Raw genomic sequence first — 144,179 nt, 5'->3', positions numbered from 1 at the left:
ATGAAGTACAAGCTGGAATCAAGATTGCTGGGAGAAATATCAATAACCTCAGATATGCAGATGACACCACCCTTATGGCAGAAAGTGAAGAAAAACTTAAGAGCCTCTTGATGAATGTGAAAGAGGAGAGTAAAAAAGTTGGCTTAAGACTCAACATTCAGAAAAATAAGATCATGGCATCAAGTCCCATTGCTTCATGGCAAATAGATGGGGAAACAATGGAAAGAGAGACAGACTTTATTTTCTTGGGCTCCAAAATCACCGCAGATAGTGACTGCACCCATATAATTAAAAAGACACTTGCTCCTTGGAAGAAAAGCTATGAAAAACCTAGACAGCATATTAAAAAGCAGAGACATTACTTTACCAACAAAGGTCCATCTAGTCAAGGCTATGGTTTTTCCAGTAGTCATGTATGGATATGAGAGTTGGACTATAAAGAAAGCTGAGCAGTGGTGTTGGAGAAGACTCTTGAGAGTCCCTTGGACTGCAAGGAGATCCAACCAGTCCATTCTAAAAGAAATCAGCCCTGAATATTCATTGGAAGGACTGATGCTGAAGCTGAAACTCCAATACTTTGGCCACCTGATGCGAAGACCCGACTCATTGGAAAAGATCCTGATGCTGGAAAAGATTGAGGGCAAGAGGAAAGGGGAGGACAGAGGATGAGATGGTTGGATGGCATCATCGACTCGATGGACATGAATTTGAGTAAACTCCGGGAGTTGGTGATGGGCAGGAAAGCCTGACGTGCTGCAGTTCATGGAGTCACAAAGAGTTGGACATGAGCGACTGAACTGAACTGAGCAAATATCCTGTAGGTAGGATTAACTCAATGTCTGTAAAGCACTACGTCAGTGTTAGTTTATTTTCCCTTGAAACTGACTTCACATTTAAAAATTTCCAAGTACAAATGTTTTAAAGGGATTGTTTATACTAATTGTTGTTGTTTAGTCCCTAAGTCATGTCAAATTCTTTTCTGACCCCGTGGACCGTAGCCGGCCATGCTACTCTGTCCATGGGATTTCTCTGGCAAGAATACTGGAGTGGGTTGCCATTTCCTTCTCTAAGGGATCTTCCCGACCCAAGGATTGAACCCACATCTCCTTCACTGCCAGGCAAGTTCTTTGCCATTGAGCCACCAGGGTGAAGCAATACGTTCAATGAAAAAGTAGCAATTACTTCCCAGAAATAAGAAATCATAAAATAAAATAAATTTAATGTAAAAAAGAATTCTGGTAAATTCTAGTTAGGTAATGTCAGAGCCAACTGGACTAGTCAGTGTTAGAGAGGTGTTCAAGCCCTGTTATTACTTAACTGAGATGGTTTGCCTCAACTTGGAAGAATTGAAAGAAAAATGTAAAAAGAGGAAGTTTAAATGCCCTGTCCACTGTTACCTAACATGTAACCATCATACTCGGGAGAACTCTGTCCTGGGACTTCACAATAGGAAGGCTTTAGATGACTAAACCTCAGACAGGCAGATGACTCCACCCTTAGTGCAGAAAGCAAAGAGGAACTAAAGAGCCTCTTGATGAAGGTGAAAGAGAAGAGTGAAAAAGCTGGCTTAAAACTCAACATTCAGAAAACTAAGATCATGGCATCCAGTCCCATCACTTCATGGCAAATAGATGGGAAACAATGGAAACAGTGACAGACTTTATTTTCTTGGGCTCCAAAATCACTGTGGACAGTGACTGCAGCCATAAAATTAAAAGATGCTTGCTCCTTGGAAGAAAAGCTATGAAAAACCTAGACAGCATATTAAAAAGCAGAGACATTACTTTGCCAACAAAGGTCCATGTAGTCAAAGCTATGGTTTTTCCAGTAGTCATGTATGGATGTGAGAATTGGACCATAAAGAAGGCTGAGCTGAAGTATTGATGCTTTTGAACTGTGGTATTGGAGAAGACTCTTGAGAGTCTCTTGGACTGCAAGGAGATCCAACCAGTCCATCCTAAAGGAGATCAGTCCTGAATATGCATTGGAAGGACTGATGCTGAAGCTGAAACTCCAATACTTTGGCCACCTGATGCAAAGACCCTACTCAATGGAAAAGACTCTGATGCTGGGAAAGATTGAAGGCGGGAGAAGGGGACGACAGACGATGAGATGGTTGGATGGCATCACTGACTTGATGGACATGACTCTGAGCAAGATCCGGAAGATGGTGAAAGACAGGGAAGCCTAGCGTGCTGCAGTCCAAGGGGTGCAGAGTCGGGCACCCCTGAGAGACTGAACAAAACCAACAAGAAGACTATTGACTTACTGACCCTCAAAGCGGGGACAGGTAATACTGACCCCAACAGCTTACCTAGCTTTTCAATTCAAAGTATATCTCTGCGTGTGTATGTGTGTGCCCTGTGTGCTCAGGCTGCCCGGGTCCCTCTGACTCTCGACTCCCAGGAGGTGGGGGCGGGGCCGGGAGCGACGGGGCTGCTGGGCAGAGGGGGCGGGGCAACTCGGGCGCTTGGTCGGGAAGGGGCGTGTTCGGGGTGGGGGCGGGGCGGAGCCGGGATGGGGGCGGGGCCGAACGCCAGCGCAGCCTACTCTCGCTGGTGCGGAGCCGGCGAGTGGAGACCAAGCTGCATCGAGGAACCCGGTTGCCAGGGGTGAGTGCTCCTGAGCCCAGCTCAAGGGACGGTGGGTGCCGAGGGTCCCGCTCCTGGGAGTGGGACACCTGACTGCCGTCCAGGCCGCCAGGCTCGCGATGAAGCTGCCTCGGTGTCCCCTTCGGGAGTCCTGGAGTCTGGAGGTTGGGGAGCCTCCTGGCGGACTGTGAGGAGGCTAGAGGGGGAGCGGCGTGGGCGGAACTTCCGTCCCTGGAGCTTCTGAGCTCCATAGACAGGTGTGATTTGGGGGTCGAGGTTGTGTGTAGGGAGAAAGTCCACGGTGAAGCTGTGAGGCGCCGGCCGGCCAGGCTTCAGACTTCTGAGCGGGAGCTACTTTCTGTCCAACCTCCTCCTCTCTCCCTCAGTTTCCCCAGTTTCACCTTGCTTGTGAGTGGATGGGTATAAATGAGAGAGCCCGGATGCTCTCTAACCCTGCCTGTGGCCTGGTAACTGTCGTGGGAGTCTCCTGCCTCCACCTCCTCACTGCTGGGTGTGGGGACCCCTGCCCATCCCCAGTCCTATCTCTGCCCAGACCCACACACACCAGGGCCTGCCAGCTCCACATATTTGGGCTGTTCATCCTCTCGTTTTCTCCTCCTGTTGAGGAATAGCCATCTGGTCCTCCTTGCTTTGCAACAAACTCAAACGCCTCCTCCATCTCCTCCAGGAGGGCTCCCCCAGCTGAACCCTTGGCTCCCAGTCTGTTCTTGCTTCTCTCCTTCTTTTTCGAGCTCTTGGGCTTCTCCCAGTGGTGGGCTCCATCTCCCCACAGGCTGTTCTCTGGAAACAGGGTCCTTGTTCCATAGAGGGGAGAGGACCCCATTGGTGAAGACATTCCTATTGCTTCACTTTCCTAATCACTCTGTTCCTAAATTGACTGGTCACTCAGATCCCCTTCACCAATCAACATTCTGAGATCTGAGCCTGGAAGGGACCCCATCTAGCCTGCTAACCTCCCACCCAGTGCACGATCCCTCAACTACATATGTTCAGTGTTGGGGAGCTCATTACTTAAGAAACACTGTTCAGCGTCCTGCAGCTCTGACTTCATTTAGTCAAAAATCTGTGGCTTGCAGATTCCACCCCTTGGCTCCACTTCTGGCTCCTAGAACCATGCAGAGGAAATCCATTTTTTTTTATTCGTTCATACAGTCTTGATCAGTTCACTGGATGAGACACTGAGGGTACAGCAAAGAAAACATCAGATGAAATTCTCTGCCCTCGTGGGGTTCGTTTTCTGGAAAGGAGTTGGACAGCCGTCAATAAGTAAATACATGACATCTCAGGTAGTAGTAATAAGTGCTATAGAGAGAAAGAAAGCAGGCAAGAGGGATGATGTATGGGGCCAGGTGGCGCTAGTGGTAAAGAACTCGCCTGCCAACGCCGGAGACCTGGGTCTCCAGGAAGATCCCCTGGAGGAGGGCACGGCAACCCACTCCAGTATTCTTGTCTGGAGAATCCCATAGACAGAGGAGCTGGCAGGCTACAGCTCACAGGGTTGCAAAGAGTTGGACACGACTTAGCACACATGCATTGTGGTTTTATACAGCTTAGTCAGGGAGGGTCTCTCTGAGAGAGTGACAACTGAGCAAAGCCTTACAGGAGGTGAGGGGGAAGCTCTGTGAATAACTGGGGGGAAAGGACAGTGTGCCCACAGAGGGAAGAGCATATGCAAAGGTCCTGGGGCAGAAGTATGACAGGTGGAAGCAGGTCTGGCTTGTTCTGGGAACAAGGTCAGTGTGGCTGGAGCAGGGTAGATGAGGAGCCAGTGAAGTATGAGTAGGAAATGAGTGCAGAGATGTAAGGGGTGGGGAGGTGGGGACCCTTACATGGGGTGGGGTCTTGAAGGCCGCCTCGAGGGCTTTGGTTTTCACTCTGAGTGCACTGAGAACCACTGGAGGTCTTTGTGCAGAGCATCACCTGCTCTGACTTAGGGATTAGCAGGTTCATCTGGCTGTGGGCAGGAGAGAAGCTGTAGGGAGGTGAAGTCAGAAGGGTAGGGAGACCACTGAGGGGACCACTGTTGTCATTCTGGGGAGAGACCATGGGGGGCTTGTACCCATGGCAGAAAAATGATGAAAAATATCAGATTTTCAGATTTGGGATATATTTGAAGGTAGGGGGTGATAGAATTGGGGATTTGAGAGAAAGGGGGAGTCTAAGGTGGCTGGGAGATTTGGGGGCTGAGCATAGACTGAAATAGGATTTCCCTGGAAACACAATGCGGGAGACCCAGGTTCAATCCCTGTGTCGGGGAGATCCCCTGGAGAAGGGAATGGCTACCCACTCCAGTATCCTTGCCTGGAAAATTCCATGGACAGAAGAGTCTGGCAGGCTATAGTCCATGGGATCGCAAAGAGTCAGTCAGACATGACTGAGTGACTGACACTTTCTTTTCTTTTTCATAGACTGAAATGGGACCTGTTTAGGGGGAAGGTGGAGTTTGGTTTTGTGCTTGTGAAGTCTGAGATGCCCATTGGGCATCCCATTCAGTTCAGTTCAGTTCAGTCGTGTCCGACTCTTTGCGACCCCATGAATTGCAGCACGCCAGGCTTCCCTGTCCATCACCAACTCCCGGAGTTCACTCAAACTCATGTCCATTGAGTTGGTGATGCCATCCAGCCATCTCATCCTCTGTCGTCCCCTTCTCCTCCTGCCTCCAATCCCTCCCAGCATCAAAGTCTTTTCCAATGAGTCAACTCTTCGCATGAGGTGGCCAAAGTATTGGAGTTTCAGCTTTAGCATCATTCCTTCCAAAGAACACCTAGGGCTGATCTCCTTTAGAATGGACTGGTTGGATCTCCTTGCAGTCCAAGGGACTCTTAAGAGTCTTCTCCAACACCACAGTTCAAAAGCATCAATTCTTCGGTGCTCAGCTTTCTTCACAGTCCAACTTTCACATGCATACATGACCACTGGAAAAACCATAGCCTTGACTAGACGGACTTTTGTTGTCAAAGTAATGTCTCTGCTTTTGAATATGCTATCTAGGTTGGGCATCCCATTAGGCAGTTGGAAAAGCTTAGTGGGGACATTGGAGCTGGAAATAAAATTTAGAGCATCATCACCAGATAGCTGGTATTTAAAGCCACAAGCTCACGTAGGGAGAGAGTCATTCAGAGAAAAGAGGTCCCACCAGGGAGTTCTGCAGCTCGCAGCATTAGGAATTAGCCAAGGAGACAAAAGAACAGCCAGTGAGATGGGAGGAGAAATCAGAGAGTTGGGGGTGTTCTGGAGGGAACACAGAAGATGCTTCAGGGAGAAGAGAGGGAGTGATGATGACGAATGCCTTTGGCAGAGCCAGCAAGTGAGGGTTGAGAATCCAGCAACCTGGAGGTCACCAGGGGCCATGACAAAAGAAGCTGGATGCCAAAGGGGACAGGAGGGGAGAGCTTGAGGAGAGCAGTACAGACGACAGCTCAGGAGTCCTGCTGTGAAGGGGGCCGAGAAACGGGGTTAGGTGGAGAAATTACATTATGTATATGTGCTGCTGAGAAGCTTGGTGAAGGGGGCAAGAATGGAACATGCTGCAGTAAGTGAGGGGGCGATAAGTCCAGTGCCCCAGGGGAGGCCTGGCCCCTGATGAGAGCTGGACAGCTCAGAAGGCAAACTTCTGGGGCCTCCCTCTCTTTCCTATCTGCAGCTGTCCAGCAGGCTGAGATTTCAGCAAATCAAATGGCAAATCAAATTTAGGCAAATCAAATGGTTCAGGGTTCCAGAAAAACCAGACCAGCTGTGTCTCACGAAGGAAGGAGGGGTCAGGGCTTGCCCTAGGCTTGGGGATAAGTGGGGGCCCCGTGTGGGTTGCCCCTTCCACTTGACCCTCTGTTTCAGCAAGGAAATGCCCCTTTCTTTGCATAGACCGTACCCTCCTCGAGAAAAGACTATAATGACCTCAAAGTTGCAGTAATTGAAGTGAAGAAGAAAAGGTAATGGAGAGAGGCTGATTGATTTAGTCTGAAGAGGGGCAGTCTGGGCAGGGAATAAAGGGGCAAGAGGTAGGATTTTAGGGACAGTTTTTATGAAATAGGTGTTGAGTGGACATCTGTTTTCTATCGTTTGTAATTTAAACTGAAGCAGGAAAAACTTCGGTTAGACATGATGAGGAACTTCCTGTACTGGTTAGTGAGGACAGCAACAGGCCAGGTATTTTGCTCTGGATGTTTAGGATGAGAAAGGACAATGCTTTCTTAGACACAGAGTGCTGGCAAGATTGATTCTTGGAGGTTCTCCCAGCTCTGAGGTATCTGGAAGAAGGCTAGGACAGAGATGGGACTTTCCAGCTCTTGATGGGAGGAGAGACTGCCAAACCTTCTGGCTAGGGCCTGCCTCCTTCTCCGGCTACCCTGACATCACAAGTCTAATAGGCGTGCCTCAAGCATCTGTCGGCTGACCCAGACTTGGCGGGCTTGTGGAGGGCCCCAGCTTAGCTGTAGCTCGTCCGCTTGTGGGTGAGCGTATCTGAAGGTGTGTCAAAGATCATTAGGCTTGGTGGGGTCTCTCTGTGTAGGTCATGGTGGAGGCCGAAAGCTTTGTGCCAGAACTGGTGAGAATTACGTAATTCTTCACATCTGCTTGGCCAACTCTGGCCTCTGCCCATCTTGTAGGGGATTTCCCCAGGAAACACATAGGGTCTGTGGGCAAATCGAGACCTGCCAGTCCTGTGCCACGTAAGGCCCGCCTGCAGATGGCTTGGCCATGCCTACTCTAAGCCATGGACTGAGGAGCCTGGAGGGCTCCAGTCTGTAGGGTCACAAAGAGTGGGACACGACTGAAGCAACTAAGCGTGCACTCTGAACCTAATGATCTTTGGGGGTCGGGGGTTGAGTGATCCAGATTCTCCCAATGTAGAGGAGAGAGCCGCTGTTTGTCCTTAGGCCTCCTCTTGTTGAGAGGGGTAGGCAGTGTCCTATCTCATCTGAACTCTTCAGCTTCTTTAATTCCTGGCTGCACATGTGTCTTCTAGGCATTGGGTTCAAGGTGAAGTGCAGACCCCATTTCTGGGCTGTTTCTGGAGGACCTGGGCAGGCGTGGTGATGGAGCTGGTGTTTTCATAGCCGAGAACCACTCCAGGGTCAAGCCCAGAGCCTGTCCTACCCCGTCTTGTTCTCTCCTTTCTCCTCTCCCCACTTCCATCCTCTGGACTCCTCTGCTTGGCACTGGGCACAGGGAGGAGGCCTGCTTGGCCAGAGAGAACTGTGTTCCTTTCTGGTTTACAGTGGCCTCCGCATTGGGGATTCACAGCCCCCGAAGCTGCCAGACACGTGGGCCACCTGGCTGCCTCAGTTTCCTCATCTAGCCAGCACAGGAATTCCAGCCTACATGTTGGCAGGATTCTGAGCTGCGATCTCTCCTTTCCCTTCCTTTGGCTGGCATATGAGGACGGGTACAGAATGTTCCAGCCCCACCCCTTTTTAGTGGATTTTTGATTCATGAACATTCCCACTGTACTTTCCCGTGGCCCAGCTCCATGCCAGGCTTAGAGATGCCAGGATGAGTAAAACCCAGGCTTCTACTTGGGCCAAGAAGGGAGTTAGGCACATAAAGAACCAATAGGGAAAAGGCAGCCTTTCCAAGCCCCTTGGCGTCTGCTCCCTTGAGTCTCCTGGAATGTCCCTTTTTGTAGACAGATGCTGGAGTTCCTCTTCGGTTCCCATGCCTACGTCCTTTCACTTTCACTTTCTGTGGGCACTGCAGCAGCCCACATCCCTGGACTCCGTGACCATCACAGAAGGGAACCTGCTGCGAGATTTTCTCTGCTGCGTGGGGATCCTGCCAGGGCTTGGAGCTCTGTGAGATCGCTTCCCACGGACTCCCAGGACCCAGAGTCTGAGGGCTGAGCCCAGAGTAAGCCATTGGCAGAGGAGACAGCGCACGGTGTGTGGTGGGGGCGGGGGAGGGCCTGGGCATTTGGGGAGGGGAGCAGTAGATGGGAGTCAGTGCATCCATAGGCCATAGGCGTTGAAATGCTTTCACTTCACCTGGGTTGGCATCTTTACAGCAGTGTTCTGGGTCTGCCCCTGGGGGTCGCCGTGGGTTATGTACACAGGTCTGGGCTTGGGCCTCTTTAGGGAACCCAAATACAAGGGAATGAAAGGCACGCCTTCTGGAGTTGCTCTGCTGGGGTTCAGATCCTAGCTCTACCTCAACCCTTGCGAAAGTCACCAAGCTTCTCTGACTCAGTTTCTTCATATGTAAAGTAGGGCTGATCCTAGTACCAAATTCAGAGTGGTTGGCGGGGTTAATCGAAAGCACTTAGGATGGTGCCTGACACAGTATATGTGGTTAATTAATAAACATTAGCCATTATTGAAGAGAGAGCTATGGTAGCGTGAATCCAACCAGCATAGAAGGGACCTCTCGTTGAGAAATGATTCCCCGATTCCTCGGGAGACATTGCTCCTAATATTAACGGAATCCTTTTTAAATTTTTTTAAAGAATTTTATTTATTTTTGACAGGGCACCAAAAATTCTTCACTACTGCCCATGGGGTTTCTCTGGTTGTAGTGAGTGGGGGCCACAGTAGTGGCGGCATGTTGCCTTCCCGGTGCAGTGGCCTCTTGTTGCAGAGCACAGGCTTTATTTAGGGCATACGGTCTTCAGCAGTTGCGGCGTGCAGGCTTTTTGGTGCGGGCTCAGTAATTGTGTCAGGCTTAGTTGCCCTGCAGTATTTGGAATCTTCCCGCACCAGGGTTCAAACTGTGTCCCTTGCATTGGCAGGCAGATTCTTAACCACTCAACCACCAGGGAAGTCATAAACTTGTTAAACCAGGGATGATGCGTAGATGTCGGAGCCAGGGGCCTTAATTTAACTCCTGGCTGCTTCAGATCCTCTGTGAGACCACAAGCCAGTTTGCCTTCTCGGAGCCTCAGTTTGTACATCTGTACAATGGGGAGCTCGCCTTGGTAGTGTCTGAGGGTACAGCCGTGGCTGCCTTGGCCTCGGGGTGGGGCAGACTTGCCCTCTCCACTACCCTCCGCCTGCTTTCTGAGAAGCCCTGCTCTGACCTCTTTCTCCTCCCAGATTGTGAAATGTGCGCACAAGATGCTTTTCAGACACAGAGAAGCCAGCTGGTGGAGTTGCTGGTCTCGGGGTCCCTGGAGGGCTTTGAGAGTATTGTGGACCGGCTGCTTTCCCGGGAAGTCCTCTCCTGGGAGGACTATGAGGGGCTTAGCCTCGTGGGCCAGCCTATCTCCCACTTGGCCAGGCGCCTCCTGGACACCGTCTGGAATAAGGGCGCTTGGGGCTGTGAGCAACTGACTGCAGCTGTGCGGGAGGCCCAGGCCGACAGCCAGCCCCCCGAACTTCCCAGCTCCTGGGACCCCCACTCACCGCACCCAGCGCGTGACCTGCAGAGTCATCGGCCAGCCATCGTCAGGAGACTCTACGGCCACGTGGAGGGTGTGCTGGGCCTGACACAGCAGCGGGGTTTCATCAGCCAGTACGAAACTGACGAAATCAGGCGGCCCATCTTCACGTCATCCCAGCGGGTGAGCACCTCCCTCTTGGCTCGTCACATTTCGGAGGAAAAGTGTGCTTAGCTATTGAGACTAGTTCGTGAAATCAGGCCTGTGGGGACTTGTGGGTCATAGTCCTCCTCTTTTAAAGGTGCGTGTGTGTCTGCGTGCTCAGTCTTGTCAGACTCTTTGTGACCCCATGGACTATAGCCCACCAGGCTCTTCTGTCCGTGGGATTTTTCAGGTGGGAATACTGGAGCGGGTTGCCATTTCCTTCTCTAGGGGATCTTCCCAACCCAAGAATCGAACCCAAGTCTCCTTTGTCTCTGCACTAACATAGGGATTCTTTACCTCTGTGTCACCTGGGAGCCAGCGGTCTTTCCTGGCCGTCCAGTGGTTAAGACTCCATGTTTCCACTGCAGGGTGCACAAATTTGATCCCTTGGTCAGAGAACCAAGATCCCACATGTTGCATGGTGTGGCAAAAGTTAATCAATAAAAATAAATAAGGTAGCTGGGAAGGTAAAAGTTGCTGTAGCTTTTTGGTATCATGCCACTTCTGATGCGGGATGCTGTTATGTGGTGGTGAGCATCTTGGATTCTGAAGTCAGGATGATGCAGGCTCAAGGCCTGTGACTTCAGATTTCTCTGTGGAAGCTCTCATTCCTTAATCTCTCCTGTCTCAGATTCCTCATCTGGGAAACATCAGTAAGGTCTTGGGAGAATTTGATGAGGTGAGCCATATAACTCTTAGAACAGTACCTAGCACACAGTAAGCACTCATTGTGGAGAAGGAAATGGCAACCCATTCCAGTATTCTTGCCTGGGAAATCCCATGGACAGAGCAGCCTGGTGGGCTACAGGCCATGGGGTCACAGAGTCGGACACGACTGAGCAACTAAGCCACCACCAAGCGCTCATCAGCTCACTGTTTACTACTATCAGTTCTGTAACTGGTGATGCTCTGTACTTGTTCACTTTCAGTGCCGTCTGCTTCAAATTAACAGCTCAACAGATCACAAACATTTATTAAGTTAAATCTGTGTTTAATAATTAATTCAAAACACTATGTACTTATGTAGTTTAAATGCCCACATAGGACTTCTATATGAAATTGCATTAGCTCATAAACATTCAGGGTTATGATAACTGCCTCAGAAGATGCCATTCCACAAGAACAGAAAAATGTCTTTGGGGTATTTCTGAAGCTCTTTGTTTTGTTTTCTCCCAAAGAGTGACCCTCAGGGCTCCTGTAGTGCAGATGGAATAGTCACTACGCCCACTTTATGGATTGGGAAATTAAGTCTCAGAAAAGTGAGAAAAAGCTCACAGTAGTTAATGAGACGGCCAGGGCTAAACCCAGGGCTTTGACTAATTAATTGAATTAATTAATTATAATTTAATTAAGTAATTAAAATCATATGAATCTATTTTGATGCCTACTATGTACCAGTTTCTGTCTTAAAGCTTATTGTGCTGAGAACCTTGTACATAGTAGGCACTCAAGAAATATTTGTTAATGAAATAATGAATTATTAAATGAATGAATGAACTGGAATACATTGCAGTGTTAGGATGGAGTGGGTTTACTTCATTGTTTATTTTGTAATAATGTTATTTTAAAAGATTTATTGGAGTGTAGTTCATTTACAATGTTGTCTGCTTTCTCATTTGAATTTTAAACATTTGCTTGAAAAATTAGTTCACATCAATTTTTGCTTCTATTGGGAAGCTCTCGTATGTAATTTATTGGTAGCATCTTTGAAGAGCAAAATCACTGATGATGTTTGAGCAATGTTTCAGAAGATGGAGGAGCCATAAGACTGCTCTAAGTAAAGGAATGTGTATGGTCTCAAAATGTCAAGGGGACTTTGTAGTTTTGATTTTTGTCTGTTTTTGAAGTATGTGTTTGGTGTTCGAGTGAGTTTAGGCAAAGCTGATTGAGACTCATGGAGTAAGCCTGCTCAAGGCTGCTTTAAAGTGTTCATAGTATTTATGTTCAAGTGTCTTAGAACAGCTGTGTTTTGGACCTCTATCACGAGCGCACCTGAAACATACCTTTGTACCTTGTGCTGTAGTCCCTGTGGTGATTACAGAGACTGGAAGAAATCGCTACTCATTCAAGCGATTTTCATCTTCCAAGAATTATTTTTCCCATTCTTGTAGGTTTATAGATTTATGTCTTTTTCTTTTTTTTAAGTTGTTCACTCTTTCAATGAGTCTTAAGAGGAAACCACATTGGATATGTGTTCAAGTGTTCACTTCACCACCTGATACTGCATTGACTTCTTTAAATGCATCTTACTGTACAGATGTTTTTCTGGCCTTTCATTGTGGTGGAAGAGAGGGGCTCATGGCATTGCCGTAGTTGGTAGAGACCTTCTCACACCTCTCCATTTGCCTTTCTGGATAAATAATGACTTTTGCTTTCCTCACAGGCAAGAAGGCTCCTTGATCTTGCCACAGTGAAGGCGAATGGGTTGGCTGCCTTTCTTCTACAGTGTATTCAGGAATTACCGGTCCCATTGGCCCTGCCTTTTGAAGGTATATATGTGTTCTTTTCAGTTATCAGAAAAGGAAAGGAAGACTTTCAGATTCATGGTGAAGAGCAAAAACATCAGCATAAGACTTGTCAGCTAAAATCTCACTGGCTGTGCAAACCTCCCTAAAACTTAGTGTCTCATTTTAAGGGTAACATCACCACTGTTTGGGGCTTCCTTGGTGGCCCAGTGGTAAAGAATCCACCTGCCAATGTAGGAAATGGAGGTTTGATCCCTGGGATGGGAAGATCTCCTGAAAGAAATGGCTACCCACTCTAGTATTCTTGCCTGGGTGATCCCATGGACAGAGGAGCCTGGTAGGCTACAGTCTATGGGGTTGCAAAAGAGTTAGACATGACTTAGTGACTAAACAACAATAACAACACCAACACTGTCTCAATGGGATGTTGGGAGGATTAATGTATGTACTGTTAGGGTTTGCTTTTATTTCTTTTTACCCTGCAGAGTGATCGCTTGAGCAATCTTGTCTTGAGGGCTAATACTGGCCTTTCTTACTGGCGCTTCTCTCGTTACTTGTATTGGAAAGATACAGAAACACTTTTTGATGGCTGGTATCTCTTGATCTCTGCAGTTTAGCTACTCATCATCAGAAACTTAGAAGCCAAATGGATTTAGATAATGTGATATCTCTCATCTCACATGGTTACCGACCCAACTCAGGAATGGGAGAGGCTCAGACAGCACAGCTCGAACATCCCAGGCATCCTGCCAAGTGCTTTATTTATGATGTCTGTCCTTGGCAACAACCCTGAGAAGCAGGTATTATTTCCTCCACTTTGCAGATATGGAAACTGGGGCAGGGAGGTTGAGTAACAAGGTAGGGGAGGATGGATCTGGTTTTAGACCATCTGCACCTATGCTTCCTCTTTTCTTGGGAGAAGAGCTCATTGGTTTTAAAGAGAGGATGCAGGCCTCGTGTGTCTTATTTTCCTATCACCGTTAGGAAAGCTCGTTACCCTCAAGGCCCCCTGACTTGTGCATGGTGCTGACAGATGGATTTATCACCCTGGGCTCTGCCCCCTGAAGGAAGGATGCCTGGAAGCGTGTGCTTGGCATCTGGGTCTGCGCCCTCTCACCTGAGAACAGAACGCAGACATCACTACACGATAGGAGATGCACAGCTCCGAGCATGGTACCCTGCTTAGCCCTTGGTTAATATTTGCTATTGGTATCATCAACCTCAGCTGGCTGTTCACACATGGTTAACATTGTGCCATGGTGCAAGATTCCTAAAGGTGACAATTGATGTGTTTGTTTCTAAAATGAGAAAATGTTTTCCCCTGGAGAATTTTGATATGATTGTTGGCAGCTGGAAATCCTGGATGCAATATCAGAGTATTAGGAAAAAATATATATTTTGCAGTCTCCATTCAATGCTCCTAGTTTATCCAGGTGGCATTAAGGGCAAAGATAGTCATCAGCTTTGGGAACAGAGAGGAAACAACAATCACAGGGCCTGTCCTTTGAATGGCCGTAAATACAGATTCAGTGTGCTCAGAGCTCTCTGTGAGAATTACCTTTTAGCCTTTGAGTTGAGAACAAATGGGTCAGTACCTGGTTGGGGGCAGTGAGGCTGTGATACTCTGTGGTCCTACCGCCTGGGGCTCTGGGCCATCACTTCTCAATTTCCTATAAAAAGAACTAACCCCTGACCCTGGGAGTGGTTTGCTCATGTTGGTATAATATGAGGATGATGAAGGCAAAAGGTGAAGAGGCCAGCAGAAGATGAAATGCATCACCAACTCAATGGACATGACTACAAACAAACTCTGGGAGATAGTAAAGGACAGGGAAGCCTGGCGTGTTGCAGTGCATGGGGTCCCCAAAAGACAGATATAACTTAGCGGCTGAACAACAACAACAAAAGGAAAAACAGCACCCCTGCGGACACATCCTAGACATGAGAACTTGTATTGTAGACGGTTGTATGAAGAGGATGGGGAAGTAGATCTTGATTAGGGAATACTGTCCAGGTCCTTGATCTGGGCTCCCCAGTGGCCCAGATACCATTCACTGCTGGCTCCACTCACATAAACTAGGATAAGCTTCCCATCTCAAGGTCTTTAGTTTAATCACATCTGTCTAATCCCTTTTTCAAGTAAGTTAACATAGTCACACATGCTGTGAATTAGAATGTGGGTGCCTTAGAGGGGCCACTGATGTGCCTGCTGCTTCCAGTAATCATAATGATAATAAACATCATTCTGTGAGAGTTAACTGCATGTTACCGTTCTTCTAAAATCTTTTTTTTAAATTCCATATATATGTGTTAGTATACTGTATTGGTGTTTTTCTTTCTGGCTTACTTCACTCTGTATAATCGGCTCCAGTTTCATCCATCTCATCAGAACTGATTCAAATGTATTCTTTTTAACGGCTGAGTAATACTCCATTGTGTATATGTACCACAGCTAATTTAGAAAGATGGCAATGATGACCCTGTATGCAGGACAGCAAAAAAGACACAGATGTGTATAGTGGACTTTTGGACTCAGAGGGAGAGGGAGAGGGTGAGATGATTTGGGAGAATAGCATTAAAACATGTATAATATCATGTAAGAATCGAATTGCCAGTCTATGTCCGATGCAGGATACGGCACACTTGGGGCTGGTACCCGGGGATGACCCAGAGAGATGTTGTGGGGAGGGGAGGGGAGGGGGGTTCATGTTTGGGAACGCATGTACACCCGTGGTGGAGTCATGTCAATGTATGGCAAAACCAATACAGAATTGTAAAGTAAAATAAAAAATAAATTAAAAATAAATAAATAAATATCAAAGCAAAAAATAAATAAATAAAATCTTTTTTTTCTCATTTCTTCCTAAAACAATTCTTCAAGGTGTGCTTTGTTCTCAGTTTTAAAGATAAGAATGCTAAAGCCAGAAAGGATGAGACACTTGCCCAAGTTGATGGTAGACCCAGATTTCAAACTCAGGTATATCTGACTTCAGAAACTGAGCTCCTGTGTCCTTAAGCCTTCTGTTTCCCTTTAGAAAGAACAGCTGAGGCTGAGTGGTGAGGGGACTTGTCTAAGTCTACTGAACCAACATGGCGGGACAGACATCAAAATGCAGGTCTTCTGATCCCAGCCCGGTGCTTCTGATCTTCTCTACAGCTCTTTGCAATGTCAGTAACGATAATGGTGCTAGGCGATGTCTTTTGAGCACTTCGTGTTGGACATTGAACAAAGAACATTATCTTCATTGATCCACGAGTTTTTACATGGGTCCCTACCTGCAAAACGTAGGGACCACCACTTTTTCCATCCCACAGAGGAGAAAACTGAGTCTCGGGAAGGTTACATGACCAACCTCAAAGTCCATGGCTTGTGAGTGGAGAGCCAGGACGGGCACTGCCCATGCATCACATCTCATTTCCTTGAGGCAGCCCACCCCTCATCAGGTCCCATTTTCACCATGGTCCCAGCTCCTCTGTTTCTTCTTGTCTTCCAGATGCTGCCTGTAAGAAGTACATGTCCAAGCTGAGGACCGTTATATCAGCTCAGTCTCGTTTCCTGAGCACCTATGATGGAGCAGAGAATCTTTGCCTGGAAGACGTGTATACAGAGAATGTTCTGGAAATCCAGATGGAGGTGGGCATGGCTGGACCTTCACAGCAGAGCCCTACCACCCTAGGCCTGGAGGAGCTCTTCAGCACCCGTGACCATTTCAACAAAGAGGCGGACACTGTGCTGGTGGTTGGTGAGGCGGGCAGCGGCAAGAGCACGCTCTTGCAGCAGCTGCACCTGCTCTGGGCTTCAGGGCAGGCCTTCCAGGAATTTCTCTTCGTCTTCCCGTTCAGCTGCCGGCAGCTGCAGTGCCTGGTGAAACCGCTGTCCGTGCAGACGCTGCTCTTCGAACACTGCTGTTGGCCCGACCTTGGCCCCCAGGATATCTTCCAGGTCCTCCTTGACCACCCTGAGCGCATCCTCTTAACCTTCGACGGCTTTGATGAGTTCAGGTTCAGGTTCACGGATCGGGAGCGTCACTGCTGTCCGACCGCCCCCACATCAGTCCAGAGTCTGCTTTTCAACCTTCTGCAGGGCAACCTGCTAAAGAACGCCCGCAAGGTGTTGACCAGCCGTCCAGGCGCGGTATCAGCGAGCCTCCGAAAGCACATGCGCACGGAACTCAGCCTCAAGGGCTTCTCGGAAGAGGGCATCGAACTGTACCTGAGGAAGCGGCATCGCGAGCCTGGGGTGGCTGACCGCCTCCTCTGCCTGCTCAGAGCCACCTCGGCCCTGCACGGCCTGTGCCACCTGCCCGTCTTCTCCTGGATGGTGTCCAGATGCCACGAGGAGCTGTTGCTGCAGGGCCGGGGGACCCCAAAGACCACCACAGATATGTACCTGCTAATCTTGCGGCACTTTCTGCTGCACGCTTCCCCCCCACCCTTAGCCACCCATGGCCCAGGACCCAGCCTGATTCAGGGCAGGCTCCCCACACTCCTGCACCTTGGCCACCTGGCTCTCAGGGGCCTGGGCACGTGCTGCTACGTGTTCTCAGCCAAACAGCTGCAGGCGGCACACGTCGATAGTGAGGACCTTTCTCTTGGCTTCCTGGTGCATGCCAAGAGGGTTGTACCCGGGAGTACAGCCCCCCTGGAATTTCTGCATATCACTTTCCAGTGCTTTTTTGCTGCATTCTACCTCGCCCTTAGTGCCGACACCCTGCCATCCTCGCTCAGACATCTCTTCCAAGGTCACAGGCCTGGAAGCTCGCCGCTGGCCTGGGTGCTGCCCAAATGGTTCCTGCGGGGCTCCCGATGCAAAGAGGGCAGTGTGGCTGCTTTGTTGCAGGGGGCCGAGCCGCACAACCTCCAGATCACAGGGGCCTTCCTGGCAGGGCTGTTGTCCCAGGAGCACCGGAGCTTGCTGGCCGAGTGCCAGGCCTCTGAGACAGCCCTGCTCCGGCGCTGGGACTGTGTCCGGCGGTGTCTGACCCGCAGCCTCTGCGAGCACTTCCGCTCCATCCCATCTGCCGTGCCGGGTGAGGCCAAGAGCATGCATGCCCTGCCCAGCTTCCTCTGGCTCATCCGGAGCCTGTACGAGATGCAGGAGGAGCGGCTGGCGCAGGAGGCTGTGCGCAGGCTGAACGTTGGGCACCTCAAGCTGACCTTCTGCAATGTGGGCCCGGCCGAGTGTGCCGCCCTGGCCTTCGTGCTGCGCCACCTCCGGCGGCCTGTGGCCCTGCAGCTGGACCACAACTCTGTGGGCGACATCGGCGTGGAGCAGCTGCTGCCTTGCCTGGGCGTCTGCAAAGCTCTTTAGTGAGTGATGTTGGGTGATGCTGGCTGGGCACTGTGGGAATGCTGCCATACTGGTGCAGGTAGGGGAGCCCCCTTTATGCTGGGAGCCAGGAGTCCAGGCCCAGTCTCTTTTGTGCAAAGACCTAGCAGAGATCCCTCCCCAGTCTGCACCTTAGATTCAACTTATGATAAGGATAGTTGAAGTTTATGGAATGGCCCGTGTGCCAGGCACTGTATTACACTTTCCCCAGAATTGCCTGCTTTAATTTATTTTTAAATATTTTTTGCTCTGTGAGGCAGGTGGGATCTTAGTTCCCTGATCAGAGATTGAATCCATATCCCCTGCATAAAAAGCATGGGGTCTTAACCATGGGACCGCCAGGGAAGTTCCAGAATTATCTTTTAATCGAAACAACCACCCTGGGCTGTAGGAAGGGATGTTATTATCCCCGTGCTCTGCGTCCTTAGTTGGTTCAGTTGTGTTTGATTCTGTGACCCCATGAACTGTAGCGGGCCAGACTCCTCTGTCCATGGGATTCTCCAGGCAAGAATACTGGAGTGGGTTGCCATGCCCTCCTCCAGGGGGTGCTCCCGACTCAGGGGTTGAACCCACGTCTTAATGTCTCCTGCATTGGCACTGATGCCACCTGGGAAGCCCTTATTATCCCCAGCATCCTTGATTTGAGGCTCTGAGAAGCAAGGTAGCTTGTCCAGGATCACACAGGAAATGGCAGAACTGAGATTCACAATTGATAGCTTTCTCGTTATCAGTCTCTGCTCCCCACAAGCAACCTGTGTTATGGATGGGCTTCAGAGGCACCATGGCAGCCTTGAAGTCACAGGCAAAGTTTGGTGTAATATGTGTCTGTATTAGGAACTACCCTCAAATGAGAGGTTACTACATCCCATGAGAGATTTCATTTTGATTTTTTTAAATTTATTTATTAATTTATTCTTAATTGAAGTATAGTTGATTTACAATATTGTATTTGTTTTAGGTATACAGCAAAGTAATTAGTTATACACACACATATATATATGTCTATATATTTTCCTATTCTTTTCCGTTCTAGTTTGTTACAAGATATTGAATATAGTTCTCTGTGGTATACAGTAAATCCTTATTGTTTATTTTATATTTGGTAGAGTACTTCCCTGGTGGCTCAGATGGTAAAGAATCTGCCTAGAATGCAGGAAACCCGGGTTCTATCCCTGGGTTGGGAAGATCCCCTGGAGGAGGGCATGGCAACCCACTCTAGTTTTCGTGCCTGGAGAATCCCATGGACAGAAGAGCCTGGTGGGCTATGGTCCATGGAGGTGCAAAGAGTTGGGCACGACTGAGCGGCTAAGCACAGCACACAGCGCGGCACTCCTGTTAATCCCATACTCCCTTGAGAGTCTTCCAAATCCCAGTGAGATGGAAGTTTGGAGACCCAAGAGATAGACAATGGCCACAGAGTTCCACCTGCTTTTTACTTTTTTATGTAGTGCAGAGATTTTAACCTGGCCCTGCTGCTCTCAGCCCCCGTCTAAAGTTGTGAGCTTTCCCACTTTGGAACGTCTGTGCCCCACCCCCGTGGGCCTGTCTCCATCCACGGGCCAGACGAGGGCAGAGAGGTGCCCAGGTCAGGTGGCCAGCATGCTGCAAGCTCCCAAGTTCCCTTCCAGCCTTGAAAGGGGATTTCTGCTCCCTGTTTTAAACCTCTGAGAAAGCAGAAGTTGTAACTTAAAATCGACTCGCAGCCTCTCCAGCGCTTTATGTCTACTCTGGGGGACCTTATATTTACCCTGAGCAAGGAACAAACCTCTCCTTGACTATATTAGGGTGCCATACCTTTCCCTGGACTAAAGCGGGGAGACTTTTTTCTCTGTGGAGCAAGTACCTGGATATCTATTAGAAACTGTGTGGTGGCTTTTGTTATCAGGACATATTTCTAAACATAATATAATAATAATGTAGCATGTAACATATCACAGAGAGTTGATATGTGTATGTGCTGTGCGGTCCTCAATCGGTTCAGCCGTGTCTGACTCTTTTTGGCTCTTTGTAGCCCACCAGGCTCCTCTGTCCATGAGATTCTCCAGGCAAGAATACTGAAATGGGTTGTCATGCCCTCTTCCAGGGGATCTTCCTCTTAAGTCTCCTTCATTGGGCAAGCAGGTTTTTTGTTTTTTTTTTTTTTTAAATCACTAGCGCCACCTGGGAAGCCCCTAATATGTATGTGATACAGTTAACATATGTGATAAATATGAATATATAGGGAGGAAGCTGTTGGGAGATTTGAGGAGAGTTTAATAAAGGGATTTCTTTGGATTTCTCTGGGATTTCTTTGGAAGGAATGATGCTAAAGCTGAAACTCCAGTACTTTGGCCACCTCATGCGAAGAGTTGGCTCATTGGAAAAGACTCTGATGCTGGGAGGGATTGGGGGCAGGAGGAGAAGGGGACGACAGAGGATGAGATGGCTGGATGGCATCCCTGACTCGATGGACACGAGTCTGAGTGAACTCCGGGAGTTGGTGATGGACAGGGAGGCCTGGCCTGCTGCGATTCATGGGGTCGCAAAGAGTCGGACATGACTGAGCGACTGAACTGAACTGAACTAATAAAGGGAAGCTTACAAAAGCTTGGGCAGGAGTTAGGAAGAGCAGAGAGGGATGATGCAGGCTCTTGGGGCTGAGGGTGGAGTAGGGATAGGGCTGTTAGCCTCCTTAGGCCTGAATGCAAAGAGCCGACTCATTGGAGAAGACTCTGATGCTGGGAAAGATTGAGGGCAGGAGGAGAAGGGGACAACAGAGGATGAGATGGTTGGATGGCATAACCGATTCGATGGACATGAGTTTGAGCAAGCTCCGGGAGTTGGTGATGGACAGGGAGGCCTGGTGTGCTGCAGTCCATGGGGTTGCAAAGAGTCGGACAGGACTAAGTGATTGAACACCAGCAACAAGGCCTGAAGGGGTGGGGGTGGGCTAGTGGTTATTGGCTGAGAGTTGGGTGTGGAGAGGGCTGCCTGGAAGGATGGAGGCCACAGCAGCCTGGAAGGGCAAGGGCTGGAGGTAAACCCTGGCCCTTCCTCTCCTCCTCACTCTTGCTTTAACCCACAGGGAACCCCCAAGCAGGGTGTCTATAGGAATCAGCCCCCCAGGACTGACAGCCAGGTGGAGAGGGGGAGAGTGGGTCTGGCTGGGTATATGGATCATGACAGCACAATTCTCTAGTTCCCCAGGAAGGAGGAATCATCATATTTTTTTTCACTGAGGAATTTCGAGACCTGTCTGTGGGAGCTGTTTTCCTGATAGAAATATGAACGAACATTTGGATAGTGGACCCATAGTTCTCGAAGGGGTGCTTGGACTCCAAGAGGTCAAGAACCTCTGGTCTGGATGATCCTCAGTAGATGGATCCCTAGAATGAGTGGACCCCTTCTCCTTGGCTGGGAAACGTGACTCCCACATGGCCTGGAAGGGTTGGGTCGAGACTGGGGGCCTGCCTCTATTTTCAGAGAGATGTGAGGGTGGGCTGGTTCTAGTGTTCAGACCAGAGTGTGCAAAGAGGGCTTGTGGCAATGCAGGTTCTTGGGCCTGTTCCCAGAATTCCTATTCTGTAGGTCTGAGGTGGGGGCCCTGGAATTTAAGTTTTAACAAAGTGATTCTGCTACAGAGGCCACACTGTGAAGACTGCAGGTCTGTGGGAACCAGCTTGAATTTCCATTAGCAGTGAAAGTCCCTGACCAAGTTCCACCACACTTTGCCCTGCACACACTTAAGTACTGAAACTGCCATCGCTATGGGGGAGAGGCGGGTAGCAACCGTGAGCCTGCTGAGTGGGCATTTCCTGTGTGTAGAGGGACAGACAGAGAGAGGGAGTGAGGGAGGCAGGCAGAGGGAAAAGGAGACAGAGACAGGAGGGAAGGAAGTGGGGAAGAGAGAGAAAGGGCAAGAGAGGGAGGTTTCTCTCCCACGGCGCCACACTGTGTCTCTCCCACTCCAAGTTGTTTCCATGCCAACCGAAACCCTCAGGCTCCAAGAAGCCCCTACACAAGGTGCCCCGTGTGTGCAGATTTCTTGAGACCCTGGTTCTGACTCTAGGGCCACGGCTTTCAAAGTTTTCGGACCATGACCCGACGGTGAGGGAGAGTGTAAGCGAGCACCCAGATAGGTCAAACCGAAATTTCACAAAATGACTTTCTCTTACTAACCCTGGCACACTTTGCTCTCTTCTTCCTTCCTGTTCTGTTTCCAGTTTAAGAAGGCTGCTCCAGACATTCAGGGTTGATTTCATGACCCAACCACGCATGAATCTGACCTAAGAGCCCCGAGCAGGCTGTAAGGGAGAGGCCGCATGACGTTGTGGTTTACAGGAGACTATGGTGCCAGAGCGACTGAACACAACACACACGCACACACACACACACACACACACACACACACACACACGGAGCTGGAACACATAGGCTCCAATCTTTTAGCCCCTGTGCCACCTTGATGAAGTCACTTTGCTTGCTGGGCCTCAGCAAGTTGCCTTCTCTCTCATGAGCATCATAATAGTACCTACTTCATCAGATTAAAGAGGATTGAACATACTATTGGGCGGTGCTCCATACGTCTGAGCGATCAGATTACAGGTAGCTTTCACTCTGTGCCAAGTGCTCGCAGGCCTCTATGTGCACTGTCTCTTTAAATCCCCAGCAGAGCCCAGTGAGGTTCGCTTTACCTTCCTTCCTTTTTCACCGGTGAAGGGACCAGCAAATAGCTAGTCAAGTGACTGTCCAGGATCAGAACTTTCTTTGAGGGACTCCAGAAAGCCTGAGGTGTTAACCTTTAGGTCAGGCCCCAAGCTGACCAAAAGATGCAGAATCATGGGCACAGTGAATAAAATACACGGATCCCTGAGCCCCGCCCCTCACTTGCAGACTCACCAGCTCTGGGGAAGGGGCCAGAGAGTCTATTTTAGGAGCACTATATGACTGATCTTGTGATCAGGTGAGCTTTGGGGAACACAGTTCCCGAAGAGAAATGTTGGAAGGGACCTACCAGGCAGAGGCTGGCTTGCAGGAGTATTGACATAGGGTGCGTGCTCATTTCCAAAGTCTTAGCCACTTTTGTCTGATTTTCCCTCTGGTCGCCTGGATGGTGGTAACCACCCTGACCCCCAGCGGTGGCCTGTCTAGTTCCCTGTGCCTTCCCCATGCTCCTTCTCACCTCGGAACTTTCGCAATGCTGCTTTCTCTTTTACAGAGCTGAAAACAGTGCCTGCAATCAGGTAGGGCCTTCTTAAGGATTCCAGTGTTCTTTAGTAGAGGCTCTCGGTCCCCACTTCCAAAGCCCTCCATCCCATCAAGTGCATGACATTAGCACCCTGGCCAGGTACGGGGAGTGTCCACTTTTCTGGGGTGCTCTGTCCTTGGGGCATTTCCCAGAAGCTCAGAGGCTGGCACTTCAGGGTTAAGCAAAAGTCTCTTTGGGGGTTTTGTCCATTTTTTTCCCTCTCTCATTGGCTCTGTGTTCAGATTTCTTTATTTTGTTTTTGTTTAGCTTGCGAGATAACAACATCTCAGACCGAGGCATCTGCAAGCTGGTTGAACATGCTCTTCACTGTGAGCAGCTGCAGAAGTTAGCGTAAGTCAGGCTGTGAACATTGGGCCCTGTGTCCGCAGACTCAGCCCAAGCCATGCCGCCTGGGCAGCAATTGTCAGCGAGTGATGGGCTGGGATGTTTGCATGGCCAGAGGGCACAGGGGACTCCTGAGGGAGCCAGTGACCCGGGTTGGGGTGGTCACCATCCACTATGCTTTATCTCCATGTCTCTTCTCTCTCGGAACTTTCCAGTCTGTTCAACAACAAGCTGACCGATGGCTGTGCACGCTCCATGGCCAGGCTCCTTGCGTGCAAGCAGAACTTCTTGGCTTTGAGGTGAGCCTGGGGCTTCCCTACTCCTGGAGACTTTCGTCCCCACAGCTGAGTCAGTTTGGTCTGGTCTCGCCCCATAATGGGCATATGACCTTACCTCGCTGAAAACAAGGACAGTGTCTTGTTCTGAACAGGGCTTCACTGATGCTGTGACCTCCCCAGCAAACTCTGGACCATCGCTGCTGAGGCTTCCTGCCCTTTGACCTTTAGCCCCCAGGACTGAAGAGGGTTTCCAGGACCTTTTTTCTTCCTTGTGTCTCAGAGTGTCACTGTCTCTCTGGGGTGATCCATTCCCTGATGGTACACTCAGCATGCGTTGGGTCGGGGTAGGAATGCAGCAGTCACTTGCCACCACAGAGGCAGCTAGTTGCCAAAAAAGGTGGGTCCAATGCTGAGCATCCCTGGTGGCTGACACAGTAAAGAACATGCCTGCAATACAGGAGACATGGCTCCAGTCCCTGTGTTGGGAATGTTTCCTGGAGTAGGAAATGGCTGTCTACTCCAGAATTCTTGCCTAGAAAATTCCGTGGACAGAGGAGTCTGCTACAGTCTATGGGATCGCAAAGAGTTGGACAGGACTGAGCAACTACAGGACTGAGCAACTAACACTTTCACTTTCTAGTCTGGAAAGGCTGAGTTTCTGCTGCTCCCCACCCTCTCAGCCTCAAGGGGAATCTCTTTCCCATCTGACACCATTGCATCATCCCCCAAGCTGGTCCATGGGTTGGCCTGGCTTCTTTTTCTCTTTGAGATGTTCTAGCCTCCTGGGTTTATGAGGCAGGGTGGTGGTTGTTCATTCGCTAAGCTGTGTCCAGCTCTTTGTGACCCCATGGCCTGCAGCACGCCAGGCTTCCCTGACCTTCACCATCTCTTGGAGTTTGCTCAAACTCATGTCCATTGAGTCTGTGATGCCATCCAACCATCTCATCCTCTGTCACCCCCTTCTCCTCCCGCCCTCAATTTTTTCCCAGCATCAGGGTCTTTTCCAATGAGTCAGCTCTTCACATCATGTGGCCAAATATTGGAGTTTCAGCTTCAAAGTGAAGAATTGCTTCCATGCATTTGGGGATGAGCTGCCGTTTTAAAATTGTTGACTCCGTCTCGGGTAGGGCTACTGAGGCCAACACCAGAGGCACCATTCTGTACTGAGGACTCTCTTCTGCCTCCACCGCCTGCCACCCTCAGCTCAGGAAGCCAAGAGCGGCTGTGGCCAGAGCTGGGCTGGTGCAACCTCCAGGGAGGGCTGTAGGGTAACAAAAGGTGCTGCTCCCAGAACTTGAGAGGTCTGTGTTTTGGGTTAATATAGCATCTCAGTTGAGAGCAGGGCTCTGGAGCCAGACTGACCAAGGTTTGGATCCAGCATCCCTGAGATTTGAATCCTCATTAGCTGTGTGACCTTGGGTCATACAGTGACTTCTGTTTTCTGTGTCTCTGTTTTCCCTTCTATAAAATGGAGAAAGTAATTATAGCTCATAGCTCATAGGTAGTTGTGATGATTAGAAAGTGAAAGTCGCTCAGTCATGTCCAGCTCTTTCTGACGCCATGGACTGTAGTTCATGGAATTCTCCAGGCCAGAATACTGGAGTGGGCAGCCTTTCCTGTCTCCAGATGATCTTCCCACCCAACCCAGGGATCGAACCAGGGTCTCCTGCATTGCAGGCGAATTCTTTACCAGCTGAGCTACCAGGGAAGCCCAAGAATACTGGAGTGGGTAGCCTATCCCTTCTCCAGGGGATCTTCCTGACCCAGGAATCGAACCAGAGTCTCCTGCATTGTAGGCAGATTCTTTACCAGCTGAGCTGCCACGGAAGCCCTGTGACGATTAAACAAGTTAATATACATAGAAAGCTGGCACAGTATCCCAGGTTCTTTCCATAGTGGACTTAGTGCCCGAGAGATGGTGGATAAATCACATAAGTTCTCAGCATGTTGATCCTGTTTGTCCAGTCCTCCAAGGAAGGATTTGCTGGGGGAAATCCCTATGGGGGGAAATTGGGAAAGGGAGCTGGAGGGGGAGGCTGGGAGAGCTGCAGGTCTGACCCTGAGGGGGAGAGAGAGGGAAGGAAGGGTTGTCAGGAGGAAGCATCTTGGACCCCAGTGCAGTTTGGAGAGAAGACAGAGGCTGCTGGGAGTCCTCCAGCCGGTGTGCCCGACAGAGGAGGCTCAGGTCTCCCAGTCCTTGGCTGGGAGCAGCCCGTGGGAAGCAGGCCTTGGGGCAGAGGGAGCACTGGGCTTGCCAGCACAGCAACTTGTGCCCTTGGTCACCCAGGAAGGTCAGAGGTCTGTCAGCTTAAAGTGAATGAAATTTCTTTGAAAGATGAAACCGGCAGTATTATTCCAGGAAGCCTGGAGCTGTGGGTGAGAGTTCCGGGGACCTCCCTGAAACTCTCTGAGGTGCCTGAATTTTGCTGAAACCACCCCCTCCACCCCTGCCTGAAGGCTTAGCAGGATCCCTTTCTTTCTTTCAGCCACCAGAGCCCCCCTACCCCCAGGCACTTTCAAAACAGGTAGATGCCACCTGCGGCCACCGTGGATGGGGCAGGCTGCGGGAGGAAAGCAGGGTCCAGCGCCCGCCCGCAGTCAGAGGAGAGGGTGGAGGAGTGAGTCACTCTCCCTCCCTGGGGAAGCCATCTCCCTGGACTGTTGTGGTTCCTGGTCCTACCGGTCACAGTGCTTTGCAAAACAGGCCCTTGCATGCCTCTCCCCTTGCTGGTGGAAAATGAAGTCGCAGGAGCATTCAGTGAGCCCCCTGAGCTGCAGCAGCACACACCGCGTCTCCAGCTGGAGCTGGAGGACTGGTCCCTGTTTCTCCGTCTGGGCCACACTCCCTGTGCACCCCCCTCCCCAGGCCCGGGTCTTGGGGGGCAGTAAGGGTCCTCCTGCCCTGCTCTCTGTCTCAGTCTCTCTTCTGTCTTCCCTTCCAGGCTAGGAAACAACCACATCACGGCCGCGGGAGCCGAGGTGCTCGCCCAGGGGCTCAGAACTAACAACTCCTTGCAGTTTTTGGGGTAGGTGGGATTCTGGGGTAGAGGGGCAGCACGCAGGGGTTGAGGGCTTGTGAGGATTTAGGAGCCTGTGAAACCAACTCTTCAGCCCCAAGATCTCCGAGACAACCCCCACCCCCTTCCCCCTCTCCTGCCTCCACCCCCTCCTCCCGCCTCCACCCCCAACTCCCGCCTCCACCCCACCCCCCCACCGCCCAGGCTGCAAAGGGGAGGGAGAGCGTGGGCGGCCCTTGTTGCCTCTGCCTTGCTTTTTGCTCAATAAACAGGAAGCTCAGGATGTCAGGGTTGGGGGAGGGCAGAGCCCAGAGCAGTGGCAGGAAGCCCTCTGGTCCTCCAGAGCCCTGGAGCTGTTTCTTACCTTGGTCTATATGTGGGAACCACTGGGGAGCTCCTGAAGAAGGCCACTATCTGCCCCAGGCTAATTAAATGAATTATCTACATGCAAGGTCCGGAATCAGTAATGTAAAAAAGCTCACCAGATGATGGGCAGCCTAGGGTGAGAGCCAAGGAAAGAGAAGGAAGTGGGGGAGTTTGGACCCTGGACCTTGGATGGGAGGAGGCTGCACCAGGTCCTACAGAGCCCTGGCTTCCTGTGGGGTCATGCCAGGCAGGGGAGAGGGGTCGGACACAGGCAGGAAGGGCAGTCCACAGACCTCAGGGCCCAAGTGGGGCTTTCTCTGTTTGCTGGGCAGATAGGGTTGTACCTGTCCAGTCCCGTGGAGCTTCTTTCCTGTCCTGTCTTGCCCTGGTGTAAACTAGGGTCTATTTGAAAACAAAACAAAACAAACAACAACAAAAAAAAACGGGGATTTTAGAACCCAAGACTGTAGGAAGAATGACTTTAGAGCCTAGGTGTTCCAACTCATTTTACAGGCAGGCAAATTGCCCACCGGCTCTGTTTGAGCCCCGAGTGGGACTGTGTTGCTGGAGAGATAAGACCTTGTCTAAAACGCATTAGTAGCATCACAGAGTCTAGGAGAGGGTGGCCTTGGCCCCCACTGAGCTCCTTCCTTCTTGAGATCACATCTGGGGTGTTTAGCTTTCAACACCTGTTTATGAAGGTACCTGTCTGGGCTTGGTCTTGTGCTAAAACCCTCAAGCACTACCACGTGATACAAACTGTTATGTAACTTGCTTTTTTTTCTTAACTCTGTATTATTACACTGTATTATTTTGTTCGTATCACATGACCTCACTTTTAAAAAGAATAGCTGCTCAGTATTCCAGTGGTTTGATGTCGTGATGTGTTTATTGGTGTCATGCACACTTTAGGTTGTGGGCAGGTTTTTGCTATTACATGTCACACCCTGGAGTGTAGAGTGGTGCTGGCATGGGGCCAGAGCTCAGTAAGTGTTCACCTTATGAGTGAAAGTTCAGTGAGCATCCCAGCCCTCTCTGCCCATGTGGGCACCTCTGGGTCCATCCTCACTTCCCACATGGGAAATGGCCAGATGCCAAAGTATGAGCTGGGCTTCATCTTTGAAGGGGGTGTTTCCCAATTAGGGTGGGTCTGAGGAGCAGAAGCCAGAAGGTGAAGGAGCTGGAGGCTCCGAAGGAACTGGGGACGTGACAAAGGCACAAGAGATGAAGAACCAGTGTATGGAAGAAGAGTTCGCCTTGTTCTGGGTGGTCCTAGAGAGAGCTAGGGACTCCTGGGTGGCAGTGAGCAGAAGCAGGTCTAACCCAATGTCAGGGAAAATGTCACAACTGTGACATGGCATTGAGAATGAGTTCCCCATCTCTGAGAATATGCACTGGGTGGGCCTCTAACTATTTTGAAAGTCTGATTTAAAGAAACTAAAAAGTCCATCCCTCCAAAAAGATGGAGGCAGGCTCACTTTGCTGGGACCTGAGTCCCCCCTGAGACCTTTCTGGGACTGGAGAGTCCTGCCCTCCTGCCTGGGGATGCAGAGAGGAGGGGCACGTGACTTGAACACAAAGCAGGTTCTCACTGACACTGTTTATCCTGTTGAACCTTTCAGGTTCTGGGGCAACCAGGTGGGTGATGAGGGGGCCCAGGCCTTGGCTGCAGCCTTGGGTGATCACCAGAGCTTGAGGTGGCTCAGGTAAGCCTCAGAGTTCATCCTGCAGTTGGTGGGGGAAGCCAGTGTGAGGAGGGAGGAGCTTGGGCCAGTTTTGAAGGTCTGTGAACTTTATTTTCACCCTGCTGTGTTAGACAATGGCATGAGAAGGAAAGAGCACTGGAGTTGAAGTCAGGACACCGGAGTCTTGCTGGGTGATGTTGGATCCCTCTTCCTTTCAGGGGTCTCGATTCCCTGTCTGTACTCAGAAGATCTTGGGCTGGATCAGATAGTTTAGTTGCTCAGTCGTCTCCGACTCTTTGAGATCCCATGGACTCTAGTCTGCCAGGCTCCTCTGACCATGGGGTTCTCCAGGCAAGAATACTGGAATGGGTTGCCATTTCCTCCTCTAGGGGATCTCCCCAACCCAGGGATTGAACCTGGGTCTCCCACATCTCCTGTGTCTCCTGCATTGCAGGCGGATTCTTTATCCACTGAGCCATTGGGGAAGGCCTGGATCAGATACACTTTTTAAAAATCATTTTTTTCTTTAGGCTGTCCTGGACCTTTGTTGCTTTTCTCTAGTTGTGAAGAGTGGGTGCTGCTCTCTAGTTGTAGTGCAGGGGCTTCTCATTGCGGTGGCTTCTTTTGTCGTGGAGCACGAGCTCCAGGGCATGTGGGCTCAGTGGTTGCTGCCCGTGGGCTCTAGAGCACAGCCTCAATAGTGTCATAAGGGCATATGGGATCTTCCTAGAGCAGGCATTGAACCCGTGTCTCCCGCATTCGCTGGTGGAGTCTTTACCACTCAGCCGCCAGGGAAGCCCTGGATCAGCTACACTGTATCTCAAGAGTCAGTTCCAGTCTGTTAGTGGGAGGTGCTCAGTAAACCATGTTGGGAAGGATTCTAAAAAACTGCTTCTGGACTTAATGAAAAAGAGCACTGTAAAGGATTAGTCTGAAATGGAGCAGACCAGGACTTGTGGCAATGTGTGCCATGCATTTTGCCCTTCTTGAGTTATCTTTGAAGTCCCTCACTGCTCTGACATATTTTTGTTTTTTGACTACATCCAGCCTGGTGGGGAACAACATTGGCAGCGTGGGTGCTCAAGCCTTAGGATTGATGTTGGAAAAGAATATGGCCCTGGAAGAACTCTGGTGAGTTTAAGGGATTCATTTCCCTAGGGAGGCAGACACCAGCCTTTTTTGATTCTCTGGCTTCATCTGTGGAAGCTGATGTGTGTATAAGACAAAGATGGATGACTGAGTGATTGGGTGATTGTATTTGTCTTTGTCCTAAGTGGCGTGAAGCTTATAGAGCCTGGCTAATTCTTTTCATTGAATTTTTCGAGCCAATCTGATTGGTTTGTTGGTTTGTGTGCTTCCTCCATGGCATATAATAGTTCAGAGCACAGACTCTGGAATCCAGCAGGCTGAGCTTCAAGTCCTGCTGTGATCTTAAGCAAGCTAAGTAACAGTCTCTGAATCTCAGGTTTCTTACCTGTAAAATGAGAGTATGGATGCTTTCAACTATTAAATACTTTTGTAAGAATTTAATGAGATAACACCTGTAAGTAGCTTTGTATAGTGTCTGGCCATATGTGTAAATGCTCCATAAATGTGAAATTGTAATAGGATAGTGTCTCAATGGACATGAACTTGAGCAAACCCCAGGAGATAGTGAAGGACAGGGAAGCCTGACATGCTGTAGTCCATGGGGTCGGAGAGAGTCAGACCTGACTTAGCAACTGAACAACAGCAAATATTTCTACTACTCTCGCTGCTTCTACTACAGTGATTGCTGTTGCCACTGCTACTAGTGTTTTGTTATTTCAAGGTGAATGTGAGTGCCTAAGAACCGCGGATATGAGAGTCAGGGTCATGGGCAAGGTGGGGTAGTTTGGGGGAGGTTAAAAGAGGAACCATGAATCTTATTTATCCTGATTCCAAGCTTTCCATCCTTTAGATGCCACTAGTCTAGCCTTCTTATGACATATTCTGGGCAGTTCCAAATTGTATCGAGGAGATAAAATGCTAAATGTTTGATTTTTTTTCCAGGAAGCATAAAGGTACTGAAGCCTATTGAGCATTGCCACAAAATGGATATTGCTGATGGTTCTTGACTGTCAGTAGGGCTCACTAGCTCGGCCAATGTACCATTGAGTATATCCTGATTAGGCTCCACAGCTTGGAAATCCTTGTTAGAGAATTGCCCCACTGTGAATGTATTGGTTATGACTACATTAGGCTGTATGAGATGGAAAACCTCCATCTAAAGTAACTTAAATCAGTAAAGAATTGACTTTTTAAAAAAATGTACATGCAGTTTGGAGGTAGGCAGCATACGGCTGCTATGGCAGCTACATATGGCCAGCAGGAATCTGGACTCTCTCTCATTTTGATCTGTTACATCCTCAGCGTGTGGCTTTGTTCTCATGGTTGGTTGCCTCGTGGTTACAAGGTGGCTGCTGCAGCACCTGCAGCACTCCTGTATTTCAGTTTCAGCCTCGGTATCTAGGAAGGGCAAAAGCCTGGCTCTCCATTTTAAAGAGCATTCACAGAGTCCCCATCTGTCAACTTCTCCTTATGTGTTGATGGCCATGTGGATGTCCCTTAGCCAACTCTGGCTGCGGTGGAGAGTGGGAAATGTAGTTCTTTCACCAAGCACATGGCTGCTCCAAATGAAATTAAGCTTCCATTAAGAAGAAAGAAGCAGAAAATGGATCTTGAGTCACCATGACATAAGGGAACTTCTGTGGAGGAACCCTGGGGCAAATTCTCTCCCAGAGATGTCCCAGAAATTGAGGACCCTTACACTTTGCTTGACCTTTTTTACTTTATTGGTTTTCAGATGTTGGATATTCTTAATTGGCAGGGGTGGGGCACATGGGCTTATCTTTATTGGCATCATCTTATATAATAAACATCGCCAGTCAACTGGGTTTTCGCCTTTATTCTTGCCAGCCTGGAGGAGAACCACGTCCAGGATGAAGGTGTATGTTTCCTCGCCAAAGGACTTGCAAGAAACTCAAGTTTGAAAGTCCTGAAGTAAGGAATCTGTAAGCAGGAGCTAGACAGTAATGATCGGCCTTGAGAGGGGGTGTTTCTGAATAAGAAATCTGGGTGGCTTCCCAGCCTGGCTAATTCACACGAGATGGCCCCCTAGAAAGCAATCTTTTGGGGTCCTCCTGAATGCAGGCAGGGGGTAGTGAAGTGAAGCTGGGGAGGGAGAGTAACCAGAAAAGGGTATCATCAAGCTGGTGATCACTGGGGACCACTGGGGTGCAATCCTGTGGGCACGAGGCAGCAAAGGTATTTATCCACCAACTGTCTCTCCTTCATGTATTGAGGTGTACTTGTGGGGATATTTGTTTTCCGGTGCTTCTGGCTTGCCCTGACCATGGTTAATCACACTGCTGGAGTCCGCAGAAAGATCTACAGAGGGTGGTGGTCTCCCCAGCAAGCAGCCCTCAGAGTTAGAGGTGAGAGCTGAGGGAATATGGGTGGGTTGCCCACAGCATCTGCTCTATGTCTTATAGGACATGCCCTTTTGCCTCTCCAGGGGTCTTCCCTTACTCAGACAGGAGATTTCTGATGGTCATCTCCAGTGGTTCCTCTTGGTGTGTGATTAATATATAGATAGGCATTTTTGCTTTTACTCATATGTGCATGCATCCATTTATATATTGATCCAAGAAATGTTTCTGGAACACCCACTCTGTGCCAAGCCTTGAGGCACTGAGGATAGAGGGATAAAAAGGCCCTGCTCACACAGCTCTTAAATTTGAATAGGAGACACAGATAATGAGCAAGTCAACAAATACCTGAGATCATTTCTGTTAGTAATATGTGCTCTCAAGAGAATTCAAGAGAGAGATGACAGGAGAGGGCAAGGTAGCTGCTGCTGGGTAGGGCCTCTAAGAAGGTGACTTAGGACTTGAAACCTGAATAATAAGAAGGTTCCTGCCATGCTGAGATCTTAGGGATATGCATTCCAGGTGGGCAGAACAGCAAGTGCAAAGGACCTGTGGCAGAAACAGGCTTGGTGGTTTTGAGAACAGAAGGAGGACCTGTGAGGTCGGACTATGGTGGGTGGTGGAGTGAGGCAGAGGTGGGAGGAGCTGGCCATAGCTGCCTTAGAGCCCTGGGAAAGAGCTCGGAGTTTATCTGAGGGTGTTGAGGAGCCTTTGGGGGGTTTTAATGACGGCAGTCATGTAATCTGATTCATATTATCCAAAGGTCATGCTTGTTGCTTGTGCAGAACAGGTGGAGGGAAGGTAAGATGGAGGCAGGGAGACCAGCCAGGAGACCCCTGCAGTCTTCCAGGCCAGAGATGGAGCCTGGGCCAGGGTGAGGGAGGGAAGTCGGGCACAGGATCTTGGGAAGCTCCCTTGGGGGACAGGGGAAGTGATGGCAGGACCACTGGTGGCAGACTCAGTGGGCAGGGACGCGTGCCACAGGGAGAGGGATGGCAGATGTGAGCAGGAGCCCGGCCAGTGGCCACCACAGGCTCGTGGAACGCCACAGCAGCCATGCTCCCAAAGGTCTCATTTCCCAGGGACATCAGGGCACCAACAGATGGCTCCTTTCTCTAGAGGAGAGTGGCCCCTGCCCTGGCAGACATGGCCCAGGGGAAACACTTGCCTCCCGAGACAGGCAGACAGCTGCCTCTGGGAGGGTGGCTGCTTCGCTGCCAGCCCGCCATCCACTCTGGCAGCTCTTGTTTGTGTTGTTCCACAGGGGCTAGGAAGTTGCCAAATGTTTGGGGAAAACACTTCCACTCATCACGTGGGTGATGCTGGGGCTTGGGGGGCCCGGGTGAAGCCCGGGTTTATCTGAGCTGGGATGCCAGGCTTTGCACACGGTGAGGGACCCTTGGCGATACCTGGTTGATGACTGACCAGGTGCGGATGAGGCATGCTTGTCCTCGTCACTGTCACAGGCTTACCCCGCTTGACCCCCACAGGTGTTAGGCAATGGCAGCCGCCAGGCCCTATGCTGGCTCAGTGGGAGTCTTATAATTCAGCAACGCTGAACTGTATCCTCCTCCACTGTTTCTCCATAAAAATTGAGTTTCTCACCGATCTTAAAAAAGAAAATCAAAGCCTACATTCTTCTAGGCATAATCTCTGCCAAGCGTTGATTAAGAGCACAGGTTCTGGAACCTAATGGCTGGGGTTTGGCCCCAGCTTCACCATTACCAACTGTTCCTACTTGGACTGGTAACTCACTTGCCTCAAGTGTAGACAGGGTAATAATTGAACCCTCCTAACAGGGTTCCGAGCATGTGCAGAGGTGATGTAGGTTATGAGCGGTGCATAGTAAGAGCTCAACAGATACTGGCTGATGTTATTATTAGCCCTGCCTTAGGTCAGCGTCTCAGAAGTTCCTGACATTGTCGAGGGGGAAGCCAGGTAGTACAGATTATCTGGAAGGACAGCTGTGAGCAAGAAGACGGGGCAGGGACCCTTGAGCTCCCTGTGCGATACAGCAGCATCCCACTAGCTATCTGTTTAGTTCTTATACTCCATAGTTGCCTTAACAATGTTGTGTAAGTTTTTTTTGTACAACAATGTGAATCAGCTGTATGTATACACAGGGCTTCCCTGGTAGCTCAGCAGGTAAAGAATCCACCTGCAATGCAGGAGACCTGGGTTCGATCCCTGGGTTGGGAAGATCCCCTGGAGGAGGGCATGGCAACCCACTCCTGTATTCTTGCCTGGAGAATCCCATGGACGGAGGAGCGTGGTGGGCTGCAGTCCATGGGGTCACAGAGAGTCAGACACGACTGAACGACTAAGCACAGCACAGCATGTGAAGCTGCTCAGTCGTGTCTGACTCTTTGTGACCCCATGGACTGCAGCCCACCAGGCTCCTCTGTCCATGGGATTCTCCAGGCAAGAATATCGAAGTGGGTTGCCATGTCCTACTGCAGGGGAATCTTTCCAACACCGGGATCGAACCAGGTCTTCCGAACTGCAGGCAGGCTTTTTACCATCTGAGCCACCAGGGGCTCCAGAGCACAGCATATGTATACATATAGTCCCCCTCCCCTTGAGCCTCCCTCCACTCCCCCATCCTGCTCCTCTAGGTCATCACAGAGCCCTGAGCTGAGCTCCCTGTGCTATACAGAAGCTTCCCACCTAGCTGTCTGTTTAATTCTTATACTTCATGAGGTGGGTACTCTTTTAGGCCCCTTCTACAGATGAGGAAATTGGGACTCATCTGCTTGAAATGAAAAAAAGAAATAGTGTAAGGTGGATTTGAGCCCTGGCACTAACATGCATGTATTTTTATTACTGTGTTAGCTCCTTCCTAAGGGGGCAGCTACTTAATACCCATCTGGTGAATGGAGGAGAGAGGGGTACATTTGACTTTGTGGATGAGCTCATTGGGAATCTCAGACAGGAAAGGGACGTATGTGCTGAAAGGGCAGATGAGCTTCAGGAGTCCAGCTCCCAAAGCCTCCTTTCATTGAAGAGACTAGCCAAAAAGCAAGCATCCTCAAAGTTCCCCATTCTATCTTCCTCTCTAGGCTGTCTAACAACCACATTACCTCCCTTGGGGCAGAGGCCCTCCTGCGGGCCCTTGAAAAGAATGACACCATTCTGGAAGTCTGGTAAGACCCCCGGCAGGCCTCTTTAACCTCTCTGAGCCTCGGTTTTCCAACATATAAATTGAGGTGAAGAGAGAGAGGAACTTTAGAATTTCTAAGATCCCTTATGACTCAGACCTTCAGTCCTGTTCTGCATGGGATGAATCTGGTTCCCTGAGAAAGATATCTTGTTGTTTCTAAGCGGGGACCAACTGTCTCGTTTTTAAATTGTGTTTGTTCAAAAACGTCTCTGTTCTTGGCAATCGTGTGGGATTTGGGGTGTGGTTGAAAAGGGAAACAGAGAAAGGAACTCTGTTCCTGCCCCACCAGCGGGCATTACATCTGACTTCTTGGGTCTGGGCAACTGTATGAGACCCTCTACAGTTTTAGGTGGATGTTACAGTGTTTCCAAGTCTTTATTTGTAACAAAAAGCCATGTTCCTTCATGTATTTGAAAAAAGTATTGCGTGACAACTTCAAAGATTTCTCCTTCTTCTTCCCAGGGATCTATTTTTCGCTCAGATAATAGAAAGATTTCCCCCGATTTAACATTTTATGAGTGAATGTTGCTACATATGTTTCTGGCACTGAGCTAGAAATCAATATTTAAAAATGAGGACATTTCCCTACAATCTTTCTATCTTTCAGAAGTTTCTCAAAAAAGCTGGCAACTCTGGGCCCCGATTTAGAATGGCAATAATTAAGCAGAGTAGAGACGAATTGACCCCATTCAGCCAGGTAGACCTTCTCAGGCTCACCCCAACCCCACTGAGTTGTCTCAGACCTGTCCTCTTTGGCTGCTGTATATTACATGCCTCTGTCCCTGAAAGCTCCTGAACCCTGCTTTAAATATGCAGATTTGTCCCTCTCTCAAAAAGCAGATCAAGGCAGTAGCAACTGTAGCTATCAAATGATGAAGTTAAAAATAAAGGCTTCTAAAAATCTGTCCTGCGATAGAGAGATTTTCTTTTCTGTGCGATTGTGTAATCCCTCTAGGCTGTGAGGGCCTTGATCTTGGGTAGAGAGTGGTTTTTTGTTTTTTTTTAAAACCATTGCACAATACTGAGAAATGTCACATTCTGTGTCCAGGGGGAGCAAATCGACATCAGGTTGATATTTTAAGGGTTCTGATGTTACTGGCAGAGCTTGGGAGGACATTGGGACTTGCTCATTGCATTCTTGACAGCTTCTGCTGTTGCCTTAAAAAGAATGGCCGGCCTTGAAGAGTCAGGGCTGGCTGGGCCCAGTGTGGACTCTGCAGAGTCACGGAGGCTTGTTAAATCATGCACAGTGATTCATGAGCTGCCCTGGCTAACAGAGGGTAAAACCTGCACAGACAGCTCTCCCAGGAGAGCTGCAGCTGGGCGGTGGCAGGGGTGGGGGGTGGGGAGGGGCGGGCCATCCAGGCACAGGATTACAGGTTTACAAAGCAGCAGCTTCTGAAAGCACAGCTCTGGTCCAGTCCTCACTCAAACCTCTCTATGCTTTATCCCCTTCAGGCTCCGAGGAAACACTTTCTCTCCAGAGGAAATTGAGAGACTCAGCCACCAGGATACCAGACTCTTGTTCTGATGTCTCCAGGCCAGCGTTCAGCTCAGTGTGTTTGGGAAGAGGCCATGGGTTTGGATCCCAGGATGGGACGACATCTGAGAACAGCCCACTCAGATGGAACCCGGATCTGCCCAGGGCCAACCCAGTAGGTCACCTTTGTTCTAGCACAGAAAAGCACATCAGTGCCCGGTGGAGTAGACTTCACTGAGTCCCAACTTTGCCATCAACTTCTTGCCAAGATTCAATCCTGGGATGTTGAAGAGGGGCAGCCTGCCTGTACAGGATGGGGCTGATTTCAAGTCAAGCTGACATGCGTCAGGGAGGCCCATGGATGCCACTGAGTATTTATGGGTGTAGAGAGCTCCCCATGAGGAGGGATACTTGGGAAGTAACTGTTTGCTTTGTCTTACCTCGTGGTCGTCCATCAGGTTGTTCTCTACATCAGGTTTCTCCACTCATCCTGGACCCTTCACATGGCACTTCCTCTGTGGTTGAGATCCGGAATGTAGGCATTCTCACCTTTGATCTTTCCCTTGTACCCTGGCCCTGCTCCCACCTTCCCATCCACCTCAACCCTCCCTCCATCCAGGGTGGGAGGGGCTACAACTCACCCTGCTCTCCTTCTGGTACTTAAGACAGTATTGAAAGGGGACAGGTGACATACATGTGTCCCTCAAGACATTCTAGAGTTTCGAGAAAAATATGACTGCCCAGCAACTGGACTTTTATTTCCAGTGAAATCAATTACTCTTCAGTTAAACCTCTGGGAACAACTCCTTATCCAAATGCAACTTTTAAAATTAACCTAGGCCAGAATTTTGAACACCACCAGGTCTCTGATGCCTGTGAACTGAACTCTGGCAGCAGACTTCCAAAATATATTCATAAGAGATATGGTTTGGTTTTGTTTGTGCCAGGCTGCTTTAGGATATAAAGTTATAGATCAAAAGTTTACAGGACAAAATCAAAGGCCCTTCCTTATAAAACAAATGTTTTTCTCTGAATTTTTCAGAGGCTTCTGTAAACTGTCAGGTGCTGGGCAAGTGTTATTATTTTCAACACTGTTATTTGTGAAAAAATGGTTAATGTTTATAAACCACTTTGTTTTATTCTCCCTAGTTCATGATTTTATAAAAAAAAAAAAAAAACATGACCATAAATGTTATGCTGTAAATAATCACAGAAGATAAAACTATTGAGTCACCAAAGCTATCTTCATTGTGACCAAACACAATGAAGTATTTAAAAATACTCTGAACATTATCACATATTAAAGCACAATATTCTCCTTGAAGGGAGGAGACATGATATTTCAACCAGATAATTGATTGCTTAAGGCACAAGCAGTGTTTAGAAACAGCCTTGCAATCAAAACACATTTGGCTTCAGTTTAGAGAAGTCTAGTCCAGCATGGGGAGAAGGCAATGGCACCCCACTCCAGTACTCTTGCCTGGAAAATCCCATGGATGGAGGAGCCTGGTAGGCTGCAGTCCGTGGGATCACCAAGAGTCGGACACGACTGAGTGACTTCACTTTCACTTTTCACTTTCATGCATTGGAGAAGGAAATGGCAACCCACTCCAGTGTTCTTGCCTAGAGAATCCCAGGGATGGGGGAGCCTGGTGGGCTGCTGTCTATGGGGTTGCACAGAGTCGGACACGACTGAAGTGACTTAGCAGCAGCAGTAGCAGCCCAGCATGGAATTTTTAAGTTATAGAGGAACCTCACAGTGTCCTGGCAGAAACACAAATGAGAGAGATGCAAGCGGGCCCCTGGGCCTCCCTCCATTCTCTCCAAGTGTCTCCAGGGGAGAAGGATGGAGAAGATTAGGGAACAGTTCTCCTCTGCAAGCAGCCTCGTGGGTAGGCCTTGGTGAAATAATTCTTAGCTGAATTTAATTAGCAAGGACTCAGGTGGCTGATCATCAAGGTGGAATCAGCTTCCTTGAATGGTTTCCTGTGTGTCTGGTTGGTTAAATACTGTGACATCTCCCTGGGCCCCTCCCCAGTAAGGGCATGTGTGTGGGTTCTCTTCATTTGTTTGAATTTATTTTATTGAGGTATGGTTGATTTACAGCGCTGTGTTAATTTCTATACAGCCGAATGATTCCGTTATACATATATGTACATATTCTTTTTCCATTATGGTTTGTCATAGGATAAACTATTCATAGTTCCTTGTGCTATACATTAGGACTTTGTTATTTATCCATTCAATATATAATACATTTGCTAACCTCATAATACATTTGCTAACCTCAATCTCTTACTCCGTCCCTGCCCCACCCCCTGCCTCCTTGGCAACCACAAGTCTGGTCTCTGCGTCCTTTGTCTGTTTATGTTTTGTAGATATGTTCATTTGTGTTATATTCTAGATTCCATTAATAAGTGATATCATGTGGTATTTGTCTTTCTCTTTCTGACTTACTATGATAATTTCTAGGTCCATCCACGTTGCTTCAAATGGCATTATTTCATTCTTTTTTATGGCTAATATTCCACTGTGTATATATATCACGTTTTCTTTATCCATTCATCTGTCAGTGGACACTGAGGTTGTTCCCTCGTCTTGGCTTTTGTTAACAGTGCTGCTGTGAACATAGAGGTGGGTTCTCTTTGTTGGTGGCATCAGGTTTTTCCCAGACCATTCTTTTGAATAGAGAAGGTCAGGAGGAAGATAGAGGGGGTCCGCTTTCTCAGAGGATTAGACAGAGCAGCCTGTTTGCATGTCACCATCTTGGATTACAAATTCATCTGAACAAAAAGACACCATGCCTATCCTCTAGGTACTGATGGGGAGGGGAAAGGGAGAAGTAGGCAGAAAACAAATAAGCTGGAAAATATATAAAATAAGGTCTACTGTGGCAAGTGCTAGGAAAGAGGTTCAGGATAGAGGGAACCCTTCAGACCGGGGGTTGGTCAGAGACAGGTCCTGTGAGGTGACAGGTAAGGTGACAGGCCCCCAAATAAGAAGAAACTGACTATGCAAAGAGGGAAGGGGTCGGGGGAGCATTCCAGTCACAGGGACAAGCTGTACAAAGACCCTGTCATGGGAGAGGGCTGAATAATGCCCCTCCCCCCAGTAGCCAGTTCCTAATCCCTGGAACCTGAAAATGTTGCTTTATGTGGCAAAGGGACTTTAAAAATGTCATCAAGTTACAGATCTTGAGATAGGGTGATTGTCCTGGATTATCCGGCTAGACCCTGAATGCACCCGCAAGTGTCTTCATGTGAGACGCAAAGGCAGACTTGACCCAGAAGAAGGGCAAGGTGACCACTGAAGGAAGATGCTATACTGCTGGCTTTGAAGATGGAGGAAAGGGCCTCGGGCCAAGGATTGCAGCTCGAGAAGCTGGAAAAGACAAGAGTGAGTGAGTGAGTGAAAGTGTTAGTCATTCAGTCATGTCCAACTCTTTGGGACCCCATGGACGCTAGCCTGCCAGGCTCCTCTGTCCATGGAATTCCCCAGGCAAGAATACTGGAATGCGTAGCCATTCCCTTCTCCAGGGGATCTTCCTGACCCAGGGATCGAGCCCTGGTTTCCTGCTTTGCAGGCAGATTCTTTACCATCTGAGCCACCAGAGAAGCTCCTAGGAAAAGACAAGGACATACATTTGCCCCCAGAACCTCTGAAGGGAGTGTGGTCCTGCAGCTACCTTGGTTCTAGCCTCATTTTGAACTTCTGACCTCCAGGATTGGTGGTGGTGGTTTAGTCGCTAAATCTTGTCCGCCTCTTGTGATCTTGTGGACTGTAGCCTGTCAGTCTTCTCTGTCCATGGGATCCTCCAGGCAAGAATATTGGAGTGGGTTGCCATTCCCTTCTCCAGGGCATCTTCCAGACCCAGGAATCGAACCCTGGTCTCCTGCATCGCAGGCAGATGATTTACCAACTGAGCTATGTGACCTCCAGGATTAAACAGAGTTAATTTGTATCATCTTTTTAAAGACTGATTTTTTTTTTTTTTTATTTGCCTGTACTGGGTCTTCATTGCTGGACATGGGCTTTCTCTAGTTGTGGCGAGCAGGGGTTACTCTTTGCTGTAGTGCGTGGGCTTGTCATTGTGGTGGTCTCTCTTTTTGCAGAGCATGGGCTCTAGGGAGCACGGGCTCAGTACTTATGGTATGCAGGCTTAGTTGCCCTGTGGCATGTGGGATTCTCCACCAGGGTCTGAACTTGTGTCCCTGCATTGGAAAGCAAATTCTCAACCACTGGACCACGTGTGTGTTAGTCACTCAGTCGTGTCTGACTCTTTGCAGCCCTATGGACTGTAGTTCGCCAGGCTCCTCTGTCCATGGAGTTCTCCAGGCAAGAATGCTGGAGTGGGTTGCCATTGCCTTCTCCAGGGGATCTTCCCAACCCAAGATCGAACTCCAATCTCCTGTACTACAGGCAGATTCTTTACTGTCTGAGCCACCAGGGAAGCCCTCTGGACTGAGGAAAGCCCAGTTTTTGTCATTTTGAAGCCACCAAGTTTGGGATCATTTGTTCCAGCAGCCACGGGACACTAATACAGTGTGTTTGAGGCAAGCTAAGGGGAGAGTCCACCACATGGGTCTGCAGAGATAGGTAGGGCCAATTCATGAAGGGCCCAGTTGACCACGGGCAAGAATTATGGTGGGCTATTGCAGAGTTCTAAGGAGTTCTAAGTGACCCATTTAAAGAATGTCTTTCTTGTTTCTGGGTGGAGAAGGGACTGGAATGCACAGGGGTAGGGGTGAGGGGAAGTAGAGAGACCATTCAGGAGCCATTGCAGGGGAGGGGCCCCTGGGCAGCCACCGGCGGCATCAGTGGAGGTGGAGAGACAATGATGGATTCCAGAGACGTTGTAGAGGTCGCTTCTGAAAGGTTTGCAGCTGGATTGGAGGAGATGGCTGAGGGAAAGGGAGGACTGAAGGATGACGCCTAGATGCCTTTGTTGTTGTTGCGCGTTGTTCAGTTGCTCAGCCAGGTCTGACTTTTTGCGACTCCATGGACTGCAGCACGCCAGGCTTCCCAGTCCTTCACTGTCGCCCGGAGTTTGCTCGAACTCATGTCCGTTGAGTTGATGATACCATCTAACCGTTTCATCCTCTGTTGTCCCCTTCTCCTCCTCCCCTCAATCTTTCCCAGCATCCCAATGATTTTTTTATTGGAGTATAATTGCTTTACAATGCTGTGTTAACTTCTGCTGTACAATAATATGAATCAGCTATATATATACATATATCCCCTCCCTTGTAAGCCTTCCTCCCCTCCCCTACCCCACCCCTTTAGGCCACCACAGAGCTCCAAGCTGAGCTCCCTGTTCTTTACAGTAGGTTCCCACTAGCTACCTGTGTTACACAAGGTAGTGTATATATATCAGTGACACTGTCAAGACTCCTAGATTTCTGACTTGAGTAACTAGGGACCTGGGGAAGACAGGTAGGTTTGGAAGCAAGAGAGACTTATGTTTTGGATTTTCCGATGTGAGGAATCTAAGTGGAGAAGTCAAATGGAGACGCCAAGTTAGAGCATGGCTCTGGAGCCTGTGGGAGTGATCACCACCAGGTATAACAGCATGGGGGGCCTCAACATCAAAAGATGCACACGGCTACTGGGCTCGGATGACATAACCCAGGGAGGGATTATGGGAAGAGACGAGATCAAGAAAGCCAGGTAAGGGTGGTACTGAAATCTTGACGTGTGACTACTATCAAAGCTCAGAGTTGATGTTTCCTAACTTGCAAAAGGCCAGTAGATCCATCCAAAGCATTCTAGCCCAGACAACTTGCAAATTAGGACTTAAAATTCTCCAACAGGGAGGTTACCTGAAAGGTGTGCTTGTGGCCAGTGGCTTATCCTTGAGCAGACGGATTCCAGATTTATAGCTCAGAATATATAATTCTTCCATGCAGAAAAAAAAAGGTACCAGAGCAACAGAATTTTTTAAAGAGTTTGAGACTTTAATTAGATTCACTATCTACTTAGAAGAAAAAAAAATGTCAATCTGAGTATTTTTTTTCCCCCAAAACCTATAGTGCCAAAACCAGATGCTGAAATGAATACACCCCACAGAAATGTGGGAGGCGGAATCCCATTCCAAGAGGGCTGAGTTGAGATTACATACGGCATCATTATTGCACCAACATCTTCACGCCTCCTTCCTGCTTGGGAGATTGGTGCAGCCCAGTGTGTGAGGCACATGGCGGTCGGGCACGTACCTGGGTACAGCCTGCACCGGAGAGGACTCGGGGCCTCGGGCCCTGGGTGGCAGGTTACCAGCGAGCAGCAAGTTCATTAACAAGACCAGGGACTGACCTGAGCAGTTGCCCTCCAAGAATTACATGGCAGGAGGCTGCAGTTGGGCACACTGGCAATCCAAGCTCTTTGGAGTCCCCAACATTTCCCTTTGTTTCTCTCTAAATTTAATCCTACTTATCATCACGTCGAGAACAATCCACAAATCCAACCCCTAAGTGCTGCCTGTCCCCCTGTCAATCATCTGAAAATCCTTCCTCTCTGGATGGTTGCAATCCGCCCCCTGGCAGCAGAAGTGCAGAGTCCTGACCGCTGGACTGAAAGGGAATTCCCTCCATCTCTTCTTTGGAGGCTCAGACGGTAAAAGCATCTGCCTACAATGCAGGAGACCCGGGTTCGATCCCTGGGTGGGGAAGATCCCTGGAGAAGGAAATGGCACCCCACTCCAGTACTCTTGTCTGGAAAATCTCATGGACTGAGGAGCCTGATAGGCTACAGTCCATGGGGTTGTGAAGAGTCGGACACGACTGAGCGACTTCACTTCACTTCTTCTTTACCTGGATCTTCTTTATTGACACCTTTAGTTCCTCATCTTCCTCCTCCCCACCTGCTCTCCCCCACCCCTAGGAAGCAAGGGGCTTCTTCGGGGCCCATCTTTGCCTGATCACTCACTGGTCTCTCTGCTTGACCCTTGTCCCTTGGAGTGAGCCCATTAAAACATAAGTCAGAGGAGCCAGGGCTCTCATCTAAACTCCTCAGGGCTTCCCACTGGGTGCCGGGTGAAAGTCAAGGTCTTCTGATGGCCTGGACCACCCCTGAGCTTTCTCTGGCCTCTCCCTCGTTACTCACACCCCTATTCTCTGCACTCCAGCCACAACGGCCTGTCAACTGATCCCTGACAATGCCAAGCGCACTGCGGGTCCCATACCTTCACGCTTGCCTTTCCCCACCATGGGAACATTCTTCCCTAGACAGCAGCATGGCTGGCTTCCTCATTTACTTCTTGTCTTTGTTCGCATGCCACCTCATCAAGGGAGCTGTTCCCTGAACAATTCACCTAAAATAGCAGTCCCCGACCCCCTCTTCTCCCCTGTTGTGCTTAACTCTGTCTTCTCAGCACGACCAGCTCATCGCCCTGGTTTCTTCCTTCCTCTAGGATGTCAGCTCCGTGAGAACTCAGGCCATGCTCACTGCAGCGTCCTCAGAATCCAGAATGATGGCCAGCACATTGTAGATGCTCACGTTCATTTCTGGCTGTGCTGGGTCTTCGTTGCTGTGTTCGGGCTTTCTCTGGTTGCAGCGAGTGTGGCCTACTCTAGCTGCAGCGCGAGGGCTTCTCACTGCGGTGGCTTCTCTTGTGGAGCACGGGCTCTAGGGCACTCAGGCTTCAGCAGCTGTGGCGTGTGGGCTGTAGTTGCGACTCTCGGGCTCTAGGCATGGGCTCAATAGTTGTAGCACATGGGCTTAGCTGTTCTGTGGCATGTGGGGATCTTCCTGGCCCAGGGATGGAACCCACGTCTCCTGCATTGGCAGGTGATTCTTTACCACTCAGCCACCGGGGAAGTCCTCAAATACTTGTTGAATGAGGGGAGAATTCATTTGCTGAAAAGAAGCAGAAATAGAAGGTAGATCATAACAATGAGTCACTTTTCCCCTTGACACTTCTACTATCTCCTTCCTGAGGGAGGAAGGCTGCCTGGGACCTGGGATTATTCCTGATGTGTCTGCTGCTCAAAATGAGATTCCAGTTACAGCACAAAGATCTCAGTGGGGAGCATGAAACCCTTTAACTCTCTGTGTGCTTTCTAAATCACACAGAACTCATTTGTTATCAATAACAGCAAATAACTCTGATGGGAAGCATGGATTTATAGTTCGGTTGGATTCGTTTAAAGATGATTAAAGCATTTTAATCTCTCTTATTTTATGAGAGAGCTTTTAGGTAACGGGAGTAAAAGCCCCCAGACAGAATGTTCAGTTGCAGCAGTCCCCAGCCTTTTTTGGCACCAGGGACTAGTTTTGGGGAGATGATATTTCCACAGACTGGAGTGGTAGGGGCTGGTTTCAGGATGATTCAAGGGCATTACATTTATTGTGTACTTTATTTCTATTATTATTACTACATTGTGATATATAATGAAATAATGACACACCTCACCATACCGCAGAATCAGTGGGAACCCTGGGCTTGGTTTTCCTGCAACTAGATGGTGATGGGAGACAGTGACACCCTAAGTGTGTTGCTTATGTCCAGATGAAGCTTTGCTTGCTCTCCCACTGCTCATCTCCTGCTGTGCGGCCCAGTTCCTAACAGGCCACAGGCCTGTCCTGGGGGTGGGGACCCCTACTCAGTTATGTCTAGAGTCTGCCCTCACTAAGAGAGAAGCACATCCCTGAGATGGAGGGCTCTCGACTCAGCCATGATTGCAACACCATGCTGGTTTATCATGGAAAAAGCACGGGTAGGGTGCCTTTGCCTATGCGGACACCTCGTCCCACTTAGCCTCACAGTTTGTGGCTGTTGCTGTTCTGTCACTTAGTCATGTCCGACTCTTTGTGACCCCATGGACTGCAGCACGCCAGTCTTTTCTGTCCTTCAGTATCTCCTGAGGTTTGCTCAAACTCATGTCCATTGAGTCGGTGATGCCATCCAGCCATCTCATCCTCTGTTGCTCACTTCTTCTCTTGCCCTCAACCTTTCCCAGCATCAGGATTTATTCCAATGAGTTGGCTCTTTGCATCAGGTGGCCAAAGTATTGTAGTGTCAGCTTCAGCATCAGTTCTTCCAATGAATACTCAGGGTTGATTTCCTTTAGGATTGACTGCTTTGATCTCCTTGCAGTCCAAGGGACTCTCAAGAGTCTTTTCCAACACCACAGTTCAAAAGCATCAATTCTTCAGTGTTCAGCTTTCTTTATGGTCCAACTGTTAGATCCATACATGACTCCTGGAAAAACCATAGCTTTGACTATATGGACCTTTGTTGGCAAAGTGATGTCTCTTGCACATGTTCACAGGAGTAGTGGGGAAATGACTGGACCCATGGGAGGCTGGACAAAAAACTGGCAGTTTCCATTTACTGAGATGGGGGAGATGGAAGGATTACTGTGGCAGTGCAGAATATCAAGAGTTTGCCTTGGGTTGTGCAAATAGGCTGTAAAGTTTACACTGAACCTGGTGAAGCTGGAAGTAGAGGGTAGCCTGTGGGCAGCAATTTGGGGTAGGTCTCATGATCACCATGACTAGTGCCGTGAGAAGGTTTTGTTGAGTCCTGACTGGGTGTTACTTTTAGTCACAGGTCCCTACCTGGTGACCAGGAGGGTCCCAGCTCCTGGGGGAGAGCTCCAGTTCCATTCAATTCAATGGCTTTTTGTTGGGTCCTGCTGTGTGCAATAGAGAAGTGTGCAAGATAGTGTAGAATTACAGTTGTTGTTCAGTTGCTAAGTCATGTCCGACTCTTTGTGACCCCATAAATTGCAGCATGGCAGGCTTTCCTGTCCTTCACTATCTCTCGGAGCTTGCTCAAACTCATGTCCATTGAATTGGTGATGACATCCAATTGTCTTATCCTTTGTCATCCCCTTTTCCTGCCTTCAATCTTTCGCAGCATCAGGGTCTTTTTCCAGTTACAGTTACCACCCTGTTTAACACCCTTCAGAGGGCTCCCAATGCTCTTGAGTTAAAGACTAGCTACCCCTTGGTCATGGCTCACTAGGTCCTGCCTGACGGGCTCTTTCTTGTCCACACTTTCTGTGCTCTGCCTCCCCTTCCCCAGTTCCTCTAATATGTCATGTAACGTGGTCCCTTTGCTTGGGGTGCTCCCCTCACTTTGACTACCAGTCACCATTCCTACTTTATCTTTTTAAAATTGTTTATTTATTTTTGACTGCACTGGTCTTTGGTGCGATGTGGGGCTTCTCATTGTGGGGGCTTCTCTTGTCGCAGAGCACAGGCTATAGGCCCGATGGCTTTAGTAGTTGCAGCTCTCGGGCTCTAGAATGTGGGCTCAGTAGTGTGGCACACGGGTTTAGTTGCTCTGCCGTCTGTGGACTCTTCCTGGACTAGGGATCGAATCTGTGTCCGCTGCATTGGCAGGCGGAGTCTTACCACTGCGCCACCAGGAAAGTCCCCCACCTCGTCTTAAAGATGACTTCCTCAAACAGGTCTTCCCTGAGTGCCCAGTCACCTTTGACGTGTGCTTAGAGCAGTTCTCCTTCTGAGGTTTCCTCTAGTCTCCCTAATTAAGTGATTGTGTAATTATCCCTTTAAGGTCTGTCTTCCTTGCCAAGGGGCGAGCGAGGCTGGCATCTCTCTCTTACACTACTGTGTCTCCTGCTACTGGCTCAGTAACTCAACCACCAGTTGCCTGAAGCCAGGGCCAGGCTGAGTGGAAGAGGCTGTGGGTGGTGGGTGGATGACAGAGGGGATCAGTGGGGCCTGGAGCCATTGGCAAAGACTCTGGGAAGCAGGTGGATTCTGACTAAGCCTTAAATGGAGGAGGGTTTGGAAGGCAGAGAGGATGGGCATGTCAGCTGGAGAATCCATTTACATAGAGATAGAAAGAGCCCTGGCTTGCAATTAGGAGAATCAGGGTCCCAGTTCATCTCATGGGTGACTGTTGACATGTTGTTTTCTCCCATTTGCAAAATGAGAGGCTGGTTTACCAAGGACTGCAAATAATAGCATCATGACACTATTCTCCACTTTATCCCCTGGCAGCCTTTCTCTTCCCTTGAGCCTGAATATAGCTTAAGAATTATTTTCAACACAATATTCTAGGGGTCATTACCAATTGATGGGAAATGGTAACTGGGATAAGCCCTATTTATCTGGTCTGGCTTAGAAGACTGTCTCTTGGATAAATTTGAGCTCTGCCAGTGTCTGATTCAGGGAATCTGTGATAGGAGGGCTGACCACTGCTGGTAGGGAAGAAAGCCTTCCTGAAGCCTCCTAGGGCTCAGCAGCATCAGCTGCCATCATCAGGATGTGAAGGGCTTCCCTGATAGCTCCGTGGTTAAAAAATTCACCTGCCAATTCAGGAGACACGAGTTTGATCCCTGGTAGGGCATATCCCACTTGTCAAAGAACAACTAAACCCTTGTGCCACAAGTATTGAGCCTGTGTTCTAAAGTCCAAGAGCTGCAGCTACTGAGACTGGCATGCCCTAGAGCTCATGCTCCACAACAAAAGAGGCCACCACAGTGAGAAACTTGTGTACTACAACTAGAGAGTAGCCCCTGCTCTCTGCAACTAGAGGAAAGCCCACACAGCAATGTAGAATTTGCACAGCCAGAAATAAATACAATTAAAAAAAAAAAGGACACAAAAATGTTCTAGGCCAGGAGCAACAAATCCAAATGCCTTTAGGAGCTGGCAGACAATGTAAGTGCCAGCAGGATCAAATAGGGAGTGGTGAGGAGTGTGGCAAACTGGACAAAGTGCGAGTGCTTGTCCTGTCTAAAAGGATTCAGTCTTTCTCCCCCACCCCACTGCCTCCTTCTCACTGTATGGATAAAGCAAAAACAGCCCCCAGGCTGTTCTTTTCTTCCAGACAGCCAGACTGTGATTTCTGAGTCCTATTGACTTTTTCTTTTCTTTTCTTTTTTTTTTTTTTTTTATGAGAATCTCGATCTAGGGAACGGTGTTGCCTGAAGCCACACTTAAGAGTTAAACCTCTTGATTTCCATTTGATTGCTTTCTCCTTCAGTGTGATCATGTGGACATATAAGGATGGATCAAGGAGGGACAAGAGTGGATTGAGGTTTTCAAAAGATGTCCATTTCATTCTGGGTGTTTATGGCAAGAGAGATGGGTGGCCTGTTTGCCAGGACTGTTAGTAATCACTCATGTGACTTCTTTTAGGGACTAACTGGTTTAAATTCCCCAGATCTTCAGAAATGTCACTTTCCATTGAGGAAATTTTCCCTCTCCTCATTAAACACACACACACACACACACAAACACCCCCCCCCACATGTCTTCCTTCCTCAGTATTAATTACCTTCTCCTATAATTGGTACTTAAAATGTCAAAGGAGAAGAAATTAATTAACAGGAGTATCCAGTACAGCAAGGCATGCTGCAAAGCTCTGGGACTGATTATAAAAAGCACTTCCTTAAATATTTTGAGCACTTTTGGGATTCAGAAACCTCCCTTCTAATTGAAGGATCTTTAACTACACCCCAAGTCCTGGCTGGTGGCCAGGGGTGCAGAGCCACAGTAGGCCGCGTGTGGAAATTCTTTCTCCATCACCTCAGGGAGACCTCCCTCCATACTAGGATAGGTGGCAACGGAGGTTCAGAAACAGCAGGGGCCGCAGGCAGAATCTGAGAGGAAAAGGTTTAACATTACTGAGTTACTGCTGTGTCAGGAACTTTACATACGACTTTTCACAACCATCCTGTAAGACAGGCAATCCGATTATCTCCATTTTACAGATGGGGAAATTGAGGCTCAGAGTGGTTGTGAGTTCCTCAAATCAAGCGGCTACTAACTGAAAGCGCAAAGGATTCAAACTTAGGTCTCGAAATAAAGCTTTGCTTTTTCATGGAATCTTGAAAGCGACTTCCCACTCCAGCTACAAACTCTCAACCTATAGGAGTTTTGACAGCTAAGCCAAAGCCAAGACCCAGACCTGGGAGGTGGAGCCGGGAGATGCCCAGCGCCCCGCCCGGCTCCAGTGTCAGCCAATGGTGCTGCGGCCCCCGCAGCCTTTCGTCCAATCAGTCAGAGGTCCCCGCCCCCATGCCCCTCTCTTCTCTTCCCCGCCCCTCCACTTTCCCTTTGGCTCGACCGAGCTTGACGGAGCGGAAAGTCCCTTCAGTCTGCTCCGGGCCGGCAGCCATTGGAGGAAGGTCTATCATGGGGCGGCCCAATCAGAGCGTGCGCAGGAATGCAGTTCGGGCTGCGATTGGTTGGAGCGGCTGTTGCCCTTCCGCCCCCGCTCCCTCCCTCCCTCCCTGGGCGGTTTAGAGGCGGGGCAAGTGGGGGCGGGCCCAGGTAGCAGGTTTGGCTGCGCGGGGGCTCTCGCGTCTGAGGTAAATACTAGGGCGGTGGGTGTGGGACGGCAGGGCCAGCCGGGGAAGCGGGCTAGAGAGACTGGGGAAGGGGCGACGCCCCGCCCCGCGAGGTGAGTGAGTGAGCGAGCGGCCGAGCGGGCGAGCGACGGGTGACCCGGTCCCTCGGGCGTCCCTCGCCGGCCTCTGGGCGCCTCGAGCTGCGACCGCGGCCGTCGGGCCCTGGTCGCCGACCCGTTACCTGCCCCGGCCCTTAGCTGGCCAGGCCGGCGGGGTGCTGAGCCAGCTGACGTCAGCCTGGGCTTCCCCACCCCCGGGGCTTCCCCACCTCCCCAGGCCTTCCTGAAAGGGCTCTTGAGTCGAGGGAGCGTGGTCACCGCCGCCGGGACCTCTCGAGAAGCGAGGACTTCGTGTGGGAGCAACGCAGGAATCTGTCTCTCCCTTTGAGCCCCTCATTTACAGATCGGGAAACTGAGGCATCCGACGGCCCGGGTTGGCATCGAGAGCGCGGGGTTGTAATCTTACCATCGGTGCCTTGGGGGTGTATCGGTCGATCGGTTTTGGAGTGTTTGTGGCTCCCGTCCAGGAAGAGCAGTCGGGGTTCTGGCCTCGTTAATGGCGTGTTATGCTTTTTCTTTCAGTTTCCCCCTTTCCAGGGTGAGAATGCTTTTACACAGCAACCTGGAGTTCTTTAGTTGAAAGGTGCGCTCTGTTGAAGCAAGGTATTCATTCTTTTCCTCCTCCTCCCCAGCCGCCCACCGCCCCCCCCCCCCCCCCTTATTGTCATTTTAAAGATCTCTGGGGAAATCGTGAAGTCCTGACGGAAGATGGTGTTCCTAGGTTTGGTTCTCAGCCGGGTCAGCTGCCCACTTATTCATGTACTTGGCATCTTTTCTATTCCGCCCCGTGGCATTTGCATGTTTTCGGATGATTGTCGTCTTCCAGCCACCAAGCCTTTCAATCTCTCAGCCCCCATCCCGCCTGCCCCCATCCTCTCCCCATACTCCCTGGAAAGTTATATGGTTAGCTTAACTAAGGAGCATTGCCTGCCTTGCTTTTGATTTAGAGCTAATAGGGATCTTAATAAGATTGTTCCTTTTGCAGTCATTGGCTCCTGGAGAAAAATCCAGGCCTTGAGAGAGGGTGTTCATTCAAGCGTTGGTTTTCTGCACACCCCCTCACGCCCCGAGGAGACTGAATGGTTTAAGAATTTAGCTTGCTAGTTCCCTACTGGGTAGTGGGTGGATTTGAACTAGCACAATATTGGGTGAAAATGATTTGCTGGAAATTTTTGTGGAAATTCATATACTGTGAATGTTGATAATACCCAGAACATTCTCTAATGTTCGGCTACAAAATTTTACAGTACTCTTTGGAAGAAGCCTTTCTTTGGAGGGTAACTTTTGTGAAGAGTTGGTAAGATCAGGGCGCTTGTTATATAAAACAACAGACATGCTACAGGAATGATTTCTTATGATCTGGACTGCTTGAGCTGCGATTTTGTTTAAGGAAGTCTACATAAGAAGACAAGAGTAATTATTCTATTCATCAAACTTTCAGTGTTTTGTTCCTTGTTTTCACTAGGTGATCTTAAATTTGTCAGGGTATTTGGTTTTACAGAATTGTACAATCACACGTAGACATCCAGATATGGTGTGAGGATCTAGGAACCCAATTTCAAATGAACCTCAAAACAAGTTCTCCTATTTGTGAAATTTTCCTTATTTATTTCCACTTAAGTGTATAACAATGAAGTGGCATAAAGACTGACCATTCATTCGTTGAGTCAGAGAATTAGAATTATTATTTATCTAGGAGATTAGGTAAAAACTGTTAAATACTCAACTCCTGAGTCTTCTTTTAAAAGAAGCTTTTAATCACTTAAATGATTAGGATGAGGAAATAGAAAATTTGACTTTCACTATTATCACCTGAGTTAACCAAATCATTCATTCATTTCTCCTGTACTGAATGTCTAACATACTGTCAGGCCCTTGTTTGGGCAGTGGAAATATAAAGATGAAGGACTTAGGGAATTCACAGTTTGGAAGTGCAGTGGCCAGGTTTAACTCTGGTAAGACCAGAGTGTTCCTGGTTCTTTTGACATGAATATGTAAATATGGGAGCCAGACTTTGTTTTAAACCTCAAAAATCCCACTTGTTTTAGGGCCTGAATATGTGTGTTCTTGGGTCACAAGTTATTATGAGGAAAACTGACTCTTTTCTGGCCTGGTCGCTTTTCTGGAATCTCTGCTGTTTAGGAATGGACAAACTTGTTCTTTCAGTGAGAAATATTCTCTTTTAAAATGATAATTATTCTAGTTAGAAGAATTTGGGGAAAGTCCTGTATATATTCTTTTTTGGAGGGTATTCACACTAGCCTCCATACTTCTTTGCTATTTATAATTATGGGCAGCTTTTGGTATTATAATTTTTATTCTGATTATATAGCCCCTTGTTTTTAAAACAAGACCAGGTATCTCAGGAGATGCAGAATGTTATTGAATTGTATGTTTTTGTTTTCTTTAGTGGAGTTCTTTGAACAGTAACCTGATAACTTGAAACTCAAAATGATATTGTTTCTTCTAGATAAATTAGCTGTTGTCAGTTTTATGTAGTTAATGGTGTTCATCTGTGCTGTATATTATCTTTTAGAACTAATTTGGACCTTTAGTATCTTCATGTAAAACATATTTCTTGATCATCTTCTTTTCATTGCCTTTGATAGGAAACTGATATTTGTGCCTTTCCACCATCATCTTGGTTTAATGACTTTATTGTAATACAATTAAATTCTCCTCTACTCAGGATCCTGGCCTATCAACAAGCTTAGGTAACCACATATATTTTCAAATCTGTGTGACCTGAACCTCTTCTGAAATGTCAAAAGAAAGTCCTATTCAGCATGGCTTCAGGGTTAAAAATATTTCTGTATTACAACTCTTTGAGAATGTTCATGCAGCACTTATAGTATTACTCAGTTTTCCAGCCTGAAATAAGTACAATGGTATTAAGATGAATTGTTTCAAAGTAAAGTACAGTATATTGTTAGAGGTAATTTTTAAACAATTAGGCCTGAAAAGTAATAAGAGAACAAAAATGAGGGCAGCCGACATATCTTATATCTTCTGTATTTTTCAGTTTCGACCGCTGTGCTGAGTGCATAAAAATACTAAGCTAACAAACCTTGATTGATAAAGAACTCACTGACAATGTGATTTAAATCTTATGTGGTCTTGAGTCAGTTTTTACTGCTTGGGGTTCTTAAGACTTAAGTGTTGTGCTTGTCCCAGTGAAAGAAGAATGTTGGCATCATATTCATTTCTTCAGTGGGAGAACAGTCTCTATTAGCATATTCTGCTGTAATGCCAGTATCATGCTCCTGCTCAGTTGTGTCTGACTCTTTGTGATATCCCATAGACTGCAGTCTGCCAGACTCCTCTGTCCATGGAATTTCCCAGGAAAGAATTCTGGAGTGGGTTGCCATTTCCTTCTCTAGTAATGCCAGTTTACTGAGATATTAATGATCATTAAATTTGTCTTATATATCTCTAGTAGAGCCATAAAATTTCCTGTTTAACTTTATCAGTTACAATCAGGAGAATCAGTTTTTAATATGATAGTTCCAAACCTATTCTTTTTTCATGTATTCTTTAAAAGAGGAAAAACCACATTTTTGGGTAATGTGGTTATACAAAATGTGGTTTTTATTTTTGGATAATGCTTTTAAAATATTTTGTAACTTTCACTTTGGCTGGTCTGGTTGTCTAACATGACAACTACTATTAATGAGTTTGTTCACTCTTACTTATGCTAATACAAGTCAGAAAAAAGTTACTGCTCCTTGTGTAGTTCACTTTAAAATATGGTTCATAATAACTGTTGTTAAATTGCCCACAACCTTCTTATAAACCAAAGTAGTTGGTTTAACTGTGTACCGGCTCTGAAATGATTTGCAAAAAACCTTTTGTAATCAAATTGATTTGAAATAGGGTGTCCTAATGCCTTCCACATAGTAGTTTAGTTTTGTCTTGGAAATTCCATTAGCACTGGTAGTTTTTATTTTAAATTGTGACATGGATTATGAAGCTGGAGAATCAATCCAGCAAGAATTGTTGGCATATACTAATTATTAAGATTCAAAGAATTTTTTAATTTTAATATTTGAAGGCATAATTTGTTGAAACTAAAAAAAATTCTTTTCAAAACAGAATTGCCATACTTTAAAAATAATTTTGACTAAAAATATTTAAATACATTTGAAAAAGAACAATGCAACTTCACTTTTTTAGGAGTTGCTTTTTGACCATCTCATCCTACCAGGAGCAACAGAAATAATGCCTGTGAAATAAAGCCTATGCGCTTTACTCCTAAAGACCTGTTCAGAATTTATGTATTCCTCTTTTTGTTATTGTTTTATCTTTTTAAACACACAACCATATTTCATTACCTGGCTTCTCAGAACTGATTAGAAATACTAAGCTGGAAAGCTGTAAAAGAAATCAAGTGCATGTTGCAGGAAACCACAGAAAATGGCTGATGGCAAGGGAAAATGGTAGAGTGTGAATCTAGAGAAGGAAGATGCAAGAACTCAGGAAAACCATAATATAAAACCCTTAAGAGACAAACATCTTTTTATAGTGACAGCCACATACAATGATTTACATTTATGTCAGTAACTCAGTGCTCAAGATAAAATTGAGACTATTTCCTTGTTGAAAAATGCTGACATTTAAGAAGAATTTTAGTCTGCAATAACAAATACTGCATTTGGAAACTTTTAAGGAATAGAGCCAAATTAAGGTTTGGGTCACTGTTTGGGTAGCTCACCGCAGGAGTTTTGCTTATATGTTGCCAAGATAAGGGTTTCCACAGGTGTCTTATATAAGTGGCAAATGTAAATTGATCCTGTTTCTGCTGAAGTAGTGCCCTCAAGTGGAATTAAGGCAAACACATAGAAAAAGAGAAAACCACTTTATGCTACCTGCCCTCACTAAATGTTGTGCATATGCTTCAGTGATGTTGATTTGAAGAACAGCAAAGCCCTTTAACCTGGCTCGGGCAGTTCTCATGCCTCATTCTAGCTTGTAGAGGGCCTTTTTATTAATAAAAACTTTACATTATAGAAAAACCTCATTAACTACCGATGTGTTGTAAAAAAATACTGTTCTGTGTGTAGATTTGCCAGGTTTTGTATTTAATCATTAAGTTAAATGGCTAAACTTAAAATTTGGTTCTTTAGTTTTAGGAATATTTATTTTTTAACTCCAAGAATAAAATAGATGAATATGATATTGCTGTCACCTGCTGCTCTTATCCCGAATAATGGAAATGAATATCACCTCCTCACAGGAGGATGGAATAAATACTGTATTTAGAAACCAAATAGCCACATGCATGTGACAGAGAATACCTAAGAACCATTGTTTTCAGTAAGATAATGAATTAACATAATAAAGTCTTTACTTGAATTGATGAAATTGTATAGTTTTAAACCTATGATTCAACTAGGGTTGGGAAGGCTATTTTAATTGTGGAAGATGAGTATCCTTGTAAAAATTTCAAATGAAAATTTGAAAGTGAAAAAGAAACAATCTTTTCTTCCTTGTCTACATAGTTAGACTTGTGATATAAAAACATTTTATGCTTGATACTATACTGCAGTTGTATTTCTTCCTTATGTAGTAGTCCAATTTTGATGGCTACAAAATTGGTTTTTTACGACATTGTTAATATAAGCAGATTTATAGTATCTGATCTTTATGATTGAGAGTGATTAAATGATAGCTATGATTAATATGATTAACATTTCCTTATTAAGGACAAAATGTGTAAGATAAGAAAATGAAGCTGAGTTAGATAGAATGTTCCATTATCAAAATATGGCACACAGATAAATGAATTGTGGCGAAGTTTTAGAATGTGATTTGATGATATTTTTATTGATAAAAATGTTCAACATAATTGTGATGGGTAACTTTTTACTTAAACTACTTGTATAGAAATAATAGCCTTTTTGATTTGTGTGTTTTGTCCAAATACAGCAGCTTATTCATTTAAGTTAGGCAGAGGCTATTAATTTTACTTTTTAAAGTTTAAAAATGTCAGAATATTTATATAAGATTATATTTTACTAGAATCTGAGTTCATAAATTTCAGTGCCTTGGAAACAAACATTATTGTATTGTCTTTGGAGATAATTTACAATTGAATCTCCTATATTAAATATGCAAGATTACAGTAGATATAAGTAATATAATATGTCTTTTAACCTCTCAAGATATTTTTGAAAGTATATCATTATGTGTATGTGTGTGTGTTTTTACTAGCTGAATGAAGAATTTAAAAAGTCTTTGACCTTAATTTTAGCTCATGTAGAGTGAAGTGTTAAGTTTCTCTTTGCTTGTCCTCCAGGCATTTTGATTTGCTGTCTTTTTACAGCATGGACACCAAATTGCTAAAAACATGCTTTGGGACTGCCAATGAATTTATCTTTTGTGGTTTTACTACACACTTAGTAATTCCCTTTTTTTTGAGTTAATATTTTGGAGTTAATATCACAATGAGTTCGGGCTTATGGAGCCAAGAAAAAGTTACTTCACCCTACTGGGAAGAGCGGATTTTTTATTTGCTTCTTCAAGAATGCAGTGTTACAGACAAACAAACACAAAAACTCCTTAAAGTACCAAAGGGAAGTATAGGACAGTATATCCAAGACCGTTCTGTGGGGCTTTCGAGGATTCCTTCTGCCAAAGGCAAGAAAAATCAGATTGGATTAAAAATTCTAGAGCAACCACATGCAGTTCTGTTTGTTGATGAAAAGGATGTTGTAGAAATAAATGAGAAATTCACAGAGTTACTTTTGGCAATTACCAATTGTGAAGAGAGGTTCAGCTTGTTTAAAAACAGAAACAGACTAAGTAAAGGCCTCCAAATAGATGTGGGCTGCCCTGTGAAAGTCCAGCTGAGATCTGGGGAAGAAAAATTTCCTGGAGTTGTGCGCTTCAGAGGACCTTTATTAGCAGAGAGGACAGTATCGGGAATATTCTTTGGAGTAGAATTACTGGTAAGTTTGATAAGTCATCTTAGTGGGCTGTGCTGTGTATTTATGTGTGTCTGTGTCTGTGTGCACATACATTTTTCTTTTTCCTTTTTTGAATACAAAATAAGTTTTCCCAGAATTCTATATTTTTTAATGTTCATAATCCTGAGGATTTACTTTCTAATGGTATAGAGTAAGATGATACAAAGATGATGCTTTGAAAACTTTGAAAAGCTACGTATAGTAGGAAATATACAAATAGATCATGTAGTTATTGAAGACTTTCATATTTTGAATGCTAAAAATGAACTCTTAGCAATTGTAAACAAATTACTTAAAATTGTTAATTATCCTGTGACATTATCATCTGTAGGTTTCTTAGCTTTTCTTGAAGTATACTATTAAGTAACAAAATTTGGATATATAAGTTGTAGCAATTGCAACTGGCTTATGTTTGTCCCTGATAATATATGTGAAAATCATGTTGACATTTGTTTGCACTGAAAAGAAAACCAAGAACTCTGTGATAATGTTTCCAAAATTAATATTCTCAAGAATTTAAGTGTTAGTTACATTTTGACATTCTTGCAAATACAATTTCATGCCTCGTTTGCTTTTTAAGTTTTTTAAGCAGAAATTGTAAAACAATTGGAGAATTGAATCCCAGCTATGCCATTTACTAGCTGAGTTACCGGGTTATTTAACCAAACTGCTTTCTAAATCTGCATCCTCATCTGTGAAATAGTGATATTAATACACAACTTGCAGTGTTTTTGTGATATATTGATTCAGGATTTAACATGGTGACTGGCACATAGTACGTGCTCAATAAATGGAGATAACGCTACTGTTAAAATAAGTTTTTCTTTTTATGACAAAATTTTTGTTAAAACCACAATGTGAAATCCAGCCCAAGCTCTCTCACAGTAGAGTTATTATTTAAAATTATCATGTAATTTTATTTCAGCATCCGATACAGTTTCTTCCTTATTTTTTGAACACCCTATATTCAATGGCAACTGCTAATAATTATATTTCTTATATGTGTCACTTAGAATTTGTTCAGTGATTTCTCTGAAGTCCACAGAGTGCATCTTTTTTCTTAGGGATCATCTTTCTCTGTCAGTCACTCATTTTTTTTTTTCTCTCTCATTTAAAAACTAGGAAGAAGGTCGTGGCCAAGGTTTCACTGATGGGGTATATCAAGGGAAGCAGCTTTTTCAGTGTGATGAAGATTGTGGAGTATTTGTTGCGTTGGACAAGCTAGAACTCATAGAAGATGATGACACTGGATTGGAAAGTGATTATGCAGGTCCAGTGGATACAATGCAAGTTGAACTACCCCCACTGGAAATAAACTCCAGAGTTTCTTTGAAGCTTGGAGAAACTATAGAATCTGGAACGGTTATATTCTGTGATGTTTTGCCAGGCAAAGAAAGCTTAGGATATTTTGTTGGTGTGGACATGGTAAGAAATTTTGAATTATATTGTCTTTGTTGTATATATCTGTTAGTTTTATAACCAATTTAGATACAGCTTAAACACTTTGAATACTTGAAATAGACTAATTTGTAGTAATTTAAAGAGCATGTTCTAATTTATCTTTAGTAAAGGAATGTTAATATGGGATAGGAGTCTAGTTGTAGAATTATGGTTACTCATTTTTCCAGTCTGAATAAATGGAAATAATATTTTCAGTCTTTAAATTCGCTGTGTAATAAACAGAAAAAACCCCCACCAGAATATATTGCATTATGTCTTAGTTTTCTTTATTTTGAAAAGGGTTTTTTTTTTTTTTTTGTAATCTGTGTTTCTCTTTTTATAATATTTTGCTGAATTTTACTGACTGATCTGATTTTAATGATTTAGTGTAAAAGTCACTTATGGAAAATGCCTGAATAGAGGAACAGCACATTGCTTCAGAGGAAAACACAATTCAGTGCCTTCATAGGGTGTATTTCACTCAAAAAAGTTTTTTTTTAATTGTAAAATTTATGAAACATAAAATTTACCAATTTAGCCATTTTAAAGTGACATTAAGTACATTCACATTGTTGTGCACCCATCACTGCTATTCATCTCCAGAACATTTTCTTCAACCCAAAATGAAACTCTGTACCTATTAAACAATAACACCCTATTACTCACTCCTCTCAGCCAGTGTTCTTCTGACAACCAGAATTCTTTCTTTGTGTATTTGCTTATTCTCTTTGCCTCATATAAGTGGAATCATACAGTATTTGTCTTTTCATTTGTGTCACTCATTGTTAATGTTACCTTACAGTCATAATTGTTAATAATGAATACATCTCAATGTGGCAAATTGGCCAGTGCATGTGGGATTAAGAGAAGGAGAAGAAAAAGGCTTGAGAACATTTTTTATCATAGATTGAAAATATGGACAAGAATTTGTTAGGTATAATGAAGAAAATTCATACGGAATTATTAAACACCAGCATGAATTGGGAGAGGTTGTGAGTAATAGACTTTTGTATTCATGGTGCTTTTAGTGTTTATTTTTATCTATTCAGTTATACTTTGGGTAGGATATGAATGCTCTAGTGTACATTTCTCTTACACTTTGCTTGGAAATCCAAGGAAATTCTATTTGATACCCATTAGTTAAACAAACCTCACTCTGTCGTTTAGATAAACACTTACTGAATATTTACCATGTGAAAAGTTAGAGCCAGAGTTAAATACATAGGTCCCTCGGAATAGCTAGAAATATAACACATTTTAAACCATTAATCTTTAACTATTCAGAACTTGTTTAGAAAAGAGAGTGTGGGCTGAGCAGGGGGAAGGTTGGAGAAAGAGGGCCATAGGTCATTGGAGTTAGTTTTGTTTTGCTTTAGGTCATTTAGGCCTCAAACTTGGCAAAAGCCATTTAGGCCTTCCTCTCCTTAGATGGCAGTGTAGGTAGCATCTTGTTTACTTGGGGCGTCTGCTGAGCCGTTGCACCACCAGCTTCTCCCCCCGCCTCTGTCTGTCTTCCAGTTGGCTTGTGCAAACATTCGTTCCAAACCCCCCTAGTGCAGTCCTTGAAAGGAAAGTTCTGGCTAATGCAATAGTGTTCATCTCCTTCTATTTCCAGTGCTATTTAGAATGCTGTCCACATTGGTGCTCAGGGCAGTTGTCTGACTGGACGGTCTTCCTAATCTAGCTCCACGAACAGCACTGGACAAGTTGGTGCTACACTGGAATATAAAGTAATTAATATAAAGATCTCCATTTGGAAGGGAATTCTTGCAAACCCATAAAATGACAGAGAACAATTGAAAAAATAGACTTTGTGTCTACAGGAAAAAATTCCTATCTATATAGGAAATCAAATTGAACATTTATGTAAGTGCGCAGGGAATGTGAAGGAGTGATTAGAGCAAGCGGGGGTTAATTAGGGGCAGCTTTCTGGGTGAAACGGTGTATGATTACTGCATCTACCAGTGCAGATGTATGTCATATGGACTATTTATTAGTCAGGTATGATGAATGCTTTTGATCCTTTGCTCACCAGGTGGGTTTCTGTGGCTTGATTATTCTTGGATCTCATTTTTTAGAGGATCCTCTTGTGGAAAATATGCTTTCATATTTGTTTTATTGAGGATTTTAAAGTTTATTCTGTTAATTTCTAGGATAATCCTATTGGCAACTGGGATGGAAGATTTGATGGAGTGCAGCTTTGTAGTTTTGCAAGTGTTGAAAGTACAATTCTCTTGCATATCAATGACATCATCCCAGGTATGTTTTCTTTGTGTTTTATATATTGTTAAGGCAGAGCTTCTAAGACATATTCAGTTATGAGGATATAAATATAAGCTTCAAGATGCATTTTTGGAACTTGACTTTTATATTATGGAATTGTTATTACATAGGATATCTTTCCTTACCCCCAGATAAAAATACTTAAAGATTTTCATTTCTGAAAGTATGTGAATATGGGGTACCTTTTATTTGTTATCATTCACTTTTTCATTGCTTGTCTATTTTAAACCTTTCTGATAATTGCAAGAGTCAGAAAATATAATAAACTGCTACCCGTTTGAGTGAGAGCCTGGTTTCAACTAGAAGCCTTTTAGTAGAAGTTGGTCATTTTAATATAATCTGATATATTGTGGAGAGGATTCTTGCTGGATACCTCATGAGATCTCTTCCAGTTTCAAGGTGGTATAATTGATCTGACTTCGTGACTCTGTAATCAGAAACAGATCACTCAACTTTTACATCTTAAAAATAATCTTCAGTTCAGTTCAGTCACTCATTTGTGTCCAACTCTTTGTGGCCCCATGAACCGCAGCATGCCAGGCCTCCCTGTCCATCACCAACTCCTGGAGTTCACTCAAGCTCATCGAGTCGGTGATGCCATCCAGCCATCTCATTCTCTGTCGTCCCCTTCTCCTCCTGCCCCCAATCCCTCCCAGCATCAGAGTCTTTTCCAATGAGTCAACTCTTCACATGAGGTGGCCAAAGTACTGGAGTTTCAGCTTTAGCATCATTCCTTCCAAAGAAATCCCAGGGCTGATCTCCTTCAGAATGGACTGGTTGGATCTCCTTGCAGTCCAAGGGACTCTCAAGAGTCTTCTCCAACACCACAGTTCAAAAGCATCAATTCTTCAGCACTCAGCTTTCTTCATAGTCCAACTCTCACATCCAAACATGACCACAGGAAAAACCATAGCCTTAACTAGACGGACCTTTGTTGGCAAAGTAATGTCTCTGCTTTTGAATATGCTATCTAGGTTGGTCATAACTTTTCTTCCTAGGAGTAAGCGTCTTTTAATTTCATGGCTGCTGTCACCATCTGCGGTGATTTTGGAGCCCCCCAAAATAAAGTTACCTCAAAGAAGTAGCACCTAATGGCTGATGTCAACTAATTAGTAAATTCTTATAGTTAGCAGCATCAGCATCACCTTCTCCCTGCTCTTAGTGGAATTGTAGTTAGAAGCTAGTCTACTAGTAGTATGTTAATCATGAAACATACAGAGGCAATCAAAGTTGGCGATTCTCATTGAACATTATGCAGCTATGAATTGTCAGAAAGCCTGCATTCAATAGCCACGAATTATGAATTTCTGAGATGACTTCTACATTCTTGACAAAGTTATTAAGGTAGGTCTTCAGTTTAGTTCAGTCGCTCAGTCATGTCCAACTCTTGGCGACCCCACGAACCGCAGCACGCCAGGCCTCCCTGTCCGTCACCAACTCCCGGAGTCCACCCAAACCCATGTCTGTTGTGTCGGTGATGCCATCCAACCGTCTCATCCTCTGTCGTCCCCTTCTCCTCCTGCCCTCAATCTTTCCCAGCATCAGGGTCTTTTCCAATGAGTCAGCTCTCTGCATCAGGTGGCCAAAGTATTGGAGTTTCAGCTTCAACATCAGTCCCTCCAATGAACACCCAGGACTGGTCTCCTTTAGCATGGACTGGTTGGATCTCCTGCAGTCCAAGGGGCTCTCAAGAGTCTTCTTCTGTGTCACAGTTCAGAAGCATCAGTTCTTTGGCACTCAGCTTTCTTTATAGTCCAACTCACATCTATACATGACTACTGGAAAAACCAGAGCCTTGACTAGATGGACCTTTGTTTGGCAAAGTAATGTCTCTGCTTTCTAATATGCTGTCTAGGTTGGTTATAACTTTCCTTCCAAGGAGCAAGCATCTTTTAATTTCATGGCTGCAATCACCATCTGCAGTGATTTTGGAGCCCAGAAAAATAAAGTCAGCCACTGTTTCCACTGTTTTCCCATTTATTTGCCATGAAGTGATGGGACCAGATGCCATGATCTTAGTTTTCTGAATGTTGATCTTTAAGCCAACTTTTTCACTCTCCTCTTTTACCTTCATCAAGAGGCTCTTTAGTTCCTCTTCACTTTCTGCCATAAGGGTGGTGTCATCTGCATATCTGAGGTTATTGATATTTTTCCCAGCAACCTTGATTCCAGCTTGTGCTTCCTCCAGCCAGCCCTAAGGTAGCTCTTAATTATCCCAATTTTGCTGATGAAAAAAAACTGGGGCTTAGGGATAAGATTTGCTAGGATCAACTAAGATCCTACTTGATTTTGGTAGAGCCAGAATTCAAATCCAGGCTTGTCTGATTATAAAGCTCTGCCCTTTTCAGTACCTCCTCACCCCAAGTCCTGTGTGTTTACTTGGGATATGAAGACCTGTATAGAAGAACATACTTGTCAGCTTCACATGTATACTTGCAAATATTGTTTCTATGGAGATGTATTTTGTCTCTGAGTCTTTAAAAGCTGACTTTTGCTATATCAAGAATCAGAACTGAACAAAATGGTTTGGGGTTTTTTGCTATCAGTGTTATTGATGATTTTGACATAGGACACTTTTGAGTACCCCACAGGTCATTTCAGGTCCTCAGTTTCTTTTTTTGTAAAAATGAAAGGGTTAATTAATACTAGATGATTCTTGAGATTCCTTCTAGCCTGTATTCTTTGCTGTTCCTAATTCCTTGTTGACTTGGCAAGTAATAAATGCTTGTATTGCTGAGTTAGGAAATGCTTCCTATGTTAGCTTTTAGCCTTGCAGCAAGAATACATTAATTAGTTGGAGAAATGAGATTCAAATGATAAATTTGTTTCAATTTTGCTTTGTAAAAGTCTGACATACTTTATTTTCCTTGATTTCTTTAAAATCACGTTTTAATTTCTTACACATTGGGTTCTTAGCTATTTCTTTTCTTCCCTTTGGAAATGAATGCTTTATATTCAATGGGGAGCATACATGTGCTTGATATTTTATCTAGTAATACTTAATTTACCTTTTCATGCCTGCTTGTAGAAAAACATAGTTTGTGATATTATATATTGAAATACCTTTTGATGTTACAGTAAATGTTTATTGCCTAAAGGCTTGTTATTAAATGTTATCAAATGTTATTAAACCCTTAGGGTTTTTTTGGGGGGGGTGTTGAGGATATAGTAGGAAACAAAACAGATAAAAGTTCAGAAATGGAGCTTTTATTCTAGAGAGTGAAGACAGATAATGAATGAGATATATGGTCAATTAGGAGCTTCCCAGGTGGCTCAATGGTAAAGAATCCACCTGCAAATGCAGGAAATGCTGGAGACGTGGGTTCCATGGCTGGGTCAGGAAGATCCTCTGGAGAAGGAAATGGCAACCCACTCATGTATCCTTGCCTGGGAAATCCCATGGACAGAGGAGCCTGGTGGGCTACGGTCGATGGGTTCACAAAGTTTCGGACATGACTTAGCGACTAAACAACCACAATGGTCAACTAGATGCTGATTGAGTGGAGAATGGTAACCGACGTAAGCGGAAAGGATCTGCTAGGGTGTGAAGGGTGGGATTTTGTTTTTACTTTATGTAGAGTAGTCCCTTGGACGTGGGGTATCTCTTCATGGCTGCTCCAGCAAAGGGCAGCCGCTGCTCCTTACCTTGGACGTGGGATATCTCCTCATGGCCTTCGCTCCTGACGTTGGACCAAAGAAAAGCAAGGAGAGATAAGAAAGCCTTCCTCAGTGATCAGTGCAAAGAAATAGAAGAAAATAATAGAATGGGAAAGACTGGAGATCTCTTCAGGAAAATTAGAGATACCAGAGGAACATTTCATGCAAAGATGGGCTCAATAAAGGACAGAAATGGTATGGACTTAGCAGAAGCAGAAGATATTAAGAAGAAGTGGCAAAAATATACAGAATAACTGTACAAAAAAGATATTCATGATTCAGATAATCACAATGGTGTGATCACTCACCTAGAGCCAGACATCCTGGAATGTGAAGTCAAGTGGGCTTTAAGGAAGCATCACTACAAACAAAGCTAGTGGAGGTGATAGAATTCCATTTGAGCTATTTCAAATCCTAAAAGATGATGCTGTGAAAGTGCTGCACTCAACATGCCAGCAAATTTGGAAAACTCAGCAGTAGCCACAGGACTGGAAAAGGTCAGTTTTCATTACAATCTCAAAGAAAGGCAATGCCAAAGAATGCTCAAACTAACACACAGTTGCACTCATCTCACACACTAGTAAGTAATGCTCAAAATTCTCCACACCAGGCTTCAGCAGTACATGAACTGTGAACTTCCAGATGTTTGAGCTGGTTTTAGAAAAGGCAGAGGAACCAGAGAACAAATTGCCAACATCCGCTGGCTCATTGAAAAAGCAAGAGAGTTACAGAAAAACTATGCCAAAGCCTTTGACTGTGTGGATCACAATAAACTGTGGAAAATTCTGAAAGAGATGGGAATACCAGACCACCTCACCTGCCTCTTGAGAAATCTGTATGCAGGTCAGGAAGCAACAGTTAGAACTGGACATGGAAAAACAGACTGGTTCCAAATAGGAAAAGGAGTACGTCAAGGCTGTATATTATCACCCTGCTTATTTAACTTATATGCAGAGTACATCATGAGAAATGCTGGACTGGATGAAGCACAAGCTGGAATCAAGATTGCCGGGAGAAATATCAATCACCTCAGATATGCAGATGACACCACCCTTATGGCAGAAAGTGAAGAGGAACTAAAGAGCCTCTTGATGAAAGTGAAAGAGGAGAGTGAAAAAGCTGGCTTAAAGATCAACATTCAGAAAACTAAGATCATGGCATCTGGTCCCATCACTTCATGGCAAATAGATGGGGAAACAATGGAAACAGTGGCTGACTTTATTTTTCTGGGCTCCAAAATCACTGCAGATGGTGACTGCAGCCATGAAATTAAAAGACGCTTACTCCTTAGAAGGAAAGTTATAACCAACCTAGACAGGATATTAGAAAGCAGAGACATTACTTTGCCAACAAAGGTCCATCTAGTCAAGGCTATGGTTTTTCCAGTAGTCATGTATAGATGTGAGAGTTGGACTATAAAGAAAGCCGAGCGTCAAAGAAGTGATGCTTCTGAACTGTGGTGTTGGAGAAGACTCTTGAGAGTCCCTTGGACTGCAGGAGATCCAACCAGTCCATGCTAAAGGAGATCAGCCCTGGGTGTTCATTGGAGGGACTGATGTTGAAGCTGAAACTCCAGTACTTTGGCCACCTGATGCAGAGAGCTGACTCATTGGAAAAGACCCTGATGCTGGGAAAGATTGAGGGCAGGAGGAGAAGGGGACAACAGAGGATGAGATGGTTGGATGGCATCACTGACTCAGTGGACACGAGTTTGGGTAAACTCTGGGAGTTGGTGATGGACAGAGAGGCCTGGCATGTTTTAGTCCATGAGTTGCAGAGTTGGACATGAGTGAGCAACTGACCTGAACTGAACTGAGGGAAGTCCCAGTGAGCTTCTCTAACATGTTGACATTTGAGCTCTTCACATGAAGGTGATTTGAGGGCTTGGCCAGCTTGAGGAATAGCAAGGGGTTCATTGTAGCTTGAGTGAGGGACAGTGATAGGAGAGGTAGTGAAGCTGGACCATGCAGGACCAGATGGGTTGGTGTATGGATTCTTGGCTTTACTCTAGGGAGCTGGGGAGCTAACGTGGATTTTGCACAAAGGACAACTTATGTAACTTCCATTTAAATATGATGGCCCTGGCTGCAAGTTAGAAGGCAGAAACAAGGAAATCAGGAGGGGGACTGTTGCAATTATCCATATGAGAGACAGAAGATGGTGGCTTGGATTGGATTGGTGTGTAATAGCTTGTTTAGTTTAGCCTGTTTTAAAACTTATAATAAATAAAATCATAGTGATTGTATTCTGTAATGATTGCATTATTTACTTAAAGTATATTTTGAGATTCTTTCTGGTGAATAATGGTATTAGTAGGCTGTTTACCTTTATTGCTTCATAGTATATTTCATTGTGTGAATACTTCATGATATAATAACTCATTCTAATGTCAATGATTGTTCATGTTTTGAGTATTTCCATATCCTCATCAACACTTGGTACCCATTAAAATTTTTGCCAATCTGATACCTTTGAGAAATGGTATCTCAGGGTGCTTTTAATCGTAGTTCCCTCATCACAAGTAGGGTTGAATAATTCTCATATGTTTATGGAAAATTTATGTCCTCTAATAAATACCTTGTTGTGTCTTTCCTCAGTTTTTTGTTGATTTGTCTATTTATTGATTTGTGAATTCTTTATTTTAAAATTTTAATGAAATATTTTTCAACATTTTATTATGCAATTTCAAACAGAAAAGTTGGAAGAATTTTATACTGAACATCCCTATTCCTACCACCTAGTTTCTATAATTAACATTTTTGTGTAATACTTGGTTTATCATATTTATCCATCCCTCTATCCATGCACGTCTCCATCTTTTTTTTTGGTAATGCATTGCAAAATAAGTTACAGACCTCAGTACACTTCATCCTAAATACTTCAGTATGCATATAATTAACTAGAGATAAGTATTTAAGATTTTCTTCCTTTTGAGATGAAAGACCATATGGTAATAAAATATACATTGTATTGTTGGAATTTCGACCAATGCAAAAACCCTTGAGTTTAGTAACTATCATGTTACTAAAATAATTTTTAATAAGAAATGTATTTGCATATCTCAAATCAAAATAATGAAACAGTATAGTAGGATGTCTTGTTTCCATTCTATCTCTCTGCTCTAGTTGCCCCCTCACTCCACTCCTTGCCACCCACCAGTGGGTGAGTTATTAGTTTCTTGAGTTAGTTAGTTATTAGTTTCTTGTATATCTTTTTAGAGTTTCTTCATACAGTATAAGTACATATTCTTTCTTCCCTTTTTAGGCGTGAAGGATAATATTTATTCTGCACGTGCTTTATTCTCTTTACTTTTTATCTTGGAAGTCTTTGTACATCTGAGGTTCTCATTATTTATAGTACATATTTTCCATTGGTATTGTGGTTCCCTAATTTATTGATTCTTATTAATAGATATTTGTATTGTTTCTAAATTTTTACTATTATGCACAATGCTGCACTAACCTCATACATATATATTTTCTACATGTGCTAGCTTAGCTGTAGGATAAATTCCCAGAAGTGGGTTTGTTTGGTGGAAAGCTGCATGCATTTGTTTTGTTCTCAGTTCAGTTCAGTCACTCAGTCATATCTGACGCTTTGCGACCCCATGAATCACAGCACGCCAGGCCTCCCTGTCCATCACCAACTCCCGGAGTTCACTCAGATTCACGTCCAGCAAGTCAGTGATGCCATCCAGCCATCTCATCCTCTGTCGTCCCCTTCTCCTCCTGCCCCCAATCCCTCCCAGCATCAGAGTCTTTTCCAGTGAGTCAACTCTTCGCATGAGGTGGCCAAAGTACTGGAGTTTCAGCTTTAGCATCATTCCTTCCAAAGAACACCTAGGGCTGATCTCCTTCAGAATGGACTGGTTGGATCTCCTTGCAGTCCAAAGGACTCTCAAGAGTCTTCTCCAACACCACAGTTCAAAAGCATCAGTTCTTCGGTGCTCAGTCTGTTTTGTTCTAGATACTGCTAAATTGCTTTTGGTAGTCAATGTAACAATTTATATTTCTGCCAGCAGAGTGTAAGGGTGATTTATTTTTTATTTTGTTTTTTATTTATTTTTTACTGAATAGTTGATTTACAGTGTTGGGTTTCTGGAGTACAGCAAATGATTCAGTTTTACATATATTTGTGTGTGTGTGTGTGTATGTACACACTCATATTCTTTTCATTATGTATTATTATAGGATAATGAACATAGTTCCCTGTGCTCTATAGTAGGACCTCGTTGTTTATCTGTTTTATGTAGTAGTATGTCCCAAACTCCTAATTTATCCCTTTCTCATCCCCTTTCCCCTTTGGTAACCATAAGTTTGTTTTCTATGTCTGTGGATCTCTTTCTGTTTTGCAAGTAAATTCATTTGTGTCATATTTTAGATTCTGTGTATCAGTGATACCATATAATAGGTGTCTTTTTCTTTCTGATTTGTTAGGTTGATACAAAAGTAATTGAGGTTTCATACTGTGAATTTCAAATCATTATAACTAGCCTCAAACACATCTCTATTAATCAAAGTAGGAACTTTTACAATAAACACATTTTTGCCAACAAGAAGTAAGTTTTTTTATTCTTGTAGCATAAAAATCTGAGCTTCAGGATTTGAGGAACTCTTGGAAAGCATTTTCTATCTCTTGCTGGTTGTGGAAGCATTCTGTCTGTAAAAAGTTGTCGAGATGATTGAAAAGGTGGTAGTCAGTTGGCGAGAAGTGAATATGGCAGATGAGGCAAAACTTCGTAGCGCAATTGGTTCAACTTTTGAAGCATTGGTTGTGTGACATGTGGTCAGGTGTTGTCATGGAGAAGAACTGGGCCCTTTCTGTTGACCAGTGCTGGCTGCAGACATTGTATTTTTTGGTGCATCTCATTGATTTGCTGAGCATACTTCTCAGATGTAATGGTTTTGCTGGGATTCAGAAAGCTGTAGTGGATCAGACCCATAGCAGACCACCAAACATTGACCTTGACCTTTTTTGGGGTGCAATTTGGCTTTGCAAAGTGCTTTGAGGCTTTTTCTTGGTCTAACCACTGAGCTGTACTTTCTATTGTCTGTTAATGCTCAGCACCACATTGTTTTAATGATTCTTTATATTTTCATTACTCTTCTGAGTTCTCTAGATTGTCTTCTAAAAGTTTAATAATTTTTCTTTTCACATTTAAATTGATAATATACCTAGATATGACCTTGTGTAGGATATGAAGTTTGTATTCCTAATTTTCTCTACCATGCTTGCTGAGTATAAATGAAGTTTATCATGTGTATATATGGATCTTTCTGTGTCATAGCTTTAGAAGAAATCTAATAGCTGTAAGAGTACATTTCCCTTTTTGTTCCTTTTCTTAATGAGTGTCTTGGTTGTTTTTAGTCCTTGAGTCTTCAGTGTAAATTTAACAGTCAGCTTCTCAAATATTATAAGAGAGTTCTATTGGGATTTTGATTGGAGTTGCACTTAAACTGTGAAACAATTTGAGGAAAATTGACATTTCTGTTATATTGAAACTTGATACATGAACATTGTATAGCTTTTCATTTATTTAATCTTTCTGGTAAAAATTTTCTCCATTTCTTGCATGTATGCTGATACATTATCAAGTAAAACATATTTTCTAATAGTTTTTTGCTGATATGTAGAAATTAGTTATAAAAATGGTTGTATTGAGATATAATTCACTAGTTTAAACCATACAGCTCAGCATATTTTAGTGTGTTTACAGATGTGTGCAGTTCTCATAGCAATCAATAAGGGAACATTTTCATCAGCTTATAAAGAAACCTTGTACATTTTAGCTATAATTCCCTTATCTCTCCATCCTCCCCTGTCCTAAGCAGCTGCCAGTCTGCATTCTGTCTTTGTATGTTTGCCTATTGTACACATTTCATATAAACAGAATAACTTAAGATGTGCTCTTATGTTAACATAAGATGTGACTTTGTTCACTTAGCATAAAATTTTCAGGGTTCATCCATGTTATAGCATATATCAGTATTTCATTGTTCTTAATGCCTGAGTAATATTCCGTTGTATTAATATATCACAGTTTATCCATTCATCTGTCAATGGACATTTGGGTTCCCTCCATATTTTGGCTATAATGTATTGGTATAATGTTGCCACACACATTCCTGTACAGGTTTTTGTGTGGATGTATGCTTTTATTTCTCCTAGGTATATATCTAGGAACGGAATTGCTGGGTCGTGCGTAGCTCATGTTTAATCATGTATGTACATGCCAGACTGTTTTCCAAAGTGGCCACACCATTATACAATTTATAGTGTTGTATGAAGATTCTGCATGACGGCTTCCCTGGTGGCTCAGTCATTAAAGAATTTGCCTGCAGTGTGGGAGACCTGGGTTTGATCCCTGTGTTGGGAAGATCCCCTTGTGGAGGGCATGCAACCCTCTCCAGTATTCTTGCCTGGAGAATCCCCATGGACACAGGAGCCTGGTGGGCTGCAGTCCGTGGAGTCGGACACAATTGAGCGACTAAGCACAGCACATAGCAGGATTCTGATTTCTTCATGTCTTTGTTATTATTTGACCTTTTGATTCTAGCCATCCCATTGGTTGTGAAGTAGTATCTCAGATGACTTTTGTTTGCAGAGTTTTGTTATGAACAATCTTATCAAGATCTTTTTTTCACAATTTATCTGTAAATTAATTTTTTAATAGTAAGTCATCTGCAAATACTGTTTTACCTCTTCCTTTTAATCCTTATATCTTTCATTTTTAAAATGTGGTTTGTTATTCTAGTATCCCTATCAATACAGTATTGAATGGCATCTTCACCTTGCTCTTGATCTTAAAGTGAATGCTTCCAGCATTTCACTATGAAGTATGATGCTTATCACAGGATTTTATTGTTGTTACTGTCATTTATCATAAGGTTATAGAAGTTACCCATGTTTCCCCAAGAGTTTTATCATGAGGGGATATTGAATTTTATCAAACTTTTTTCTTTATCTATTGAGATAGTCCTATGTTTCTTTTCTTTTAATCAGCTAATTTCCAGTTTGCTAATTTTTGTATGCTTTAAAATATTTAAAATGTTTGCATTGCATGTTTAAAACTTTTTTTACATAGTGCCATGGAATAGGCCTGTGCCAAGAAGGACCTGTTCCTTGGAAAGTGTTGGGATAAAGTTAAAAAAAATTAAAAATGCACATGTTTAAATTTAAAAAATTTTTGTTTGATAAAATACATATAAATTACCATCTTAACCATTTTTACCTGTACAGTTCAGTGGTATTAAATGCATTCATAATTTTGTGTAACAGTTATCACCATCTGTCTCCTTAACCCTTTTCATCTTGTAAAACTCTATGCCCATTAAACAATAGACCCCCATCTCTCCCCTACCCTTAGCCTCTGGCAGCTGCTTTTCTTCTTTCTGTCTCTATAGTTTGGACTTCTCTTAAGTACCCCTCATTTAAGTGGAGTCATACAGCATTTGTCTTTTAATGATTGGTCACTCCACCCTCCCACTCTGTGGTAACTACCACTCTACTCTCTGGTTTTCTTAGTTTGTCCTTTTCAGATTCCATATATAAATGAAATCATACAGCATTTGCTTTTCTCTTCAAAAAGTTAAAAATAGAATTACCATACAATCTAGCAAGCCCACTTCTAGAGGTATAGCTGAAGGAAATGAAACAGAATCTCAAAAAATTAATCACACTTCTGTATTCATTACAACATTATTCACAGTAGCCAAGATTTGGAAACAACCTAAATGTTCATCAGCAGGTAAATGGATGAAGAAGATGTTGTGGAATATTATTTGGTCAGAAAAAGGAAGGAAATCCTGCCATTTAGGACAATGCGAATGGACTATTGAGGGCATTATGCTAAGTGAATTAAGTCAGAAAAAAGTCTTAACGGAGGATTCTCACTAGCATTTACTCAAAAAGCCATGTTTTGCCAGACCCCCCAGCCGCTGCCACTCCCAAGTGGCCACTGTGGCAACTGCCACAGCACGTGGGCAGAACCTCCCTCTCCCTCTCCTTGGCAGGAGGGAGTGTACCCACCCTGCACTGGGGCCAAGCACGGCTCCTTGGGGCTTCCCTGGTGGCTCACATGGTAAATATTCTGCCAGCAATGCAGGAGACCTGGGTTCAGTCCCTGGGTTAGAAAGATCCTCTGGAGAAGAGAATGGCAACCCACTCCAGTATTCTTGCCTAAAGAATTCCATGGACAGAGGAGCCTGGTGGGCTACACAGTACATGGTGTCACAAAGAGTTGGACACAACTGAGCGACTGATACTTTCACTTCAATCCTTTCTAGATATATTAATTTTCCATTTTAGTAGTTTAAAAATTATTTTTTCTTTGACTTTTCGTGGATTTATTCAATTTTTTTAAACCATTACATTCATATGCTTAGCTTATTAATTTTTAGTATAAAGCATCTAAGGTGATAGATTCCATAAAATTTGATATGTAGTTATCTTGTTACCATTAAATTTGAAGTGTTTTGTAATTTGCTTCATGATTTTTTAATGTAATTCATGAACTCTTTTAAAATGTACTTTAAAAATTTTCAAATGTCTTGCTTTTTGTTTTCATTGTCATTCATTTTCAATTTGATTGCATATGGTAAGAGAATATGATACCAATACTTTGACATTTGTTGAGGCTGACTTTATGGACTGGTACATGATCCCAAGCTTCAGAAATGTTCTCTGTGTACTTGAAAAGAATGTGTTTTCTTCAATTGTAGTTGAATGTATTTCATGCATATTTTATGTGTCCCTTAGGTCAAGCTAATTTATTATGCCATTCAAATTTTATGTTTCATTACTGAGTTTTTAATTGTGAAGTCTAACAGTTACAGAACAAGGCACCTTAAAACGTCTAAATATGATGATGGATTTGTTAGTTTCCTCTTAATTCTGAGTGTTTGCTTTAGTTTTGAAATTGTTATTAGCTGCATACAAGTTGAGGATTTGTAGGTACCTAGAATTTAGAATTTTTATACCTTCCAGGTAATTTGAGCTATTTCTCATTATGTGGTGACTATTTCCATCTCTAGTAAGGTTTTTTTTTGACTTAAATTCTGTTTTGTGTGATATAGATAGGTTTTCTTTTGGTGAGTATTTTCCAGATATGTTCCTTTTTTTTGGTATGTCTCATTACCACATATAGTCGATTCCTTAATATAGTTTGACAGTTTTTATATTTTAACTGAAGATTTTAATCTATTAATATTTTTCATCATGACAGCTGGATTTATTTCTACTGTCTTGTGTGTTTTGTGTTGGTCCTACTTTATCTGCACTATCCCTAACATGTTTTTTTTGGATCAAGATGTTTTTCCCTCCCCACCTTCTTTACTTCATTTTCCCACTCTATCCCACTTGGTTGGTTTTTATGCCTGTCATTTTTTAAAAAATCCAGTCTGATGATCTCTGTCTTTTCGTTGTTGTGGTTAATCTATTAACACTTAAAGTAATTACTGTTGTTATGGGTTTCAAAACCAATAATATTTTATTATCTGTTTTCTATTTGTCCCCCTATTTTTCATTCTTCTTATAGTAATTTTCTACCTTTTTAGTAGATTATTTGAAAAATTTTAAGAATTATATGATATTTAATCTATTGGCCTATAAGCTATACTTCATTGTCATATTACTTTTAGTGGTTTCTCCAAGGATTATATATTCTTAATGTTTAAGTCTAGTTACAGGTAATATTGTGTCACTTATATATACTTATATAAGATGTAGAAACCTTGTAACAATGTAAATCTAGTTACTTCTTATTCTTTGTGTTACTAATCGTCATGTATATTATATCTATGTACTTAAAAAATGCACAGGAAACAGTATTTGTTGAAATAATCACTTATATTTTAAAGAGTTAAAAGATGTGTATCTGTTTGTCATTTTCATTCATCCTGAGGAACTTCCTTGTAGTGTTTGTTGAAGTGAAGTTTTCTAGAAATGAATTTTTCTTAATTTTCTTTTGTCTGAGAATGTCTTTATCTTGCCTTCATATTGAAGGATATTTTGGGTATATATAGAATTCTGGTTTAAATTTGATTTTCTAGCCTCTACAGTTTCTGATGAAAATCATCAATAGCTTGAATCATTGTGCCTCTGTATGTAATATAGTATTTTATTTTTCTCTGGGTATTCTGAAGACTTTATATTTGGCTTACAGTATTTAACTGTGATGTGCCTAGCATGGTTTTATTCATCTATATTCTGGTTGGCATTTGCTAAACTTAGATTTGTAAATTTATATTTTTTAACAAAGTAGGAAACATCTAGTCATTTTTCCTTCAAATGTTTTTTTCTGTTCCTTTCACTCCTCTTCCTTTCTGTACCTTCAGTTAGATATATGTCATAATTTTTGATACTGACCCTTGTGCTTGAGTTTCTGTTAATTTTTTTTCAAATTTTAGTCCCTCTGTTCTTTAGACAGTCCTATTGTTCTACCTTCAGTTTTATTCAGTTCCCCTTCTTTTATCCCCATTATTTTCCAGAATATTCAATACATTATTTATTGAGACACTTGTATTTTTAAGTTTTTAAAAGTATTTTAAGGATTTTCCATCCAGTTCCTTGTTTTAGTTCTCTGATGAGATAGTCCTGTCTTCTCCTTCACTGTAAGCATAGTTTTCATGGTTTTAATAGCCTCTTTAAGATTCTTTTCTGCCAGTTTCAACATCAGAATCATCTATGGATTAGTATCCATTGCAGTTTTTTTCTTTTGAGACTGTCATGGGTTCTTTTCCCCCTCCCACCCCCAGTATATTAAGTAATTTTTAAAGTTTTTTGTTTTACTTTTAGCGTTAGTACAGAGCCTTCACCTCCAGAAGACATTTTGCTCTGTCTGGAGGCATTTATGGTCGTCACTCTGGAGTAGGAATGCTGCTTGAATCTAGAGGGCAGAGACAGAGACGCTGCCAAACATCCTACAATGCAGAGAGCAGCACCTCTGATCCTCACAAAAAAGGTCTGGTCCCAAAAGTCATCTTTGTTCAGGGTGAGAAACCCTGTCCTAAAGAAATTCACTGAGTGATGCTAATTTTATAATGTTAGCTTTCTGAATAGCTAAGGGGAATCCCTTGTAAAATCAGTTTTCTTTCATTGTTTATTCTTACAGGGACAACCAATTCTCTGCTAATATTGTTCTTCCAGAACCACATGGATAAATGTAATTTAAACTTGTCTTACCAAATCAAATATCTCCATAGGTTTTCTTTTTCTTTCTTTCTTCCTTTTTTCCTTTAATTTCCAAAGATTACATTTGAGAGCTCAAAATCATATTAGTATAACCATCCTTTTTACCTACTTTATTGAATTTCTTTGAATTTTACATTTTATAACTAAATATAATCCAGGCTGGGGAAATCATTAGTTTAGTATTATAATTTAAGAAAGAAAAAGTACCTGAAATATGACATTACCTTATGTATAATTGATTGTGTTTTTCTGTTTGCTGTAGAATAAAGATTTGAAATGCCCCCACCCCCCTTTTTTAAACTCTAGAGCATTCTTTCTGTATACTTTTTCCATATCTCAATTTGGTTTGAAATGTAAATGAATTTGGGTTCTATAGTAACACTTAAGAAGAAAAGAAAAAGCTACCATTTCTATTTTTCATGTGATGGAATTATGTATAAGCTGACAAAGAATTAATCTTTAGTAGTATTTATCTTCAAAAGCATTTACAATTATATTTTATTTAATTAGTGATGTAGGATTAAAATAATCAAAATTGCTTACATGAATCTCTTGGAAATCACTTGTCAGGCAAACTCTAATCTTACAGATCAGTGGCTATCATTGTCATTGTTACTGGCTCTCAGAGCAGTGACAAGCAAGGCAAATAATGCTTTTTTCCCCTTTTAAAGCTTGGTTTTCATGAACCCTGAATAGAAGATAATTAAGAATGATACCAGCTTTTATTACATAATACATCAATTATACTTTTTTGCCAACAAAATAAAGCCTGCAAATAGACTTTAAAAAGCAAAGTTGGCTAAATGAGAATTAGTTTCATTTATTTAAATAGGTCTTCATCTGTATTTCATGTCATCGTTAACACCCGTTTCTTTAGAGAGAAAAAAATAGTTATAATATCTCATTTAGTTCCTTATTTTTTTCTTGTCCAATTACCTTCAGTTGTAGGACAAAGTTATTTTCAGCCTTAAAAAAAGGTTTTGGAAGCAGTTTAACAGTTTATGAGATTGGGAAAGAATTCATCCTATTCAATTGCTTGTTACAGTAGGCTTCTGAAAAAATATCTTTGACTAAAAATGCAGGCATCTTCAACTTGTAGAACTTTTCCTCTCTCTGATATTGTTTTAAATGTTAAAAACCTCTAACATATCTAATTTGACTTTATATTCAGGTTCTTAAATCTGTTGTGATAAAGCATATCAATTAGTTCAGTTCAGTCTAGCTGCCGAGTCATGTCCGACTCTTTGTGACTCCATGGACTGCAGCATGCCCGGCTTCCCTGTCCATCACCAACTCCCAGAGCTTGCTCAAACTCATGTCCATAGAGTTGGTGCTGCCATCCAACCATCTCATCCTCTGTTATCCCTTTCTCCTCTTGCCTTCAGTCTTTCCCAGCATCAGGGTCTTTTCCAGTGAGTCAGTTCTTCACATCAGGGGGCCAAAGTATTGGAGTTTCAGCTTCAACATCAGTCCTTCCAGTGAATATTCAGGACTGATTTCATTTAGGATGGACTGGTTGGATCTTCTTGCAGTCCAAGGGACTCTCAAGAGTCTTCCCCAACACCATAGTTCAAAAGCATCAATTTCTTTGGCACTCTTTATAGTCTTTCTTTATAGCTTTCTTTATAGTCCAACTCTCACATCCATACATGACTACTGGGAAAACCAGTAGTTTTGACTAGATTGACCTTTGTTGGCAAGGTAATGACTGCTTTTTAATACGCTGTCCAGGTTGGTCATAGTATTTTTTTCCAACAAGCAAGTGTCTTTTAATTTCATGGCTGAAGTCACCATCTGCAGTGATTTTGGAGCCCCCCAAAATGAAGTCTGTCACTGTTTCCATTGTTTCCCCATCGTTTGCCATGAAGTGATGGGATCAGATGCCATGATCTTAGCTTTTTAAATGTTGAGTTTTAAGCCAGCTTTTTCACTCTCCTCTTTTACTTTCATCAAGAGGCTCTTTAGTTCTTCTTTGCTTTCTGCCATAACAGTGGTGTCATCTGCGTATCTGAAGTTATTGATATTTCCCTTGACAGTCTGGATTCCAGCTTGTGCTTATCCAGTCCAGCATTTCGCATGATGCACTCTGCATATAAGTTAAATAAGCAGGGTGACAGTATATAGCCTTGATGTACTCTTTTCCCAGTTTGGAACCAGTCTGTTTTTCTATGTCTGGTTCTAAGTGTATCAGTCAGTTAGTGCTAATCAATATCAATTAGAGCTTCCCCTGAATTTCTGCTTTTTTTAGTCCAGTCTGTGTTGTCTTCTTTAGTTTTGGGGGTTGGGAATGTAAGGCTAATTTTATTTTTTAGATTATGTAGTACATTCACGTTTGCACAGAATTTTCAAAGGGTGTATGAAACTTTTTCCTCTTAACATTGCCCCCCAACTACCTATTTTTCTTCTGTATCCTCTTGGTTAATTTGTTTCTTTGTTGTTCAGTATTTGCATATTTTATGCATTTTTGGGTACCTTGTTTTTATTATCTTAATTTAATGAGTTTTAATTGACATAAAGTGCACATACTTTAAATATATAGTTTGATATGTTTTTTCTATGTCTGGACCTGTGTGACCTTTACCACGATCAAGATAGTGAGCATGTCCATCACCCCAAGGTACCCCTTTGCTTCCTCCCTCCTCTGCCTGTTCCCTCCTCCAAAATTCATGTAATCATAGGATCTGTTTTCTGTCGGTATGCATTTGTCACATTTCCTAGAATTTTATATAGATGGAGAATTCAGGATGTTCTTTCTCTCTTTTTTGGGGGGGGGGTCTGACTTATTTCATTCAGTGCAATTATTTATTGACTCATTCATATGTCTTTCTTGTTGCTGAGAAGTATTCCATTCTATGATGTAAAATAGTATGTATATATTTTTCTGGGCCCCTGATTCTTGCTAATGTTTGGTCTTTGACCCAGGTTCCTTACACAGAGCTCCTAAAGCTCCTGTAATTTCCTGAGTGGTAGGAGTGTCTGACACAGAGCTTCTAAAATCCTTTGGAATTTCCTGGGTGATAGAAGTGTCTTTTGTTCTTATGAAGTGATTTTTGGTGGGCTTCTAGAAGGGGGACTGGTCACTGCAGAGATGAAGCTGTGTTCAGAACTTTCAGCCGGAACCCCATTCTCTGGAGAGGGGAGATGAGCTGGAAACTGAGTCAACAATCAGGCTTGCCTATCTGATGAAGTCTCTGCAAGCATCCCCATACTATGAGGTGTTGAGAGCTTGTAGGTTACTGAACCCATAGAGGTCTGGGAGGGTGGCATGCCTAAAGAGGGCATGGCAGCTTTCTGCCTCTTCCCTATTTTTTGTCTGTGTGTATGTTCATCTGGCTGTTTACCTATATCATTTATTATACCCTTTATAATAAACTGATGAATGTGTTTCCCAACCCAGGGATCGAACCCAGGTCTCCCACATTGTAGGTGGATTCTTTCCTGGTGGACTGAGCCACCAGGGAAGCCCAAGATTACTGGAGTGGGTAACCTATCCCTTCTCCAGGGGATCTTCCTGACTCAGGAATTGAATTGGGGTCTCCTGTATTGCAGGTGGATTCTTTACCAGCTGAGCTACCTGGGAAGCCATATCATTCATTGGATTCTTTTTAATAAACTTGTGAATGTATTTTCCTGAGTTCTGTGACCCATTCTAATAAATTGATGAACTCAGGGAAGGGGTTATGGGAACCCTGATTTATAGCTGGTGGATCAGTATTACTGGGGACAATGTGTTACTTGCAGTGTGTCTGAATTGGGGGCAGTCTTCTGGGATTGAGTCCTTAACTTGTGGGATTTGCTACTAATGTAAAGAATCTGCCTGCAATGTGGGAGACCTGGGAAGATACACTGGAGGAGGGCATGGCAACCCACTCCAGTATTCTTGCCTGGAGGATCCCTATGGACAGAGGAACCTGGCTGGCTACAGTTCATAGGGTCGCAAAGAGCTGGACACAACTGAGTAAGGAGCAGGTGGATCGTGTCAGAACCAAACTGAATTGTAGATCACCCAGCTGGTGTCACACCTTAGTGTGGGGAAACTCCTCATACATTTGGTGGCCCAAAGTGTCAAAATTGTTGTGAGAGTGAGAGCAAAAGGAAAGATGCTATGTTTTCCCTAATAGCATAATGATATACCAATTTGTTTCTTCATTCACTTGTTGATGGATATTTGGCTTGTTTATAGTCTGTGGCTATTGTAGATGCTGCTGCTCTGAAAATCCACATGTGAGTCTTTGTATGGACATAGGCATGCATTTTTATTGGCTAAATATCCAGATGTGGAGTGGCTGGTACTATTCTAGGTGATTGTTCAACTTTAAAAATAAAATGAAGCAACAGAAACCTGCCAAACCTTTCTGAAGTGGTTGTACTATTTTATATGCCTAGCAGCAGTGTATGAGAATTCCAGCTTTGGTATGTCCTTGCCAGCACTTGGTATGGCCAGTTTTATAAATTTTAGCTATTCTAATAGTCATGTAGTGGCACTAATTGTAGCTTTAATTTGCATTTTCCTGATGACAAGTCATGTTGAACTTCTTTTCATGTGCTTGTTTGTCATTTGTTTCTCTTCCTTGGTAGAATACCTGTGCAAATCTTTGACCAATTTCTTATTATTTAATTTTGGGGTTTTGAGAATTCTTATACATCAGAATATAAGCCCTTTGTCAGATATATGATTTGAAAATATTTCAGATTATTATAGATTTGCATTTTTCAGATTATTACAGATTTACATGCAGTTTTAAAACATAATACAGAAGGATCTTGTGTACCCCTTACACAGTTTTCCCCAAAGGTAACATTTTATAGAATTAGAGATCACAACCAGGGTGTTGACACTGATGTAGTCGAGATACAGAGCATTCTCATTACCACAAGGATCCTTTATGTTGCTTCTTTATTGTCACTCTGTCTCTCTTGTCTCCATCCTCTCCTTAATTCTGGCATCCACTAATTTGTTCTTCATTTCTACAGTTCTGTCAATTCCAAGAATATTACATAAATAGAGTTGTACAGTATTAACCTTTTGAGATTAGCTTTTTTCACTCAGCATAATTTTGTAGAAATTCAGCCATGTTGTGGGTATCACTGACTTATTCCTTTTTATTGCTGAATTATATTCCATGTTATGGCTATACCACTGTTTAACAGTTTTCCTATTGAAGAACATCTGATTTGTTTCCAGTTTTTAGCAGTTATAAATAATGCTTATAAATACTTGTGTAGAGGGAACACAATAAACATAAAGTCTTCATTTCTCTTGTATGATGTCCAGGTGTGCAACTACTGGTCATGTAGTATTTGCATGTTTTTTTTTTTTTTCCAGTGTGCCTGTACCATTTCACAGCCAACAATCTGTGAGTTATCCAGTTTTTCATGAGTGTTTGGTGTTGTCACTATTTTTTATTTTAGCTATTCTGAGATGTGTGTAATCATATCTCACTGTGGTTTTAATTGAATGGCTTATGATTGTTGATTATCTACTTTCCTATATCAGTTGCCATCTATGTATCTTTAGTGAATTGTGTTTTCATCTCTGGTCCATGTTTTCATTGGATTTTTGCTTTTTCACTGTTGAATTTTGAGGCTACTTTATATATTCTAGATACTAGTTCTTTGTTGGATATGTGGTTTGCAAGTATATTTTTCCCCAGTCTGTAGCTTATCTCTTCATCCTCTTAGTAGAGTCTTTCACAAAGCAAAAGATTTTGATTTCTGTGAGGTCTGATGTTTCTGGCTGTTATTCTAATTTCTTCCCTGTTCCCTTCTTCTTCTCTTGCTCTCTTCCTTTGTGGTTTGATGACTTTGCTTAGTGGTATGGTAATATTCCTTTCTCTTTGTCTTTATATAAAGCGGTTTCTGTTTTTCATTTTTTTCCCCAAGTGTGTTTGTAATTTCTTATTGAAGCATTTATATCATGATTGCTTTACAGATCTTTTGTCAGATGATCGTCTGTCATCTCAGTGTTGGGTTTTATCGACACTCTTTTCAAATTCTTCTTGGCATCTTCCTGTTTCTTGGTATATTGAATGATTTTTAGTTGAAACTTGGACAGTTGGGTATTATATTCTGAGTGCCTAGATCATATTTCAGAGAAGGCAATGGCACCCCACTCCAGTACTCTTGCCTGGAAAATCCCATGGATGGAGGAGCCTGGTAGGCTGTGGTCCATGGGGTCGCCAAGAATCGGGCATGACTGAGCGACTTCACTTTCACTTTTCACTTTCATGCATTGGAGAAGGAAATGGCAACCCACTCCAGTGTTCTTGTCTGGAGAATCCCAGGGACGGGGGAGCCTGGTGGGCTGCCGTCTCTGGGGTCACACAGAGTCGGACACGACTGAAGCGACTTAGCAGCAGCAGCAGCAGCAGCAGCAGCTGATCATATTTAATCTTTGTTTTTGCTGTTTCAGGTTACACATGTCTTCTTCTTATAGTCAGGTAGAGGCAGAAGTCCAGATTCCTCACTTGGCCTTTGTTGGAGTGGGTGGGGCCACTGTATTTGGCTGCAGTGCAGTGATTACTGTCTATAAGTTTCTGTCTTACTAGGATTTGTCTTGTCTTATTCTTTGATAATGGGAGTACATCTTTGTTGGTGTTTTTTTTTTTTTTTTTTGGTCTGTGCCTGTTGGCATTTCCAGGTTGCTGGCTTCTTCGGCTCTAAGTCTGAGATGTATGAGACAATAAGAAAACCCAGGGAAATCTCGTGTCATTTCTTAGGTCCTGTGCTGCCTAGCTGATCTGCCTTCTCTTCTTCGCCTTTCAGAGTCTTCTCAGTTTTGTTTTATGTGTTACATCCAGAGTTTTTACTTGTACTTATCAGGAGAAATAGAAAAAAGTCCATCTACTCATCTTTCCAGAAGAGCAAATTGCACCTTAAAAAAAAAGAGCTAACAGTAGAATTTAGGGATGATTTCATATTAGTTCATCAATTGCATGCTTAATATTTTGCTTAAATTATTGCATTGTATTTCATTTTATAAATGTATCATAATTTTTTAACCAGTCCCCTCCTGATGGGCATTAATGCTGTTTTCAGTCTTTTGCTTATATAAATAGTGCTTCAGTGAATAATGTCATATGTATATCACATATTTGTATCAGATTGCATGTATCCACTATAGCTATAAGATAACTCGTCATCCATATCATCTTAGGAAGCTATGTGTTCATTTGATAGAAGAGTCACTTTGTCCTGGAGGGAATTAGAGTTTTTCATTTTGGACAGGTCTCAGTGTGAAAAAGTCATTCCTTGTATGATACATGCTACATCTGTCTTCCTACAATTTCCCTGGTGAATTCTAGTTCTAACTGGGGATGAAGTTAGGACAAATCCAGCTCTCTTTCCTTATAACAACCCTCAGATATTCAAAGATGAATGTCTTTGACACCTACATCTTCTGTTCTCCAGCCTCCGTCACAGTTGGACAGCTAGAGGTGAACAAAATATCATCATCTGTATGTGGACTAATCGTTGCAATAGAACAGGACTTCTGCAGGAAAGATTTGGGGACAGCCCTGTCATAGTTTGAATTATATTTTCAGTGCCTTCCTTGCCTGGAGTTGGTAGTTATTTCTTAACTGAATGAATGTACTATAAACTAATGAGTTAATGATTCCTGAACTTATGCTTAACTTAAATCCCCAGTTTTTTTCACATTTACTTCTGCCTCTGATTCTATACTTGTTTGTTTACTTTGGGGGATAGATGACAGGACTTTACATTTGTCCCTGTTTGACTTCATGTCATTAGAGCTATCCAGCTATCTAGTCTTCCAACATTTTCAGATCGTTTCGGATACTAATTCTGTTCTTTCGTGTTTTGTCTCTCAGTATCATGTCATCTGTAGTGCTTGTGTGCTGCCAATATACTTATCTGAGTATTTAAATGGGATATGTTATATTTAGATTTACATAAAAATATTCATAAAATCTTTTAAAAAGATAACTTCCTGGAAGTAAACTTGCCTGGATCTGAGGGTATATGTACTTTACATTTGATAGTTATTGCTAAGTGGCCTTCTGTAGAAATTGTCAGTCTGAATCATCCTGAATATTGTCTGCACAGGCAGGACTCCTCTCATATGAGACAATTAGAGCCTGAAAGGTTATTTTGAAGCACTAGATCATACCATGCAACTTATGGACCTTCCAGGATTTCAAGAACATTTTTTGTAAAAAATTATTTAAAGTATAAGGAAAATATTTATTTTGATAAGTAATCTTACCTTAAGAAAATTTTTGTGTAGTTGCTGTGTATGGTATTTGTTAATATGTTTGGTAATTGGGTTTTATAGTTCTTCATTCTACCCAAGTAAACTTAAATTTTCTTCAGTAGACTTTTCTGTCTATATTAAATTCTCATTTGGGTTTAAATTATGCTCTTGTGGCTGCTGATGTTAAGCAGTACATCAGTTAAGCAGTTTTTCTCAATATAGTGGGTCATTCAAATTTGCAGACATTTCTTGTGCTTTGGTTGTTATTGTTCACTAGTTATTTGTTATGATTTTCAACCCAAGTTTCCCCCAAGGGATTTTTTCTTTTTCTGATAAATCAACAAGAGTGATAGGCAGGCTACTAATTTTATCATTCTGAATGCAGTCCTGCTGTGTGTATGTGTATATACATGCATGTATACACACACACATATACACACACACACACATTTATACATATATAAAATGGGTACTTTTGGCTTCATTTCTTTTCTCAACGCAATGTCCATGTTGTTGTGTATTCTTTTTTATTGCTGTGTAATATCCCACTGTGTGAACAGACTAGTTTATCTATTCTTCTGCAGAATGCATTGTTCCAGTTTTAGGTTATTATGAATAAGGCTCCTATGAACATTTTATACATGCCATTTGGTGAACATATTGTTCTGTCTCTTTTAATATCTTTTAATCAAGATTATATTAGTCTCTCAAAATTGTCTGCCAAATTTATTCCTCACTTCACCTTTTCATACTTACCTTTTCCTGAGATGATAATCTCTTAAAATTTATTTAAGGTAAATGGCTTTTATTTTGGATCATTAATATAAATGTGACAAAGAAATCAGAATTTGTTGTTTGTTGTTCATTTGCTCAGTTGTGTCTGACTCTTTGTGACCTCGTGGACTGCACCATGCCAGGCTTCCTTGTGCTTCACTATCCTTCAGAGTTTGCTCAGATTCACGTCCACTGAGTTGGTGATGCCATCCAACCATCTCATCCTCTTGTTGCCCCCTTCTCCTCTGGTGTTCACTCTTCCAGCATCAGAGTCTTTTTCAGTGAGTCAGCTCTTCACATCAGGTGGCCAAAGTATTGGAGCTTCAGCATCAAACCTTCCAGTGAATATTCAGGGTTGATTTCCTTTAGGATGGACTGGTTGGATCTCCGCTGTCTGAGAGACTCTCAAGAGTCCTCTCCAACACCACAGTTCGAAGGCATCAATTCTTCAGCACTCAGCCTTCTTTTGGAGAAGGAAATGGCAACCCACTCCAGTATTCTTGCCTGGAAAATCCCAGGGATGGGGGAGCCTGGTGGGCTGCCGTCTATGGGGTCACATAGAGTCGGACATGACTGAAGTGACTTAGCAGCAGCAGCAGCAGCCTTCTTTATGGTCAAACTTTCACATCCGTACATGATGACTAGAAGAACCTATTGCTTTGACCATATGGACCTTTGCTGGCAAAGTGATGTCTCTGCTTTTTAATACACTGTCTAGGTTTGTCATAGCTTTTCTTCCAAGGAGCAAGTGTCTTTTTAATTTCATGGCTACAGTCACCATATGCAGTGATTTTGGAGCCCAAGGAAATAAAGTGTCACTGTATCCATTGTTTCCCCATCTGTTTGTCATGAAGTGATGAGACTGGATGCCATGATCTTAGTTTTTTGAATGTTGAGTTTTAAGCCAGCTTTTCACTCTTCTCTTTCACTTTCAAGAGGCTTTCTACTTTCTATGGCCTTAATGACTTTGTAAGACTACTATGAAAATGCTACTTTTTTGTTGAAAAGAGATTGTTGTTATTACTGTCATTATTTGGTTGATTGTTTCTCTTTTATAAGAATTTCCTTTTATCTTTTTAAAAAATATGTTTACTGTTTCAGAGAGCGTGACACAGGAAAGGAGACCTCCCAAACTTGCATTTATGTCAAGAGGTGTTGGGGACAAAGGTTCATTCAGTCATAATAAACCAAAGGCTACAGGTACGGGTTAATAAAATACAGTTCTTATTTATATGATTTTTGATTTGCCATAGATTAAAAAATGTTGAAAAATATTACTCCTTAATGTATATGTATATTTTCTTCTTTCAGATATTTTTAGTAGTTTACTAAACAAGTTTATAGATGGTGTTGCTTAAGCCAAGACTTCCCAACCTTTTTTTAATTAATGAAAAGTTTCCTGTGAGGACCTGTGTCTTTTTCTGGTCCATATAAGCTGATTTTTGGAATTCCCTACTTGCAACATTTGTATATATAGCTTATGTGTGGCTCAGTCACTTAGTTGTGTCTGACTCTTTGCAACCCTTATGGACTGTAGCCCTCCAGGCTTCTCTGTGCATGGAATTCTTCAGGCAAGAGTACATTCCCTTCTCCAGGGGATCTTTCTGACCCAGGGATCAAACCCCGGTCTCCTGCATTGCAGGTGGATTCTTTACTGTTTGAGCCACCAGGGAAGCCCCTATATATAGTTTATAGTTGCACTGTACAAAATAATCTTTTATGCATAATGTTATATAGGATAAAGTATACTGAGATTATGTGGATTTTGCTAATAGAAGTGGCACAAGTTAAATTCCAAACTGCTAAGCAAAATTTTTGTCTTTCTCCCAGAAACTCCCTCACAGTACATGTAGAGTTCTTAGTTGTTTTTTGTTTCACTTCCACATAGGTCATAGATTTATTAGGTGATAGTTATATAAGCCAAACAGCTCATTTAAAAGGTGGCAAGAACTGTTCTAAACCCAGATATAGATTAGGAAAAGATTATTTTTTCCTTGGTTTCAGTTCATTAAAAAGAAATTGTACTCTAAGAAATATTTTATGTGGCATTGGACCCTGAGAGACTTTGAATTAAATAAAATACATAGGCTGTAGTATTTTTTATGTTAACCTATGAATCTAGATAGGTAGTTCAACTTGCTGCTCGCACTTAAATATAAATAGCCTAAAGATTTTAAGATACGTATGCTGCTTTTGTTGCAGCAGATTTTAGTTATAGGAATGAAGTGTAGAGTTATCTGCTTTAAATTAAAAAAGAAATCAGATTTATATGGGTTCTAAAGACACCACTGCTCTCAACTATAGCATGTCCTCTTAGTACTAGGACAGGGGAATGTCTTGCCCTATCTGTAATATAGCTACGCTAACGTTTTCTTACATTTAATAAGTCTAATGCATAAGAAATAATACTGCTTCACTTTTCCAGAGAGATGAAGAAACCCAGCAAGGGATTTGTTGACTAACAATTTCAAAATAGTTAAACTTTATATCTTTTAAACTTAATAAGTAAAATTGATTTATATACATTTGAAGAACTTTTGAGGGCAGCTGTTTTAGAGTAAGAGGTTAAATTTGTGAACAAAGAGATTTGTCAGATGAAACTGGGGAATGATGCTTTTTGACATTTGGAAAAAAGCCATAGTACATGAGGTGATTTTTTTTTTTAAGTAGTTTTTTTTTAAAGGTAGGCTTTTCTTTTATATTGTCTACTCTTATATTGTCTCTTGCACTGAACAATCTTTTTGATGTTGCAAAAATGGTTACCAAATTTTTCAAAGCTGAAGACACTAATAAAATATGTTGTGTTTGCATACATCTGCTGGTTCTATAATTGTGACACCATATGCATATTAATTTCTCTTATGGAAAAACTTTCACATCATATTGGCTTTATTTTTAAAAGAAATTTTTCTTGTTCCATAGGATCTACCTCAGACCCTGGAACTAGAAACAGATCTGAATTATTTTATACCTTAAATGGGTCTTCTGTTGACTCACAACCACAATCCAAATCAAAAAATTCATGGTACATTGATGAAGGTAATCTGTAATTTTAGCTTTTTTTTTTTATATAATGATTCTGTCCTTTTAACTTACCAGAGAAAAAAATAGCTTTTCATCAATATATGTAGTTTTTGGAAACGAAATGAGTAGACCATAATACTTTCTTTATTGATAGTGCTGAATTAAAATATTGTAGACAGTTTGAATGACACTGCTATAAAGGTTATTGCAATATTTAGAAAATGTATCAGCAGCTTGTTTTTTTCACTTCATTCATCTGTTTAAGGTAGAAGATCTCTAGAATCAATTGAATTGTTTAAAGACTTCTTGCTCTCTTGATATCCTTAAACACTGCTTTTAAAAAACCCTACTTTCCCTTGGTTCCAGGACATCACTTTCTTCTGGTTTATTCTTTTTTTGTTGTTGTTGTTGTGCATCTGTTCAACAAATATTTATTGAATGCTTTCTGTGTTCCAGAAACAGATGTAGAATTTCAGTCTTGATGAGCATAATAAAAGCATATGATGCATCCTTAAATTAGAAAATAGAAATAATTTAGTTGTAAAAGAACATTGTTTCTATCACTGTTTTACTTATATAGTTTAAAAGCTATTCTCTGCAACATTTGATTCATTTATTTAAAAAAAAAAAAAAAAAAGCAAATACTGAGTATTTTCTTAGTGGCTGTGAATCCAGCCATGGAAAAGACTAACAAAGTTCCCGGTTATAGGCAGCTTATATTCTAGTTGGTATGATAGACAATAAATGTATAGACACATAAGATAATAATCAACTGTGACATGTGTCATGAGGAGACACACAAGGTGATGATAGCAGCTAGTAGGAAGCCGGCTCCCAGAGGGTGGTTTGGAAAAGATTCTTTGAGAAATGATATTTATGTGAGATCTGGATGGTATGAATGAACCTACCATAGAAAGAGCTTGAGAAGAGCATTCTAGGCAGAGGAAATAGCAAAGAACCTGAAGTGAGAAATTTTTATATTTGGGGAACAGGAAGTAGGGGCAGGCCAGAGTGACTGCAGCAGGGTAAGCAAGAAGAGGTGTATGAAACGAATCTGGAGAAGCAGGGTAAGAGCCAGATCATCTAGAACCTAATAAGTATTGGTGAGAAGCTTAGTGTTTATTGAAAGAATACTGGAAAACCATTGAAGGTTTTAAACAGGGGAATGACACAAGATCACGTAAGATCTTTAAATTTTAAAAAGATCTCACTAGTTGTTATGTGGTAATTAGATTGGCAAGTAGAGGGCGGAGAGACTAGGTATCACTGGCTGCATTGTGAGGGATGATGGTGGCCTCGACTGTGGAGATGATGGTAGAGGGTAAGAGTGTTGGACACACTGGGGATATATTTTGGAGACAGAAACAAGACTTTGCTTTATGGAACTGAGTGTTGGGCTTGGAGGGTTGAGAGTTTGGAAAAGAAAAGAATAACTTTAAAATAGATCAAATATCATGAGAAAAGAATCTTAAATGAGTTAAAGTGTTAAGTATAGTAAATACCCTTGTAGTCACTACTCACTTTAAGAAAAAGAACACATTATCATTCCCTTTGAAATCCCCTTGGCACCTCTTCCTAGTGTCACCCCCTGCACTCTCCTCTGAGTTACCATCATCTTTAATTTAGTATTTATCATTCTCTTGGTTTTCATCTTCTCTTTATGAGTTTGTCTATCTAAATAGCATACTGTTAGTTTTGCATGGTTTTGAGTTTTATATGCAAGGAATCAGACTGCATGGATATCGTGTTACTGTCTTCCTCAACATTATGTTCTTAAGAGTCATCCAGATTGTAGTATGTGATTATGATTTATTAATTTTCATTGCTGTATATCATTCCATTCCATTTCATTGCTGTGAAATATTTAAATATACCACAATGTAATTGTCTATTCAGCCATTGATGGACTTTTGGATTGATTTTATTTTCTTGCTATTATTAACAACTCTGCTATTAACATTCTTATCCATGTCTAGAGTATGTTCCTAGGAGTGGAACATAGGAGTAGGAACATGTTCCTACTATATGTGCATGGAATATGCACATCTCTCCTTTACTAAGTAGTGCCAAAGTGTTTCCCAGCATAGTTATGCCAGTCCACACTCACATCAGCTTTGTGTAAGGGTATCATTTACTTGTCATTCTCACCAACAGTTAATGTTCTAAGGTCTTTGCCTTTTGAAATGATATCTCATGTTGGTTTTGACTTTCTTTTATTGTGTTTCCTAATGAGGACAAAAATCTTTTCATTGATTTGTTGGTGATTTATGTTTCTTTTTCTATGAGTTGCCTTTATGAGTCTCTCTTGGAAAGAGAAAATTTTTTCTGGTCTTTCTTAAAAACTTGATTTATAGACTTTTCAAATACTAATCCTTTGTCAGAAATAAGGATTACAAATATTTTCTCCTTATTTGTGGCTCTTATTTTTATTCTTGCTACAATGCTTTTTAGTGAACAAGTAGCTCTCAGTATTATTGTGGTCATACTTGTCAGACTTTTCCTTTATGATTTTGTATACTCACATTTAAGATATTTTTCTCTACCCTAAAGTCACAAAGACCATTCTTCTTTATTCTCTTCCAAAATTTGTAGTTTTGCCTTTGATGTCTTTAAGCCATTTGGAAACGGTTTTTGTGTAGAGTATGACAGAGGAGTTTCAATTTAATTTTAAAAAAAATATAGATAATTGATTATCTCAGCACTGTTTATTAAGACGTTTGTTCTTTCAACACTGATTGGCAGTGCCTGCTTGGCAATTATGTTAGTTATTTTAATGAAGCAGCTTTTGAATTTGGTCTTTTAATTCACTGATTCCTGTTTTTGTGTTTATTCTTTCTCCTTGACTACTTTTTGGGAGGTTATTCTGTTGTTTTTCTAACTTCTTAAGTTCTGTGCTGAGTTTATTAAAATTACCTTACCTTTTTGCTAAAATAAACTACCAAGTTTATACATTTCATTTATAAGTATTACTTTAGTTGTATTCCACCAGTGTTCATTTTTTCTCTTCCTTTTTTTCCTGTATTTTAAAAACTTACTTTATTATTTCTTCTTTGATTCATTAGTTAGAAGCATCTTTCTTAATTTTTTTGCTGTCTTTTTTATATTAGTTTTTGTAACTTGATTGTATTTTGGACAAAGAATGTAACTTATACAGTTCCAATCAATGCTATATTTTTTTGGTTTGAGTAATTGGGAGCCATTCACTGAGGCAGAAAAATTTGGAAGTGGGAAAGGAGAATCAAGAGTGCTGACTTGGAGACAGTAAGTTTGCAGTACTTATGAGAATCATGCTAGAAGAGGTCTGGTGGGCAGTTGGACTTATGTGTGTACATTTAAAGATGTAGGGCATATTTAATATTCTTGAATACATTTATCTAATTAAGAATAATTTTTTATAGTTGCTGAAGACCCTGCAAAATCACTTACAGAGATTCCTCCAGACTTTGGACACGCTTCACCACCACTGCAACCTCCTTCCATGAACTCACTCTCCAGCGAGAACAGATTTCATTCTTTACCGTTTAGTCTGACAAAGATGCCCAACACCAATGGAAGTATTAGCCACAGTCCACTCTCTCTGTCAGTTCAATCTGTGATGGGAGAGCTGAACAATGCCCCTGTGCAGGAGAGTCCACCCTTGGCCGTGTCTTCTGGTAACTCACATGGCCTGGAAGTGGGCTCGTTGGCTGAGGTCAAGGAGAATCCTCCTTTCTATGGGGTAATCCGCTGGATTGGTCAGCCACCAGGCCTCAATGAAGTACTAGCTGGACTGGAACTGGTAATTTAATTTGACCTAAAAATTATATTTCTTTTCCATCTGGGGTTTTGTACAGAATTTTCCTTATTATTTTTTTTTTGGTGAAATATTTTATTTGTCAAAAAGCCATCACTAGAGAAAAATTTTATTACGAATTGCCTGACTTCCTTTGCCACCAGTTAAGCATATGATCCTCTTGTTCCTGATGTTAGTTTGATGTATGTTCAAGGAATAAAAATAGATGTTTATTTAGGCTAATGTGTTTAGGCTCATTATATTAAACAGAATACGGTAAGGAAAGCAAATTTTTATGTTTTTCTTTTTCTTTTTTTTAAGATTAATCACCATTTTTAGTGACATTTTGAAATCTTCATTGTGGGAAAGATTTTGGAGATTAGAATATTGCTTGACATTTCATAATCAGGAAAGAGAATTTGAGTACACTTAGGTTTTATTTAAAAATATTTCTTATTTTTTACTTTGTTGGTTTGCAGGCTAGGGAATGCTAATTTTTCTTTTTGAGTGGTTAAAATAAATACCTTTGTTTGCCCTTCTCTCCTTACTAGTTTTAATGCTTTTGGAAATGGTGCAGAAAAGTCAGTGAACCAGGGAGGGTTTAAGCATGTATTCAAAAGGGAAATACATTGAGGATTTTATGCTGGAATAAGGCATTAATTCTCAAATTGTTAGTTGTGGGCTGAAACACTAATTAGTCAACTCCCTTTTTCTGATGAAGTGCTCAGGACAGGTGTGACAAGGGAGTTCTAAGGAAAGGTTAACTTAGTTAACCCTAAGGTAAACAGGTCTTAGTTCTTCGTATATGTCTTTGCAAGATGCAGAATAATGCATATTTAAGCTTCTTTTTTTTTTTTCAGGAAGATGAATGTGCGGGTTGTACAGATGGAACATTCAGGGGCACTCGCTATTTCACCTGTGCCCTTAAGAAGGCGCTGTTTGTTAAACTAAAGAGCTGCAGACCCGACTCGAGGTTTGCATCCCTGCAGCCAGTTTCCAATCAGATCGAACGCTGTAATTCTTTAGGTATTTGCCTGCCTTTCATTTATTTACCAATCTGAAATGACTCTAGTTCTAATCTCATGTCATTTTGCAGTAGATAGTAGTAACAGTGTCTCTTTCTTTCTTGCCAGTGTTCATCAGGCTTTTAAATCAGGAAAAAAAATTGATTATTTGGCCTATAAGAAAGTTACATTTATTCTAAGAGGGGCCATTTAAGAAAAAGTAATAGCCAGGAAACTGTGCCTGAGACTTTAAAAATTGAGAAATAGTGGGATTTATTTTTCCCTTTCTGTTTCTTACAGACATTTAATTTTCAACAACTCAGGAGGTAGAGATGGCCTTCTTTGTATGGCACTGATTTTCATCTCTTTGTATTGTTCAAGTACATTAGTCAGCATATCTTATCAAGAATGAGTTTCTTCCCAGTGTATTGTCTAAGTACCTCAATAATCATATCTTATCAAGAAGTCAGCATTATTAGAAGAAGTAGTTTTAATTGCTTGATGAAGGGCTGATCCTCTCATCACTTATAGTAGGTGGCAGTTTCCTGATACTGACCCTTTCCAGTTTTGTATCGTCATGGTGAAGCATCTTGAGGGTTAAACAGGTAAAAATAGGAAAATTATTTTTATGAAAAACATGTTTTCTTACAGTAGAAATAGTGCTTTAAAACTTTTTGTTTTCTTTTCCAACTTGAAAAATGAAACATCTTCAGACAAAATATTTGGGAAACAAAATAGTTTGCTTGGCAAAGATGCTCTTTTACATTGCTCGATACTCTAAAGTGTTTTTTAAATTGTGGAAGAAGTAAGGTTGAAAATGAATGTTAGCATTTTTTATAAGCCAGGCTGAATAACAATTAACCAAAACCTACCTTTAACTTAGTTTTAAATTGGGTAATAAATTGTGTGTCAAAATACAAAAAGATATTTTTAAGTGAGCAAATATGTATGGGAATATATACTAGATTAGCTTAAAAGAATTGTTTTCATTTTTATCTTTGCAGCATTTGGAGGGTACTTAAGTGAAGTAGTAGAAGAAAATACTCCACCAAAAATGGAAAAAGAAGGTTTAGAGATAATGATTGGAAAGAAGAAAGGTATCCAGGGTCATTACAATTCTTGTTACTTAGACTCCACCTTATTCTGGTAAGTTTAAAATTAATGCACTAGGAATATAATGCCATGAGGGCAGGTATGTGTCTCTGTGAGAGGGAGGTAGAAGGAGGGAGAGAGATGGAGGAACTGCCAACTGGCTCTGAATGGAGAAACTGGGGGCTCGGGTTCAGGAAAGAAAGGGAGAAGGAGATCAGCCCTGTGTGTTCTTTGGAAGGAATGATGCTAAAGCTGAAACTCCAGTACTTTGGCCACCTCATGCGAAGAGTTGAGTCATTGGAAAAGACTCTGATGCTGGGAGGGGTTGGGGGCAGGAGAAGAAGGGGACGACAGAGGATGAGATGGCTGGATGGCATCACCGACTCGATGGACGTGAGTTTGAGTGAACTCCGGGAGTTGGTGATGGACAGGGAGGCCTGGCGTGCTGCGATTCATGGGGTTGCAAAGAGTCGGACATGACTGAGCGACTAAACTAAACTGAACTGAACTGAACTGATATGCTCGTGGGAAACTACTGAGTATTGTCTTCTGTGCCTGTATCCAAAAAATGAGTACAAGAAGTCATGCACTGAATGATGGATAAGAGGAAATGGTGGCGTTACAGGTGGAACAGATATTCTGAGTGTATGTGGGAAAGCAAAGGACTGAAGAGAATAAGTACAGGATCTTTGTGCACAAATCAAATAACAGGACTTGCCATAAGTCATTGACTGATTTGGGTGTTTGTTTTACTAGGTAGAGGCAATCATAAATCTGCTTTAAAGAATTATTTTCAGTAGAAGCAGTTGCCCTTGTATATGTAGTTTATTCCAAATTTGAACAATTTAACATGGCAAAAATTTTTATGCTCTGAAGATTGAACCAAGTACAGTGCTAGTTAAATTGAGCATAACCTGCCAGCTTGGTACAGCCATGTTGTAAGAAGTAGGAAGTTAATAAGATGTTAAAATTTCAAAGGCAGGAAGAAGAATAAGTGGAGGGCCATTTTGGGGGCAGAATATTTTCAGTCTCTCTGAAGTGTTGACAAAAGCAAGAATTGATGTAATATTCTTCAGATTTTCTGATAAAACTCTGTGTTAGCCAAATTTTCTTTTTTCTTTGATGTTAGCATGTAACTGCTGTTAGTCCCAATTGATTTTGACATTTAAAGTAATTTAGGTCTCTGCAAGAGGGTGTGATGAGAAAGAAGTATAATATCTAGAATGGGTTGCATATTGGCAATGTTTTTACCTTGGGAGGTTAGTTTCCAGACTTTCTTCTCTGTTGTCTATTTGTTAACTCAGATCTGTAGGCTTTCTTTCAGTTTTTGCAAAGAACTTTTTCCCAATAGGCATATTTTTATCCTTTAACACTGTCAATCAACAGTTTACCTTCTTCTCTCTTTTTTTAAAATAAACTAAGCAGCAGTATTTCTTTTTTAAAGATTTATTTATTTATTTTATATTATGGCTGTAGTGGGTCTTTGTTGCTGCATGCAGGCTTTCTCTAGTTGTGACAAGCAGGGGCTTATTGCAGTGCATGGGTTTCTCATTGTGGTGGCTTCTCTTGTTGTGGAGCGCAGACCCTAGATGCACAGGCTTCTCTAGTTGCAGTGTGTGTGCTCAGTAGCATTGGCTTGAGGGCTCTATAGTACAGGCTGAAGAGTTGTGGCAGAGTGGCTTAGTTATTCCACCACATATGGGATCCTCTGACCACGGGTCAAACCGGCATCCCCTGCACTGCAAGGTGGATGCTTAATTAACTTCTGGACCACCAGGGAAGCACTATAGTTTACCTTCCTGATATTAGTATTCTCCTTATCATGGGAGGATTTCTAGGCCCTAATGAGTGAGCCATAGGAAACCTGACAGGGGTTTTGGTTGCCTTTATTAATGAAAAACACTGATTTGTATGTTATGTGTTCTCTCTTGTGATTTTTCTCTTCATATTCTTTTTAATATGTGTTTCTCAAAAACGAGTGTACTTCCAGCATGAGGGAAAGTATTCTTTTTTATTTTGCAGCTTATTTGCTTTTAGTTCCGTTCTGGATACTGTGTTACTTAGACCTAAAGAAAAGAATGATGTAGAATACTATAGTGAAACTCAAGAACTCCTGAGGACAGAAATCGTTAATCCTCTGAGAATGTAAGTAGAAGATATGTAGTTATTTTTCCCTTTAGATGGTGTCTTATTGGCTGCTTCTTGGTACAGTAATTAACTTATTCTCTGCTTTCATTTAATGAGAAATGGGAGAGAATTACTTCTCTTGGTGAAGTATTAACTTTTAAAAAAACTTTTGGCCCTTGTACTACTTTAACATCTGACCAAAGTGTGGCACATAGGGCATGCCATGAAATGTTGAAACCATTTGGTAGCATACACTCAGAAAAGCTGATATAAGGTGCTCGGGACTTCTACCTTCTCCAACGCAATTCCTAAAAAGTTCCCTGATAGCTCAGCTGGTGAAGAATCTGCAATGTAGAGACCCTGGTTCGATTCCTGGGTTGGGAAGATCCCCTTAAGGGATAGGCTTCCCACTCCAGTATTCATGGGCTTTCCTGGTGGCTCAGACGGTAAAGAATCCACCTGCCAGTGCAGGAGACATGGGTTTGATCTCTGGGTTGGGAAGGTCCCCTGAAGGAGGGCATGGCAACCCACTCCAGTATTCTTGTCTGGAGAATCTCCACTGACAGAGGAGCCTGGTGGGCTATAGTCCATGGGATTGCACAGAGTCAGACACAACTGAGCGACTGAGCTCAGTCATGCTTATTAGCCTACTTGGTATGATCTGGCTTCTTAAACTTAATTTTATCTGAATGAATAGCAGCAAGGGAAATTTTTTATTTATGCAGTAGTGAATATTTAATAGTTTTGTATTAGAAATAGATAAGATATATTTTACTGACATATTTCTCGGTTAAAGGAAGATATTTGGGTCTCCCTCCACCTCCCTTAAAAAGGTGATGATTTTGGTCATTTCCTAGTTTAAGAATTTAAAATATGTCTTCCTTTGGCCACAGAGAGCAATTTGTAGTGGTAGAAGTACAAGACGTCTGGTAAGAGCTTTTAAAAGTAGTAGGAGGAATGTGGGATGATGTCACATTATAAAATTTAAACTATGAAGAGTCAGGGCTGTAGATCACAAATCCATTTTTTCAGGAACACAGAGAGGAAGCTATGTAAAGTCCATATTAAGCTAAAATTAAATTTTGTAACATATTTTTCTTAACAATGGAAATTAATAAATATCTTGATATAAGATTGCAAAATGCAGAACAATGAAATATAATGAGCATTCAGAAAGACCTATTATATAACATGACTAGGAAAGTATATTTATAGGTGAATAATTTTTCCGCTTGTATCTTTTCTTTACCTTAAATTCTATTAATGATGAAAAAACTATAGTTTTCACTTAAGATAATTATGAGTCTTGATTTTTACATCAATTATTTTATATTATATTTGTATAAATACAAATTTTTAAAATACTATCTATTCCTCCCCCCAGTGATTGATACTAGAACAAGACAGATTAAATCCAAAACTAAGGCATGGGACCACTTCCTTATTTCCTTCTCAGTTCAGTTCAATTCAGTCGCTCACTAAAACACCATAAATCTATTAATGAACATTCTTCAAATATTGTTGTCCAACCCTTTAAGAATCATGATTAATCAGATTTTGTCACCCTGTCCACAGCAAGAAACTTGTCAAATGCCCTGTTTTGATTGAGATTCTTTTTGTCTACAGCAGTCATATCTAGGTTATAGTTGACTAGTTTTACATGGGACTGGACCTGTGCCTTCTCCATTTCAAGCTTCTCACAGGCAGATACCCTGTTTTTTTTACCTTCATTTTTGTATTCCTGGTGACCAAAAGGTTAGATTACTGTGTAAGTGGTAGGTGTTCAATATATGTTGGCTGCAAAGAGCTGAGTGAGTAAATAGTAGATAGGAAAAATGGTTATAAGATTATCTGGTACTGACTTGCCTTTATTAAGCCCATGGTGGCCTCTAAGGTGTCTTCTGAAGCCATTTTTAGAATTAGAATTTTGTCAAAGATGGAGTTTCTGGTATTCAGACAAAGATGAGAGAAAATGTAATTATGATAATTGGTTTGACTGCAGAGTTTAGAATTTCACTTTCTTATGACTGCCCTTTTCCATTTCCCTTGGTAGCTATTTCATCCTTTAGTATTAAAAGGACTTTCTCTCAAAATTGTATATTCTATTTTGTAAAGTAAATGTTTTAATTCTTTAAGGACATAGAGAAAACAGTCATCATAAATTAAAATTATTTTTTCTTTTATTACTGTATAATAGTTATTTCAAAATTTTTAAACTTCAAGAAGAAGCTTATAATTGTATTTAAAAAAATACTTATAAACATATTGATTTATGACACTAGATTTATATAAGAAATAACATGATTATTAAAATGTGTTATGCTCATTGTAAACCAACTATATACTTCAGTAAAATGTTATATTAATTTAATATGTATGCTAGAATTAATAGTTTTTTACTAACAGATATGGATATGTATGTGCAACAAAAATTATGAAACTGAGGAAGATACTTGAAAAAGTTGAGGCTGCATCAGGATTTACCTCTGAAGAAAAAGGTGACTTTTGATTTATAGGATTTGCTTTAAAAATAACTTGAAGGCATAAATGCTAAATTATTGGCTGAAATGTTATAACTGTGTAGTTTTGGGGGTTTTATTTTAAAATATAATTTTTCCTTTGTGATGTACAATTTTCTTCCCTTTTTATAAATACTTTCTCTCTTCTAAAATGAGTGATATGTGAAATAATGAACCCCTTTAAGAAGCTGACTGGTTTTAGTATATTATGAATACATAAGAGTTTCTATCCAGCAATGATACTCGAAGTTGTTTTCTTTACTGTGGTGAAGAGTTGCGCTGAATTTCCCACAGTTCCCACTTAGCTTTCCTTGTTATTAGGTGAGTTACAAACGACTGATTAGGATTTAAGATTATGAACAGAGACAGTGTTTAATCTCTTCATTAGCTAATGAATTTCCTCAGAGGTTCAACTCCTGACTTTGAATGTGTTAACAGTATATTGTAACCAATTTTAATATTTATAGTCTTGATAATTATTTAAATAACAGAAAAAATAAGGTCATACTTAAGGTTAAGTTCTCCCCCCCCAAAATTAAAATTATTTCCCTATATATGAATTATTTAAAAGGCAATAAAGTTATAACAAACTTGGCACATAATACTTTCTCATAACATTTAAATATCCTTTGTATTTTTTTTTTGTTAGGAAAACTTGAGAACCATTCTTTTAATTGAAATAATATTGATTATGAAATTGAATTCTATATAGGAATATGACTGTTTTAAATAAAAATAGAATGGTTTAAAAATTTTGTCTGTGATTTATTTGATTTTTTATCTTCTCCTAGATCCTGAAGAATTCCTGAATATCCTGTTTCATCATATTTTAAGAGTAGAACCATTGTTAAAAATCAGGTAATTTTTAATTGTTACATAAGCATTGGAAAAAAAGACAATCCTCATTTCCATTGCCATCATTCAATAGAATTGATTTTCTTAGTGATTACTTAATATTGTGTTTGTTTAATGACCCTAATATTTAGGTTCCTACACTGCAAATTAATTTAAATCAGTCTTCTCCATAGTATCATACTTAACTGGAAGATCAAATCCAATATAAATTTATGCTTTTAATTTTAACCCCAGTAATAAATACTATTGTAAGTCATTTTCTTATAATACTGTATATAAATATATTTATAATTTAAATTAATGAATCCTTTAAAGAGAATCTTATTTGAATTCAGTCAGACATGATGGGAGCACTGTTTCTGGCTACACCACTCAATTAATTTAGCTTTAAATTAGCTCTTTTATTTCGTTTTATAGCTTGGTCTTTTCCCTGGCATCTTGAATGAAAGTCTTGAATTTCATGCAGTGAAGTTCTTCATGAGATATTCTAAGTGGATGAATTTTCCAGGTTGAATGCTGGACCTTTTTACATTATAGTGTGGGTTATTTTGTTGAAGAATCTTGCTAATATGCTATTTTGTTGTTCTTGTTCAGTTGCTAAGTCATGTCTGACTCTGCAACCCCATAACTGCAGCACACTAGGCTTCCCTGTCCCCCACTGTTTCCTGGAGTATGCTCAAATTCATGTCCTTTGAGTTGGTGGTGCTGTCTAGCCATCTCTCTGCTGCCCCCTTCTCCTTTTGCCTCAGTCTTTCCCAGCCTCAGGGTCTTTTCCAGTGACTTGGCTTTTCTCATCAGGTGGTCACAATATTGGAGTTTCAGCTTCAGCATCAGTCCTTCCAGTGAATATTCAGGGTTGATTTCCTTTAGAATTGACTGTTTTGATCTCTTTGCTGTCCAGGGGACTCTTTAGGAGTCTTCTCAGCACCACAGTTCAAAATCATCTCAAAAGCATCAATTCTTCAGCACTCAGCTTTCTTTGTGGTCCAGATTTCACATCTGTACATGACTATTGGAAAAATCATAGCTTTGACTGTTTGGACCACTGTCAACAAAGTGATGTGTCTGCTTTTCATTACACTGTCTAGGTTTGTCATAGCTTTTGTTCAGGGTACAAGTATCTTTTAATTTCATGGTTGCAGTCACCATCTTCAGTGGTTTTGGAGCCCAAGAAAAGAAAATCTGTAACAGCTTCCACATTTTCCCCTCTGTTTGCTATGAAGTGATGGGATTAGATGCCATGATCTTAGTTTTATGAATATTGAGTTTTAAGCCAGCTTTTTCACTCTCCTGTTTCACCTTCATCAAAAGAGTCTTTAGTTCCTCATTACTTTCTGTCAATAGATTGGTATTACCTGCATATCTGAGGTTGTTGATTGATGCTTTTGAACTGTGGTGTTGGATAAGTCTCTTGAGAGTCCCTTGGACTGCAAGGAGATCCAACCATTCCATCCTAAAGGAAATCAATCTTGACTTTCTTTGGAAGGACTGCTGCAGAAGCTGAAACTCCAATACTTTGGCCACCTGATGCAGAGAACTGATTCATTTAAAAATACCTTGATGCTGGGAAAGATTGGAGGCAGGAGGAAAAGGGGGCAACAGAGGATGAGATGGTTGGATGGCATCACATATTCAATGGACATGAATTTGAGTAAGCTCCAGGAGTTGGTGATGGACAGGGAGGCCTGGCATGCTACAGTCCCTGGGGTTGCAGAATCAGACACTACTGAGCGACTGAACTGAACTGAGGTTGTTGATACTTCTCCTGACAATCTTGATTCCAACTTGTGATTCATCCATCTCAGTATTTCACATAATGTACTCTGCATATAAGTTAAATAAGTAGGGGACAATATACAGCCTTGTCGTACTCCTTTCTCTATTTTGAACCAGTCTGTTGTTCCATATTCAGTTCTAACTATTGCTTCTTGACCTGCATTCAAGTTTCTCAGGAGATGGATAGAGTGGTCTGGAATATCCATCTGTTTGAGAATTTTTCAGTTTGTTGTGATCCACATAGTCACAGGCTTTAGCATGGTCAATGAAGCAAACATAAATGTTTTTCTGGAATTCCCTTGCTTTCTCTATGAGCCGACAAATGTTGGCATTTTGATCTCTGATTCTTCTGCCTTTTCTAAATCTAGCTTGTACATGTTGAAGTTCTTGGTTCACATACTGTTGAAACTGCTTGAAGGATTTTGAGCATAACCTTACCAGATGTGAAATGAGTGCAATTGTACAGTAGTTTGAACGTTTTTTGGCATTGCCTTTCTTTGGGACTTGCCGGGGTCCTGCCCTGGTGGATCCAGGGAATTCAAAGGGGAGACGGCATAGGCGAGGAAAACTTATTTATTTAATTAGAAATATAAAGAGAGATTAAGAAGAAATAGTGTAGTAGGAAAATTTAGTGGAGAAAAGAGGCTGAATAATTTGGTTTACATGGAGAATCAATAAAATCTCAGGACAAGAGATTTGCACCATCTACGTTAGGCCACTGGCGCCCGTTTGAATATTGGAGGGTGCCACGCCTTGGGCTCCCTCTCTCACAGATCTTAGAAGCCGGGGCAAGTAAGTAGACATGGCGAGCCTCCATGCCCCAGATGGGAATTCAGCCATAAAAGAGAGTAAGAAAAGAAGACATGGGGTAAACCAGTCTTTCCAATGACTGGCCACACCTCTATTGTCTGGAAAGGCCTTTTATACCTTTTTTTGTACATAGAGATCAATGGATAATAAAAAATTATGCAGCATCAGCAGCCCTCACTCTTATCGAGACCAGGCTTTCTCTCTGCATACCTAGTTGTATACACAAGTTTTAGGTGATTTACATCATCTTCTGGCCAAAAGGCCAATTAACATTTTACAGCCCTTTTCTGATAAGGGTTTGTCAACCAGAAGATTATTTGTGTTGTTCTTCCCAAAGTCTGGTGCCACTCTCAGAAAGCACTAAATAAAGTTACATTCTTACATAGCAAGGATACAACAATTTATAACAAGTAAAAGGAGTACAGTGATTTATAACAAAGAGAAAATTAATTAACTCAAAAGTCTAGTATTGCTAACATCAAAACTACTATATTCCTATTTCTGCATCCCATTTACATTGATTAATATCCTCCCAGGTGCCTAAAAGATAAAGGATATGGAGGCCTGGTGGCAAACATTAACTCAACAAACTCTTCACAAGACTAATTCTTAGCTCCAAAAGGCTGTATATCTTTAAGATGTTTTAAGCTTCATGCCTCTCACAGTTGGGGGCTGTAAACAATCCACAAGTTTTAAAGCAGACCGGTCAGATAGATTAGAAAGCCATCAAAGGGGTTTTAAGCCGAGACATTCTTTTTATATGCAGGAGACTGTTAACTGGAGCTCTGAATTAACTCTTTCCAGAGAAAAGGTGATAATGTCAGAAGAGTATAGTATAGCAGACAGTAAACAGACAGATTTTGGTTTCGGGGTAGATGCTCAGGAAAACCCAGGGGGAACCCCTGAAGCCTGGCTCGCCTTGCCCATCAGGCCTCTCCGCATGACCTTGTCATGGGTGGGATCTCCCATGCTGGCTCCCAGCAGGGACTGGAATGAAAACTGACCTTTTCCAGTCCTGTGGCCACTGCTGAATTTTCCAAATTTGCTGGCATATTGAGTGCAGCACTTTAACAGCATCATCTTTTGGGATTTGAAATAGCTCAGCTGGAATCCATCACCTCTATTAGCTTTGATTGTACAAACACTACCTAAGACCCACATGATTCCACACTCCAGATGTATAGCTATAGGTGAGTGATCACACCATCTTGGTTGTCCAGGTCATTGAGACCTTTTTGTATAGTTCTTTAGGATGGTTTTGGTCACCACTTCTTATACTGTGTTACAAACTTCTGTCCATAGGTCTTCAGGCACTCTGTTTACCAGATCTAATCCCTTGAATCATCACCTCCACTATATAATCATAATGGATTTAACTTAGGTCATACTTGAATGGCCTAGTGGTTTTCCCTACTTTTCTTCAGTTTAAGCCTGAATTTTGCAATAAGGAGCTGGTGATCGGAGCCATAGTCAGCTCCAGGTCTTGTTTTTGCTGACAGCATAGAGCTTCTCCATCTTCGGCTGCAAAAAATTTAATCAGTCTGATTTTAGTATTGACCATCTGGTGATGTCCATGTGTAGAGTCGTCTCTTGTGTTGTTGGAAAAGGGTAACTACTGTGTTCCCTTGACAAAACTCTGTTAGCCTTTGCCCTGCTTCATCTTGTACCCTAATGCCAAACTCGCCTGTTAACTCTAAGCTATCTCTTGACTTTCTCCTTTTGCATTCCAATTGCCTGTGATGAAAAGGACATCTTTTTTTGGTGTTAATTCTAGAAGGTACCCTAATGCCAAACTCACCTGTTAACTCTAAGCTATCTCTTGACTTTTTCCTTTTGCATTCCAGTTGCCTGTGATGAAAACGACATCTTTTTTTGGTGTTAGTTCTAGAAGGTCTTGTAGGTCTTCATAGAACCGTTCGACTTCAGCTTCTTTGGCATTACTGCTTAGGGCATAGACCTGGATTAAAATGATGATGTTAAATAGTTTGCCTTGGAAACAGCTGAGATCATTCTGTCATTTTTGAGGTTGCATTTCCTTAAAAGCTAACACAGACAAGGATTCTTACTCATCTCAATGTCTCAAGTGATTTTCTTTGATGACAATGTTGAGTTAATGAGTAAAAAGAAAGGAAGGAAGGGTTGATGGACAATACTGCAGTTATAATTTGATAATGTTTTGGAAGTTCTGGCTAATGAAATAAGACAGAATATATTTATCATCTCTTCAAATATGGTGATAACTATATGTATACCTGGGCTTCCTAGGTGGTACTAGTGGCAAAGAACTTGCCTGCCAATGCAGAAGATATAAGAGATGCAGATTTGATCCCTGGGTTAGGAAGATTCCCTGGAGAGGGACATGGCAACCCATTCTAGTATTCTTGCCTGGAGAATCCCATGGACAGAGGAGCCTGGCAGACTAGAGTCCATAAGGTCACAAGAGTAGGACACGACTGAAGTGACTTAGCATGCACATATGTATACCTAGAAAATCCTTGAGAACTGAGGAAACTGTGGTATTAATACAAAAATTTGTAATTTGGCCATGTAGAATAAAATCATGGAGAAATAAATTGTATTTGTTTATCACTAGCAAATATGAAGAAGGGATAATTCCATGCTTCATGAAAGTATAAAATTCTAAGAAATCAATTTTATTGAGATAGATATTTTAAAAAGTTGTCCAGAGCTAAAAAGTGATTTGATTAATTAATGAGAAAGATTATATTTAAGTAGAAAGATTAAATAAGTTTAACATGTTAATTTTTACAAAATAATTTGTACATAATCAAGATCTTAACTTTTCCTCTCCTTTGGAATGCTGTAAAACAATTTTAGAAATCTCTACAAGATGTGAAAACATTGTAGTGTTTTTTAAAAACAATTCTATTATAAGCTATAAAGATAGCACAACAGACATTAAAGCAGTGTGATACCGGTACACAATTAGAAACTGAATAGAAAAAACTGAATACAAAGCCCAGATATAGAATTAACTGTATGTGGTATTTCAGTATGTCAACCTTCAAATACAAATTAGGAAGGAAATATGTTTAATACACAATGTAGGAAATTTAGCAGGCAATTTGGGAGGAAAAAAATCACTTCTGTTTTTTATGTTGAAGGGGTAAATTTCAGATGATTAAAACAGTTTTTTTTTTTTTTTCCGTAGCCCATCACACCTTGGGGAGGTAATGCATTCCTGGTAATAACATAGGATGAATACTGCAGTGATTCTCAGAGTGGGTGAGGAGGGGTCAGGTGCATATAGAAATATATCTCAGTGTCTAAGGTATTGTGGAGTTTCAAGAGGGCCCTGGGAAGCTCTGCCTCTCCTTCCCCTTCAGCAGCCTCTTCATATTGAGAATCACTAAAGATTATAAAAATATGAAAAAAAGATGCTTTAAAAGTTAGCAGTTTTCTCCTAAGTGTCATTCTTTGCCTCCATGGACCCATCTTTCAGACTGAGGGAGAGTCAGTTGATGCAACAGATGAATACCTTAGAGACTATTCTAAAATGATATTCCTAGTATGAAATATTTTTAAATGGTGAAGAGAATAAAGAAGGAATTAGATACCTATGGAGGATAAGTATAGATTTGATAACAAAGAAAAATAAGATGAAATTATCATAAATAGAATAAACTATATGTATGTATAGTTTATATATGTGTATATATATGTGTGTGTGTGTATAGTTTATATATGTATGGTTTATACATATGTGTGTGTGTTTGTGCTCAGTCGTGTCTGACTCTTTGCAACTCCATGGACTATAGCCAGACTCCTCTACCCATGGAGTTTCCCAGGCATGAAAACTGGAGTGGGTTGCCATTTCCTACTTTAGTATAGCCATATAGATATGGCTGGGAGAGGATACCTCACTGAAGGCAGTATGCAAAACTAAAGAGAGAATTGCTCATTTAGAAGATAGATCTGAAGAACTTACCTAGAATGTAGCCCAAAGGGACAGAGTTATAAAAAGTAAAGGATAAAAACGAAGAAAAGAGACATGAAAGACAAATTCCAATTGTAGTTCTCAGAGGAATCACTAGAGATTAGGGAAGCAGCAACAGTTTGAGAGATAATAACTGAAGATTTTACAGAACTTTTGACAAACTTAAATTCTAAGAAAAAAAATGTGCAAAATTCCTGAGCAGAAAGAAACAGGACTGAATTACCAGTCAGAGACTTATTACAAGGTATACTTTAGGAACATAAAACCAAATTTAGAATAAGGGAATGTTATGCAAGAAACAAGGAAGTCAAGCAAGAAATTGGTAAATGTAGGTATATCAAGCTTTCATACTTAAAAACAGTAGCAATGACTAATTGTGTGGGGGGTACTAGAGTGAAACTGAAGTTATAGCCACCAAGGGGAGAATCTAGTAGATAGAGGTGAAGCACTCCAGGAAAAATAATGGAAAAAATCAGCATCAGGAAGCAGATAAAAGGGAATCTTCAGATTGTACTATTGAGTACCTCTTACTGTAGACCCATAGAACTGGGGATTCTTCTTTTATTTTTTAAATGTTTGATTGAAGTATAATTGCTTTACAGTGTTGTGTTGGTTTCTGCCATACAGCGTGAATCAACTGCGTGTGTGCCCTAAGTTGCTCAGTCATGTCTGACTCTTTGTGATCCTATGGACTGTAGCCCACCAGCCTCCTCTGTCCATGGGATTCTCCAGGCAAGAATACTGGAGTGGGTTGCCATGTCCTCCTCCAGGGGATCGTCCTATATAATCAGCTATATGTATACATATATCCTCTTCTTCTTGAGCCTCCGTCCACTCCCTCCACCACCACCCACCCCTCTTGGTCATCACAGAACATCAGCTTGAGCTCCCTGTATTATACAGCAACTTCTGAACTGGGAATTCTTATTACATGGATATGTTATATTCCATATTACTAGATAATCCAGAATCTGTAAAAAATTTGAGTCAACTACCCACTATGGTCTGTGTTACAAAGATAGACCTACAAACCTGTGAATACTTTTATCTCCTCCCTAGACATCTGTTTTCTTTTAAAGTTAATACAACATTTGTATCCTTCTGCTCTTACTTTTTTTTGGCAGGGTGGTGATAAACAGAAATGTAAGGTGTGTGGTTTTGTACAATACCGTCAATTTTGCTCTAATTCTTATATATGTGTTTCTCAGTGATGAGCTAATCATCCTAGGATATTATTAATCTTCTAGAACTTTAGTTATGAGGTGTGAGTGGTTGCCGCTCCCCTCCCCCTCTCGTTTTCTGTCCAAATATCACAAAGCTGTTGGTATTACATTCTCATTTTTGATTCCCACCTCATGTTTGCTTCTCTGTGCTCCCTCCAACCACCATCCCTCTCGTTTATTACTATTAATATTTCTGAGTTTTGTAACTGCTCACCTCTACTACTTCTGCTTTCTTTGTTTCCAGTCTTATTTTTTCTGTTACCTGTTGATTCTTTTTAATGGGTTTTGACTCTCACAGAAAAATGCTGGCATTTTATTGTCATCAATAATAGATTAAAATATTGGTACAGCATAACCTTCAGATTTTTTGATTATCTTTTTTGTTGTTGTTGTTGTGGGTTCTCAAGAATTTCTACTTTGTTACCAAATAAGTTGTCTTTATTTCAGAGTATAAGTTGCTTTGGGAAACAGGGTTTCTGAGGTTAGTGTGTATGTTAATATTTTTCCCTAAAAATCTTGAAATCTACTTATAAATCTGATTATAAACTGCCTGATTCTATGCCCAGAAATTCTGCTAAAAAGAGTAAGTAGTAAATTTAAAGATTATTGATTCTTTTGGTACAGTTAGTCTTGAATTTTCATGCATTCTAGTAAAAATATTTAGAAGGGAAAATATGTAAGGGTAACACTGAGTTTTGCATACAGTGGGTCCTAACTTGGTGCTTGTTGTATAAATGAGTGACCATCTAAAGAGAACATGCTTGAGTGCAGAGAATAGTGAGCAGTTGTTAGGACACCTGGGTTTTACACCTGGCTCTGCTTTTGACTTGCTGGGAAGGATGAGCCTTTACCTGATATCAGGGCCTTCATTTTAGAAATTAAAAATTTCTAAAGGTCTGGAAGGTCTTTAGTCCATCTGGAAGGTCTCTAAGGGTTTGTCCCATTCAGCCATGTATGAACTGACTTTCCTGTTAAAGGCATTAAATGCAATTTACTGTTTTCTAGCTTTGGACAGTAAAGTTGAACCAATGATATTAGCTTCTGGTTATCATTATTCACAAGTGCTTTTTGATTGCAGATGTTATTACATTATTTTTCTCCTAATCACTAAGGAAACTTTCAGTATGAAAACTAAAATAAATAATTTGTAAGTTCTTATGCACAAGTACATTTAATTATTTTATCTAAATGATTGTCTTTATCCCTGTTGTTCTGTCAGAGTTGCAGATTTCTGTTCTCAATAGTTTTTGTGTTCTCAAATGCCCCTAGAACCACTTCACATTCTGATGCATTTCGTAAGTAAATTATCTGGCTTTTTCCTGCATATTTTTAGATCAGCAGGTCAAAAAGTACAAGATTGTTACTTCTATCAGATTTTTATGGAAAAAAATGAGAAAGTTGGAGTTCCTACAATTCAGCAGTTATTAGAATGGTCTTTTATCAACAGCAACCTGAAATTTGCTGAGGTATGTGATAATTACTTACTATATTTTATATTCAAGTCCTTAGGCTTCTTAAGAAAACCATTACTTCAATAACTATTGCTTTTAACACACTGAGAACAGTTATAAACACAAACTGTTAACACAAATTTAAAAATTATGCCATGCTTCAACTTTGTCCTTGTAGAAAATACTTTAAATTGAACTTAGAAGAAAATACTAAGATTGAACTTTTTAGATTTTTGGTGCCAAAGAAAATATCAATCTGATTTGTAACTTGAAAACATTTAAGTATCTTAGAGCAAAAAAGATTGTGAGGGTTTGTGGTTTTCCTGTCAATGAAAGACAAAACTCACTTGTTGTAAATGAACAAGTAATATAATTTACTTTTCTTTTACTGAGTATCTTCATGATCTTAGTAGCACACACTATGGCTCATTTTCGTTGTATCCATTTTTAAAGGGATGATCTGATAAAACCTTAATAGCTACCATTATTTATTTGTTGAAATATAAGGAATAGTGTCCTTTAGTGATGAATTTCTTAATTATACTTGCAAAAACAATTTTTCTGAAACCTTTTGAAAAATATAAACCCAAAGTAGAATGTTACTCTGCACAGTCATCATATTCTTTGAGACCCCAGGTGGTTGAACTGCCGGACCTGTCTGTCCATGTGTCCATACATCTTGGACTACTTGAGGCTTGTGGCTCTTTGGTGCTCTGCCTTCATACTCTGTGTTCACTTGCAGATCCCATTTTACAGGCCATCCATGTAACGGTGGAACCACTGCTTGGTTTGATAACCATGACTATTTTGGGGGAATTTCAGGGAAATTTATCAGTGTTTTGATTCTAAAATTATATATATCTTTTTTTTTTTTTTAAGGCACCATCATGTCTGATTATTCAGATGCCTCGATTTGGAAAAGACTTTAAACTATTTAAAAAAATTTTTCCTTCTCTGGAACTAAATATAACAGATTTACTTGAAGACAGTAAGTATAAGATTTTTTAGTTTGTTTTTCAACAATAATCTATCAGGTCATTCACATTAATTGTGAATAAGAGTCTGCTAACTGCTGCTAAGTTGCTTCAGTCGTGTCCAACTCTGTGCGACCCCGTAGATGGCAGCTCACCAGGCTCCCCCATCCCTGGGATTCTCTAGGCAAGAACACTGGAGTGGGTTGCCATTTCCTTTTCCAATGCATGAAGGTGAAAAGTGAAAGTGAAGTTGTTTAGTCGTGTCTGACTCTTAGCGACTCCATGGACTGCAGCCTACCAGGCTCCTCCATCCATGGGATTTTCCAGGCAAGAGTACTGGAGTGGGGTGCCATTGTCTTCTCCAGAATGAGTCTAACAGGATACAAGTTTTCTTAAAGACAATTTGCTGTCTGAAGAACTTGGAAATATTACACTAGAAATTTGTTCTGAAAAAAATCAGGCATGTAAATCAAGATTTCATATGCAAATATATTTATGAATAAGAAATTAGAAGCACTCTATATGTTAACTAAAGGAGAGTAGTTAAGTGAATTACAGTGTATCTGTACAGCATAAGTACTGCTATTCAAATTCATGTTTTTGAAGACCAGTTTTATATGAAAGTGGTCATGATGTAATGTTAAGTGAAAAAGTATGTTGATATTGTCTACAAGAGGAGCTACACACACACACTGAGTTATGTTAAGTATGCAGATATAAAGTTATAAGAGAAATTACAAGAGTGGTTATCTCTTGCTAACTTAAATTGTAGATGCTTTCAGTTTTCTTCTGTATGTTCTCTTGTGTCTTAGCACATTCATCAGTAGAAGTTTTATAATCAGGAGGAACACTCTAGAGTGTGTTTTTTTTTAAAGTCATTTGGTCAGAGAAAATGTCTTTACAAATATTTTGAATCCTATGAAATCCAATTTAAACTTTATGGGGGTGGGGAGGGATAGACTTTATTGAGTCCATGAGCATTATCCTTTTTAAAACTTAATTTTTCTTTTTAATCTTTTAAAATAAAAGAATGCTTTGTAAAAGATCCCTTAACTCCCCCACATCCCACCCTTTTCAGCCCCCAGGCAGTGTCGGATATGTGGAGGGCTTGCGATGTATGAGTGTAGAGAATGCTATGATGATCCTGACATCTCAGCTGGCAAAATCAAGCAGTTTTGTAAAACCTGCAATGCTCAAGTAAGTTTGACTTCACTTAATGGATATTCTCTTAATAAATAATAAATCATTTGTAGTTGAACCAGATTTCAGGTTTAGAAAAGTTTTCAAAATCATAATTAACTTAAAAAAATTCATAATTAAGGGGTATGCTTCTTCTGTTTATTTGATGGATTTCCATGGGGTACTCAGTTGCTATTTATAGGGACATATTCCATTAGAGTAAGTGGAGTCCATTCCCTTCAAACATTGAGTTTGGCTCCTTAATGGCTTTCTTTCCATGTTCTGTTATAGGTCCACCTTCATCCCAAGAGGGTGAATCATAAATACAACCCAGTGTCACTTCCCAAAGATCTGCCTGACTGGGACTGGAGACACGGCTGCATCCCCTGCCAGAAGATGGAGTTATTTGCTGTCCTCTGCATAGAAACAAGCCACTATGTCGCTTTTGTGAAGTACGGGAAAGACGACTCTGCCTGGCTCTTCTTCGACAGCATGGCTGATCGGGATGGTACTTTACAGACCTTTCTTCCACATGTGGCTATATTTGAGTTTGTAGTGGGATAGTTGTAGTGGGCTAGCCTGTTCTGAGTAACAAAACAGTGTTGGGAAAAGCTGTTCAGGATTATCTTGGTGATGCATTAACAGCCTTGCTACGAAACTAAGGAATAGTATTGTTGTGATAGTTTGACATGCATAGTCTTTAAAAAAAAAAAAAAAAAGGAATCAGATTTTTTTCCTTTAAGGCTGAGAGTTTTTTTTTCTACTTTGTTGTCCTTGACTTTTGGGCTCCTCTCATTTTCTGTACTGTAGTCATCATTTCTTAAGTACTTCTGTGCCAAGCTCTCTGGAAGGGGCAAAATGGGAGTGGTTCCTATTTTTGTCTTACTAAAGCTGAGATTTAAGGTGCCTAAGGTCTCAGAGCATGTATTTAATTCAGTCTTTTTAAATTCAGTGCTTATGTTCTTTTATATACTAAACCATGTGTCTTCTAAATGACAAAGCTAAGAATAGAAGTAAATGTCTTCTTTGGAAAAATAAGCTTATTCTATGTATAATGTCTTTCTTCCTGAACTGGGGAATATACTGCACCTTCTAGGCTGCTTTCTAGGATGTTTCGTCATTATTTAACAAATACCTAATGAGTGCATATGAAGTGCCCAGGGCTCTAGTAGGTTTCAAAAATGAAGCAGTTGTCAAAACAGCTGTACTCCTGCCTGTTTGGAGTTTACAGATTAGGATCAGCCCTAGGCAAAGCTGTGGGAATATGACTTCCATATCCCTCCAGTTCTTCCATACCCCGTTTTTCCTTTAGCCACTCTCACACTCCAGGACCCAAGTCTTCTGGTGTGGTCCCCTAGTGACCTAGGACACCCCCTTGTGGCCACCTCTTGATCATATGCCCAAGCTCTGCCTCATGGGTTCTCAACATTTTCTCAGCATTCAGACATTTGATATAGCACAGCTCCATCTGTAAATATGTCCCTAGCCCAGTTAAAATTTGCATTTAAGCATGAAATTCAAAAGCACAGGGGTTCCAGATATTTTTAGAAAAGCCATTGGGAGGCTAAAGCAGAAGAACCTTTCCTGGGGTCCCTAAAACCATGCTTTATATCCTCATGCTGTCTAATGAAACGTAAAACAGAACCTTGATAGAGTTACACAAATATGTTTTTTAAACTTAGGGGAATAAAATAGTATTCATTTTACTAGATCTACTTTAAGCTACTAGATCTGCTCTAAACTGGCCAGGCTTATGGTAAAGCAAACAGGGGTGCTTGTGTCCAGGAAGGGGTTTGGGAATGTGAAGAGTTAAATGTGTGTGCACATGTGTTGGTGACATTATTCCTTGACTGAATGCACTGAGAAACCTGGGAAGTAGATTTTGGACTTTGCTCAGGATATATATCTTTTGACCAATTATATTCATTGTTGGTCCCAGAATCCTTTCAGAAACCAAGAAGTGAGACTGTCAAGAATTAAACAGAGGACTTCTAGAAATCAGAAATAAAATGAGGTCTTTCTGATCCTGGAAATTAGCGTTAACTAAATTACAGAATTTTAAAGTTACTTTGGTGGGGCAGGGCAGCAAAAGTGTTTATAACTTCACTGCCCTCAATACGGCTCTTCCTTTTCTCTATAGGTGGTCAGAATGGCTTCAACATTCCTCAAGTTACCCCATGCCCAGAAGTAGGAGAGTACTTGAAAATGTCTCTCGATGATCTGCATTCCTTGGACTCCAGAAGAATCCAAGGCTGTGCACGAAGACTTCTCTGTGATGCATACATGTGCATGTACCAGAGTCCAACCATGAGTCTGTACAAATAAACAGGGTCATCTGGACGGGTGCAGAAATCAAACACACAGTTTTCATGTTGCATCTCACTTGAGCTGGCAGTTCTGCTCAGCGTCCATTGCCGGCAATGGATGTCTTTGTGGTGATGATCCTTCAACGCAGGATTCCTGTGTTTAAAAACAAATTGCTTTTGTGTTACTAAAGTATTTAATAAGCATTTTGCACTCTAGAAAGTATGTTTGTGTTGGTTTTTTAAGAAGTCTAAATGAAGTTATTAATACCTGAAGCTTTAAGTTAAGTGCATTGATCATAAGATATTTTTGGAAGCATAAAATTTTAATTGTGACAGTTTAAAACCTCCTTTAGTCCATTGAGAATGTAAATAAATGTTTCTTCTTCATGGACCAAGATTATGAAATCATTTTTCCTTTGTAGCTAATTGTTGCCTTGAGGAGGATATACTTTGGTTTTATTGAGTCTACTTTCAATCCAGTGATTAAAGTTGTTTTGAGTTTGATTTGTTAATTCTTCCCTTTCTAGTGCCGATTCCTGCATGTCTGCAATCTGAGTTTCTGTGTTTCTGTGGTAGTGGTCACAAAAGTATTTAAATTTCCTCAATGGTGTTTTCTGTTTGTTCTGGTTTTGAGATAAATGAGTGATTTTTGTCATGAAATGTCCATTTTTGATGTAGTTTTCCTGGGGTATTCACATATACAGCAATTGAAGCTCTCCATTCATAGTAGGAACTGTCAGCTAACAGCTTTCTTTTCTTTTTTAAAGACTCTATTATGCAGTGGGGCACAGTAAATTTTATTAAAGAGTTGGGGTGATAAATATATTTGTACAAATATAAGGTTAATAGGAAAATGAATTGGTCATATAGAATCACTCACTGAAATTTCTCTGAAGAGATGTATTGGCTGTCTCAACCTCTACTATCTTAGATAAGACCGTCTAGAACTTAGATCAGTCCCCGCATTAAGTTCAGTCTGATATCCCTTGAGATAATGACAGTTACGAACCAGATATTTTATTGAAATGTTAGCAGCAGCTTTGCCTTCCTCCTGATTCAATAAGTAGAAAATGGATGTTTCCGTAGCTAATAACCTGTAGTGTGTGTCTGTTGTACACTAGCAGCATAGGTTGTCTGTGTCAGTGCTGTGAGGCATGTTGTGTGGCGATGGTGTCTCTGTGGAATGACTTCCTAATTGCATGGAAAGGCAGAGGTTGTCATGTGTGTCTAGCATATGACTTCAGAAAACACTGAATGTCCAAAAGAAGGGAACGAATCTTTGGAAACCCTGCAATTATTTCTTTTTAAAGTCGTATTTACCCTTTGGTTTTGTCATTCCATTTTCCTAGTATTTATTAGCTAGGATTCATTATTATGAATCATAAAGTACAGAAAATTTTGTCATACTTTTTTCATTTTTGAAATGAAAAAAGTACATAACTTTTGCATGAAGTTTTGCTTAGTACCTAGGTTGACTGGTGATCAGGATACTAGGTCTAGAGAGATTGGGACCAGCCCCACCCCATCACCCTGGGGTTAATGAGGAGCCTGGGGGGCAAGATGCCTAAGGTTCCCTCTAGCCCTGACTTTCCACAAGTCCAGTCACCCCTTAATCAGTACATGTTGGATGAATACATGGATGTAGGAGCTTATCAGTGTGATCTTAAAAGGCTCTCTAGAGAAATGATTAGGACTCTATATCTAGGAAGACTGGATTTAACAGTTAAAATTAAGAGAAGACAGTTCCTTTCCTGTAAAAATTAAAACACAAGTTGAAGGTTAGTCCTGCTCAGCTCCTTGTGGCAGAAGACTTGAAGAGGACTTGTGGGGTTGTATGCTTATTTCCTGTGGGTAGGGTGTGGAGGCACTTTCTAGAGGGAGGGACCTCTTCCATAAACCATTTCTAGGACAGTTTCTTCAAGTAGAGCTTCCTGTTCTTTTAATATTAGCTGGGGAGGGAGCATCCAGTAAAGGGATGCAGGGCCCACTGTGATGGTTCTCTAGAGGTAAGGGTCCTTCCAGGCCCTGGGTGTCCCCTCTCCAGCACCGCCCCCCACACCCCATCAGCAACCCTTTCTTGTTGCTGCTCCCACAGAGCCCTGTGTGTCAGGTGGGCACAGGCAGGGCTGGGCTGTGTGGCACCAGTGACCCATGTGCCTGTCGACTTACTTTTTAGCCTTAAATTTTCTTTCATATTTTTCTATTGGTCTTTTAAATGTTTCTGTTATCCTTTCTTCCATATCATATGTACAATCAAGATGGCAATATAGTAAAATCATCTTATTTATAAAACAAGTCATGTTCCCCCACCTCCATTGAATACACACGTGTGTGTTTGTGTGTGGAATTTATATGTATGGGAGAGGGGGAGGGAGGGCACCCGTTTCATAATGTGTTCAACCCATTGCTATCAGCTTTATGAAAGAGTTTGACTCCAACCACAAAAGAATGTTTTGTAAAACTGGAAATACACATTGCAAACCAAGAGAGACAGAAAACTCAATAACATAAAATTGTTACAATTGCTAAGGATAATTTCCTTAGAATAGTTTAGGATTTTTGTAATTCATATTTGCCAAAAGTTGTAGGTAAATAGCTTCTTTCTATCCCATGGATTCACTTTTTTTTTTCTTTTCACCTCATTCACATAATTCAGGAACAAGGGAAAGATGTAATTAATCTTATGCATTGTCATTCAAATTCCTGTTGTGTGAACATGGCACCTTCGTAAATTAAGAGATGTTACTGTTGTCTTCTGATGGATCTCAATATCCAGCTAGATGACCTTGCATCTGTGTCGATGATTGTAGGCAGAGGTGTGAGAGAAGACAGAATTAGGCCGTCGCTGAGGGACTGTCTGCCAACAAGTATTTCTTAGACACTTGTTACCTAAGATTGTGTCAAAAGGAACATGAGACATGGCACCTGTCCTCGAGCAGATTACCACCTGCTTCCAACGACAGAATGTCTCCTAAAGGCTTCTTAGCCTAAGTGTAAGGGCGCCTGGTTGGGGGGCTCTGGGAGGCAGTGAGATGTGACAGAAGTGGTGGACGAGGGGACAAGAGCTGGTCCAGCCCTTTCTCTGTTTCTCGCTTTATTAGTCTTGGGCAACGTCTTGAGTTCTCTGGGCCTCAATGTCTTCCTCTGTATGGCAAGGGGGTGGGACTATTGAATCCTACAGGAAAGGAAGACAAATTTCTGGGTCCTCGGCCATGCCTGCTGGATCTGACTTCACAAACGGTAGACCCTATTCCCTAGACCCAAAATGTCCATCCACCCCCACCCGCCCCACCACAGGTGACCCTGAGAGTGATCATCAGCCAGATTGGAAAAACACTGAACTGAAAGATCTCGAAAATACCTTTTCTTTATGTGGTTGTGTGGTCATAGAATGTTGTTGTATTAATTACTCCACATACATGTGGGTAATTGTATATTTGTCATATTGTTTTTCTGTTTTTACATGTGAATTCATATAAGAAATGCATTTTAGTATCAATGCCTCAGCCCACTGTTTCCTAGAGGTTTTAGCCATCTTAGGAACCCTCTTGAGACTGAAGAGGATGTTACTTACCTGGAAATTTACCCTTCATTTAGTTTCTGTAGGGGAAATTGAGGTTCTGGAAACCAAAGAAATGGAAAAATGAAATTGTTATGCAAAGTTAAAAAAAAGTAGACTTAACTAGCTGCTACTTTATGATGAAAATTTTAACTCTAATATGGGAAGATTTTTTGTCATAAAGTAAAATGTCCTTGTTCAAGTAGGGGGACTGTAGGTTCATAGTGAAGAATAAGACTGCCTTTTCTAGGGGGATGGTGATGTTAACACACCCACAATTCTTCAATGAAAATAATACTTGAATTCCCCAAGGCAAGTGAGGGTGGAGAAGGAGGAGAGCATATTAAGATGGAAATATTCAGGTGAATACTAAGATGCAAGAGAGAGAGGGTGGAGGATGGAAGGCCATCCTGAGAGCAGGTTTGGTACCCGCTGGGGGCTGTAAAGGTGGGTTCTCCTCTGCCTCCCAGGCTGTGTCACTGCTCGGAGACTGGACTTCAGAGAGCCAGGCTTCTTGCAGCGAGACAGCGTTGCATTGTCTAGTTTCCTTTCAGAAGCTTTATTGGAGGAAAAATAGGGGGGAAAAAGATTCTTTATCTTAGTCTAAATCCTGAAACAGCCGAAGGGTCTCTCTTGAGTTTGAAAGTGGTAGTAAAAAGCTAACCAGCACATATGGCCAAGGATAATGAAAAGAGGGAAAAGAAAGACATGCCTTCTTCCTGCTCACAATAAATGTCAGTGTTTGGAGCAGGTCATTCAAGAAATCCATTTGCTTTCCTGACTGTCTTGTCAGCGATGCCGTTTTTGTTTACCGTATTTGAAAGTCTTCTTATAACACAGGTTTCGGGGAAAGGCCAGGTCCAGAGGCATCCTCCTTTGGAGCTCCACAGACTCAGATGTAATTCTCTTGCACTTTAAAACCCTGTCCACTTCCGCTTTTTAGTTTTTCAAGAGATTGTGTGGGAGACTCAACTGTTCTTGGTTTCATTTTAAAAAATGGCTTGTAGTACTCCAGAAAGTATTAGTATCCTGTCATAAACATTCATTAAAAAAAAAAAAATCCCGTTTGGAACTTCCCGGGGGAGTCATGGTTGTTAGAAGCTGGTATAAAGGAGCACATTTTATATTGCATTTCCCATATTTGGTATCTTGTTCTTTTTTTTTTTTTTTTTTTTTTTGCCTGATGAACATTCTATATTTATGAAGACATTCTTTAAAAGTAAAACCACATAAAATATCCCTTTATTATCAGATTGCTCTGATTTAGCCTTAATTTTGTTAAATTTTTTAGAGATGATTGAAGTGCTGCTGTGGAAAGAAATGTACTATATACTATTTCTGTATCATTAAAATTAAATTTTTATGGTTGTTTTTCTTGATTTCTTTGGGGAAGGGCTTTGGGTTATGGGAAGACTGGAATAGAGGAACACTGCTTTAGGAAAATGTGGTACCAGGCACACCTGTGTCTTCATCAAATCTCTGTCATAATTGTGCTTGTTTTAGAAAACATAGACTTTTCCTGGGAGATGTGCCAGTGGTCTCTGGGTTCCCTCCTGGCATCATGATTTTGTGTAATTTCTTGAAATAAGTTGGCACCACCAAGCTCTGATCCTAATTAAAGCTCAGTTCTGCCAGTCTCTAATCCAACCAAGAGTTGTTCATCTCTTAAATTGGGCCAAAGCTGTCGACTATAGAATACTGTGTCTTGATCCCTCATAGCTGCCAAGGAGACAATTAAAAACACTACTTTTCTGTATAATCCAGAGAGATGATTACATGATGCTATATCAGGTAACTGATGTAATAAGTTTTCTTCAGGAATTACTGCTTGTAGAGTTTCAGTCTCTTGTTATGCCAAGGTAGGAAAGCTAGAATGGTCCGAGCTGGCAATATTCGTATTAATACAATACATTCAAGAACTTTCCTACTTAGAAATCCACAGCCAAATGACGTATTGGTGATAATGAAACTTGGCTATTTGAACATCATTCTGATTTTCCTTTGTTCATACTCTAGGGTTGGCATGCTTTTTCATAGATCCCATCCTTTCTAATTCTCTGGGGGTGTGTTAGTGCCACAGTGATCGTTCATATACTTGTGCCCACCTGTGGGTGTGGGCAATCAAGACCAGACCTTGTTGGAGGCTGGCTGACAGGCTGGCAGAGGACCATTGCCTCTCTAGGCCTCTTCTCCTGGGGCCTGGTCCCTGCTCCTTTCCTGACTTGCTGAGGCCAATTGTCCCTCATCTTCCTGAGGAAGGGATGCGTGGCCTACAGCAGCAGTTCTCGGTTCTGACTGCACACTGAATTCATTCATGGATCGAGGCGTTTCAGATGCTTCTAGCATGTGCCCACTCAAGCCACTAGGATCTGCAGATGGTGCTCCCGAACCCAAGTTCCTGTGCCTGATGCACAGTGAGGCCAAACAAACCGAAACACAGGAGTTTGGAGCAGAAAAAAGTCCATTGCAGGGCCATGCAAGGAGAAAGGGTGGCTTGTGCCCCCACAAAACCCCAAACTCCTCAAATGTTTCAGCAAAGCAATTTTAAAAGCCATGTAAGGGAGGGGCAGGTCACAGGGCATGCAATAAGTTCATGTACAATTCTCTGATTGGATGATGGTGAGGAAGATTACATCATCAGTCCTTAGGCACCAGAAGGTCTGCGGGCTATGTGCTCATGAGCATCAAGCAGTTAATTTTTTTCACTTGGCAGTGGTTTTAGCATCGGAAAAACTCAAAGTCTGCGTCAGATACTGTTATCTGGGTACTTCATAGAGGAGCTAAAGCAGAGGATATGGGGAGGGGGTTGTCCCAGGAAGTTTCCACAGGGTCCTTACTCAGTGACACCACCACCAGGCACATGGTCTTTTTCACAGCTCCTTACGTTAGTCCAACATGCCGCTGGGATCTGCAGCCACTTGTCAGGGCCAGTGGAGGTTTCTGAGGAAACATAACCCACTTGTCATTCTCCGATGAAACCTCTGCTCTGATAAAGGGGATTATGGATATGGGCAAGCTCCAAAGAGGAAGGAGGAAATCTGTTCCAAAGCTCCTGACCTAGACTGTTGAGGAAGAGCCTTGGGACTCTACCTGGGACAAATTCTGGAGGCCAGGGAAAGGATTCGGAAACAGGGTGAACCTCACTATACCTGAAGAGGGCTTGAACGAAGATATCCTTCAAGAGGCATAAGGAAGATGCTGTTCGGCTCAGAAAGTATTCCAAGGTGTCTATAAGTGTAAATGTCATAAAAAAGAAAACACACCAGTCTGATTAGGTAGGAGGCTGAGTTCTTGGAAAGGGATTCAGTTTTTGGGGGAGGGTGGGGTGGGTAATATTTTCCAGTAGTCATATATGGACGCGAGAGTGGGACTGTGAAGAAGGCTGAGTGCCGAAGAATTGACGCTTTTGAACTGTGGTGTTGGAGAAGACTCTTGAGAGTCCCTTGGACTGCAAGGAGATCCAACCAGTCCATTCTGAAGGAGATCAGCCCTGGGATTTCTTTGGAAGGAATGATGCTGAAGCTGAAACTTCAGTACTTTGGCCACCTCATATGAAGATTGGAAAAGACTCTGATGCTGGGAGGGATTGGGGGCAGGAGGAGAAGGGGACAACAGAGGATGAGATGGCTGGATGGCATCACGGACTCAATGGACGTGAGTGTGAGTGAACTCCGGGAGTTGGTGATGGACAGGGAGGCCTGGCGTGCTGCGATTCATGGGGTCACAGAGAGTCGGATACGACTGAGCTACTGAACTGAACTGGGGTGGGTACTGCCTTCACACTGTGGACAGTCAGGTCTGTGTGAGTTGCCACTTTTGAAGGGATGGATTTTATTGGAAGGGGGAGTAGTCTGAGATCTAACTGAAGTAATTCAGTGTGTGAATACTGAACTGGACATCATAAACATAGAGTAATTCACCCAGCAGTGACCTCCATCTCAAAAGTGCCACTGAAATTTGCAAGGAGGGTCCAACTGCTTTACCCCTTGCCTAGGAGTTTATGAAAACCCTTAATTCTATGCATCAAACCACTCCCTTAGAAATAGGTCTCAGGTTTGTTTCAAATACTGCATTTTCCAAAGCAATTTGAGGTTGAACTCAGGTTTTAAGAGTTGGATGGAAACTGACTTCCTTAGGGAGAACTCCTGAGTTCCTCTCTGCCATCCGCCCTACTTGTGAGACACTGGATGTGACCTCCGAGGTCAAACCTTGCAGGTCCCATTTGAGGCAGGCACAGTCTCTGCAGCCTGTGGAATAAATGAGGCCAGGCCTTGGGCCATGACGTATGGCTTCTTGGCTGTGTGTCCTACACACTTGAAGACAGACAGGCGAGGCTGCTCCATAGATTGTGCCTTGATGAGGTTATTGCTATTGGAATCTCTATATTTCATTTGTTTAAATTTAATTTTTAATTGGAGAATAATAACTTTATAATCCCAAAGAAAGGCAATACCAAAGAATGCTTAAACTACCACACAATTGCACTCATCTCACATGCTAGCACGGAGAAGGCAATGGCAACCGACTCCAGTACTCTTGCCTGGAAAATCCCATGGACGGAGGAACCTGGTAGGCTGCAGTCTATGGGGTCGCTAAGAGTCGGACATGACTGAGCGACTTCACTTTCACTTTCCAATTTCATGCATTGGAGAAGGAAATGGCAACCCGAGTGGGTTCTTGCCTGGAGAATCCCAGGAACGGGGGAGCCTGGTGAATGCCATCTATGGGGTCGCACAGAGTCAGACACGACTGAAGTGACTTAGCAGCAGCAGCAGCACATGCAAGCAAAGTAATGCTCAAAATTCTCCAAGCCACACTTCAACAGTACGTGAACTGTGAACTTCCAAATGCTCAAGCTGGATTTAGAAAATACAGAGGAACCAGATATCAAATTGCCAACATCTGTTGGATCTTCAAAAAAGGGAGAGAGTTCCAGAAAAACATCTACTTCTGCATGATTGACTAAGCCAAAGTCTTTTATTGTGTAATCACAACAAACTGTGGAAAATTCTTAAAGAAATGGGAATAGCAGACCAGCTGACCTGCCTCCTGAAAAATCTGTGTGTAGGTCAAGAAGCAACAGGTAGAACTGGACATGGAACAACAGACTGGTTCCAAATAGGAAAAGGAGTACGTCAAGGTTATATATTGTCACCCTGCTTATTTAACTTATATGCAGAGTACATCATGAGAAACACTGGGCTGGAGGAAGCACAGGCTGGAATCAAGATTGCTGGGAGAAATATCAATAACCTCAGATATGCAGATGACACCACCCTTATGGCAGAAAGTGAAGAGGAACTAAAGAGCCTCTTGATGAAAGTGAAAGAGGAGAGTGAAAAAGTGGCTTAAAGCTCAACATTCAGAAAACTAAGATCATGGCATCCAGTCCCATCACTTCATGGCAAATAGATGGGGAGACAGTGGAAACAGTGGCAGACTTTCTTTTTTGGGGCTCCAAATCACTGCAGATGGTGATTGCAACCATGAAATTAAAAGATGCTTGCTCCTTGGAAGGAAAGTTATGACTAACCTAGATAGCATATTAAAAAGCAGAGATGTTACTTTGTCAGCAAAGGTCCATCTAGTTAAGGCTATGGTTTTTCCAGTAGTCATGTATGGATGTGAGAGTTGACTGTGAAGAAAGCTGAGTGTCGAAGAATTGATGCTTTTGAACTGTGGTATTGGAGAAGACTCTTGAGAGTCCCTTGGGCTGCAAGGAGATCCAACCAGTCCATCCTAAAGGAGATCAGCCCTGGGTGTCCATTGGAAGCACTGATGCTGAAGCTGAAACTCCAGTACTTTGGTCACCTGATGCAAAGAACTGACTCATTCGAAAAGACCCTGATGCTTCGAGGGATTAAAGGTGGGAGGAGAAGGGGCCGACAGAGGATGAGATGGTTCGATGGCATCACCAACTCAATGGACATGAGTTTGAGTAAACTCCAGGAGTTGGTGATGGACAGGGAGGCCTGGTGTGCTGCAGTCCATAGGGTGGCAAAGAGTCAGACACGACTGATCGGCTGAACTGAACTGAATTTTACGATGTTGTGGGAGTTTCTGCCATACACTAACATGAAGCAGCCATAGGTATACATATGTCATTTCCCCTTTAAACCTTCCTCCCACCTCCCTCCCCATCCCATCCCTCTAGGTTGTCACAGAGAACACCTCTGGGTTCCCTGCATCATATAGTAAATTCCCACTGGCCATCTATTTTACATATGGTAATATATACACTCAATACTACTCCCTCAAGCTATCCCACCCTCTCCCTCCCTCCTCTGTTTATGTCTGTGCCTCCTTGCTGCCCCGCAAATAGAATTATCAGTACTATCTTTCTATATTCCATGTATATGTATTAATATACAGTATTTGCATTCTCTTTCTGACTTACTTCACTCTGTATAATAGGCTCTAGGTTCATCCACCAGAACTGATTCAAATGTGCTCTTTTTTATAGTTGAGTAATGGAATCTCTGTATTTTAAACAAGTGTGTGTTTTATTCTTTCTGGCCTCTGCGAAATGTAGACTGTTTTGTTGAGATCTACTTCCAAGCTACGCCCTGTAAGTTACCCCTTGGGGAGTGGGATAGGCAGCCGCAGGAAAGACTTAAGTCCCGTTTCAGGTTCCTGTGCAAGAGGTCACGTCCCCAGGGAGGCCTTCTCAGACCACATTGGCCTCTGGTGTGTTGGTAAGTGTTTAACAGCCAGCTCTCCAGGGAGAAAGAAAGCCCGGATCTGTAGTGTTTGCCAGTTTTGAGGTGTAAATACTCTCAGTGTGGCTGACTGCAAGCTGCCAGTGACATCCCTGAAGGTGGAGCTTAGAGGAGATGCAGCTGGGATTAGCACACAAGTACATAGCGCTTCCACCGTGCAGACAGAAATAGCTAAGTGCAGACCTCAGTTCATTCTGCTGAGTGGCGGGGGCGACCAAACCCAGCTCCTTGCCTGTACTTTTTCCTGGCTGTGCTAGGTCTCTGTGGCTGCTCGGGCTGCTCTCTAGTTGCTGCAAGTGGAGGCTGCTCCCTAGCTGCGGTGTGTTGGCTTCTCAATGCTGTGGCTTCTCTTGTTGCGGAGCAGGGTCTCTAGGGTACTTGGACGTCATCAGTTGCAGCACGTGGACTGAGTAGTTGTGGCTTCCAGGCTCCAGAGAACAGGCTCAATAGTTGTGGCTCAGGTGGTTAGCTGCAGGTGGGATCTTCTTGGATGAAGGATCAGACCCATGTCTCCTGCATTGGCAGGCAGACTCTCACCGCTGAGCCACCAGGGAAGTCCCTATCGCCTGTTTCTGATAATATTTTATTGCAAGACAGTCATGCCCATTCCTATGACATAGTTATGGCTGTGTTCATGCTCCAGTGGCAGAGTTCAGTAGTTATGATAGGCCCTGTATGCCTCGCACAGTCTGAAATATTTACTATCTGGTCCTTTAGGGAAGAAGTGTGCTTATCAATAGATAACTGTTACATGTAAAATAATTAGGAAGGAATGAGTTTTAAATATCACTTAATGGTAACTTTAAAATATAACTTAATTGTAAGTTTATATAATTTAACATTAATAATGGGTGTGTTAGGAGAGGGTGATATGTATGGGGAGAGTAACATGGAAACTTACAATACCATATGCAAAACATATAGCCAATGGGAATTTGCTGTAAGACTCAGGGAACTCAAACAGGGGCTCTGTATCAACCTAGAGAGGTGGTGTGGGGAGGGAAATGGGAGGGAAGTTCAAGAGAGAGGGGATATTTATATCCCTATGGCTGATTCATGTTGATGTTTGACAGGAAATAAAATTCTGTAAATCAACTATCCTTCAATTAAAAAATAAATTAAAAAAAAGAATTGACTCATGGAATTCCTGAAAATTGAAGGACTGGTTCTGTGGGCCGGTGGGACCCAGGTCCAGCTCAGCACCAACATCCTCTAAAATGCCCCTGCAGGCACTTTTTGCCCCTGAGGCACCTCTCCTGGGACCTAGTGGTTTATCAAGGTCTGTTTTTACACTAGAAGCAGGGTTTTTCCTTCAGTTCCTTCAGTTCTCTTTCCTTAGCACCTTGAACAGGGCATGGCACGAGTAGGTACTCAGCTATTTGCTCAGTGAAAGAAGGAACTTTCTACAGCTTTTTATGTATAGAAGCCATGCCATTCACTATTGTTGATGTGGCCAGAATCAGATCAGTGTCTTCGTCTCTTTTGAGAAAATACAAGAGGTCTCGGCTTCTGGTTCCCCACATAATGCTTCCTCTCAGAAGTGGAGACATCGTGAAACTTCCCTCATAAGGCTTGATGAACTCTAAACTGTATACATTCAGACTGCCTATCACAGCCTGGTACGCGGTAACCCCTCAGTAAACGGCAGCCACTGGTAGCAGCAGCTGTAGTGATGATTATCATAGTAGAGAACTTGAGAGACAAGTTGCAATCTAACCAACATGTCTCTTCCTCTCTTTGCCCTCCATGATCTTATTTTCACGACATATTCTCCAGTCTTTTACTGCCTTTTAAGATTTAACTGTTCCTATGCCTCTGGTCCTCCTGGCGCAGCACCGCCATCTTGTGGTCATATAGGTTATGTGACCGTCCTAGATCTTAACTCCCAGCTAACAAGAGTTTGAGTGAACTCCGGGAGTTGGTGATGGACAGGGAGGCCTGGCGTGCTGCAGTTCATGGGGTCGCAAAGAGTCGGACACGATTGAGCGACTGAACTGAACTGAACCCCGGAGCCAGCTCCCAGGTTTGAGAAGCAGCAGGTGATTTTTTGTTTGTTTGTTTAAACAAATGTGTCAGTTAGTCAAGGCTACAAATTACACCCAGGAAGGTCTAAGCTCTCTGTGATGTTTCTTCTAGTGACTGTCCTCTGTCTCGGTCTTACCTTTACTCTGCCTCTCCATCTGTGTTGAAAGTTCAGTCGCCTTTTACAAAAGGTATTTAAAATGAGTTAGTGCCATCTGCTGGGAGAACGACGTAAGGTCTGGTGTGAGCGCTTCTCTAGGGGAACTGCCAAGAAATAGCCTACCAATCAATCCCTAGCTTAATGGGAAGAAAGTCAGTAAATCACAGGGTCCTGATGTCAAGCCCCTAGATTGGTATGTGTTTCTCTTTTTGTTGTTGCTGCTGCTGCTTCGCTTCAGTCGTGTCCGACTCTGTGCGACCCCATAGACGGCAGCCCACCAGGCTCCCCCGTCCCTGGGATTCTCCAGGCAAGGACACTGGAGTGGGTTGCCATTTCCTTCTCCAATGCATGAAAGTGAAAAGTGAAAGGGAAGTCGCTCGGTCGTGTCCGATTCTTAGCGACCCCACGGACCGCAGCCTACCAGGCTCCTCCGCGCATGGGATTTCCCCCGCAAGAGTACTGGGGTGGGGTGCCGTTGCCTTCTCTGTCTCTTTGTGTTAGAAACATTCTTCTCTGGGGGTCCGGAGTGCGGAGGAAAGACTCTCAGGGTGAGCTGCACAGCTACTGAATCAACTTTGCGACAGTGGAAGTTGTCAGGGTCTCAGCATGAAAATCAACCACACTCTCATCGGTGTTTCCTAAGAGTGGTTTGTGGACCACTGCATCGGAGTCATCGGGGCCTTAAGAATGCAGGTGCAGAGGGCCCGCACAGAACTACAGGATCACATCTCAGCGGGCGGCTCGGGCAGCGCACTCTGAACACCTCCCCCTCCGCCCCACTAAGTGAGTCCTGCACTCGCCTTGTGTGTGTTTGAGAAACGCCACCCTAGATCCTGCCCCTGTGGAAAAGACTTTTTTCCCCAGCAAAATCCAGAAAGGGTTTGCATTTAGGTGACGTCTTGCATAAACTGCTTTTTGTGAGAGCGAGAGTGGGAATCGCTTGCAAAATTGCGGCTCCTTCCTTCACTCAGTTTGTCATGTGGGTTTAGTGGTCACAGACCCAAAGGCCTGGACCAAGCCGCGGCATGCTTCTGCAAGTCCCATCTCCCCAGCTCGCACCCACCGTCTCTCCAGCTCTGCTTGCAGGTGGGATGAGACCGGTCCACACCCCCTCACTTAGGTGCAGCCCTGCCACCTGGACCTGCTGTTCCCCAGCGGGGTCACTTTACAGAACCCCTAGGGCTGTGTTGGAAAGATTCCAGACCCGGGGGTCACTCCCTCCCTGGTTGCCTTTCTCTGGCCTGCTTCTCCATTTCTCAATATGGTCTCTGCTGTCCTCTGACACTCAGGGGCTCCGCCACTTTCCAAGCCCCACCCCCACACTCACATCTAAGGGTGTCTAGGCCTGCTGCATGCACAAATCTCTCCTCAGCCCAGTGACTTCTCTTGCTTTATTTCCTCTTCAGTCCCCTGGCCCTGAACAATTACACACAGGTTGTGAGTCATGTGGGGGTTCCATCCACGTGTGCTTAATTTTTCAAAAGCCTGAATGTTTTCCTTCTACCTGGCAATGCTATTGCTCCGCCATTTTTCTCAGGATGTGACCACCAGGATGTCTAAGATTCGCTGTAAGACCACAAAAGTTCTGCTTATGATGTGGCTACATTTGAGACGCTTAAGTGTGTAGGGCTCTGATCAATTTCTGGTATAGATGTTTGGAGTATTTGGCAGTCGTTGATGATACTTCTAGAACATTTTTTTTTAATGACATGAGCCAAATTCTACAATGTATTAGGAGAAAAAAGTAGATGATGAAACACGTTTCGTAATAGATCTAATTTTGTTCATACAAAAGTCTGTATGAATGTACTGAAAAGTTTGTTAGCACTGAATATACTGACTGCATAGATTACCGTGACTGCAAAAGAGTCTGACATTTTCATCTTTTTCTTTTATCAGTATCATACGCATCAAAACCTGTGTTTGACTGAATGACAGGATGTGCAGGGAGGTGGCTAGGAAGGGCCACATATCAGGAGATAACAGGAGTGAGAACGTCTGTGAGCTGTCAAGCAGATGCTGCTGGGGCATTTGGGAGATTGGGTGGTGATTCTGGAAGTTATTGGCTCAGTGGTAAAGAATCTGCCTGCAATGCCAGAGACATGCAGGAGACATGAGTTTGATTTCTGGGTCGGGAAGATCCTCTGGAGTAGGAAATGGCAACCCGCTTCTGTATTCTTGCCTGTAAAATTCTACGGACAGAGGAGGCTGGTGGGCTACAGTCCATAGGTTGCAAAAAGTTGGACACAACTGAGAACACGCATGTAGCGTGATGAAGATACTTGCATGTCCACCAGTTTTCAAGTTCTCTTCTGGCAGTCCTGGAGAGAAAAGACTGCCCTTGAGGAATAGGAAGGGAAGCTGGAGGGGCCATGGAGGTCTGAAGGCGTTAGGACCCCACAGAGTGTGAGGCAGCAACAGGCCAATGACTGGATCAAAACAGAAGCTATTCTCAGACCAGGAGGACCATTCTGGGCGAGGGGATCTTGAAGGGAAGACAAGGAACTGCGAGGATCACACTGGGGACACCGAGGCAGTGACTCAGGCATTAGGTGGCCAAGGAAGAAAACAGTGTTCAGGTTGGCTTGGTGTAAACAGACTTGGCTGAAACCGGGCCCCGCCCTTTTCACTCCATTCTCTGCTTGGTGTTCAGTCCTTCATGCTGTTGCCAGGACACTCACAGCCTTCATCTTCATTCCCTAAACGCTCAGGATGGAGAGGTTCGCTTTATCCATGGAGAATCTGAGGCCCAAGGAGCTGGGGATTTGGTAGGAGTGGAGAAGGCAATGGCCACCCACTTCAGTACTCTTGCCTGGAAAATCCCATGGATGGAGGAGCCCGGTGGGCTACAGTCCATGGGGTCGCTAAGAGTTGGACACGACTTCACTTTCACTTTCACTTTTCACTTTCATGCATTGGAGAAGGAAATGGCAACCCAGTCCAGCGTTCTTGCCTGGAGAATTCCAGGGACGGTGGAGCCTGGTGGGCTGCCATCTAGGGAGTCGCACAGAGTTGGACACGACTGACGCAACTTAGCAGCAACAGGTCAAAGTAGACGTGGTGCTCCTGAAAATATAAGCTGGCTTCTCCTAGGCCTGCAGGAGCAGGTGCTGGCGGGCTGGGTCCCTCCGCAGAGCCTGCTGCCTGCTCAAGTTGGAAAAGGGGGAGGGAACAAGGGAGCCCCGCCCTCCCCAAAGCCACGCTCCTTCCAGCCTCCTGAACAGGGGGTCTGGACCAGCAGGGCTGGGGAGGCTGGGGGAGGCTGAGATAGGGTTGTTTGGGCCAACACAAAGGGCAGTGGTGGGCAGGAAAGAACCACAAGGACTGGACGTGTCCCTGTTGGTGGCAGAACAGGCTGGGGGCAGTTGGGGCTGGAGGAGGAGCCGCCACAGAGCTCTGCAGCCACGGGGTCTGGACACCCCCATCGAGACTGTCTGCTCCCTGAGTCTCAGTTTCCCCATCTGGTGAACATCAGGTCCTGGGTTAAATGCTTCCTATCGGCACTCTCCCATTCTTACAAGAATCTTACCCCTAGTTCCCAAATGAGGAAACTGAGGCCCAGACAGAGCCAGTGGGACTTGAATTCAGGGCTGCCTGGCTTCGGAGGCAGGTGTGGCCCAGTGTTTGGAGTCCTGCTCCGGCCTGCCTGCAGAGAGGATGCCATTGTTCCCCCCCCCCGTCCCCCCTCTGCCCACAGAGGGGTGCTTGGGGGCACGGCGCTGAGATATAGGATTTATTCGAGGATCTGATGATGGAGGGAGGCTGAGGATACCCTGCCCACCGTGGGCATGACCGCATCTGGCTGTGGCCTTTTTTCTTCTTTCTTATTGAGATGCACCTTGTTTAAGCACATGTCTTCTGTGCAGGGTTCCATGGATTTCAAACGTCCATACAGGCGTCGGGTCAACCTCCCGGGTTTTCTAGCGTTCGGTCCCTTTGCTCCTCCCAGGCAGTTCCTGCCCACTTGCCCAGCAACAATCACTGTTTTAACTTCTATCACCCTGATTCGTTTTGCCGGGTTTGGGACTGCACCTAAAGGGAGACAGGATCCTGTACACTCAGTGGAGTGAGTGCCTGTGATTTTCACCCATTTGTGTGTATCCGTGGTTCTCTGCCATGGCCCTGTAGGGCTCTTTGTGTAAATACACCATAATTTGTTTATTGGTTCTCCTGCTCATGGATGTTTGGATGTTTCCAATTTGGGGATGTTGTCAATAATGCTTCTGTGAGCCTCTTGAGCATGTTTTCGGTGTGTGCTTGGAAGCCCTTCTCCTGGGAACACCTAGGAACAGCCCTGCTGGGTTATAAGAGAGGTGCGAGCTGAACTTCAGACTGTTTCCAAAGCAGTTTGGATTTCTACTCCCTCCTTGTTTTCTTTATAAAACCAGAGTAAATGTAATTAAACAAGGAGGCCATTGGTCTGGGGTGGCTCTTCTGCCTTGGTACCTAAACAAATCTAAGCCAGAGTGGTGAGCTGTAAGTCAGAAGATGAACGCCAAGGACGACCAATCACAAACAACCAACAAGCACCAATCACAAACAGTCAACAAGGACAACCAATCAAAAATAGCCAATGAGCTTGGCTTTCCCAAACAAGGTACCTGCGATGCTGTCATCAATCAAATCATTTCTTTGCTTCCTTGGCTTCTCTGTAGAATCCTGTTCTCAGCTTCTAACCCCTTTTGGTTTGATGCTGATTCCAATGCTCCAATAAGCTGAAACTTTTTTTCACATGCCTTAGTTTGCTCTTAAAACCACTTTCACCGAAGTCTAATTTACATACAAAACTTTCAGTAAACACTTGGATGAGTTTTGACAAACATTTTTTCATTAAAGTTCAGTAACTTTAATAGTCACCTCCAGCTCAAAAGAAGTGTGTGTGCACTGTGCTTCTTTTCGAAACTCAGGCCTAATGTAGAATAAGAAAACCCTCCACAAGCTCAGGGAGAAGGCGATGGCACCCCACTCCAGTGCTCTTGCCTGGAAAATCCCATGGATGGAGGAACTTGGAAGACTGCAGTCCATGGGGTCACTAAGAGTCAGACACGACCAAGCGACTTCACTTTCACTTTTCACTTTCATGCATTGGAAAAGGAAATGGCAACCCACTCCAGTGTTCTTGCCTGGAGAATCCCAGGGACGGCGGAGCCTGGTGGGCTGCCCTCTATGGAGCCGCAAAGAGTTGGACACGACTGAAGCAACTTAGCAGCAGCAGCCACAGGGTCAAGTCTGCAAGCAGGCCTTTCCTGCAGTCTGCTGCACACAGGGACCTGGGTCACTGGTGTGATGAGGAATGGATCAGACCCTTCATTTTGTAGCTGGATGCTCTGAAGCCTTCAAAGAAGGGGCATGCCCAGGGTCATGTGATGAATTAGGACAGAGCTGGGTTGTACCGCAGGTCTGGGCCAGTCCTCCTCCTACCCCCTGGGTGGGCCACTGTCTGCCCACTGTTTGCTGTGCTGAGCTGAGTTGTGGGGAGCAGCTGAGTGGGGGTTGTGCTGGGTCCCCAGCCCTGCAGACCTTGGGGGATGTGGGCTTGTTCCTGCTGTGCACGCTGGGCCTTCTCTAAGTTGCAGGGAGTGTGTGTGTGTGTGTGTGTGGAGTCACTCAGTCATGTCCGGCTCTTTGTGACTCCATGACCTGTCTATGAAATTATCTAGGTAAGAATACTGGAGAGGATGTCCGTTTCCTTCTCCAGCGGATCTTCCCAACCCAGGGATTGAACCCGGGTCTCCTGCATTGCAGGCAGGTTCTTTACCATCTAAACCACCAGGGAAGCTCTGCTCAGGGAGTGGGTTGGTCCGAAGGCTGACCTTCTGACAGAAGCGGGCTCAGATGCTCACCTCTAGCTCCTGGGTTGTTGTGTGAGACTTCTCAGTTTCCCCACCAACAAGGCCTCTGAGGCCTGAGACCTGCCTTATTCCTTCCTCTCACTCCTCACCCACCTACCACTTCCTACCTCAGATTGGCACAGGAAGAGTTCAAGACTTTCCCTACGGGAATGCTCTTCTCACCTGCCCGAGTGCAGAGGAAGGCCGGGCCTCACCTCTAGAGCTTTTCCCTCTCTTATTGTCAAGGGGCCCCCTCCTCAGGCACACCCAAGACTCCTGGGACTTAGCCAAGCTTTGTTCTCATCTGTTGGCTCCAGTAGGAGGGCAGCCAGAGGGCAACAGGCTTCTTGTCCCTGCCCTCTCATTGTCCCTCCCAGGAGGACCCAATGGGAAGCACATTACGTCCCCTGGAGGGTTGGATGGTTCACGTGAAGTTATTTTCACGGGCATCTCCAAGCTGACTGTTCTTTTGTACACATGCTATTTTAGTTGTCAGAACTTTTCTCTTTTGGTCCCCTCAAATGTCAGGGTTAGGAAGAATTTCCCCCACCCTTACCAGAAGAATCTGGGATTAGCGGGACTTGTCCTGTGGTTTCCCATTGCAAACATCCAACATGGCGGTGTTGGCCCATCTAGTCTATAGCAGGGAGAGGGTCCACTCAGGGACAGATCCACCTGACCTCGGGCCCCAGGCTCGCCTAGATGCGTGTGAAGCCAGCCACACCCAGCCTGCTTGGAGCCTGGTCACCATGTGCTCCTTGATGACCTGTCCCTCTGGGCTTCAGTTTTTTCACCTGTAGAATGGGGGAGCTCTCCTAGACCTTGGCAGTCAAGTGCACTGCCTATAGGGACCAGACCGGTAATGAAAGAAGTGTTGAGGTGATAAAGGGGATGGAGAAGCAGGCCCGGAGGATTCCGATTTTTCTCAAAGTCGGGAATTTCCAAGAGAAGTGAGATTTCCCAAATTTGTTAAAAATCTGGCCACCAATTCATTAGCTCTGGCTAAGACATCCTATTCCAGATCCTCTATTCTGCCACTCCGAGTCTCCATTCCCTCTGCGCGGGGCGTTTGCTGGCGGTAGCGGGGTGGGAAGCCCAAGCTCTGGGACCGAGTTTCTGACTGCCTGCATCTCCCCCGCCCCAGCACACCAGCTGTCATATCACAAGCCTTTGTAGGAAGATCGCCTCCCTTTTGGGGTGCCCAAGCATATGAATTTTTGATCAGATTGCCTTTTGAATGAGTTGACTGTCATGAATAGTAGGGCAAAGGGCGCCAGCATTGTGTCTTAACTATAACTGTTCCAATTAATTATGGGTTTAATTAGCATACATCGAGAGCAGCCTGGAAAATAATACTTCATGGGTTACAGATGCCCCGGCAGCTGTTACATGAAGTGTGATACCGGGTTGGGGTAGAGATAGTTATTAATAAATTACTCCCATTGTCAGAGACCCTTATTTATACAAATTAGCAGGGGATACATAATCAAGTTTAACTGTATAATTTATAATAATTGATTTCATTTTGACTGACCACTAGTCGCTCACCAAATACCCTCGGAAGAAAAATTGCTCTATTAGGGTAAGTTTAATCCTAAACATAGCTAATGAATCCTATTACTTTAAGGTCATATTTGAAGCTTTTGTTAATTGTCAGAACCATTTTAAATTGATTAGAGTTAAATTAAATCAATGTAATGTTTAGAAAAACAATATTTCTAATGGATGAGGCCGGGCTGACCTCGAATAAACATATTTATCAACCGATTCTCGGTGACGAGCAGGGGAACAGCTGGGCCCATAATTCACACTTGTCTATAATATGGGAAATGTCACCAGGCAATTAGTTATGTCAGGTAATGAACAGGGGCAGGGGGACGCCCCTCTGGCAGCTGGGGTGGACAGGGGTAGAATGTTCTGGACGGTAAGCGGCGACTCACCACCTCATGGCTTCCCTTTCCCCAGCCTGAGCACAGGGCTCCCCAGCTGCCTCAGTCACCCACTCTGGGGATTCACCTGGCTCACTGGCACTTGGGCCCCTCCAGCTCCCTCTCTCAGGCCCTTGGACTTCCTCCAGGAGCTGGGAGGCTGGCCCTTGGCCTGCTCTTCACCTACTCACCCCTCAGGTTTCACTTAAGTGGGGGAGACTTCACTTGATCCCGCCCCCCCAGCCACCAGGCTCCACCAAGTCCCCCAAGCATGGGTTCTTGGGACAACAAGGTACCTGCCCCAGCCGGCACTTTATACCACGTGACACTGATGGTAGCTGATTCCTTGCAAGCTCTGTGGGAACCATAGTATTGTTTTGCAGTGGGTTCCCAGATTCTCACCCAGAACAGGAACTCCAGGAGGACTTGCTGAATGAACGGAGGGATGGATGATGCAGGACGAGGTCGCACTAGCCTGTAAGTTCTGCTGGAAGGAGAGGGGAGTACTGTCTCCCACTTTCTGAACACTTACCAAAGCCAAGTGCTTTATATACATCCAGCTAGTTTTGGGGATATTCCCACAAGGTGGGCAGTGGTACCTCCGTTTCACAAAGCAGGTAATTCACCCAAGGTGTCTCAGCAAAGCAATACTGAACCAGAATTCAAACTCAAGTCCAAGAGAATCCAGGGTCCTTGCTGGAATTTTCATCTGGTCAGGAGGGCTTCCTGTAGGAGGGAGTGTGGAGAGCCTTGAAGAAGGGTTTGGACTCCTGGAGGGGGCTGGGCAGATGCTGTAGGCTAACTCCTGAGGGAACGAGATCAGGACAGGAACAGATGTGGAGGAAAGTGATGGTTCATTCCAGTGGCCTCCTGTTACTTTCCAAGCCCAGAGTGATGATGATGGTGGTGAGATGATGGGCAGGGAATTCCTGGGGAAGGTCTAGACCTGCGGCAGGTCCTTGGTTGGAAATGTATTCATCATACCGATGCGGGCAGTTCACTCTGGCCTCAGTTTCCAGGGCTGTGAAATGGGTTCCCAGCCACGCAGCACTCAGAGGAAGGGCCTGGAAGGCAGCCCTGCCTCTGTCACCCTGGCCAGGCAGGTCAAGGGAATTCAGTGTGGGCAATGGAGATCTTGCACTTTAGCTGCTGCTTGGGACCCTAGGGGCAGGGCAGAGGAGGCAGGCAGACTGGGGTCTTTCAAGCCTGCTGAAGCCTGAAAGAGGACTGCCTTGAAAAGGCTAAGGGCCCAGGCTAGGAAAAGCATAGATTGGATCCCTGCCTGGGGAGACAGCTTGGAGATTCAACTGCAGGCAAGTTCATCAGGTCCCCTGAACTCGGCAGTTTCCAAAGCTGTTGGGTATCCACCACTGAGAAAGGCAGTCCAGCTTCACGAGGCCCTTCCCCAAAGATGAGAAAACTCAGGCCTAGAGGGGCAACACAGCTTGTCCCCAGCAGCAGAGCTGGAAGTGGGCTACACTGGAAGTCAGGTCTCCTGCCTCTGACCCTTCCATCTCTGCCAGGCCTTTCCCCTCCCACTGCATGTGGTTGGCCCTCTGCCCACTGATGTTGACGACCTGGACTGCTGGTGTGGCGGGCGGGGGGAGTGCACAGGGACCCCAACCCTGCCCCCGCCAGCACCCCACACTGTGCCAATGGCAACCACAGCTGATGGTTACTGCCTGCTTTACTGGTGTCAAGCAACATTGTGAATGCTTCCCAGACCCTGTTGTAATTGATCTTCACAAAATTAGGAAACATTATATAGCACAATCATCCCGGTCTTGGGGTATTTCACCTAAGGCACAGAGAGGTTAACCCCCTGCCAGAAGCTGCACAGCTCCTAAGTGTCAGAGCTGGGATTTGAACCCTGGTCTCAATCTGGGGCCTGAACTCATCATGCTTGCCCAGAACTTTCCCCTCTGCCATGGAAGACTGAGACCTGGGAATAATTTCTCATGATCTCATGCAACCTTATCCTTGATTACAGACTCTTAAAATGACTATGAGTTTTTATCATCAAAAAACCATTAAAAAACAAATGTAACCCAAACTGGAATAATTTGGATGACAAAATAAATAGCTGCAGTATTGGATTATAATCCCCCAAATGAAATAAATATACATGAATCCACAGTGATACAAATAAATGACTGACTACATTAGAACATGGGGGAAAGGGACAAGCCTCTGAGAAAATGCCAAGTAGCACGTGTGGCTGCTGGCAGCTCTGGAGCGGAGCGTCTCCTCTCCCTGTGTGCGGGCTGGACTCCGGGGCTCCCATCAGAAGAACAGAGTATGAATAGGAAAGAACAACTGTGCTAGCAGGGGAACTGGAAGACAGACTGACCAGCTGACCAAGGCTGACCTCAGGGGTAAACGTCGCATCACGGAACCTGATGTGGTGTGACAAGTAGGGCATGTCACCTCCAGGCCATTTGTCCCCCACACCGACAACCCGGACCGACCACGAGGAAACAGAGGAAACCCAAACTGAGGGCCGCTGGACAGGATATCAGACCACAATTCTTCAAAAACGCTTCCGTTCATGAAGACAAGGTAAGTCTGAGAAATTGTCACACACTGAATCTAAGGAGACGTGATGCTTAATGTGACAGGGACCTTGGATGGGAGCCTGGATCAGAAAGAGGGCACTTCTCTAAAGATCAGTAGAATCTAAATAAAGTCTATGAGATGGTCCCGCTGGCAATCTTTTAGCTTGGACGAATGTACCATAGTTACGTGGACCTTAAGGGAAACTGAATCAAGGGCATATGGGAACTGTGTTTTCTTTGCAAATCTGTCAATCGAAAAATATTCTCAAATGAAAACTTTGTTTAAAAGAATCACTAATATAACCATAAGGTTAAGTTCCATGCATGTTCAGTCGTGTCTGACTCTTCGTGACCCCATGGACTATAGCTTTCCAGGCGCCTCTGTCCATGAGGTTTTCCCAGCAAGAACACTGGAGTGGGTTGCCATTTCCTCCTCCAGGGGACCTTCCCGACCTGGGGCTCGAACCCGTCTCCTGCATCTCCCGCACTGACAGACAGACTCCTTATCAGTGAGCCACCTGGGAAGCCCACCATAATGCTGAAAAGATGCCAAACAGTATAAAAGTGAAAGACAAGCTTCCCTTGTCCTGTGCCTCCTTGTTGCCAATCCCTTTCCCTAGAGTTTAGCATTTTGGCCAGTATCTTATCTCCTTCCAGAAGTATCTTGTCATGCATCAACACAGGCAGCAGATGCATCAGCAAATATCACCACTTTGGGGTCGTAAATGGGACACACTCTGAACGTGGTCCCTTGCGTTTCCTTCTTCGTGGAACTACCTAATGGACCTCCTGATTTTCCCACACAGCTGCAGAGTGCTCTGTTGTCTGGTTGTGCCATCAGTAATTTAGCATTAGGGTGGTTTCCAGTCTGTAGCTTTTTCTTCTTCTTCCTTTTTAAAAAACATTATTTAGTTATTTTAAATATTTATTTATTTGGCTGCATCTGGTCTTAGTTGCGGCACGTGGGATATTTAGTTGTGGCGTGTAGGAGCTAGTTCCCTGACCAGGGATCGATCTGGGCCCCCTGAATTGGGAGCTTGGAGTCTCAGCCACTGGACCACGAAGGAATTTCCCTCCCCCGCCAACCCCACTTTCTTTCTGTTTTTTAGGGATTGGAATACGGCAAGAAAGAAACCACTTTCTAGTGTTTGATAATGTAATACACTCCTTCCAGGTAGTCTGGAAAGCCTGGCCAGTTGCCAAGTGGTCATCAAGGGGAAGAGCTTTTCTTTATGAACTCCAAGTCCTTCCACGCTGCTCATCTCTGTCATTGGAGGGACACGTGTGTCGCTCTGAGCAGAGGTGGCCGAGGTGGGTGGGAGCATAGCTGGGGGAGTGGCTGCCAGGCAGGTGGGCAGCTGGCAGGGCAGCGGGGCCACAGGGGAGAGAGTCCTGCTTGTTATGGTGGCCCCTGCTCATGGCAGCACCCACAGCCCTGTACTGATCTGTGTCTCCAACAGAGAAAGGGCTCTTTGGTTGACATTCTCCAGAGGCAGAAAGAGTGGGCTCTGACATTTCCTTACTGGGAGAGAGGGTCTGGGCAGCGGCAGTGGATATACGAGCATGTATCTGAGAACTGAGGAGGCTCTGCTGGGCGTGGACTGCGGGCCCAGGTGGTGTGGGGATGGGCTGGTCTTTAAGGATGAAGTTGGTCTGTGTCTCGGGAAACTCTCCCCTGGTGAAAGGATTTGATGGCAACCGTGAACTGCAGCCTTTTCTATGCTGTGTAGAGGTGGCAAACTCAAAGTCTGCGTGTTTGAAAATGAATGTGAAAAGTTGCCTGTGTTCCAAAAAAAATGGCAACTTTCGCATGTTATCTGGACCTCCAGCTTTTTTTTGAAAAGATGGGAACTCTGGCATATTTAAATGGAAGGGCAACCAAGGGCTGGAGCTGAGCACCTAGGACAAGCTCTGTGCTCTGCCCCAAAGTGGTCACATTCCCCAAGGCCTGGTCACCAGAGATAATTGAGTTTGCAACCCTTGGCATAAAGAGAGTGGTTGCCAGGGTCCACAGGCCTGTCTTATCTCCCAGGAAAGATGAACACCAGTCTCATTTTAAGGAAAAGGAAATCTCAGAGCCTAGTGTACTAAAGTACTTAACAAGAAGAGAAGGGAGCACAGAAGTGGCATTTTCTGAGCCAATCACCATACAGGACCCTTCATGGACACACAGTGAATTTTGCCAACAGCCCATTTTACAGATGGGAAAACAGAGGCTCAGAGAGATCAAGACAGTATACCTGATATCTGGGACAGGGTCTGGCTCCTTAATAGATATTTTTCAGGATGAATGCATGAGTAAATGAATGAATGAATGAATTCCTGAGTGTGAATTGTGTCACAGTTGAACACATGACTATCAAACTCTGTGAGTGGGGAGGGGGTGTGCCCTGTGGAGTGGGCAAGTTTGCTCTTGAGTCTTAACCAGAACTCTTCCAGCCTAAATAGCCCTCTCCCCATACTGGTTTCCCACCCTCCTTGGGCTTTGGTGGGTTGCCAGGTAATCTGATGTGTTGAGCTGTTAATGGTGATTCTGGCTCCTTGGGTCCTCTGCCAGCTGAAGGATCTGCCTTTTTGATTTGCCTTTGCTTTAAACATTGTTGTGGAAATAGTTGTAGGTTAGACAACTATAAAAAACGAGGAGAAAATATCATAGAAATCTAGGTTTGTGTATTCAGATTGTTCCATAGGTGTCTTTAAGTCTCACCACACCTGTTCATGATAACCAAGACATGTAAGCAGCCTAAATGTCCATCAGCAGATAAATGGATAAAGAAGACGGTGATGGCTTCTGACTCCCATAGTTCAAGTTTAAAGGGTTGGGCATTTCAGACAAAGGGAAAGTCTGATTCCTGTCCAGTGAAAACGCTGTAACTGGATAAATCTTTGCCCTATTAATAATGCTTTATACATAATTCTCATTTTGTATAAGTCATCATTCTATGAGCCAGGTATGATTAATATCATTTTACAGTTGAGGAAACTGGGTCCCAGAAATTAACTGCTTGACTGTCTCTTGTTCACATTTGTAATTAGTAAGGTTGGAGCAGAAACCTCATAGCCAGATGTATTTGATCCCATAGTTAATATTGTTAATCATTTTGCTAGAAAGGGTATGGAGATGGAGATGGCACGAAGGAGATGGCAATGGCAACCCCCTCCGGTGTTCTTTCCTGGAGAATCCCAGGGAGGGGGAGGCTGGTGGGCTGCTGTCTCTGGGATCACACAGAGTCGGACATGACTGAAGCAACTTAGCAGCGGCAGCAGGACCATGAAAGATGGAAGATTATTTTCCTTTTTTTTTAAGGATAGGTATTGTGTTAGTTAGGGCATCCCTGGTGACTCAGTGGTAAAGAATGAGCTGGCCAATGAAGGTGACCTGGGTTCAATCCCTGGGTTGGAAGATGCCCTGGAGAAGGGAAATAGCAACCCACTCCAGTATTCTTAACTGGGAAATCCCATGCACAGAGGAGCCTGGAAGGCTACAGTCCATGGGTTCACAAAGAGTGGGACAAGACTAAGCGACTTGAGCATGGAGCCTGAGTGTGTTAATTAGCTTGGGCTGCGATGGCACCCCACTCCAGTACTCTTGCCTGGAAAATCCCATGGACGGAGGAGCCTGGTAGGCTGCAGTCCATGGGGGTCGTGAAGAGTTGGACACAACTGAGCGACTTCACTTTCACTCTTCACTTTCATGCACTGGAGAAGGAAATGGCAACCCACTCCAGTGTTCTTGCCTGGAGAATCCCAGGGACGGGGGAGCCTGGTGGGCCGCTGTCTATGGGGTCTCGCAGAGTTGGACACGACTGAAGCAACTTAGCAGCAGCAGGAGCCGCCATAACAAAGTATCATTTCTGACTTAGGCCTTCATTCTGCTTGGTTCAATTTTGTTCCCTCTGCTTGGAATGTACCTGACCACAGATAGATAGTTCCTCTGAGTCACCACAGACCCTGAAATTCTACTATAAAATCCTTTAGGAAGGGCTGGGAGGGGTAAATCCTACAGTGGTTACAGCTCAGCACTGTCTTTTGTAAATGGCCTTCGTGATGAATTGGCTATTTTCAATTTCAGTTTCTAAAGGTGCAGAGAGACTTTTTAAAAATTGAAGTATGGTTGACTTACAATGTTGCATTAACTTCTGCTGCACAGCAAAGTGATTCGGTCATACATACGTATGTATGCTTTTCATATCTTTTCCGTTGTAGTTTATCACAGAATAGTGAATCTCGTTCCCTGTGCCATACAGTCGGACCTTGTCGTTTACCCATCCTGTAGACAATTGCTTACATCTGCTAATCCCAACCTCTCACTCCATCCCTCCCCCGATGCCCTCCCCTTTGGCAAGCCTAAGTCTGCTCTCTATTTCTGTGAGACAGTTGTCTTGTAGACAGGCTCATTTGTGTCATGTTTTAGATTCCACTGAAGAAGGAAATGGCAACCCACTCCAGTATTCTTGCCTGGAGAATCCCATGGACAGAGGAGTGTGGTGGGTTACAGTCCACGGGTCGCAAAGAGTCGGACACGACTGAGCAACTTCACTTTCACTTTGGATTCCGCATATAAGTGATACCATACAATATTTGTCTTTGACATTTCACTTATTGTTATAATCTCTAGTTGTATCTCTGTAGCTGCAAGTGTTGTTATTCATTCCTTTTTATGACTAATATTCCATTGTATATGTGCCACGTCTTCTTTATCCATTCATCTGCTGATGAACATTTAGGCTGCTTCCTTGTCTTGGTTATCATGAATAGTCAGTGCAGAGAGACTTAAAGACACTTGTGGAGTGATCTGAATATGAAAACCTAGATTTCTATGATATTTTATCTTCATTTTTTTACAATTGCATTACCTACACACCTATTTCTACAACAATGTTTAAAGCAAACTACTGTCACGGAATCTTCAAATTAGATAAATTCAGATTACTTGAAAAAAATTTTTTCTGCTCAAATTTTATGGATTGAATAATATTTAACTCCTGTTACAGCAACTTGGGCATACATGTATGGGAGAATATACACAGTCGTCACCATCCAACTCAATCTGTGATCAGACTCGAAGCTTCCCAAGTGTTAATATGCACAGGAATCATCTGGAGTCTGGTGGAAATGCAGGTTCTGACTCTGCAGCCCTGAGCTGGGGTATGTGCATGTGTGTGTAAACGTCTGTGGCTCAGTCATGTCTGTGTGTGACTCCATGGACTGTAGCCCTCCAGGCTCCCCCGTCCATGGGATTTTCCAGGCAAGAATACTGGAATGGGTTGCCATTTTCCTCCTGCAGGGATCTTCCTGACCCAGGGATTGAACCTGTGTCTCCTGCTTTGCAAGCAGATTCTTTATCTGCTGAGCCATCAGGAAGTCCAGGCTGGGGTATGAGATCCTGCATTTCTAACATCGCTCCCCCCAGCCCCCCTTGGTTCCCAACAGGCAATGCTGAGCCTGCTGGTCTGGGGACCACACGTTGGGGGACCACACGTCGGGGAACCAGGCAGACAGAGCAGCCTTTCAGCTGCGGCCAATAGTCACTAAATTGTACAGTGTGGAGGGAGGCTTAGGAGAGGTGCCTGGAGGGACAGTTTCTGCATTCCTCGCCCTCTCCCAGCTGCTGAGTCCAGTGCTGGGCTTGGGACCCTGCAGAGTAAATCGCTAAGTGACCCTAAGCTTTGTGAGAAGAGTGTCTGCTCAATGCTTGGCAAGCAGTTGGAACTTCTTAAATGTTTTATTTTTGTCAGTTTTATTGAGGTGCAATTTACATAGAGTAAAAAATCACTTTAAAAAGTGCACAGTTCGATGAGTTTTGACAATATACACAGTCATGCCATAGGCACAATCAGGATATAGAATGTTTCCTGGATCAAAAAACTTCCTTTATGTTCCTTTTAGTCATTTTCCTTCTGACCCCCTAGTCGCTGGCAACCACTGAGTTAGTTCTGTTCTTATAGTTTTGCCTTTTCTTGAATATCAGATCAATGAAAATGGGTCTGGCTTCTTTAACCTACCATGATGCTTTTGAGATTCATTTGTATTGTTGCCCATATTAGTGATTCATTCTTCTTCTTGATAAGCAGTATTGCATCACATCCATTCACTGGCTAATAGATATTTGGCTGTTTCTAGTTTAGTCTAACATAAATAATGCAGCCACAACCCTGGAATGTAGGGCCTTGTGCTCAGATAAATTATTTCCACCTAGAGGTGGAACTGCTGGATCCTAAGGTGAGTATATGTTATGATTTTATCAAAGACTGGCAAGATGTCTTCCAAGAGAGTTCTGGCTGTGTCCCATTTTCACCATCACTTGGATTTTTAATCTTTTTTAAAAATTTACTTATTCTTATGCTGATGTATTAGTATCTTGTTGTGGTTTTAATTTGCATTTCTTTAATGACTAATAAGGCTTCCCAGGTGACTTGGGGGTAAAGAATCCCCCTGCCAATGCAGGGGCCACAGCACACACAGGTTCGATCCCTGGGTCGGGAAGATCCCCTTGAGGAGTAAATGACAACCCACTCTAGTATTCTTGCCTGGAAAATTCCAGGAACAAAGGAGCTTGGTGGTAAAGAGTCAGACACGATTTTGCATGCGTGCATACAATGAGTAATTATGTTGAACATCTTTTCATGGCTTATTTGTCATCGATATACCTTCTTGATGTAGTTCTGATTTTTGCCCAGTTAAAAAAATGGATTCTATGTCTTATAACTGATTTGGAAGAGACTTTTAATGTATTCTAGATACAAACATTTTATCCAGCATTTTTCAATATGTATTTTTGAATATTACCCTTCTCCCAACCCTGGAGTCTTTTTGCACATTTCCCCCTCATGCCTACACCTCTGACCCCATGAAATTTAATGCCAAGGATATACTGCATATCTGTTTATGCCCCATTGCTCTTTGGAGGGACACATTATGATATTTAAAAGGTTTTTAGTCCCCTGAGAACAAATTTTGCCCCCTTTAGGGTGATATAGCCTTCACTGCAGAGAAGGCAATGGCACCCCACTCCAGTTCTCTTGCCTGGAAAATTCCATGGATGGAGGAACCTGGAAGGCTGCAGTCCATGGGGTCGCTGAGGGTTGGACACGACTGAGCGACTTCACTTTCACTTTTCACCTTCATGCATTGGAGAAGGAAATGGCAACCCACTCCAGTGTTCTTGCCTGGAGAATCCCAGGGATGAGGGAGCCTGGTGAATCGCACAGAGTCGGACACGACTGAAATAACTTAGCAGCAGCAGCAGCAGCCTTCACTGAGACTGTATACTTTAATCAGATAAGTGTTTTACAAATATTTGCTCTCCATTTGTGGCATGACTTTACATTTTCTTAACACTATCTTTTGTAGGGCAGATTTTAAAATTTTGATGAAATCTGTTTCTTTTACAATTTGAGCTTTTTCTTTTCTATCTAAAAAGTATTTGTCTAAACCCGGGTCCAAAATGTTTCTCCTATATTTTCTTCCAGAATTCTTATGTGTTCATCTTTTACATCTAGGTTTATGATCCATTTCAAGTTACATTTTTGTATATGGTACAACATAATAGTCAAGGTTCTTTGCTTTTGAGATGGATATCCACATTTCAGGTATCATATGTTGAAAATGGGCTTCCCAAATGGCACTAGTAGTAAAGAACCCACGTGCTAATGCAGAGATATGGGTTCAGTCCCTGGGTCAGGAAGATCCCCTGGAGGAGGGCATGGCAACCCACTCCAGTATTCTTGCCTGGATAATCCCCATGGACAGAGGAGCCTGGCAGGCTACAGTCCATAGGGTCACAAAAAGTCGGACCTGACTAAAGCAACTTAGCACACAAGCATGAAATTTGAAAATACTATTATTTCCTTATTTCATTACCTCTGATCCTTTGTCAAAAGTAAATTGATTATTTTGTGTGGGTCTATTTCTGGACTCTTAATTCTATTCCACTGATCTATCTGATATCATTATGCAAATACTATGTCATCTTGATTATAGTAGATAGCTTTGTAGTAAGTCTGAAATGACCATGATTCCTCCAGGCTTGCTTTTCTTTTTCAAGGCTGTTTTGGTGATTCTAGGTCCTTCTTTTTATATCTCTTGATGAAAGTGAAAGAGGAACGTGAAAAAGTTGGCTTAAAGCTCAACATTCAGAAAACGAAGATCATGGCATCTGGTCCCATCACTTCATGGCAAATAGATGGGGAAACAATGAAACAGTGGCAGAATTTATTTTGGGGGGGCTCAAAAATCACTGCAGATGGTGACTGCAGCCATGAAATTAAAAGACGCTTACTCCTTGGAAGAAAAGTTATGACCGACCTAGACAGCATATAAAAAAGCAGAGACATTACTTTGTCAACTAAGGTCCGTCTAGTCACAGCTATGGTTTTTCCAGTGGTCGTGTATGGATGTGAGAGTTGGACTATAAAGAATGCTGAGCACTGAAGAATTGATGCTTTTGAACTGTGGTATTGGAGAAAACCCTTGAGAGTCCCTTAGACTGCAAGAGATCC

General features: G+C 43.0%; 2 protein-coding genes across 13 annotated transcripts; both read left to right on the top strand.

Annotated features, from left to right (window-relative positions):
- The first annotated feature begins 2,560 nt into the window (after positions 1-2,560).
- NOD2 (nucleotide binding oligomerization domain containing 2) lies at positions 2,561-38,106 on the top strand. Of its 5 annotated transcripts, none has more exons than XM_040253455.1 (13): positions 2,561-2,612; positions 8,239-8,459; positions 9,638-10,104; positions 12,509-12,614; positions 16,085-17,900; positions 23,414-23,497; positions 23,707-23,790; positions 26,712-26,795; positions 28,775-28,858; positions 29,885-29,968; positions 31,775-31,858; positions 35,346-35,429; positions 36,905-38,106. In XM_040253455.1, exons 3-13 carry the CDS (start codon positions 9,646-9,648, stop codon positions 36,975-36,977), a joined length of 3,042 nt encoding a protein of 1,013 aa, XP_040109389.1. In that variant the 5' UTR covers positions 2,561-2,612; positions 8,239-8,459; positions 9,638-9,645; the 3' UTR covers positions 36,978-38,106. The 5 variants fall into 5 exon arrangements, 4 of the variants coding, with proteins under 4 accessions (XP_040109389.1, XP_040109388.1, XP_040109390.1 ...); XR_005723342.1 differs by lacking the exon at positions 2,561-2,612 and adding an exon at positions 36,054-36,143 and having other exon boundaries at positions 6,104-8,459; positions 36,905-36,984; XM_040253454.1 differs by lacking the exon at positions 2,561-2,612 and having other exon boundaries at positions 6,104-8,459.
- A 12,043-nt stretch (positions 38,107-50,149) lies between these two features.
- On the top strand, positions 50,150-117,831 carry CYLD (CYLD lysine 63 deubiquitinase). 8 transcript variants are annotated; one of them, XM_040253445.1, is made up of 17 exons: positions 50,150-50,212; positions 56,606-57,257; positions 58,398-58,700; positions 60,869-60,974; positions 85,936-86,034; positions 87,757-87,873; positions 91,257-91,636; positions 92,491-92,656; positions 93,639-93,780; positions 95,749-95,871; positions 98,260-98,351; positions 99,164-99,230; positions 108,328-108,460; positions 109,325-109,433; positions 110,498-110,616; positions 110,890-111,106; positions 112,739-117,831. In XM_040253445.1, exons 2-17 carry the CDS (start codon positions 56,754-56,756, stop codon positions 112,921-112,923), a joined length of 2,862 nt encoding a protein of 953 aa, XP_040109379.1. In that variant the 5' UTR covers positions 50,150-50,212; positions 56,606-56,753; the 3' UTR covers positions 112,924-117,831. The 8 variants fall into 8 exon arrangements, with proteins under 8 accessions (XP_040109379.1, XP_040109383.1, XP_040109385.1 ...); XM_040253446.1 differs by having other exon boundaries at positions 50,204-50,304; positions 112,739-113,312; XM_040253448.1 differs by lacking the exon at positions 50,150-50,212 and adding an exon at positions 52,344-53,024 and having other exon boundaries at positions 112,739-113,312.
- Positions 117,832-144,179: the final 26,348 nt, after the last annotated feature.

This window comes from Oryx dammah, unplaced genomic scaffold, assembly GCF_014754425.2.
Source record: "Oryx dammah isolate SB20612 unplaced genomic scaffold, SCBI_Odam_1.1 HiC_scaffold_13, whole genome shotgun sequence".
In the NCBI taxonomy this organism is placed as follows: Eukaryota; Metazoa; Chordata; class Mammalia; order Artiodactyla; family Bovidae; genus Oryx; species Oryx dammah.
Note: the sequence above shows the minus strand (reverse complement) of the source record. Positions and strands in the feature narration are given on the sequence as shown.

Excerpts from the sequence above, each read along its gene's own strand:
- NOD2 (XM_040253455.1), top strand. The coding sequence starts at position 9,646 with ATGTGCGCACAAGATGCTTTTCAGACACAGAGAAGCCAGCTGGTGGAG. Across the intron at positions 26,796-28,774 it reads AACTCCTTGCAGTTTTTGGG|GTTCTGGGGCAACCAGGTGG; the intron begins GTAGGTGGGATT and ends TGAACCTTTCAG. Across the intron at positions 35,430-36,904 it reads GACACCATTCTGGAAGTCTG|GCTCCGAGGAAACACTTTCT; the intron begins GTAAGACCCCCG and ends TATCCCCTTCAG.
- CYLD (XM_040253445.1), top strand. The coding sequence starts at position 56,754 with ATGAGTTCGGGCTTATGGAGCCAAGAAAAAGTTACTTCACCCTACTGG. Across the intron at positions 91,637-92,490 it reads TACTAGCTGGACTGGAACTG|GAAGATGAATGTGCGGGTTG; the intron begins GTAATTTAATTT and ends TTTTTTTTTCAG. Across the intron at positions 111,107-112,738 it reads CAGCATGGCTGATCGGGATG|GTGGTCAGAATGGCTTCAAC; the intron begins GTACTTTACAGA and ends TTTTCTCTATAG.